The sequence below is a fragment of the Pelodiscus sinensis genome, chromosome 31, assembly GCF_052426305.1.
Source record: "Pelodiscus sinensis isolate ZL-2025 chromosome 31, ASM5242630v1, whole genome shotgun sequence".
In the NCBI taxonomy this organism is placed as follows: domain Eukaryota; kingdom Metazoa; phylum Chordata; order Testudines; family Trionychidae; genus Pelodiscus; species Pelodiscus sinensis.
Genome location: NC_143082.1, coordinates 12,046,661 through 12,181,047, shown reverse-complemented (window position 1 = coordinate 12,181,047; position 134,387 = coordinate 12,046,661). Strand labels below are relative to the sequence as shown.

Sequence of the window (134,387 nt, the reverse complement as noted above, 5' to 3'; positions counted from 1 at the left end):
GGGCTCAACGCCAGTGTCTGAAGAGGGCGAGTGGGTGTAGGTTGCCCAGTGCGGGAACTGGGGTCCTAGTGGCAACTGTGCCCCGAGACATGTGGGGCAGGTGACTTGATTCTCAGTTTACCCTGCTGTGAGGCCGAGCCAGCCTCCACCTTGCCCTGTCTCTTCGAGCAGAATCCTGCAAGTGTAGATGTGGGGTTATCTGCCCCTTTACTCTCTGCTCCGGTGGCTGGGAAAGGGTCGTGAGTTATGCAGACCATGTGGTCTCCTGTCAATACTGCCCATGGTGCCATCCTGCCCTGATGTGCCTGAGCATGGGGGGTGGGGGGGAGTTGCCAGAGCAGCAGCCCCCAATGTTTCATGGTAATACGTCATTGCCCTCCCACGCACCCCCCCGATGACTCTGTCATCCCTGCAGCTGTGGGTCATACCAGGCCCCCCGTGTGTGTCCCAGCCTGGCGGGTTAGTGGGTAGCAACGGCTTTCAGGGACCGGAATGGGTGACTAAAAGCTGCATCGAACACTGCTTGGCCTGTGTGTTGCCATAGCGACTGGAGCTTGACTAAGTGGGAGAGATGCCAGGCCCTGAGCAATGTCACTCTGTGGTGGGGCCATAAGGGGCCTGGACAGTGGGGGTGGGAGTAGAACCCAGGGGTCCTGGCTCCCCCTCTCCCTGGGGTGACCTCTAGGCAGGCCCCTGGGGCCACTGCCAGGGGGAAGCAGGGTCCTACCTTCCTTGCTGCTGGCAGCAATGATGTGTCCCTGCCATGGGACTGTGGCTGCGGACTTGGGCCTGCTGCTGTGTAAATACCGGCCCACGGGGCATAGACAGTCCTCAGCCTTTCCTCTGGCCCCGACACACACAGGGCCCGTGGCTCCATTCCTGAGCTGGGCCCTGCCCTTGGAGCTGTCGCTGTGTCTATTCACCCGGAGCTGCTGTCGCTGTGGGGGTTGTAAACCCCTGCCCAAGGGGAGCGCATGAGACCTGCGCACACCTTGCACCCCTGGTGCAGGCAGAGAATCCCCTGATCTTCCCGTCTCTCTCAGGGTGGAGGGGGGCAGGGCTTAACCTGTCTGCTTGCAGCCCCTTCAAACAGTGGGAAACTATTAGTATTAATTATTTGGAGAGTTGGGGGGGGGGGTGAAGGCCTTGGGCTGGGTGCTGGGCAAACATGATGCCGGTGCCAGAGCCCTGTCCTGCGGAGCGAAGGGCACAGACTCAGGTGGGGAAGTACCACGCCTGCTTTTGCAAGGGGAGAAACTGAGGCAAAGTGTTGAGACAGTGACTTAGTTAAGAGCACTAAGGGAACTGGACTTCTGCCCTGGCGCTCTTGAGCACTGGCCAGGGCTGCTGCAAGTGGATGGGAGCAGGGGCTTTGTGTGAGCTGAGAGCCTGCGCACTGCAGCAGGGCTACCACTGCTGTGTGGTCCCCCAGCCTGCTCCCTCTCTCAGCTTTGCTCTTCCACTTAGGGCGCCCCCCCCCCCCCGGCACTCTCCTGCCCAGACTGTCAGCTGTGCCAGGCCATTGCCCGCTTGGAGTTCCTGGCAGTGCTGGCTCACTCGCTGCGCAGTGCGGGGGCGAACCGCAGGGATCAGACCAGCCAGGAGTGGGGGTGGGGGGTCTTGTGCAGCTTTTGTACTTGAAGGTTAAATTGTTTCCAGGGGGCCAGGCCGGAACTGCCTCCCCTTGCTGGGCTGGGCAACTGCCCCAGGTGGGGTGGCGGGAGGGGGTACTGCCTGGGGTGGCTGGGGTTCAAGGGTTCCATCCCCTGCTCTGGGAAGGGGGGGTTTTGTGGGATTAGAGCAGAGTGGGGGAGCGGTCCTCAGGGCTCTTCAGTTCTGTTTCCAGGAGTAGGGGATGCCTACTGGTTAGAGTGGGCTGGGGCCAGGTTGGTTTTGGGGTTGTCTGTGTTTTGGGGGAGGGGTATGAGTGAGCTCTATCAGGGAGCTTATATAATGTTCTGGAGGCTCAGGGGTTCTTGGGGGCCCAAGCTTAGCTCCCATCACTGACTCTTACTGTGCCTCAGTTTCCTTGTGAACACAGCGTGGAAAGGTTGCACCTCGGCCAGGGCTCTGGGCTTATCACTAGGCAGCTAAGTGGCTCTACAGCTCAATTCTCCATCCCCTTCTCTGCCCCCTTGGTACATCCCTCTTCAGCCTGCAGTGCCCTGATCCCTGCCCCATCCCTCCTTCCCATTAGCCCTGCCTAGTTGGTATGGTGCCGGATGCTGATCCCCCTGGCCAGGCCTTGTCTCCCCCTCAGCCAGTGATGGCAAAAGCCCTGGAGCCGCACCCGGATGGTTTTCTAAGCTATGGGTGTTGGCCGGAGCCAGCAGCATGGAAAATACCCGTTGTGCAAAACAGAGCTGATGTGGGGCAGCAGGTGGGGCTGGGTGTGGAAGCCAGTCTCTTGGCCTTCCCATCTGTCTCCCTACATCTGTTTTTAGCTTCTCTTGGGGACGTGGGGGTCCGCTTCTCTCCCTGCTCTGGCTCATGCAGCGCTGCTGTGTAGTTATTAACAGCTCCCTCGTTCCACCCCAGAGGTGGCTGCATTTCAGTGATGGGGGAACTGATGGCTATGTGGAATCATTGGTGCTTGCAACTTTTATCCTAGCTAAGTCTTCCTTGGTCCTATAAGTATCTAACCCCTTTTAATTGTATGTCTCTGTGCTATCCTGTTGCAGTGAGTTACCCAGGTGAATTACCCATCATGCCCCAATTTCTCCCCCCCTCCACAGGTGAGCAGAGGGGGAGCTCCTGAACTGCCTGTGGCAGCAGCTGCCTTGACTCCCTCCCCCAACATGTCATGAAAGGGGGAGACCGCTGAGTCAGGCGGCGCCGGCCTGCGTGGGGTGCTCACATCACCATGGCTGTGGCTGATTCACTTTGGCCCAGTCCCTGGGGGGTCAGAGGGAAGTGGGGCCGGAGACAGAGAGAGACTGATGACGGCTTGTCCTGATGACGGCTTGTCCTAAGGGACAGAAACGGGCCCCTGCTGGCAGCCCTGGTCTTTTGCTGCCAGTCGCCAGGCAGCTGTTCTAAGGGGTGGGGTTTGCTGGGCGAGGATCAAGTCTCTGGGAAGAGTGGCCATGGGCACTAATGGGGTCAGAGCCCAACTGGCATGGCCTGGCCTGCATCCCATTGACTTCCCCAGTTTTGCACCCCTGGGGGTGGGTCCCAGCCAGTTCCTAGGGGGCCGTTGTGTCCCGCTGGGAGCAGTGGGGCTGGAAATATCCTGCCTGGAGCTGTGTCGTCTGTGGACTGTGGGTTAATTCCACAGGCTTGTCCCACAGCGCTAGGCAAGGAGGGGCTTGGGTAACCCTGGGCCGGTCTCCCAGGGACAGTGTATGAAGAGAAACTGAGGCCCCTGGGGTGGGGCCTGGTCACGCAGCAGAGCCAGGATTAGAACCCAGGCGTCCTTTGCATCCTACTCTGGCCCCCTAAACTGCGCGGGGCAGGGCAGTCCCACGCTCTTGTCTGTACAGGACCTGACACAACGGGTCCCGCACTGGGTTGGCCTGTCATGTAGACAACAAAAGCCAGCCCGCTGGACTGCAGGCCTGAAGCTGAACTTGGCCCACTTGTGGAAGGGGTTAACTGTCCCCCTCCCCTCGCCCCAGGGGCTCTGGCCTGCGGTTGCAACATGGTTTAGTTTGGAATGAGTCATCTGTGTTCAAGGTTTATAAACTTGGGAAAGAGGGAGGGAGGACTGGAGAGCAGGGCCGCCGGGAATCCGGACCGGTGGATAGGAGGGGACGAGGGGCCAGGCCCAGAAAGACGGTTTCCAGGGGCTCGGAGGAGCAGCTAGCGCCCCCCCTTAGAAACCACCACGGGCTGCTGCTGCTGGGGGCTCCAGTGAGGATGACAGGGCTGGAGCTGCTCTGCCAGGTCTGCACCCTTGCCTTCTTCGCCAGCGCCGCTGCCAGCCGCCCCTCGGAGGAACAGGAAGCTGTGGTGAGTCGGAGCTGGGTCCCAGGCCCCAAAGGAACGCCGGCTCCAGAGGCCCAACTGGGATGGGGCTATGGGGAGCCAGGGACAGGCGGGCTAGTTTGCTGATCAAAGTGAGGGGGAAGTGCTGAGAAACCAGCCAAAGGCAGCTCTGCCGGTGCCCCCCATGGTCCCCTGCTATCCCAGCCCAGGGCTGCTCCCCAGCTTTGCTGGTGCCCCTCGCTCCTGATCCCCTGGTATCCCAGAGCTGGAGATGGGGGCTGCTCACAGCGACCTGGTTCTGACCATCCGCTAGGGTTCCCCTTCCGCTGTTCCCCGTCCAGCCCCGAGACCCATTTCAGTCTGTGCTGGGGAGAGGGGTGATCTGCCAAAGCAGGTCCTTGCCCATGGGCAAGGGCCTGGGAGCACAGCTGGTCTGTGGCCATGGCAGTGAAACCCTGCTGGACACCGGTTTCTCCCCAGCCCGGGGTGTCCATCTGCCCCGTGCACCCACGTGGCAGAGGGAGGCTGGCAGCCCTGGGAAAGGGGCGCAGTGGCCAGGCCGCTGTGCCGAGCCGGCCGTGGGGATTTCCTGTCCGCTCATTCGCCCAGCTCTGTTGGCCACGCAGGGTGCCTGGGCTGTATCCCTGGGGGGAGGCAGGACTCCTGTGTTCTGGCAGGGAAGTGAGGTGTAGTGGCTAGAGCAGGAAGGCCTGGGAGCCAGGTTGGTGGGGTTCTGTCTTTGACTCAGTCTGCGAGCTTAGGTAAATCTCGTCCCCTCTGCCTCAGTGTCCCCACCTGTGTAATGGAGGCAATGATTGCCCCCCCCCCCAACCCTGGGTGGCGGGGAAGCTTAATTAAAGGGACAACATTTTGAGCGCCTCAAAGCTTTATGGGTAATGCCAGCCCCTACGTGCCCAGCGAGAGCTCCCGCAGCTCCTCTCGTGCCAGGCCCGCTGGCGGTGCCGTACCTGTCTGGGCAGGGCCCTGTTTCCCACCTGCATAGCGATGCCTGGTGTCCCTGGGCGACCAGCGTGGGGGGGGGGAGCTGGCCGTTTCCCGCTGACCCCCGTCCCTTCAACCCCAGCGTTACCTGCTGCAGTTCGGGTACTTGCAGAAACCGCTGGAGAGGCTGACAGATGATTTCACCGACGCCGAGGTAGCAGCGGCCATGAGGTAACACGGGCGCCAGGTGCCCTGTGAGGGGCGGAGGCCGGGCTGGGCACATGGGCACAGCTAGGGCGTGGCTGGTGGTCAGAGACCAGGGCAGGGCTGCCTGCTGTGTGCTGCATGTCGGCCAGGCGGTCGCACCGGGTGGACTTGGCTGCACCAGACCCAGACGTCCCCCGTGTCCCCAGCCTGCGCCATGGGGGATCCTCTCTCGTCAAGGCTGCATGTGGGAATCCCCCTGTGAACCCACCATCTGTGCCACCCCCTCGCCCCCCCCCGCCCAGGTCCTTCCAGCTGGCCTCCGAGCTGCCCCCCACCGGCCTCCTGGACGCCGCCACGCTGGAGAAGATGAGGCAGCCGCGCTGCGGAGTCGAGGACCCCTTCAACCAGAAAACCCTCAAGTACCTGCTCCTGGGTGAGTCGAGCGAGGGGCTCAGGGTCCGGAGCTGGGCAGGCGTTAGGGGGTCGCACTGGGGTCAAGGGTTATGGAACAGGCTCAGGTCAGGATTATGGGGCTAGGCCCCTAGCAGAGGTCAGTGACGGGAGCACGTCAGGGTGTCCCTTGCACACGCTCCTGCCGCTGGGGGGGCTGGGTCCTGGTGTTCCCTGTGGCCTCGGAAGGGGCTGGTGGCCCCTTCCCCCCTCCCCGAGTGGCACAGCCACTCTCCTCCCTCTGTCCCCCAGGCCACTGGCGCAGGAAGAACCTCACCTACCGGATCTACCGCTACGCGCCCGACATGGCGGCCAGCGCCGCCCGCAGGGCCATCCAGGCCGCCTTCAAGTACTGGAGCGACGTGGCCCCGCTGAGCTTCCGGGAGGTGCAGCACGGCCCAGCCGACATCCGCATCTCCTTCCACGGCGCCTACTCCTGGATCTGCTCCCGCCCCTTCGACGGGCCCGGTAGGTGCAGCTGCCCGGGTGCAGGAGATGGGGAAAGGCATCCCAGCCAAGCAAGGCCTCCAGCTCCCGGGCACCGTGTTGAGTGTCCAATGGGGAGCTCCCGCTGGCAGGCCGTGCTGCTGGGGCAGGGAACAGCGGGAGGGGGGGAGCTCAGTCAGGCTGGGGGGCGCCCCTCATTGTGTGCCCGCCCCGTCTCTGGGCGCAGGGAAGGTGCTGGCTCACGCCGACATCCCCAAGGAAGGCACGGTGCACTTCGACGAGGACGAGCTGTGGACGGAGGGAAGCTTCCGTGGCGTCAACCTGCGCATCGTCGCGGCCCACGAGATCGGCCACGCCCTGGGCCTGGGCCACTCCCGCCACCCTGCCGCCCTCATGGCCCCCGTCTACGGCGGCTACCGGCCCCACTTCCGCCTCCACTTCGACGACATCAACGGCATCCAGGCCCTGTATGGTGAGGGCTGTTGGGGCTGGTGTGACAGGGTCTCCCCCTCAGAGCCCTGGTGGGCTGGGCCCTCCTCTTCCCCCACCCCACATCCGCCCCACCCCCTCCTGTATTCCACAGGGGGACCCTACGCCACCCCTGCCATTTCCTGCCCCATATGTCTCCCTGGCTCTGGGTCCTCCTCCCCTTCCCCACCCCCGTGCCCTCCTCCATCCCTAGCCTGGTCTGTAGCAGGGCCAGAATAATCCCCATCTGGGGCTACTTTAGGCAAAAAGACTCTGCCAGCGACGCCGGCCGGGACCCTGCCAGGCCTGCAGCCCACCTCCCCCAGCCTTCCGCCGGCCAAGGTGCCTGACCCCTGCACCGACAGCTTGGACGCCCTGATGTTCGGTGAGCTGGCTCTGGCTTTCTGTGTGGCATTTCCCAGGGGCACTGAAAGAGAAGGAAATGAAGCCCCTTGAATTCTCTGGGGTTGATGTCTGGGGCGGGGGTGGATGCCGGGCGCTAGGAGAAGCCTGCGAACGGCCGGGGGTGGGAGAGAGCTAAGCAGCCAACGGGCATCGCGAATGGGCCACTCACTGTGCTGCTGCCCACAGCCCCAGTGGAGCTGAAGCCTTTGTGGGGAGGGGGGGTGTTGGGGTCACGTGGACGAGCGGTACCGTGATGGGAACGGGGCCGACCAAACCATCAGCCTCTCCCCCTCTTTGCTAATTACTCATCTTCCCCAGTGCCGCATCTCTGGTTCTGCGGCCAGCACCCAGCGTGGTCTTAGACCAGGTCTTGAGCCCTGTGCAAACACCCTGCAGCGTTCGCCAGCCCCGGCCCGGGAGAGAAACCCCAAGCACAAGCCAGCCTGGCCTAGGTCCCTTTTGCAGCAGGGCCTGGCCCGTGGCCCCGATTTCTCTGTGCGGGCCCGTGGGATGCTGGAATTGATTTTAGTCGTGCCCCACCTCTGCATAAACATGAGCACGCGGCCATCGCTCCAGCTGCCCCTCTTCCCCCAAGCTGAGCCCCCAGCTCCCCACATCCATCCCCCACCCCCATGAGGCGTTAACTCTTTGCTCCCCTCTGCCTCCCAGGCCCTTACGAGCAGACCTACGCCTTCAGCGGGGGCTATGTCTGGACCGTGACAGATTCTGGGCCCGGGCCCCTGAAGGAGATCTCATCCCTGTGGAAGGGGCTCCCAGCCCAGCTGGATGCGGCCGTGCACTCTCCCCGCACCAAGAGGAGCTACTTCTTCAAAGGTGGGGGGAGGCCAAAGGGGAAGGGCTGAGAGGGGAGTGGGGGATGTTAGAGCAAATGGAGGCTGGAGGGCTGCGTATGGGCGGGGGCTCCTGGCCACCACTTTGGGTGTTGCTGAGTCCCCGCCCTTCTTGCGCCTCAGGTGACAAGGTCTGGAGGTACCACGGCTTCCAGCTGGATGCTGGCTACCCCAAGCCTCTGACCCGCGTCTCTGCCAAGATCGACGCGGCCTTCTACTGGCCAGTGAACAAGAAGATCTTCCTCTTCAAGGTAGCCACCAGGGCTTGGGTCCTGCTGCTCTCACAAAAGGTCCCCGACCTGGGCACCCCCTACCTGCTCCCCCCAGTGCAGGTGGCCTTGGGGCACCCCCCCCTTGCCCAACTAGCCCCTAGGGGCAGGGAACTTTTGGGACCCGCCCCTCAGCTTGTCGTCATGGCACCCAGCAGCCTATCCTAAACTCTGGTTGGCTGGCAAAGATTCCAACAGGGAGGGTGTAAATACTCAGCCAATGACAACGCAGCCCTGCCTCACGGGCTATAGAAGTCAGCCCAGGCCAGAACATTCTGGGAAATGTAGTTTGCATCCTCCAGGGCCCTGGAACCATGTGACCATTTCAGGGCCTGGCCCCAAGACCTCCCCTCTCAGCATCCTGCTATGGGCCAGGTGCATTCTGGGAGAATCCTCCAGGTGCATTGATGGACCTTGTCTTACAGCCATCAGCCAGCACTGCCTGGCAGGACCAGGGCTGGTACCCAGCGTGAGGGAGGGGACTTGGCTCTGCAGAGCCAAGCCTCCGCTATGCTTTGCCTCCCCCCACAGGGCACCGGCTACTGGCAGTGGGACGAGCTGGGCTGGAACAACCTCAGCTCCTACCCCAAGAAGATTTCCATGCTGTTCTCCGGGGTGCCCTCCCACCTGGATGCTGCTGTGGCCTGGGAGAATGGCCGGGTCTATTTCTTCAAGGGGGGCCAGTACTGGCGAGTCAACGCGCAGCTGCGGGTGGAGAAGGGCTACCCACTGAGCACAACCGAGCGCTGGATGCACTGCGAGGCCTAGGTGCCCCCACGGGACAGGGCCGGCCTGGATGCACCTGCATTAGGGCCAGTGGCGATGGAGGGGGCAGCGGGGTTTAATTGGCCAGAGAAGCCACCTGCAGGCGGTTGGCATGAAGGGCACAGGGAGAGGACAGTGAGGGGTTGGGGAGGGGGAATGGGTGTTTGTACTCCTGGGAGGCCTGCTCCCTCCCCACACAATAAACCCCATCACCTGAACATGGGTGGGGCGCTGCACATCCAGCTCTGAGGAGCAGGGACCCGGCCACTGTCTACCCCCCCCCCTCGCCACACCAGACAGTCCCCGCCCTGCCACACTGGCTGTGGGCGGCAGAAATCCCACACCGCCAGCAGTTGGGAACCTCACTGCTCCACCGCGGCGCCCCTGCAGACAGACACACGGAGACCCCTGGCCAGAGCCGGTCGGTAACGCGGTTTAATGTGCATGCGCCCTTCCTGCCGTACAAAGCTGACCCCCCCCCCCCCCATACAGTACATAGAGTATAAATGGGGAATGGCTCCCTCACCCTCAGGAGCCAGGCTGAGATGTGGGGCCAGAGCCCCTGGGGCCAGCGGGGGGCTGCCGGAGCCCGCGGGTTAGAGAAGTACAAAAGCAAAGTGCTGCTAGAAGCGTTAGGCTGGTGGGGCTATGGCTGTTGTCCTTGCAGGCTGGGCAGGGGCTGGGGCTGTCGGGCTGGGCTCGTCTGGGCAGCTGGTAGCAGCAGGGGGGATGGGGCTCACCCTGGCAGAGCACCCCCCCCTCCTCCCCTGCATGTTCAGTGGCTGCACTCCTGTGCATACGGATCCAGCCCCGCTCACCCTAAGCTCCTCTTGTGCCCCCCGGGTTGGCTGCCAGACTCTGGGCTCAGGCAGGGTCGGCTGCTGGCTTCTGTCCTGCAGCCTGTTATGGCTGCTAATTTCCCATCATGCTCTGTGCTGCCCCACGGCCGGACCCCCAGCAAAGGGCTCCAGGCCAGCCCCTCCCTATGGCATCTGGGCCACGGTGCTGCTCCATCCCCAGCCCCACCTGGTCTTGGCAGAGCTTTAACTCAGGGCCCCAAGGCAGAACTCCCAGCCATGGGGCAGGAGTTTCTGCCCCCACCCCAGTGCCAGCGGGAAGTGCATGGGGGAGCCCATGGTGAGAGTCTCCCTGGGCAGGGTGGATGTTATGGGGGGAGCCCAGAGCGGGGCCCCAACCTGACCCTGCAGAGAGGGTCGAATGGCACCAGCTGGGTCCCCGGCTGCTCCGCCTCCTCTCTAGACTGGCCAATAGGGGCTGGAGAAGGCAGCTGTGTTGAATATTTAAAAGGCGGGCAGGCAGGCACCCAGCCCACCTCGGGCGAGGCTGCTGGGCTGGCAATGGGGGCAACCGGGGGGGATCAAGTGTCACCAGCGAAACCCCCCCACGTGCCCCCCAGCGCCACCACCTCCCCTTAAGGCACAAGTGGGATGAAGCGATGCCCCGTCCGTCAGAGGCGCCCGCCAGGCGTGGGGGCCGTCAGGGGCACGGTGGAGCCACAGTCGTAGTCCAGGTCGAGGACGGTGTGGGCGGCGGTGCCGGGGCCCTGCTGGCGATCCCGCAGGCTCTGGATGTAGCTCTGGGTGCACAGAGGGGACAGATCAGCACAGGGCAGGGGGAGGCTTCTGCTTCATCCCACGGTGCCAGGACCCCGAACCCTGGCTAGGCTGGGCGCCGCTTGCAGGAGAGCCCAGCATTCACCCCATCTGCTGGCTGCGGACGTCTCCCCACTCCTACCCCTCACCCGCTTACAGGGGGCGGGGCCTCTCTGCTGTCCAAACCCGGCTGGCTCTGGGGCAGAGCGTGGCAGCCGAGTGGAACGCGGATCCCAGCTCCGCTGCTCAGCCGCCACCCAAGGGAGCGGGGCTGCATGACGGCTTGGGGCGGGCGGCTCCCCACTCACCGGCGCCAGGACGTCGCCTGCGTAGCGCTTGACGGGGTTGGGCTTGCGCCGGTAGCTGCCCTCCTGCGGGGGGAGGCTCTGCCGCTTCTTGGCTTCCTTCTGCCGTATCCGGAGCAGCTGCAGCCGCTTCTGCCGCCGGCTGATGATCACTGAGAGGGTGAGCCAGGGTGAGCAACGCGCCAGGCCCCCTCCCGCTCCCTGCACCAGGCACTGCCCCTCCCCCAGGCCATAGACATGAGCAGCCTAGGATTAGCTCTTTCGGTGTGGCAGGGAAACTGAGGCACAGGCCAGGCAAGGGACTTGCCCAAAGGAGGGTCAGTGGCTGGGAAAAGAACTCAGGAATCCTGGTTCCCTCCCCGCCACTCTCCCAGGGCTGCAGCCCTCTCCCTGCGTGTGGGGAAGAACCCGGGAGTCCTGGTTCCTAGCCCCTTCCTGTTCTGACCCCCCCCCCAGGACCGAGACTGACCAGGTTTAACAGGCCGGGGCGGTGAATCTCCATGCAGATAGGGCCGGGGAGGGGGGGCAAGAGCCAGGGGTAAAGGAAGGTCAGGAACTCTATACCCCTCCCCCCCCGAAGCCTGACTCCCTGCTGCCCAGCCCCACTGCTCCCCCTCGGTTGTTCCACTGGCTGCTTTGCCCTGTAGCCCTGGATCCCCATTCGGGCTCTGTCCCTCTCCTCCCCCCCATGTCCCCAACTCACTGTCCAGCCCCCCCCCCTCATTGCCCTGCCCCTCCCCAGCCCTGCTCACCGTCCGTGTGCGAGTAGCCCTCGGCCGTGAGTTTCCACTGCAGCAGGAGGCCCAGGAGGCTGAGGGCCGGCCAGAGGGCCAGCACGGCCCAGCTGTGCCAGCAGAGAGGGGGCGTGGGCGCCAGGCGCAGCCGGTCGTACACATGGTGCAGCAGCGCCAGCAGCTCCACGAAATAGTCCACGCACAGCACGATGATGGCCGCCCCGAAGACGGCCGTGGACAGCACGGTGAGCGGCTTCTGCCAGCGCAGGGCCAGCAGGGCGCAGAGCAGCGCCAGCCCCAGCAGGCTGCCCGCGGGCACCCACAGGCTCTGCGGCTGGTAGATGGGCTCCGTGGCCAGCAGAGCGGCCGTGGCCAGCAGCAGCCCCAGCAGCAGGCCCGTCATGAAGAGCCCCACGCTGTGCACCAGCATGGTGACCAGCCCGCACAGCGCCCCGATGCCCAGCGCGATGCCCGCGCTCACCTCCAGGCTCAGCTGCGTCTCCAGGACCCGCTCCTTGTAGCACAGCAGGAAGATGACCAGGGAGCCGAAGAGGAGCCCCGAGAGGAACATGATGGCTTTGAAGCAGCGGTAACCTGGGAAGTGGAGGAGGGGAGAGACCTTAGCAGGACCCAGCATATGGGGGGGATGGTTCTGGGGGGGAGGACTGTAGGAGACAGGGGGGCTGCAGAGTGAGGGGCATGAGCAGCTCTGTGGAGGAAGCTGCTTTTCCACTTATGTGCAGAATAAGTTTTGTCATGTGCACCGAGGCATGTGCAAATGTGCACCATCAATAGAAAAAAAAAACTGGGGGCACTCTGCTACTCAGCTGGGTGGGGCTGGACTCTCCTCAGTGGCCGCATAAGCCCCCAGCTTACAGGGGTCACTGCAGAGCTGGGGGGAGCCCAGGGCTGGGCTAGCAGGGGCTGCATGTTGGGAGTGAGAAGCAGCAGAAGTTGGGGGGGGGGTTGTTTCTGAGCCCTCCCTGCCATGAGATCCAGCCCCCATGTTGCCCCGCCTGGCCCGCTCACCAAAGCAGCTGTAGACGACCCCAAAGAGAAGGCAGAGGGCGCAGATTGTGGCAGGCACGGCTTGGTAGTTACGCTCCGGCTCCCAGCTGCAGGGGTCCGGGCCAGGGGTACCTGGCCCCAGCTCCGAGGCTTGCTGGTTAAAGCCCCAGGGCTCAGCAGTCAGGACAAGGGGCAGGAGGTCGGGCTCCATCCTGGGTATGAGCCAGGGCCCTGCAGCTATCCACAGCCGGAACCTGCAGGAGGAACCAGGGGGCAGTGTTAAGGTGGGGAGAGGGGTGTCAGATCTCCAGGGCCGAGTAGCTGGCTTCCCCCCCATCCCAGGGCCACCAGAGAAAGTCACGTTCCACCCTGTGTCTCCGCCCACCCCAGCCCTTCCTCTAGCTCCCACCCCACAGCCCAAATCTGCCCCCAGCACCTCCTTCCTGGGGTCTGATCCACTCCTCCCCAGGAGAGGCTAATCTCTTCTCACGACCGACCGACCGGAGCATGGAAAAGATGACTAATTCTCCCCAACAGCTGGAATCGACACAGAAAGCCAGCCCTTCCCCCCCAACATCTGGTGGCTACTCCTGAGCCAGGACATACGGACACATCTGGCAGCATCTCCTAGCTCGGGGAGGGGCCAGCATGCGGAGACCAGAGGAGCATAAGGGGGATTTCCCCAGCTGCTCCCTGGGAGAGCCTGTACTATGCCCATCCCCATGGCTTCCCGCCTGCACCCTTATCTCCCCTACACCCCCCATTCCATAGTGAGACACTTCCCCATCCTTCTCCCCCCTGCCCTAAAGTCCCCCATCTTGCGGGCTGACCCCCCCAGCTAATGTCCATGAGTTGCACTAGCTCCCCAATGAGTTAAAACCCGTAAGCCTGAGTCGCTGCTCTCAGATCCTCTCCCCCCCAAAAAAACCAGGGGCCGGCAGCCTCCTCATCCCCCCAGGGCAGGGTCTCAGGCTGGCAGCCTCCCCTCCCCAAGGGCAGGGTTCCTGCAGAACACAATGGAGGAACTGGGTCAGCTCCTCCCAACTCCCCGACCCAGTGACCCCAGCCAGGGGAGACAGAGCCTGTGAGCAGCAGGGCGCGTTTCTCTGCTCTGTGTTACCTGCCTGCCCTGTTGGGGTGTCACGTGACTCCCTCACCCTTGACTCTGCTTGGTCTAGCCAGGCCCAGGCAAAGCCCCCCCCCCGTACCTCAGTTTCCCCATCTGTGGAATGGGGCTCCTCTTCCTGTGGGGGTTAATCCCTCCACGGAGTGTCCCCGATGGGCAGGGGCTTCAACCAGGCAGGGGTTGGAGAGGCAGGGACCCCACTATTCCTGGAGCAGGTCCATGGGGCAGGCTGCCCCCAGCTGGGAGGGGGGTGAGGGTGGCAGGCTCCTGCATACGCCAGGGCACAGGGAACCCGTGAAAAGAGGGGGGGGGGGGTTATTTGATCCCAACCCATAAGCCTGTCCTGGATCCTAAAGAAGCCTCTTCCCAGGGTACCAGGAGCAAACGGGGCCAGAGTGGGGGTGGGGATGGGCTGCTCTTCTCTCTGCTCTGGGTCCATTTGTCACCCCAGATGGGAAAGGATCAGGCAGCTGGGGGAGGGGCGGGGTGTCCTGCCCAGAGGAGGGACAGGAGGCCTGGAGCCCCAACATCCTAGTTTCCCTTGATGGGGATGTAGGGACCTTAGGACACCCCAGATCCCTGCTGTGCTGCAGCCTCGCCCGCCGGGGCCGAGCCCCTGCTGGCTGTCTCCACACAGCCCAGCCCAGCCAGGGGCCCAGCAAGGGATGGGTTAAACCACCCAGTGGGGACTGGACTTGCTGCTGTCTAACCCCTGCTAGCCCAGCCCTGCCAGTACCCCACGCTCCCAACCCATAGCCCCTGCTAGCCCAGCCCTGACCCCCCCCAGTTCTGCCCCCTCACTCCCAACCTGCAGACCCCTGCCAGCCCAGTCCTAGGCTCCCCCCAGCCCTGCTAATGCCCCTCACTCCTGACCCGCAGCCCCCAGTTACCCAAGCCCTGCCCCCCAACACTTCCAGCACCCCTCATTAGGCATAGCCCCCTGACAATCCTGCCATGGGCTCCCCCTAAGCTCTGCCAGACCCCCCTACTCCCGATCCTTACCCCCCCCCACTAGCCCAGCCTTGTCCCTCAGCGCTGCTGGCACCCTTCAGCCCCGGCCTACAGTCCCCAGATAACCTTGCCCTGTGCTCCCCTTCTCCAGCTCTGTTGCTGCCCCCATCTGCGACCTGCTAGCCCTGCGTTAACCCCCCTTCCAGCTCTGCCAAAGCTCCCACTCCCATCCCACAGCCAGCTCTGCTTGTAGAGGCAGCCAACAGAGAAGTTTAGGAAACAAATCAGTGCAGGCTCAGACTTAACTAAACTCATTTCAGGAGTGAGCGGGAGCTATGCCTGGGGGTGCAGGCCCAGGACTCAGGCTTTGTGCACTAGCCCTGGCCAGGTGGCGGGTACTTGTGGGGGTCGCTGCTCTGCAGGGAAAGGCTGCAGGATTGAAGGTCAGGGGGATTCAACCAAGAGGGAGAGGGAGACATTCCACAACAGAGCAACAGGGCCAGAGAACCGGACCAGTCCTAGGAACTCCCGGGACGGGTCTACAGTGAGGACAGCAGGAGCTGCGGGCATAGGGATGGGGGCTCGGTCTGGGAGCCGGGGGGGGGGGGGACCACACGGGTGGGGGGCTCGGTGAGGGAGCCGGGAGAGAGACACAGGGATGGCGGGGCTGGATCTGGGAGCCAGGTGAGGGGGACACACAGGGTGGGGAGGGCTCAGTGCGGGAGCGGGGGGGGGGGGGAGGATGATTCCCGATACTTCAGGGTTGTTTAGAAGTTTTAGGGGTCCCGAGTCCCCCACTCTCTTCGGGACTTTGTTTTGCTGTAACGCTTCCGCGGGGCCCCCCGAGCCTCCTTGTCCGAGCTGGGGGCGTCCCACGAATCCCCACCTCTTTCCTGCCCCCCGAGACCCGATCCCCCTCCAAACTTCTCCGAAGCGCAGGAAACTCCAGCTCCGAAGCGGGGGCAGTTTGCACCCCCACGATCACAGATACACACACCCCCACACACACACTGCCCCCCCACCCGATCACAGACACACACCGCCCCCCCACCCGATCACACACACACACACCGCCGCCCCCCGATCTCACACACACACACACACACACACACACCGCCACCCCCCGATCTCTCTCTCTCTCACACACACACACACACACACACACACACACCCACACACACACACACCCCCCCCCCCGATCACACACACACACACACACACCGCCCCCCCCCCACCCAAACACACACACACACACACACCGCCCCCCCACCCGATCACACACACACACACCGCCCCCCCCGCCCACACACACACACACACCGCCCCCCCACCCGATCACTCACACACACACACACACACCGCCCCCCCACCCGATCACACACACACACACACACACCCCCCCCCCCGATCTCTCACACACACACACACACACCACACCCCCCCCCCATCTCACACACACACACACACACCGCCGCCCCCCCACCCGATCACACACACACACACACACACACACACACACCCCGCCCCCCCCCGATCTCACACACACACACACCGCCCCCCCCGATCTCACACACACACACACACACCGCCCCCCCACCCGATCACACACACACACACACCGCCCCCCCCCCGATCTCACACACACACACACACACACCCTCCCCCCGCCCCCCCCCCGATCTCACACACACACACACACACACCCCGCCCCCCCCCCCCCCCGCACTCACCGCCGGCCGGGCTGCCGGGGGGGCTCCGGGGCTAGCGGCGCATCCCGGCCGGGCCCGGCGCGGCGGCTCTTTTGTTGCAGGGCGAGTCCGAGGCAGGGGCCTCAAGGCGCCGCCAGCGCAGCGCAGCGCAGCCCGCCCCCCGCCCGGGCCCCCCGCCCGGCCCGCTCCGGCTCCGCCAGCGGCTCGGTTCTGCGACAGCTGCGGGTGACATCAGCCGCCACCGCGTGGCCGGGGCAGGGGGCGGCCGGGGGCGGGGCAGGGGGACCCAGGGGTCCGACCCCCCCCGCACTCTGGGAGAACGACGGGGAGGGGCCGCTGCTGGCCGGGGCGGCTCCTGCGCTCCCCCCGCTGGCTGGATGCGGGGCTCCCAGCTCCGGAGACTGGCCGGGAATGGGGCGGGTGTGGGGCAGGGGGCTCCCCGCGCCTACAGCCCCTTCCACAGGCTGCAGGAGCCCGGGCCCCTCCGCCCTGCCTGGGGGCTCCCCCCGCGGGTCTGGGCCAGGCTGGTCTCGGTTCCCCTTGGGCAGGTCCAGCCGGACTGTGAGGCCCATGTTGCCTTAACACAGCAGCCCCCCCCCCCCCAAGAACTAAGCCTTTCTACTTCCCCTACCTGTGGGGGGGGGTGTCAGGACTCCTAGGGCCACTCTGTGCCTGCCCCCCATCTGTAACAGGGGGCTCTAGCCCTGGCCTGTGGAGGGGGGCAGGAGCTGGGTGACATCCAGCCAGCGTGCCGAGCACCCAGTGTGGCAGGGAGCTACTATGTGTCTATTCTGCAGAAGGGGAAACTGAGTCGCAGGGTGGGGCTGTGATTTGTTCAGGGCCAGACCAAGAGAGCAGTGGGAAGCCCTAGAGCTGGGCTGCAGGAGCTGTGGCTCAGGGGGCACAGGGCTGAGGGAGTGCCGCGGGCCAAGGCAGTACAGGGCTGTGGGTCAGGATTGAGGAGCATCAGTAGAGCTGGGGGAAGCCCAGGGTTAGGATAGCAGGAGAGGGGAGCAAAGTGGATCAGGCAGCATTGTCTAGTGGTTGGAGTGTGGCACCCCTGGCTGTAGTCCTGGGGTCTGGCTATTCTGGTCTAGTGGCCTGGCTGTGTCAACGCCTTGACTCTGGATTTGGGGTGTGATAGCGGATCCCCTGGGAAACATAGAGCCATGTAACTGCCCATCGCTTCCCCTGTGCCTTGCCTGCCCTGCTGCTCCCTGCACTCCTGGGGTCTAATCTGGCTACAGGGCAGTGGGGACTAGTGGCTAGTGCAGGGAACACGGAGCCTGCAGGTGTGGAGCTGGCTTGTCAGTGTCCCTCCCTGGAATGCTGAGCTGTCCTGGCCGGCCCTGCCTCTCCCTGGGGGGGCTCGGCTGGAAACTTGGTTGCTGGCCGCCTGCCCAAGCAGGTGCCTGAAGCCACGCCAGCGTCCCAGCAACCGGCCAGACGCCAGCTGGGCTGTAGGAGAGGGGCCCCTCTGTTCTGTGGGGAGGGGGAGGCCTCATTAGGTCAGGCAGCCCTGCTCCCTCCCCCCCTCCTTCCAAGGCCTGGCCATGGTGGAAACGAGCATTCTGTGAGAGAACCCAGGCGTCCTGCCCCGCCCCGCCCCCCCCCCCCCCCCCCCCGGGAGCTGGGGGTAGAACCCAGGCGTCCTGGCAGGCTCTCCTCCCCCACTGCAATCAGCTCTGACCCAGCTCCAGCTGTGGGGACAGATGGTGCCAGCAACAACCAACAGTCACTTGGAACCTACCCCCAGGCCCTGCTCTGCCCTAGGAACCACTGAGCCGTGAGGGGACCAGCTCTCCTCCCCAGCCTGGAGGGGCCTGAGCATCTCAGGCACTAGGTTCAGCCCTAGGGGCCACCCTGCCCCTGCACTGGCTTTTCTCCCACTGCCCCCGCACCTCTGGGTGCAGCCCATCCCCCAACACCCCTGGGTGCAGCCCATCCCCCTCCATACTTCCAACCTCCCTCCCCCCGGGTGCCGCCCATACCCCTGCTCCGCAGCTCATTTTCCCACAGGCAGGTTATTCTCCTGGGTGTCCCCAGCCCTTCCCCCTTAGTTCAGCCTGCCCTTCCCCCCCAGTGTTCCCCTGCCTGTTGGGGGGGGGGGTAGAGCTGCAGAGGAGCAGCGCTGCCTATTCACAGGAGGCTGTGGGAGCCTGAGCGGCAGCCAAAGCCTGGCTCTTGGCAGCCGGATTTTCTCACCCTCTCCCCAGCCACCTCCCCTCTGGCCAGCTGGGCTTGTCCAGTCCAGCCCCCTGCTTGTGTAGTGCCAGGTGCCTGCAGGGTCCACAGAGCACTGACTGGCCTTGGGGGAGATGCCGGGAGTCTCTTGGCCATGAAGGTCTGGGGGAGTGGCTGGATCTCATTGTCCTCCTTATGGGATCCCCGGACTCCAGGGTTCCCCTAAAACTGCTCCCCAGATCCCCCATGGGCCCTGACTCCTTTGGACTTTGCTTAGTGAGCTCCCCTTAAAGTGGGGAGGGACTAGGACTCACCTGGACCAGCTCTCCTGGGGCGAGCACAGGGGGAGCTAGGCCAGGACAGCTCCTTGCCCACTGGCGTAGTTTGGGGCTGGAACCGGTGCCCCTCCTCCCAGCATGAGAGGGACAGGCACATGAAGCACCAGCTGGCTGGACCATGTTATTTCTGTTAGCGATGCCAAAAGGATCAGGGTTGGAGCCTCGCCCCTCACATGGCACAACCACCTCTCCTTCCTGGTGGGGTCCCATAGCCCTGGACTTCCCCCTCGCAGTCTGCCCCCCACCTCATTGCCCCACTCCAGAGCTGACCCCTTGACCAGTGCACTCTGCTCTGGCCCCCTCCCTCCCATTAGCACCCTCCTAGGATTGAAGGGCTGGGAGAGCAGTGGGGCTGTGGGTCAGAGACCTATCAGTGTCATTGTTCCTGTTCCCTTGTGGGGAAACTGAGGCACAGAGCAGTTACGCTGGGACTAGAACCCACGAGTCTTGACTGCCAGACCCTTAGTCTAACACACTCCTAGGGCTTGCTGTCACTCACACCCCACCCCTTGGGGGAGCGGGAGGCCTCGTCTTGGAACAATACAGAACGGCACCCCTCCCCCACCCGCCCCCTCTTTCCTCTCCAGCACAGTGGAAGCTCTCAGGCCCTGAGACTGTAGACAGAGGGAGCTTTGTGTCTCCCCAGCGCTGAGGTCGAGGGCGTGCGGCACATGATCCGCCAGGCGAGCCCCGCAGAGGCTGCGTCAGCCAGAGCCAGGGAGCGGGCACCTCCTGGGAGAGGGGCTGGGGCAGCCAACGGGGCCTGCCCACCGCCTGCCCCGCCTTCACGGGCAGCCTCCTCCTGCTTTGCGCTGACAGGGCCTAGCAGCTCCAGGAGGGCGGCACATGCCAGCAACAGGGACAGCAATGTCCCCTGGCCACTGCAAGGAGGTCAGTGCAGCAGGGACTGGGGTCGAGTTCTGTCCCCAGCTCTGGGAGGAGTCAGAAGCCTGGGGGGCTGGAAGCCAGGGCTCCTGGATTCTCTGCCTGGTTCTGGGAGGGTTGTAGGGCTGACTGGTTAGAGCAGTGGAGGCTGGGAGCCAGGACTCATGGACTCTAGCCCCAGCTCTGGGAGGCCGGGGGAGTGGGGTTTAGCACTCCCAGCAGCCTATGCCCCATTCCAGAAGTCAGATTATTTCTCTGATGGTTCTGAGCTGCTGCCTCATTTATTTACAGCCCCAGGGCCCCACGCACCCTGGGATGGCAGCAGCCCCAGCTGGCGAAATGGGGCAGAGCAGGAGCTCAAACCAGTCGCTACCCTAGGCAAGAAGCTGCTAAGACCGGGGCTATGTAAATGAGGCTAAGCGCAGAATATCGCCGAGCCTCATTTGCATATCTAATGAGCCGCCATTTTTGCAGAAGAGGCTCTTGCGCAAGAAGGAGCTGTCTACACTACCCCTTCTTGCGCAGGAAAAGCCCTCTTGCACAATGCTGTTACGCTGATTATTTTCAGGAAGAACGGCATTGCACGAGAGGGTTTTTCTTGTGCAAGCCGGGGCAGTGTAGACAGCTCCTTCTTGCGCAAGAGCTCATTATATATGCAAATAAGGCTCGGCGATATTCCACGCGTAGCCTCATTTGCATAGCTCTGGCGCAAGATCGCGCCAGTGTAGACATAGCCCGGGGGAGTCAATTATAGCTTTTCAAGGTCCAGCTGCCAGAGAAAATAATACAAGATAACAGCAATGATGATAAGTAAATAAACAAGATTTTGCAGTTTGCTCAACAGAGTTGGGTGCTCTGTGTTTGGATCCTGGTCTACCTGTTGATTGCCTCTGTGCTAAGGAAACACAAAGAACCTCTGATATCATCTTCAGCTCCTTTCACGGAGGAGCCCATCATGTTTTACAAAATATCCATTGCAAGTGCGTCGCCCAAGAAAGTGCCACTTCACAAGGTTCAGCACTGCAATGCAGCTGTCTCTTGGGTGGAGCACTCTGGGCTGTTTAACATCAGGCAGCAATATGATGCACGTTGTAGTAGAAAGGAATCCTAGAATAAAAGAACTGGAAGGAACCTTGAGGGATCAATAAGTCCAGTTCCCTGCCCTCAGGGCAGGACCAAGCATCATCTTCTATCCCATCCTTGACAGGTGTGTGTCACCTGCTTAACCACCCTGACAATGAGGAAGGTTTTCCTAACGTCCAACCTAAACCTCCTTTGCTGCAATTTAAGCCCGTTGCTCTTTGTCCTATCATCAGAGGTTAAGGAGAACAATTGTTCTCCCTCCTTATAACACTGTTATAGGTACTTAAAACTGTTACTATGTCCCTTCTCAGTCTTCTCTTTTCCAAACTAAACAAGCCCAATTCTTTTAGTCTTCCCTCACAGGTCATATTTTCTTGACCTTTAATCATTTTTATTGCTCTTCTTTGGATCTTCTCCACTTTGTCCACCTCTTTCCCGAAACGTGGTGCCCAGATTTGGACACAGTACTCCAGTTGAGGCCTAATCAATGCTGAGTAGAGCGGAAGAATTATTTCTCACGTCTTGCTTAAAACACTCCTGTAAATGTATCCCAGAATGATGCGGGCTTTTTTCTTTTGCAAGATTATATCCAATGGAAACAATGGGAACCGAGGTTGGTTAAGTCAGGTTATACACGGTGGGAAAGGATGCATTGACTTTGGGGTTCCTTCTCTGGAAGGGGTTGATTCAAGGGGGTATGAGCCAGTCCAAGGCTTGGTCCCTCTCTCATTCAATTGTCAGGCTAGTTCCTGGACCAGTTAACATGGGTTTAAATCCACACTGGCTCCAATGGAGAGACCATGGATTTACAGAAGGACAACTGAGGTCAGGCAAGTCTAGTATTTATCTTTTTGGGGACTTGAAAGAAAAGTGCTGAAGTGGGGGAGGAAAGGGGAGGTTGGGAGATTAGAACGCCCTGGTTTGAGCCCATAAGGGACGCTGGGCCAAATTCATACTTGGCGGAACTCAGTTGGTCCCAGTGGAGTTATTCTAGGGAGAAGTTTGGCCCCATCAGCGGGGGGTAGACAGCTGCTCCTTTACGGGTTCCTTTGCCTGTGATCCAGCGGCAAAGGCTCTGAGACTCTCTCAAGTGCCTTCTCTGCCACCTTGAGTTAAGGGCTCTGCTTACAGTCACTCAGGAGTCGGGCTCGGAACCAATTTGTCAGCGGCATTGTACAGAGGCATTGAACCAAACTGTAATCCCTGAATGATGGAAACCACTTCAAGCCAAAGGGAGCGGCATACCCTCATCCACTCCTGGTTCCAGCACCTGTGCTCAGAACACCGCACCCCCCCCAACACAGATCTGCTTTGCATCTAAGTAGCTGGTCACCTCTTTCTTTCAGCCAGCAGATATCCCTATGCTGGCTGGTGCTGCATCCCTACTGGCAGGTTGGAGCGGGGTTTGAAAAAACACGTTGCTCTCTTCCTGGGGCCTTCCAAGCAGAGCCCACGACTGGTAGGGGAGAGCAGGGGAGAGCGGCCTTCTCAACCAGCTGTTATTGCCTGTCTGTGTCATGGGAATGTCGGTCAGGCACTGGTACCCCCCTTCTGCCAGGTGCTGCACAGACCCACAGAAAGAGCACCCCTGCCTCACAGAGTGGGGCTACGTCTAGACTGACATGATTTTCCAGAAATGCTTTTAACAGAAAAGTTTTCTGTTAAAAGTATTTTCGGAAAAGCGCGTCTAGATTGGCACAGATGCTTTTCCGCAAAAGCACTTTTTGCAGAAAAGCGTCCGTGGCCAATCTAGACGCGCTTTTGCGCAAAAAAGCCTCGATCGCCATTTTCGCAATCGGGGCTTTTTTGCGGAAAACAACTCTCTGCTGTCTACACTGGCCCTTTTGTGCAAAAGTTTTGCGCAAAAGGGACTTTTGCTGGAACGGGAACAGCATAGTATTTCCGCAAAAAGCACTGATTTCTTACAGTAGGAAGTCGGTGCTTTTGCGGAAATTCAAATGGCCAGTGTAGACAGCTGGCAAGTTTTTTCGGAAAAGCGGCTGATTTTCCAGAAAAACTAGCCAGTCTAGACACAGCCAAGGGATTGGTCCTGCCTTGGGCAGAGGGTTGGATTTGATGATCTCCCGAGGTCTCTTCCAGCCGTGGGATTCTAACACTAACAGCAGCACCAGCCCCACTGAGCTCTGTTCATCAGGTATCTTGCAGCATGTCACAAAGTCATTATCCCCATGTTACAAACAGGGAAACTGAGGCACGGAGAAGGGTCACGACCTGTCCAAGGTCACCCAGCAAACCGGGGGAGGGCAGGGAGCGCGGGAGGCAGAGCTGGGAATAGATCCCAGGAGTCCTGTCTGATTCTTTATACATGGGGGTAGCTGGCTCAGGCCGCAGGACGGGGAAAGAAACGGGGCTCGGGGCCGAGCTGGGGCCTGATTCAAAGCCGCTGCGCTGGGCCAGCCCCCAGCCGGGGCCTAACGCGCTCAACACGTGGCGCAACCTAGAGCGTGTCCGGGCGCTGGCCCTTTAAGGCGCGGGAAGGGCGGGACGCTCGTCAGCCCCGCCTTCTTCCCGGAAGCGGAAGCTGCCGCGCGGGCACAGGCGGGCGGAAGGCGGAAGTGGCGAGAGACGGGAACCCGGGGGGGCAAGAGGTGGAGGAGACACCCCCCCCGGGCACCGGGAGCAGGTGAGTTCCCCCCCCCGCACAGCCCTGGGGGGGAAGCCTGGGCCCGCCCCCCCCCGCACAGCCCTGGGGGGGGGGAGCCTGGGCCCGCCCCCCCCCCACAGCCCTGGGGGGGGGGGTGGGCCCGCCCCCCCCGCACAGCCCTGGGGTGGGGGAGCCTGGGCCCGCCCCCCCCGCACAGCCCTGGGGTGGGGGAGCCTGGGCCCGCCCCCCCGGCCCTGGGGGGGGCCTGGGCCCGCCCCCCCCGCACAGCCCTGGGGGGGAGCCTGGGCCCGCCCCCCCCGCACAGCCCTGGGGGCATCCCCCCCGCACAGCCCTGGGGGGGAGCCTGGGCCCGCCCCCCCCGGCCCGCCCCCCCCCCGCACAGCCCTGGGGGCAGCCCCCCCCCGCACAGCCCTGGGGGCAGCCCCCCCCCCCGCACAGCCCTGGGGGCAGCCCCCCCCCGCACAGCCCTGCCCCCCCCCGCACAGCCCCCGCCCCCCCCCCTGCACAGCCCCGGGGTAGCCCCCTGCCCCCGTGGAGTTGCCCGCCCCCGCGTGCGTCCCCTTTTTGTGGCGCTGTCCACGGAGCTGCCCCCCCGCGGGCGCCCGTTGGCGGTGGGGCCCGGTCGATGGGGTCTCTCTGTACCAAACCTGGGGCTGTGCAGGAGACGGGGGGGGAGCAGGGAGGGGTCCTGGAGGCCTTGTGCCGCGTCGGTCCCCATCTCCGCCCCGTCCCTGCAGGTTTTACAGCTTCTCCCCCCTCCCATCAGCAGCCCAAGGGGTGGGGGCTGGGCTTTCAGGTAGACGGAGGATTGCCCTCCCCCCCCCCGCACTGCCTGCCAACACTCGGCAGTCTGTGGCTTTTCTGCAGAAAGCGCCGAGGTCTTGTGGTGGAGAAGAACATGACCTGGCTGCCTCTGTCCAAGCCACCTGTCTGGCCCCATCCCTGTGGGAACTGATCTCTGTAGCCCAGTGAGGTGGGTAGTCCTGGGATCCCATTGTATGGGGTGGGCAGGGGACGTGCAGGGGTTGGAACTGAAGCCCTAGGCGAGTACTCTGACCTCCCTGCTATCATCTGTAAGCCAGCAGCAAGTAGAAAGGACACGGGTCTTTGATCTTAAAAACCTCATGATTTTTGAAGCCAGCCTCACAACTGGTTGGGGCCTGACTCGTGATTTTTGAATGCAAGCTTGGAAAAACGGGAAACAGGCTCTGTCTGGATGAGAGATAGCTAAGCTCAAGGAGAGCCCAGATGCTGTGGTAAGAGGCTCTCTAGAAATAGGAGGCTGGGACAAAGCTGCCACCACACGATTGGATTCAGGTTGTGGTTACGGAACACCAGACGTGAGAGGGACGTGATTCAATAGTCAAGACTTCGGTGAGGATTCCAGGGCCACTGAGCCAGAAAGCTAAAGCTTGTCATAAAAGCGCCTGAGGGTGGGGTGAGGAGAGCATGAGTTTAGTCTCCCATTTCATGTGGATTGTTTGTAATCTAGAGTCAAATGATTGCACTTTATTATCTGTTCTTCCTATAGGCACATGTACTGCTGTGCTTTTGTACTGACCCCTGCTGGCTCTAAGGAACAGCATCAGAGGGGCACTTCTGATTCTTGGGCCTGGGCAGAAAACCTGGTGATTTAAGTGGTGGATTTCTCTTCACGTGCTGATGAAAGCCATGGGAAGTGGCATACCCTCGAAAGGCAGAGGAAGTTCTGCATACCCATGGCTAGCACTAGAGTCAACGTCCCATGACCGCTGTGGGGTGAGAGAGGGGAATTCACTGGTAGTAAAACTTTGAGAGCTAAATATCTGGGATCCGGACTATGGCCATCGACCGATCTTAGGAGCTCCTCCACAAGCAGCTGTGAGGTGGTTGATTCTTTGGGCTCTGTCTCCCCTTGCAAGGGCTACCTGGCCATTCTGCTATCACTACAGCTAGGGTGTCAGAGAGGATAGGTACAGCCACGTGGACTGTGGATTTGAGAACAAGCCTTGGAGGCCACTTTCAGTTCACAGTCAGCAGCCTTTTGATCCCTCAAGCTATGAATTCTTGGCCTTGGGCCTGGTTCTGATGCCTCGGTGACTTTTTTTAATTTAATTTTATTTTAACTTCCAGGATAAAGGCTAAAAAAATGATGTCTGTAACTTAACTCTTGCTGGTCCAGTACGGCTTTGGGGGCAAGACAGCGGGAAAACAGATGTCAAGAGGAGGAGGAATGTGTGAACCCAAACTGGATGGTTCCTGTAGCTGGAGTGGTGAGATTTCTGAAGACAGGAGCATGCCAGGTGCCAGCCCTTGTGTGAATAACATACCTTGTTCTCAAGTTTTGGGGATCTGGGAAACACTGTGTCTAACAGCTACCAGTTCTTCCAAGAATGCTGTGGTTCTGAAGGCCCAGAGTGTATGTCTGCGAATCAGAGCTGGGCAAAACAACTCCCCAGAGCCTCCGAAGGCTTGCAACCGATGGAGGCTCATGGGGCAGCTTTTGCTGCTGGCGAGACTCCTTGTGCATGGGAGCGATTGCTAGCTGAACCATCAGACCAAAGGGTCAGGAAGGGGGAGGAGGCTGGTCGTTCACCTCAGGGCTGTCCAGAAGGCGATGGGCACCGGCCCACCTGCACTGCAGAGGAGGATGTTAGTTGGAATGGAAGCTGTGCCCAAGTTCCGACAGTACTGCCCGAAGAGGACAGCTTGCACTTTGCTGAGTTCAGTGCCCCCGACTACTGTCCTTCTAGTTATGAATGTTCCTGTAGCTGTCGCAGGGAGAGTTTGGATCTCTCCAGGACTTACTTGGAAAAGGGGAACAGCTCATGTAGTTTCACCTGCCAGCACTGGACTTCAGAGTCCCCTGGAGTGGAGGATGAAACCTTTAGTCCTGATTCAGCATCGCTGCATCAGGCCCAGGAGGAAGATGAGGAAGATTGCGAAGTGTCCAAGGCCAGTGACGATCCTTACGAGTCTGGCAGGGCACTTGGCGGCAGGAAGAATGGGAGACGCCAGAGGTACCGCTCTGGTACAAAGGACAAGGGGGAGGGGAAGGAGAACGCCAGGCGGGAGGGCAGATCTGTGCCAGCTGGCGGGAAGCATAAGCAGGCCAGGAAGAGGAGCCACATGGACAGGCGGCGCCACCTTAAGGCTGACGTGCCCAAGCAGCTGGAGGAGATGACTCGGGTCTGCATCTCCCGTTTCAAGAAGCTTCTCAAGCTGGTGCTGGTCGTCACCCATGAGTGCCGCGAGTACATGGAAGCTGGCGGGAGACTCCTCTACTCCTGCTGTCAGCTCAATGCTTGGGACCTGGGCTCAGCCCTTGGCAGCGTGAGGATGTGGTGCCAACGAGCCAAGAGTGACTCCAGGAAGGCAGCCCGGTGGCTGTATTCCTGGGGGAGTTGGTTGGGCCAGCTGCTCAGAATGCTGGGGGCCCAGCTCTTCTTGGTGTTCATGCTGCTCCTGGGTAGCCTCTGGCTGTGCTGCAAAGTCTCCAAGTCCCTGTTCTTTGCTGGGGCAGGAAAGCTGGGCAGAACCCGCTGCATGGCCTGGCTCCCCTTGCTCCTGGACTTGCCCTTCCCCCGCAGAGCATGGGCTGTCTTCAGAGAAACCAGGACTTTCAAGTACATGTCACGCTGGCTGCAGTGGTGGAGAGGGCTGCTTGGGGCACCCAAAGGGCTAAGGACCGATGGGCTGGGAGAGGCTGCTGCTGGCCCTGATCCTAGTGCAGGGAGGCGCTGCGAGCCCAGCCAGGAGGTGGCACGGCTGCTGGCCCTGGCCGATGTGCCCGAGGAGGAGCTGAACCCCTTTCAAGTACTGGGGCTGGAGGTGACTGCGTCGGACACAGAGCTGAAGAAGGCCTATCGTCAGCTGGCCGTGCTGGTGAGTGTGCCCTGATGTGGTGGGAGGTGGATGCCGCACCTGCCCCCATGACACCCAAGCACCTGGGGAGCATGAGGCAGAAACTGTGTTCAAGCTGCATTGCCCTTTAAGGGGCAGAGTGTGAGCCACTGTGCTCTAGCCACCTCCCACTGAGGCTCAATTTTCCCCCCCCCCCCCCCCCGCCCACCAGCTGCTGCTCCCATATCACAGAGGGGTAAACTGAGACAGGCGTAGGTGGGGTCACCTGTCCAAAGGTCACATAAGGTGTCTTTTTCAGAGCCTTCCCCGAGTTCCTTGCTTTGGCAGATTCACGGCAAGGCCTGTCTGGAGGCGTGGGAATTGTCTTTAATAGCTGGTGCCAAAGGCACTGGCAGTAGCTCCTGCGTTAAGCTTGTACTGAGCCTGGCCCAGGCTGCAGGACTAACCAGCTGGCTGATTCTAGTCCCTGGAGCTGCCTGGTGTCTGAATGGGATGTCCTGGGCCTTTGGCATCCTTTATAAGGTAAAAACTCTGCATGTTCTTCCTGTTTCCCTGGGCTCTTCGGAAGAGTCCCAGGCCAGCCCTCGCGAACCTTTCCAGCCTCTGGAGGCATCTGTCTCCTCCACTGGATCCTTTAAGAGGAACTGCTCAGAGCTCTTAGGCTTGTTAAAACGGTTAACTGATTAACGATAGTGCTTAACCAGGGAACCATTTTAATTTAGGTCCCATGGTGGCCATGGGGTCGGCTGCCCGGCCCTGCTGCTGCCGGGGCTGCCCGGGCCCGGTGCGGTTGGCCACTACTAGAGTTAACTGGAAAGGGCTGGTTAACCAGTAAACCTCATGCTTACCGGTTAACATCCCTGTCAGTTGTGCTGACTGTCCCAGCTTGGGCGAGGGGGGACACCACACCTGCTTTAGGGAGAGGTGGGGACCTGTTGGGGATGGATAGCGTGAGTGGGGTGGAGCCTGATGGTTGCACCCTGGCGCTGCTCTTTGGCAGGTTGGAGCAGCAAGCTGTGGAGCGCTCTCCCATCCGGGGCCATCCTTGGGGTAGCCCCAAACGTTAGTGGTACCCTATGCAGCTGCATATGTTGCGTATGCCTAGGGCCACTGCCAGGACCAGACATCAAGCAGGAAAGGTGGGCAGTGCCAGCTCTGGCAGCCCCCTACCCCAATACCCTGCATGCTGTGCCCAACTGCCACTCACCCATGTTTCCCCTTCTGCCAGTCTCCAGCCAGTTGCACAGCAGCCCCTGGCTCCACCTCCGGGCCCACAGCTCTGCCTGTGCCACTTCCTGCTTGGTGCCTCCCTGCCCTGCCCCCCTGCAGCCTGTGGAACAGCTGTGGGAGTTGTAGATGCTGGGGCTGCGTAGGACACTAAAATCATAAGGACAGCCCAGCCCTGGTGCTTTGGAGCAGCTTTGTGAGTCGCAGTCACTATATGAGCGCCATGGTGGGGGCCACACTGGAAGCACTCGATGTCTTTGAGGTTCCCCTTGGTGCTAGTTGTCCTTTCTGCCCCAGCTCCTTGGCTGGACACCCCCTTTTGTGTGCTGGACTCTATGGGGAGCCCTCTTGCCTTGGTCCGTCTGTGTGCTGGCTGAGAAGGAAGGCAAGGAACTGCCATCAGGTGTTGGGACTTCCAACGGGTGACACTGGCTAGTTCAGCAGCCTGACCCTAGCCAGACTAGCGTGGACCAATTGGCCTTGTCTGAGGACATATAGCCACACAGCCCTTCTCCCCCTGGGCCCATCTGACTCTGCTGTCCTGGACAGGAGCACCTTCCTGGCCAGACCCCAGCCCTAGATGCGGTCTGTGCTGAAGAGCCTCTTGTTCTCCGGTTCCTGTGTCTTCCTCTGCAGGTTCATCCTGACAAGAATGCTCATCCCCGGGCAGAGGAAGCCTTTAAGGTGCTGCGGGCTGCCTGGGACATTGTGAGCAACCCAGAGAAGAGGAAGGAGTATGAGATGTGAGTCGGGGGCCCCTTCCTGCCTCCTAAGGCAGGACTGTTCGGGGGGGGGAGCACCCGCCTTTGCTGGCGGCGGATTAGAGCATGTGGCCATCTCAACGTACTTGAGAGGCGGGCGATGGGGAGGGACGTGGGCTGGGCTCTTGGGCTGTGCTAGTCAGTCACCCTGTGACTCGCTGATCTGAGCGGCCCTGTGCACTGGTGTCAGGCCTGGCCTAGCACTGCTACTTCCTCTGCTGACTCAGGAAGGAAGGGTGGCATCTTTGGCTAGGTTCAGCAAGCGGGACTGATTCTTCCAGCACTTGCTGCTGCGAGACGTTGCTTCTGGGCCCGAGCGCGGGTGAGGATGCAGCCAGGCATTCCTGAGTGATGCACCGAGGGCTTCTGTGGGGCTGTAGGTCATTAGAGCAAAGGCAGAGCACAAGGGCTTTAACAGAACCATAAACGCCCATTAAAAGGCGCTTTTTAGGGGGTCGGAGGCTGTCCAAGAAGTGGCATTTAAAGTCACTTACGTCCCTCGTGGCACGTGGGAATTTCAGGTGTCCCAGTGAAATCCCTCAGGCTGCTGCCCTCTCACCTGTGATCGATGTTAGTCTGGCCCGGCTGCCCTGGTGGGTGCAGGTGCCGTTGTGCTAGAAGCTGCACAAATGCCTGAATTACTGAGGAGTTGCCAGAGGTGATGGGAGCCGTGGTGGTGGGGACCGTGCTGGAAGCACGTTGGCGAGTGGCACAGCATTGGAACTGGGCAGTAGGAGCCCAGCTGAGGCTCTTCAGGCCTGTCCACCCAGCGCAGTGGCCTCCCTCGTGCTGTGGTTCTGATCCCTGTCTCAGCCAGCGACGCCTGGGGAAGTTAGAACGGGCTGCAGCAGGACCCTCACGTGACGCCAGCCCAGCAGGGAAGGGTGTGGGCTGATGGCTGGGTGCAGCTGTCCTGTGCTGTGAGCCTCACCCCCGGGCCATTGTGATTGCAGCAAGCGGATGGCCGAGAGCGAGCTGACCAAATCCATGAACGAGCTCTTTGCCAAGCTGCGGGACGACCTGAAGGAGGCCATGAACACCATGATGTGCAACAAATGCCAGGGGAAGCACAAGTAGGTGCTGACGTGCAGCAGCCGCTTTAACCCCTTGCTTCTGGCTCTGGTGCCCTGCTCCTCTGGGACACTGAGCACTACCCCTCCACGGAGCCTGGAGCTCAGGCGCAGGCCTGGCCCTCTGTGAGTGCTGGAATGGACCAGGCAGCCCATCCTGCGGCGCCTGGGGTGGTGTCCCAAGAGCTGGGCCAGGACTACCTTAATACAAGTGTTCTCTGGCGCTGTGTCCCCCAGAGCGTCCTGGGAGCTCGGGGCACTGTAGGAGGGAGCATGCATCTCTCTGGGATGGGAGACGGCAAAGCACCCGCTCTGCCAGCATTTGAAAATCTCTCTGCCGCTCTAGGAGGTTTGAGATGGACCGAGAGCCCCTCAACGCTCGCTACTGCGGGGAGTGCGGCAAGCTGCACCCTGCCGAGGACGGGGACCTCTGGGCCGAGTCGAGCATGCTGGGGCTGAAAATCACCTACTTCGCCCTGATGGATGGGAAAGTTTATGACATCACAGGTAGGGGGTTCTCTGGGGCCAAGACCTGCTGGCTGACATAGTGCCCAGAGACCAGACAGTGACCCTGACCTGCTCCCAGTGGGTCAGGGGCCAGCACTCCTCCCTTTGGGATCCTGGCCCCACTGAAGAGGCACCAGCCTGTGGGTGCAATAGCCGCCTGGCATCGCTGCTCCTGCACGACTTGCGGCCGGGAGGCGTGATGGCTGGGGCTGCTTCCTGCGCTGGGCTAATGTGGCCTTGTTCCACCAGCTGACAGTGTTGTGTCCTGTCTGTCTCTGCAGAGTGGGCTGGCTGCCAGGGGGTTAGAATCCCTCCCGACACCCATCGCGTCCGGTGTCACATATCGTTTGGGTCAAGGAGCTCTGGCGCGGGCAGGCGACAGAGGTTGGTACTGGATGTCCTTCTGGTTCCTTTGTCCTTCAAAAAAAGAGCTAGAGAAGTTGCTGGCCCTACCCTCCAGGAATGGCCATCATCCAGGATGGACAGGGATGGTGTTCCTAGGCTCTGTGTGCCAGAAGCTGGGAATGGGCGACAGGGGAGGGATCACTTGGTGATTCCCTGTTCTGTTCATTCCCTCTGGAGCACCTGGCGTTGGCCGCTGCCTGAGGACAGGACACTGGGGTAGATGGACCTCTGGTCTGACCCAGTGTGGCTATTTTTATGCTCCTGCCTTGGTCTGAGCAGTTGGGGATGTGTCAAATATTAGATCTTGAGCACTTCATGGTTAGCCACAGCTCCCCTAGAGTTCCCTCTGGGATCCCCCTTCCCCTGCCCCCATCAGAGGGCTGCAGGAAGGGGCAATCAGTCAGCATGGGCTGGGAGTCTTTTTACTGACATGAGGTGACCCCATCTAAGCTCTCTCTTTTCTTACCTTGCTACTGCTGGGCCCTGAAGCAGTGCCCCTTGTGGCAGAGTACTGCACTGCTGTGGGAGTGCGTTAAGCTGCTTTAAACCATGTGGACCGAGGACGGGTTACTCTGTGCAAACACAAATCCCCCGTCCTGGGGCTGTTGGGGGAACATCCCTTCCCACCCCCACGTCCTTGCAGATGTGCTTTAAAATGTCGCTGGCCAGCGAGGCAGCTCATGCCCAGCACCTGGGACTGGCCGTTACCGGGCATTCTGTCAATTTGTCCCGTGTGTCCAGCTGCCTAGGATCACAGACGCCTACTGATCCCAGAGACCCATTGCTGAAGTCAGGTCTCTGTGCCCCGGGCAGGATCTGGCCCCTTAGCAAGCTTCGCAGTGTGAGGGTTTTCCTTGGTGAGGAAACCAGGACTCGAGTGACCCGAGAACCTGTAACACAGCTGAGAATAGAACCCTGCAAACCCACTTAATCCCCTACTGTCTCCCTGAGGTGGGGACAGGACCCAGGAGTTCTGACTGCCAGCCGTGTGCTCTAACCACTAGCTCATGCAACCCTCTCTCAGCTGGCTATCGAACCCAGTAGTCCTGACTGCCCGCTTTAACCACTAGACCCCATTATTCTGACTGACACCCACCAGTTACATGTGTACGTGCTGTGTCTATAAGCCCTTGTTCTCCCCCAGAACCACCTCTCAAGGCAGCCCTGCCTCAGCTGCAGACCTGCAGGACTTCTTCAACCGCATATTTCAGGGGACCCCAGGGCAGATGCCCAATGGGGGTTTCTTCAGCCCACCCTGCTCCCCGCAGTCAGCAGCTTCAGCCCCCAAGACAGAGAGTACAGCCTCAAAAGGGGACTCGAAGCCGAAACGGCGGAAGAAAGTGCGCCGCCCCTTCCAGCGCTGAGGATGGGCGTGTCCAGCGCGGGAGAGTCGCTTTGGGCTCGGCCTGGCAGGAGACCACAAGCGCTAACAGGGAATGAAGATCCATCCTGTGTATGTTTCAGCAGGCAGCTGGCGTGTCCCAGGCTCTAAGTCAGGCACTACAAGGGCTCTTTACAAGAAAAAGAATCTGTGTTTTTTCTTTAGCTGTTTAAAAGTCAACCAGGCATTTGGGGAGTTTCTGGTTGAAGCCGTTAACTTCTAGTGTGAAGACTCAGACCCAGTGATACCAAAGAACTCCAGCGGGGGTGCCCTGCAGGGATCCTGGAGACATCAGCCCTGTGTGGGTGGAAGGAGGGTCTCTGGTTGGGGGGGGCGGGCACACGCTGGACAGAGCCATGGAATCTCTTCAGGGTTACTTGAAAAATCAGGGGATGTTCTATTTCCAGCAAGGCCACAGTTGGGATCCATTGGGAGGCAGCCATGACCCTTCCATCCACCGGCTTCCCTTTCTCATTCACGGCTCCTTTTCATCCGCCCGCCCATTGAAGTCTGCGTCCGGCAGCCCGTAACTAGTCGAACACAGCAGCTGAGCAGGATCCCTTACAGCTGCGTCATGATTTGGCCTAAAGCTTCTGCACCAGATCGGATTGTTGATGCACCTTCTCCCTCCCCCTCCCCCCTTTCCCCGCAGATTGTCACCCTAGAAGACCCGAGCCAAGTGTTAAACCCTGGTGCTGAAGGGCAGCTTGTTCGCTTCACAGCTGACTGGAGAACTCTCCTGGGGAGCAGCCTGGCTTGGGCCAGGATGCTGGGTCCTTTGTCTAGCACTTGCAGGGTGTTCTCCATTCCACCTCCTGCTGGCTGTGCTCTCAGCAGAGCGAGAGGGGAAGCCTGTTGCATCACCGAGGAAAGGAGGCCTGGGCAGGTGCTGCTTGAGGTGTAACTGGTTCCCTTCCCTCTGGGCATGTAGCACATAATGCCCCCCAGTTTGATGCTTATTGCATCCCCCCCCCCCCCCTGGGACTCCTGACCCTGCTTTCCAGCCTGAGCTCAAGGGCACCATTTTGGGTGTGTGTGAGGAGGGGAGGGTGCAGCAGCCTCACATACTAGGCCAGGGCTTGCTTTTCTTCCTACTCCCCTGCCTGTCAGGGAGCGAAGGGAAAGTACTTGGATTGCACCTCGGCTCCCTCCCTGCACCAGCCAGGAATGAGAGGTCCGCACAGAATTTAAGCACTTTCTCCTTGCGCCCTGATGGGGGAACAGGGAGAAAAGCAAGCGCCGCTGTCCTGACATGGCCCCCTTGCCTGAGCTGTGAAATGCTTTCCTGGCAGAGGGGCCCCACCGTAGTCCTGAGAATAGGCAGAAGGGTTCCTCAGTGGGTTTTCTGGGAGAGCCGTTGTGAGGTGCTGCTATCGAGTCTCCTGAGCTGCGCCGCTCATTTACCGTTCCAGGGGCTGCTGGCCGGCACCAGCTGCTCACATACCTGGGATCAGACTTTCCAAAGAAGCAAGGCTGAGTCTGAACCTGGTCTGGTTCTGCTGGGCCATGCAAGCTCTTGTGCTCCCAGCAATTAATCAGATGGATCTGTAACCATCTAGCCTCTTCCTGAAGGAGACAAAAAGTCCTGGGGCACCTTATAGACTGACATGTACGGGAACATAGGCTTTCGTGGGCAAAGACCCACTTCGTCAGATGCATGTAGTGGAAATTCCAGAGGCAGGTATAAATATCCAGACATAAGAAAAGAGTACCAATCAAGAGTAAGGCTAGAGGTAACGAGGTGAATTCAGTCAGGGAGGATGAGGCCCACTTCTAGCAGCTGATGTGGTGGTGTGAACACCAAGAGAGGAGAAACTGCTTTGGTAGGTGGCTAGCCATTTACAGTCTTTCTTTAATCCTAAATTGATGGTGTCCAATTTGCAGATGAACTGTAGCTCAGCAGTTTCTCTTGGAAGTCTGTTCTTGAAGTTTTTTTTGTTGCAGGATGGCTGCCTTTAAATCTGCTACTGTGTGTCCAGGGAGATTGAAGTGTTCGACAGGATTTTGTATAACACTTCAATCTCCCTGGATTCACAGTAGCAGATTTAAAGGCAGCCATCCTGCAACAAAAAAACTTCAAGAACAGACGTCCAAGAGAAACTGCTGAGCTACAGTTCATCTGCAAATTGGACACCATCAATTTAGGATTCAAGAAAGACTGTAAATGGCTAGCCACCTACCAAAGCAGTTTCTCCTCTCTCGGTGTTCACACCACCACATCAGCTGCTAGAAGTGGGCCTCATCCTCCCTGACTGAATTGACCTCGTTAGCTCTAGCCTTACTCTTGATTGGTACTCTTTTCTTATGTCTGTATATTTATACCTGCCTCTGGAATTTCCACTACATGCATCTGACGAAGTGGGTCTTTGCCCACGAAAGCTTATGCTCCAATACATCTGTTAGTCTATAAGGTGCAACAAGACTTGTCATTTCTGTAGATTTAGACTAACATGACTACCCCTCTGATACTCTTCCTGAAGGATTATTCTTGGGGTTTTTTTTTTTACAGCAGGTTCCTCTTTGTACATAGCTCTGTTGACTCCCACGTGCGATAAATATACCTGAGCGTAGAGGGGGGAGTGTGCTCCTCTTCTCCCAGGGCCGTGTCAGTCATTTCCATGTATTAAGCCTAAGCTTTCCAGTAGGCACGTGCTGTAACCTCCTTAGTTTTGCTCTTCCAGTTGCGCTCACGCAGCCAGCTCAGAGCTGCTGAATTCCTTTGACCCCAGCTAGGGTAAAGCTGTGTTAAAGTTATTCCAGGAAATAAGACTTGTTTGTTTTGTGAGATGGTTTGTCATTCTGCAGCTGAATTTCCAAAACAAATTGGATTTAGGGTAGGGCCTACACAAACAATGGGGTGGGTGTGGGCAGAAAGTTCTGCTTTAGGATTAAACTGGTGAGTGTATATGGAAAATGTACCCATCCCCCTGCAAAATAAACCCCGGGAGGATGACACAAGTGTTCTCTTCACTCCCAGAATGTGTACAGACCCCTCCCTGGTGCAGGTGTGTATAAGAGGGACATAACAAACAGGAGGTGTGGCCCCTGCTAATGCTGGATTTCCGGCTAGGGGAAGAAAAGCAGGTAGTATGCGAGGGTTCATCCTCCTTGGTCAGAATTGGCTCAGGAATAGGGGACAGTGGGAGCTGAGCTGGGGCTGGACCAGTGCCTGTGAAGTGTTCTGTCCGCTTGGGCATAGTGCTGCTATGTGCTGCCTTTGTTAACTATCGCCTAGGCTGCCGTGCGGGGAGGTCAGCTATTTCTTCATCCCCCTCCTTTGGAGACTAATTGCTTTTTCAAAAAGCAAGGCCTCCCAGCTCAGCCTTCCTCTAGGGCTTGGGTGTTTGAGTCCCTTTCCCGCTGGGAGGGGTGTGATGGGGACTCCCTGGCTGGCACCTCCCCTCCCCCCCCATGTCCTCTTCCCAGAGCTGAGCAGGGAGTGAATCGCAGCATTACATGGCTGTGGGGGGCCTTTTGTGACACGCATCGAGGGACTTAAGTGGGTTCCTTGCAGATGGGTGTCCATGTCCTAGCTTGGAGTCTCTCTGCCAGGGCTTGTCCGGGGCTGCAGGCTCACCTGTCCCCTCTTACCTGAGTTCAGTTCCCTTGAGTGAAGCTGGTGGGAGGAGGAAGCAGTATTTTAACTTGTGGCCACTCAGTCACTGAGGCCCAATGGATGATGTAAAGCTGTGTAATCCTGCGGTGCACCCAACTGATCAGTTAGCAGGCAGGGAGCTAATCCTAAGAATGGCCCTAGTGGGTCAGACCAATGGCTCTTCCTTTGGATGGGGGCTGGTGCTAGATGCTTCAGAGGGAGTGAACAAACAGCAGGGCAATCACTGAGAGATCCAGCCTCTGGCCTAGTTCCAGCTTCTTGCAGTCAGAGGTTTAAGGATACCCAGAGCAGGGGGTTGTGTCCCCAACCATCTTGGCTAATAGCCATTGATGGTCCTGTCCTCCCTGAAATTATCTAGGGTTTTTTTTAATCCAGTTATACTTTTTGGCCTTCACATACTCCCCAGCAATGAGTTCCACAGGTTAACTGTGATCCATTAAGATCCAGTTTGTTTTAAACAGGCTGCCTCTTAATTGCATCGGGTGAGGCCTGAGTGGGTTATGTGAGGGAGTAAGTGTCACTTTCTTCATGACTTTATAGACCTCTGTCATACCCCTTCCTCCACCCTCCAGCCATCTCTTTTCCATGCTGAGCCATCTCAGTCTCTGTAATCTCTGCTCAGCTGGATGCTCTTCCCAATGGATATCCACCTTGAGCTCTCGCCCAAGGAGTCCCAGGGCTGCTGGGATCTGCACTGTAGTTCTCCGCTACAAGGGACACTTTGGCTGATCCCAATATGTGTAGTAAGGGACCTTGGAAAGATTCCAGCAGGGAATCCCTTCACCCAGTAATGTGCTAGCTGAAATTGTATGGGGCACAAAATGAGGCAACTGCAGCATTGCACTGTCCCAGCCTAGATGCTCAGGGCTGCTAGGGCAGCAGCCACCTTGCTGCTTATGGCTGAATATTTGAGCTGGTCCATGCTGACTCTTCACATTTAAGGGGGAGTTTGTCTACTGCTGGGCTGCCAGTCTCCTGAGCTTGCTCCTCATCCACTGGCAACTCCTTCCCCTTACAAGCTGTACCCCCCTAAACTGGGACTCTGTGCTGGCAGGACCACAGATGTTCTTGAACCAGAGAGCCCAGGAGCAGGGAAGCCAGAGGTGGGCCGGAAGCCCTGCAGCAGGGGGGCTCTGGTGGCATGGAGTGTCCCAGAGCAGAGGGGTCCAGCCAGGGGCAACAGCACAGTTAGCTGAAGGCAGAGGGGGGCTTGTTGGGGTGGAAGCAGAGTTGGTAGGGGCCCTCCCCTAGTGTGGCAAATTCCCTTGTTCGGGACCAGTCAGATCTCGAGGGTGCTGGACCACAGAGATCCAACCTGTACCTTGAAAGCCTAGGTTCCCTGCTGCAGCTGCTGCTTTGAGCTCAGCATACACAGGACGCAGCAGAGCAGCTATGCACAAGGAGACCTGCCTGTAGGTCCATGAGCCACGGCCTCACCTTGCTCTGTTCTTTGCTCCCCTGAGTTTGTGTGGCTACTGCTGCTCTGCCATCAGGGCTGCCTAACTCCCTTCAGGACTGAGGAGCCAGAAATCAAGGTGTAGGCATGTTCCCTCCCTGCCCTGAGCTCCCTTCGATATGCATCTGCAGCCTCTCTGGGCTAGGGGAGGTTTGGGAAGCAGCCTGGCTGGAAGCACATAGGCTGTGGGAAAGACCTGCCTTACAGTGCTTAAATGTTTTGCAAGGGAAAAAAGGACAATCAATCATTCTTCCTGACCTGTATTGTCATGCGAGTGTTTGATGGTGGGTGTCTTCACCATTCATCTCCTTTATCCTCAGAGCACGGAGGTTTTTAAGATGATTGTGTATCTCTTTCTTAACACTTTTGTTAAATTAAAATATGATTTGGAGAAGTTTGTCTCTTCCGCAATGGGGGGAGAGGCACAAGCAGCAGAGTGGGATCCACTTCATATCCTTTCCCACCAGTGCCTATCTTCTGTTCTTTACCAGCACCCTCGTGGATTCCTTTAAGCCTAGGGCTCCATTGCAAAGCCACCACTAGTGTCTCCAAACCATCTTTATTATGTAGACATACATAAAATACAAGGATGGGGAGGATGCAGAGACTGGCTGTTTCCCCACAGCTGAGCACATTGTAGTTAGGAGCATTAAGACAGCTGACAAGTTAACTCACATGACGTTTAGACCTGCTCCCTCCTCACAGTTCAGTTGCCTCTCCCCACCCCAACAAAAGATAAAGCCCAAGTACCGATGATTATTAGGGAGAGTAACTTTAACCCCCTTGCAAAATAATCCCCACAAGTGGCTCAAACAGCACCTGGTCCCTCGGTTGGATCCCCTGCTCTAGTTCACGCTCAGGACAGCACCTTCATGCTGGGCTCGATAATCCTTTGCCCTCAGACATTGGTAGCCAGAGCAGACGGCTATTGGAACAGGCCCGCTCTTCCCTTGCAGCTGGCTGGGCAGTGCTGGCTCGCTGAGCCTTAGTATTTGTTGATGCCAAAGACACGCACGCCGTGGAACTGGGGCAGCTTGGGGAGGAGGACGCTGAGGAGGGAGGTCGTGTTGATTAGAAAATGTGCAGGGTCGTATTTGGTATAAAAGCTGGTGAGGAGGTAACTGGAAGAGAGACGGAGGCAGGGTTAGTTCTGCAGCCATCCAGTCCTGCCTGGGGTGACAGCACACAAAAGCAATTTCTGAGGCTGGATTGGCAGCTGAAGACTGAAACCCTCCCTATAGTGGTGGGGGGGAGGGGTGTGATGTAAGATTCCCCAGCCAAAGCACCTTACCCATGCCACAGAACCATTTCCCCTGCATGGCCAGAGTCCAGTCACTAGAGCCCATGCTGCCCTGGGTGCTTCAGTGGTGCCAGCCAAGGGGCCAGCTGCTAGCAGCCAGGGTGCTCTGTGCACAAACTAGCCAAGGACTGTTATGATACCCACTGGTTTGTTTCAGGCCAGAGAGCTTGTACCCTCTAGATGCAATAGTCAGAGGGCAGCCACGGGGCTCTGGCCAGTTCCACCAACAACCAACGTACTCTATAGCCGAGGTGGCTTTCCCTGTATAGGAGAGAGCCCAGCATAGGCTAGTGATTCAGTTTGGCTTCATGCAGACTACAGTGGTTCCATCCTCTCCTCTGGGCCAGTCATACCTGCTCAGCTAAAGCTGGGGCCCTGCCTCGTGAGGTAGAGTCTTCTTGGCCTACACAGGGATACTGGAGAGGAGGGGAAATATAGGTAACCCCACTGAATGCCCAGGTGCTGTCACTCTGGTTTGGAGCACTCCTACCATAGGCAGGTCCCAAAAATGAAATGCCACCCGGAGCTTTACAGATGATCTGCCACAGCAGGAACAAACACTTACAGGACTACCGGCGAGATGCTGAGGAATTTGCGGGAGGAGGTGCACTGCGTCCCATAGTCTATCTGTTCCCAGTGTGTGAGGAGGCGATCCTTGCCCTGGTCCGGTGTCTCAAATGGGGTTCCTTTCACAGTGTGAAGAAACCAGTACATAACCTGCAATTTCCACAGGAAGGGAAGGTGTAAGGAGAGTGGCAGTCCTTCTGCTGTTGTACCATTAGCACACAAGTGGGGCAAGAGCGGACAGGACCCAAAGCTAGAGGGCAGCAGATCTATGGAACTCATTGTTACAGAAGACTAGAGTCAAACAGCATGTTCAGTTTTAGAAAAGGTCTGGCTGGGGAGACAAGTTCTCCTTTTGTAGAGGCAGCAGTGGGGGCAAAGAGGGGCAGGGGGCCTGTGGAGCCAGTGCTTGGGGGAGCCAGCTTTTAAGTGGGTTCCCCATAGCACTGGCTCCTGCCTGTCCTGTCCCCCCCATTGCCTCTGAAGGAATCAGCAAGGTGCAGAGGCAGATGGATTCGCAAAGCTGGCACACACACAAAGCCAACTTAAAAGCTGGCTCCTGCCTGCTTCCCCTCCACGCTATCAGAGGCAGAAGTGTGGGGGTGGTGGAGCAGGTGGATCCGGTGCTTGTGGGGAGATGGTTTAAAAACCAGCTTCCCATGGAGACCGGCTCTCACCTCCCCCCACTTGCTGCCTCTGATACAGAGGTAGCAAGGGGGTGGAGGGCAATGCACGTAGTCAACAGGATTAACCAATAAGCCCAAGCTTGTCGGTTCATCTTGTAGTCATCTACATGTTAACATCCCTACTTTCTAGCAGTGCAGGAAGACACGCTGGGAAGCTGAGCTTTCACTAACCAGGTTGTGTATAACATTAGTAAGGGTCCAGACCACTGGAATGCTGAAGAATGGGATGCTGAGGAGAATCACATGGAGAACTCCCACCGAGATCATGTAGGCCAGCCAGATGCCACGGCTGTTCATCACCCGGGTGTTGGGATTCACCTCACTGTGGGCCACCCCAACATTCATTCTGGAAGAAAGAGAGACAGTGGTGGGGAAGTGCAGTCAACATTACTCAAAGACTATGATGTTTTCTGATTCCAAGACGTGCCTGATGTTGTCCTTCCTTAGGATCCTGACTTTTTGCATATGCGCATTCCAGGTTCCTAATACTTATCTTTCTGTAACATCTTCCAGGCCAGTGCCCCCAAATTCTTTATAAATATTAATGCATGAATCATCACAGCCCTCAGGTGGCCACAAACTGAGGCAGCAACAGTTAGAAGTGGGGCCCAGGTGTAGCCTCCTCATATAGCCCCTACTTCCTGCCTAAAGCTGGGGAACAGAACCCTGGCATCCTGACTCCCAGCTTCCTCCTTTCCCTTTACCCCTCACTCTAATCCATTAAACAGCTCATTAGTGACTTTGTAAGTCTCTTAAGCAAAGCTGAAATTGCAAGACCCTAAGAGCTGCTTTACTCTGTAATTCAGGTCTTCATTTCTCCCCCTTGTTATGGCTGTGCAGCCTCCCCATACCCACTGCCCCTTCTCTTCCTCCACGGCTCCTCTTCCCAGCCCTTGTAACTGTGGTATCCAACTAGTTCTATAGCCAACTAGCCACACACAACCAGCCAAATAGCCACACGTGGATAGTGGCTAGCATGTTGGACACCACGGCCAGGCTTATCCCACCTCATCACTCCTCCTAGGAGAGCAGTACCACCTAGCTCTCTCAAGAGTACGTCTCATCAGTGGCTCCGGAAGCTCTTCACAAAGGAGGGCACTATCAGGCCTTCCATTCTACCAAAGGGGAAACTGAGGCACTGAGCGGGGAAATGACTTGCTCAAGGATGCCAAGCAGGCCAATGGCAAGGCTGGGAACAGTCCCTCCTTCTTCTCCTCCCCATCCCCCATCCCCCACAGGCTGCCCCCTTTCCTCCTCCCCATCCCCCATCCCCCACAGGCTGCCCCCTTTCCTCCTCCCCATCCCCCATCCCCCACAGGCTGCCCCCTTTCCTCCTCCCCATCCCCCACAGGCTGCCCCCTTTCCTCCTCCCCATCCCCCACAGGCTGCCCCCTTTCCTCCTCCCCATCCCCCACAGGCTGCCCCCTTTCCTCCTCCCCATCCCCCACAGGCTGCCCCCTTTCCTCCTCCCCATCCCCCACCCCCCACAGGCTGCCCCCTTTCCTCCTCCCCATCCCCCACAGGCTGCCCCCTTTCCTCCTCCCCATCCCCCACAGGCTGCCCCAGCCTACACGTGCCCCTCCTCCTCACCCCACAGATTATTTGTCCCCCTACACGTGCCCCTGATTTCCCACCCAGGCCGCCCCGCCCCCCACATGCTGTCCCCCTCCCCCACATAGGTGCCCCCCCATCCGTTCCCCCGCCCTTAGGGGGCTCCCATCCCTCACTCACCTGTCGGCAGTGGCTGAACCTTCCCTAGCTCGTCTCCAGGAAGTGCCAGTGCCCACCCCCACAGCCGCCCTCTATTGGCTGCCCACCTTTCCCTTCTACGCGCTCATTGGCCTGCGTGGTTGTCGCTCCTCTCTGCCCCGCCCTTCCTTCCAAGGCAACCAATAGGAAGCCACCGGGCTGGGGAGGGGGGGGTGGCTGGGCTAGTGGCAAGGCGCGCTCTTGAGCGGGTCGCGCTTGGGGCGCCTGGTCAAGAAGAGCGGCTGCCATTGGGCGGCGGCCCGTCCGGGGTGGGCGGGGCCAGGTCGCCGCGAGCTGAGGGGAGGCGGCAAGATGGCGGCGGAGACCGTGGAGCTGCACAAGCTGAAGGTAGCGGAGGGAGGCGCGCGGGCTCCCCGTCCCCATGGCGGGTGGGGCCTGGCCCCGGGGCTCCCCCCGCCTCTGGGCGCCTGCGGGGCCGGGCGGCTCCCCCCTCCCTCGGGGTGGGCCGAGGCCTGAGGCCCGCTACGGGCTCGTCCGGCCCCGAGCGCTGCGAGCCCCTGCGGGCGGGCGCGTGTCCCGGGGGGGGGGGGCGGGGGGGGGGGGTCACGAGACGCTCGCACCCTGCTGGGCCTGGCACCCGCTTCCAATGCGGCTTCCTCCAAGGACACCCCCCCCCCCGGGGAACTGCGGCCCCCCCCGGGGAACTGCGCCCCCCCCCCGGCGCATGGGATTTCCACTCTGCGCGCGTGTCGTGGTGAGCCCCCCCCCCCCCACGAGGGGGTGCTGGCTGTTGCACGCTCGCCTGGCAGCGCCACTGCTCCACGACCCTTCACTTACGCCTCCTTGCACGCCAGGTCTGTGTCTATCCACCTCTGGGTTTTCTCCGCATCCTTCCCAATCTCTACCTCAGGAAGAAGCATCGCCACGCCTGTGTGGTGCACGGAATAGGCCTGTCAAAGCTTCAGGGGAAGAAACTTGCAGAGCAAGGTTGTGGCGTGTAAAATAGTCTGGCAAGGATTGCAGTGGCAGCCAGTATTTAGTTTTTAAATGAGCCTCGGGACAATACTGAAAAGAGTTCACTAGGGCCCAGGCAGATGGACTGGATAGTCTGTCTCTTTTGTCTCTAACATCTAAGGTTTCAGTAACATGACTGCTGTGTCAGACAGAGGGACCTTTATCTTAATTTCTGGCAAACAGTCGGACAGGGACGCAGGTATTTTTATTTCTTCCTTTTTTTTTGGGCGGGGGAGGGGAACAGATCATAAACAGAGGAACTGACTTGTCCAAAATACAGGACTGTGTAGCACTTTAAAGACTAACAAGATGGTTTATTAGATGATGAGCTTTCGTGGGCCAGACCCACTTCCTCAGATCAAATAGTGGAAGTAGGTCTGGCCCACGAAAGCTCATCATCTAATAAACCATCTTGTTAGTCTTTAAAGTGCTACATAGTCCTGTATTTTGTTTCAGCTACAACAGACTAACACGGCTACACTTCTATCACTATTCTACATCCTGACTTGTCCAAGGCATCAGTAAATCATTGGCACAGATTAATCTATCTTCATCTGAATCTATCTTCAAGAAGTCTTGGCTCCTAGTTTCCTGCGCTAACAACTGGAACCCATTCCTTCCAAAACCCAGCAGTCATTACTCCCAGATTCTTGGCACTAGGCATTATCTCCTCTATGCTCCTTCAGAGTTTTCAGTTGACTGTTACCATAACGCTAATGGTAGCAAGTAGCAATTGGAAGTTCTTCATAACTTGGGTATTTTGGGGTGAGTAAGGAGGTGTAATTATACTTAAGAAGTGTGATTTAGTGAGGTTGTTCTGTAGCCATGGTGTCCAACCAGTTCTGAAGCAGTAGCTCCTATACTGGCTAATGCTATAGAGCAGTGTTTCCCAATTTGATTTGGCCATGGAACCCTTATAAACTCGAAATAATTTTGCAGAATCCCAATAATAGTCTTATATGTGGAGCTGAAAAAGTAGGCCTCAAATAAGTAAGGGTAATAATAAACAAATGCTAAACAAGGTCATGAGATCAACATTTTGTTTAATTGCACATATTTAAAAACAAAAATCACATTTAATGTGTACAAAAAATAAAGCTAAAAAACGAATCTGAATTATATTTACAGTGGTTTACAGTGGTATTTAATAGGCGATTGTAGTACTGACTGTGTGCGCAGCGCTGAGTAGTGATATTGTCGTCTCCACTCTCTGGCTACGCTGGCATTACACAGGGACACTTACCTTGGCAAACACAAATGAAAATTGTTTTCAATAAAATTCATAAATGCTTAAATATTTTTTTAAAATCACAAAATGTTATTGTAATGGAATTTTCTCGCGGAACCCTTATTTTCACTTCGTGGAACACCATTTGGGAAACACTGCTATAGTAAACTAGCCACACTCAAGTGGCCAAATAGTCACTAGCTTTTTGGACATCACAGTTCTATAGTAACAACTAGGGGTGTTAAATTGCAGTTAGTAAGCTTATCAAGTAGCTGATGGAATTTCCATCGACTACTCAATTACTTGATAAGGGGGTTAGCTCCAGGGGCAGCGCAAGTTGGGACTGAGCGAGGGACTGCCAGGCTCTTACTGCATTTAAAAAGCAGAGCCACAGTGGTCTGGGACTGGGTGCAAGCTGGGATTCATCTGTCCCTGCTCATGCCAGGTCCCCCGCTGTGCCTCTGCCTCACGTGGAGATGGTCCTGGGGAGAACTGGCTCCTGCTCCCCATCCCCCTTGCTGCCACCTCTGATACAGAGGCAGCAAAGGTTGGGGGAGAAACTAGTTGAGTAGTTTGTCTCCCCACCCTTGCTGCCTCTGTATCAGAGGTGGCAGCAAGGGGGAGGGAGAGTAGGAGCTGGTGCTAGGGAGAGCTGTAACAATCCCTAGTAACAATTTACATTTTTCTGCTACTTTTGCTTAACATGTCTGCAGTTTAATTTTTGTTCCAGTCCCCAGAGCAGCTCAGAATCTGCAGGATGTAAATCGCTTTTCAAGGGGAGCACAGACTAGATTCAGACCCTCTATTAATATATCTTTTGTTCTTCTCAAGCTCTGTATGTTCAAGACAGGTGCTTTGCAATCCTATCTCAGAGGGATTAAGGCAATTTACAAATGGGAGAAATGGAGGCACAGAGAGAATTACAGAAATTGTAATGGAGAAATTCTAGTAGATTATCTGACTCCCTTCTACTGTAGCACTGTTCCCTTCTACAGGTTGAACCCTTGGGACCTGACTGGTTCCAAACAAGAGAATTTTCTGTACCGTGGGAACTTTGGGCAGGGGGTTGGACTCGATGACCTCCTGAGGTCTCTTCCAGCCCTAGGTTTCTATGATGCTAGGTCAGTATTGTCTAGCAACATTGCCAATGCATCCACTGCTTACGGGACTGTTAGAGCACATTTAGAGGTAAATCAGAGCTAAAAAACAGCACAGGACATGGAGCACTAGGACTGGTGGCTGTAAACCAACTTTATGGGACCATGGGAAACTTGACCGCACCCATGAAAAGTGAACATCTGTTTAACTAAAATCATTCCAGATGATAGATGTTTCTGGATGAGGGAGTTCTGGATTAGAGAGGTTCAACCTGTGGTACATTTTCTGTGGAATCCCAGATGTCCGGGGTAAAATAAATATTAAGGCTAAACAAAGGGAGCCAATGGAGAGGCTGGAAAGAACCCAGTCCTTTACTCCTGGTCCCTCCAGCTCTAACCATTAGACTTACTGTCTTTTCTTTTGTCAGTGCCAACCCCCATGGTTTATCTTATCTGATCAGTGTTCACTTCTTTTTATCCTTTTGCTTTGGTGGTATTCCTCCTGTTCTTTGAATTAAGTATGCTAATGGGAAGTCTCTTTTGGTATGCAGCTTGCTGAACTGAAACAAGAGTGTCTTGCCCGTGGCCTAGAGGTGAAAGGAAACAAACAGGATCTCATAAACAGACTCCAGGCCTACCTTGATGAACACGGTGGGTAATCTATTACTCTGGAACAAGCTTTTTAGTTTGAAGGTCCCACTAGCAAGGTTGATTCAGGGTCCAACTTTGTTTTTTGGCCTCTTTCTTTTTTACAGGAATTTTGAACTCTCCCTATCTGGCTCCTTTTTATAGGATCCTAGCTGTTGTGAACTTGGGCTTGCATTAAGAGCAGTCCTGTGACTGCAGCCCCTGACAGTCTCCCTGATAAGACAGTCCTTAGAATTTTCTTGGTGATAGGCCCAAGTCAGCAGTTGTTCCTTATCTGGAGCTCCAATCCTACTCCAAGAGTGTATCAAGAGTGATTGTAATATTGAGTAATTCAAGCTGTGGGCCTGCTGTAAGAGCCTGATTAGAATCATTACAACATGAACTTTCTTACTAGTGTGAAGAACATGAGCTTTTTAGGAGTTAATATCTCAGGCTGGACAGGTGATTTGCAGTAGCAATTGATCTGTGTGGATTTTTTTAAACATTCTTTTAGCTGAAGAAGAAGCAAATGAAGAAGATGTTTTGGGAGAAGAAACAGAGGTAAGTGCTATTTCTGTTACCAGATTATCATATTGTGAGTCTATGTAAGATGTTGCTGTGTACCAGTTTGCCTGATGTAGTTTCCAGCCTGCTGGCAATGAACAGATTAGTGCCTTTATAGCCACAAGCATGGCTAAGCTGTGGCACATGAGCTGCATGTGGCTCTCTTAAAATTAAAGTGTACCTTCTGGGGAGGGGGGGTTCCACATACCCTTTCTTCCATTCTCTACCTTTAAGACCGAGCAGGGGGAGATAGGGGCCTGCTCAGTTTTGCCCTGTGGTGGGGCTAGGGGGCTTCTGTCCTGCAGTGAGGGGGTCTAGAACAGTGTTCCCTCTATTTTTTTCATCCATGTGTGGATTTTTTTCCATCCATATACAGAATAAAATTTATGTGCACTGAGGTATGTGGGGCTCTGCACCACCAGTAGAAACAAAAAAAAATGTAGCCACGGACACTCTGCTAATCAGCTGGGTGGTATTTGAATCTCTCCTTGAGTGACTGCACAAGTGCACAGCTTATAAGAAACACTGAGGGCTTTAGCCCGGGGTAGGGGGAGGCGTCAGGGAAGAAGCCCCTTGCCCCAGTAGATGCTGCCTCCCAGGGTAGGTTGTGTACATCTTATGTCCTTCAGGCATCTAAAGATTATTGTATGCTCCTTTGGGAGGGGAGAAGGTTTGGGTATTCCTGCTATATCCTGTCAGTCACTGTCACAGTTGTGGGGAGCTACACAGTGCATGAACGGTAGTGTATTTGACATTGTTACTGATGGGTTTCTTGGGGATTACATAACCTTGGTGTGTGGTGGACATTACATTCTTTTAATGCAAGCCCTAAGTGTGTTGTAAATTGAGTTTGCTTTAAGCCCGTGTCAGTCACTGAAGAACAGATCTTACCACTTGGAAAATATTGTGCTTAAGAAAAAGCGGAAAAGCCCAGGTGCTTCACATAGTGTTGTGAAAGTGAGTGGGCACAGGCATTCATAGCCAGGTTGCCTTACAAAATAAGATTCAGAACTAAGAACTTGCACTCCAAGGTAAAGTAAAGAGCTCAACCCCAGAAATACTAGTTAATGTTAGGAAAACTAGTCTCTGGTATTTCTATCTGTTCCCAAAAATCATGTTCCTTACTACAGGCAGTCCCCGAGTTACGCGGATCCTACTTATGTCGGATCCGCAGTTACGAACAGGGATTTTCTCACCCCGGAGGACTGGAGCGGTGGGACGCCTGGTCCCGCCGCCTGCCTCCTCCGGGGCGAGAAAAGCTGCTCCCCATCTCCCTGGTCTGCTGGGGGAGCCAGCAGACCAGGGAGACGGGGAGAAAAGTGGCAGAGGACCCGGTCCGGACCCACAGCGCTTCCAGCTGGATCAGCTGAGCTGGATCAGCTGGAAGCGCCGCGGTCTGGCCCGGGTCCTCCGCCGCTTTGCTCCGCGTCTCCCTGGTCTGCTGGGGGGGGACGCAGCTAGTGCCCCCCCCCGCAGCAGACCAGGGAGACGTGGAGCAAAGCCCGGGGCCTGTGGTAGAGCAGGTGGGGCGCTGCCGGTTGGTCCCGCAGCACTGCTGCTTGGCGCTACTGGACCAACCCGGCAGCACCCCAGCTGCTCTGCCCCAGGCTTCCTGATTCAGCTGCTGCTGATCAGTTTCAGCAGCGGCTGAATCAGGACGCCTGGGGCAGAGCAGCTGGGGTGCTGCTGGGTTGGTCCAGTAGCGCCGAGGAGCGGCCACGCTACTGGACCAACCCAGCAGCACCCGAGCTGCTCTGCCCCAGGCATCCCCAAGTCAGCCGCTGCTGAAACTGACCAGCGGCTGACTACAGGAAGCCCGAGGCAGAGTTGCTCTGCCCCGGGCTTCCTGGAATCAGCTGCTGATCAGTTTCAGCAGCAGCTGACTTGGGGACGCCTGGGGTTCTTAAGTTGAATCTGTATGTAAGTCGGAACTGGTGTCCAGATTCAGCCGCTGTTGAAACTGATCAGATTCAGCAGCGGCTGAATCTGGATGCCAGTTCCGACTTACATACAGATTCAACTTAAGAACAAACCTACAGTCCCTATCTTGTACGTAACCCGGGGACTGCCTGTACTAAGTAAATAGATCCTTGTGTGTGAATGTGGATCTTTGTGGGTTTATTTAAGTAAATTATAAAACTATTTAGGTGAAGAAGCATAGTGCTGGGTTTGGATTGTGCATATTGTGTAGTTCTTGTGTTCTTTGCCAGCTACCTCGGTGAGAGAGGGTAGGCTATAGTACCCTGGAGAATGTTCTCATCCCAAGCATGTTTCCTGTATCCTCAGAAAAAAGTATTAGCTTTGTCAAAACAAATATAAACTGTAAATCGCTATCTCTAAAATAGACTATTTATCCTGGCACTTACAAAACCTAAGAGTTCTTAACAAGACTCAGCATTAATAATATCCTTGAGCTTGCCCACAAACCCAGAGGAAAAGTAGAGCCAAAAAAATCTGTTGGCAATGTTGTTAAATTCGGACCTGACATGTGCAGGCACATCTTTGCTGGAGTCAAATCTGCATGCATCATCTCTCGATTTGACCCCATGTCTGTATTTTTAAATACATTGTGATTTAGTTGTTAGGCACTTTAAAATACAAAGTTCAGTAAAGAATTTTTTTATATTAATACTATGAGTTCAGGTGTGTGTGGGGGGGGAAGCCCACTTAATCCTGCAAGCACGTATGGAACTTTATTCATGTGAACGGTCTCCAGGGTTGCAGAATCATGCCCCAGAATATTACTGTATGCAGAATCCAGGGTATATCTTATCCCCTTATATCATTCATTGTTAGGCTAAGTATTTCACAACTGCCTTACTAATTTGCAAAATAAATACCCAGAGTAGAATCATAGAACCATAGAGCTGGAAGAGTCCTCAGAAGGTCATCAAGTCCAGCCACCTGCCCTAGGCAGGACCAATCCCAACTAGGCATTTAAATAAATCTAGGCATTTAAATAACACCGTATGGTAACTCCAGATCGCTATAGTGATTACAGGAAGAGCTAAGTATTGTCTTTATATAGAAGCTTTCAGCTGTTTCACTGTATCTGTTTTCACAGCACCCTTCATGCAATAGTGTTGTCTGTAGTATTATCTCTGTTTTTACACATGGGGAAAGGTTAGAGGTAAAGCGATTTGTCTCGAGAATCAAGGAAGGCTGTTCCAAAGTCAGAGATGCAGGCTTTGCACTGCCTGTTAAATGTCAGTGGTCTGGTCCTAGAGCAGTGGTCCCCAACCTTTAGAGGCTCCCAGGCGCCTGGGAGGTGGAGCTGCGCGTCCGGGAGCACACCAGAGGACTGGGATGCCCTTGCACCCGGCGCCGGCATGTGCCATAGGGCCGGGGCTGGGGCCGCCTGAGCGCCTTGTGCTGTGGGCCCGGGGCCTGCGCTGCCGCCCGAGCCGCGCGTCTGGGGCCGGCACTCGGGTGCCGTGGGCGGGGCCGGCCCAGGTTGTTGGCGGGTGCACACACATGCCCCGGTGGGTGCCATGGCGCCCGCGGGCACCGCATTGGGGACCACTGTCCTAGAGTCTAATGTCTAGGCTACAGTCCCTTCTAATAAATACTAACAAAGCTCTTGCAGTAGACAGCAGTGATCCCCCAGTGAGGTGCTCTTTGGCCAGGCTCCCCGGATTTCTGTGCTGCCTTCTGAGGAGAATGTCCATGTGGGATGGCAGCCCAGAAATTTTAGCTTCTGGTTTAAGGCTGAGGGTTTGTTAAATGATCAGGAAGAAAGTGCATTTAGAATGAGTAGATAGGGTCTCTCTTGGGCCTCTTAACCTTCAGAGACTTTCCTCAAGTGTTGCCAGGGCAGCTGATGAGATGTTGCAGTTGACAGCCCTGTGGTGTAAAAGAGAGAGCTCTGGAGACACGGGGCTCTCAGTTGGGTTCATTTTCTACTTGGTTTGCCAGAGCCTGAGAAAGTTGACCTTCAGAAGACATTGCAAAGCCTGTCTCTTTCCCAGGGGCTGGGTGTGGGGGAAAAGGTCAGATCTGATGTGCAGAGATTTAGGGGGAGAAGAGCACGCTGCCTAGGGCACTGTCTCCATTTTAATTCTGTATATAACATGGAAAAGCTGTTTCCAAGCACTTAATGCCCTGGGTAGATGTTTGTAAGTAATCAAAATCTAGAAATGTTGGTTGTGCCGCCTCCTATTCAGATGGCTGGTGTATTAACCTGACCCACTTTATCAACTGATTGAATTGCAGGAAGAAGAACAGAAGCCGATAGAGCCTCCCCCTAAAGAAGAAGAGCCACCTGAAAAATCAGCTGATGTGTAACTATCAATTCCTATTTAGGTCAAAGCTTGTTTCTGGGGCTGTAACTGAGGGGCATATGTCTGGGTATGGAGACGGTAGCACTGTATGAACATTCACTAGTTCCATAGTACCTACTTCAAAGGAGCTGAAATCTACAAAGATATGTATCAGAGATGTGTGTGTTCAGGTGACCTGGTAGAATGAACATCAGGTGTGCAATGCCCTGGAATCCAGGAATCACAGGTTCACATCCCAGAAGGTTAGGCTCTGCCCTTCATTCTTCCCTAACAGTTTAGTCAGTGTGGATCTTCTGGAGGAGATTTTGAAAACCAGGGCCCCCCTCTGCCCTGTGTGAGCACCTAACATACCTGACACCTTCTGTGAGAGCAGAATTCTGGCCTGGTGTCCTTTCCTCACCTTGCTGTTGAACTGGCTGCTGCTGTCCACCTCTGAGGTGGCTGCATTTCAGGAAAGCTGTATATAGTGTGTGAAGGATTTAGGGATGAAAGATGCTATAGAAATGTAAAATATTCATCTGACTTGCAGTCACTTGGCCTAGTTGTCCTCTTCCTTCTCTTGTGAGGATATCTATGTTGTATCTTTCCTGGCTTGTTCCAGTGATCCAGTGTTGGATGGAAGGGAATCGGTAAACTAGTAAATTAGTTTCCTTGCATTTGCATCTTGTCAACAGGTCACAGCGCAGAAGGTCTCTTTCCAGGTTTTTTCCTTTCATGGTGGTTCCTAAGCATTTGCTTAATGGCACTGAGTTGAGTTTCCTTAGTAATCTATGGACAGGTGTTTGCAGGGGGAGGGAGGAAGGGCGCTTATCAGAGCGTTTTTTGGCAAAATGGAAATATGAAACAAATGTCCAATTTTTGTTCTTGTTTGGATCCGAGAGGATGCATCATGTCTGTGTGAAGAGACCTTCTTTCAGAGAAACTGAATGCTGGAGGTTAAACCCCGGTGCGTTCCTGCTAGTAAATCCCTGCAACACTGATCTTTTATGTGGTGCTCCTTGTCAGGCAGGGAAGTATTTCTCCTTATTTTTGTTGGATGGTAAAACCAGGGTGTAGAGAGGTAAAGTGACTTTTCCAAGGCCACAAAGGGAGTTATTGTCTCTGCTGCAATTGGAAATCAGGAGTTCTTTCCTCCCAGTCCTCTCCCTAACTCTCACCCCTCACTACAGGAGGGTGTCCCCAGCATGTGTTTTGTTACCCTGTGCAAATAGTTAACAAGAGCTTGTTAATATTGCCTTCTTGACATTCACTCCTGTGCTGTGTGTCAGAACAAAGCCTCACGTAAGCTGTTGGGATAGCACACAAGTGGTGCAGAGGCCTGGTCTTTGAGTATTTGCTTGCATTATTGCTGTCTTACTGGTGGTTAAATTGTTACTGTGAAAGACATGAGAGAATCTGATAGTGGCTGCTAACGTGGTAGAACAGATTCAAGCTAATTTGAGTTTAGTATTTAATTTTGAACAGCAGGGGGCGTCCTTTATCTGCATCCCAAACAAGTAGGCCAGGAGGTGGCTGGAGAGTAACAAGTCCTGGTTCCTGTTCTGAATTGCTTCCTGTGAAAGTGTAATTAAACCATTACTACCTTTCAGAGCATAAAATGGGAAAACTGTCCAGGGATCTGGAACAAAGGCAGCACATTTCTCTAAATGGGAGACCTTAATGAGGCTGGTTATGATCCACTGGTTTATGGGAGTTATTTGAGGGAGGAGGAACCTGGGAACTTCCGAACTTTGTCTTTTCCTCCTTTGTTTTCTCCCTCAAACCTCACCCCTATTTTTAGAGCATAAACTTGGGAGTACGCCCACTCCATTATATTTGTGTTTAGTCTCTGTGCCGATCTTCACTGTAGCCAACTGTGCATTGTTAAAGAAGCGTGCATCTGAATTATCCCCTGAGCTGAAGAAGCTGGCGCTGATCTGGGGGAAGTAACCTGTGGCTGTGCTGTGAACTGGAACAGAGCAATCCTTTGTAAACAAATCGCTGTAAAGGGGCACGTGGTCCAGGATTTGGGCTTCTGATGGGAGCTGAACATTACAGTTGAGAGCCTCTGGGAGATAGGTTTTCTTGGGTGTGTGCAGGAGGTTATTCTTGGGTGTGTGCAAGAATGGTTATACTTCACATTTCTGTATCCCCTCTCAAGCAAGTTTCTCAGAGTGCTCAGAGTTTCCCCTTCCTGCTGTGACTTGGGGAGCATCAACAGTTTGCTCCAAGGCAAAGAGCCTTCCACCCTTTTGAGGTTGCATCGGTGACAGAACTGGAGTAGAATTCAAGAGTGCTTGAACCCCTGGATCTTCTCTGGCTACTAGGCCATGCTCCTTGGCAGAACCCCGAATGGGATATAGGAATTCTGGCTGCCAGGTCCAAGCCTACCCCACTAGTCACACTATAGGTAGGACCCATGTGGCTTCACGAGGAAAGTCCTTCCCTCTCTGTCTTGCCCCTAACCTTGGGTAAGGATTGTATTTCCATCCCTCACGTTCTCTTTGGTGCCTAGGTGCCACATTACAAAGGTTTGCCTGGCAAAGGGCTGGAGGAGTGTTTGTGTCTTGGGGGTGATGGCTGAGGGTCCTTTCATTCTGTAGATCATGAATCCAGTGATGCTTGGGGTGTGTTGCTAATAGCAGAGGTGGAGGGAGGTAACCCGGTATCTTTGCTACTGGGACATGTTATCTTAAACTAATGGGAATTCTTTGTTTGGAAATTAGAATGGTAAGTATAGGTTCCTGGCTCTGATCCATCTCTCCCTTTCCCCCCATCTTCTAGGAGTGCGGAAAAGAAAGTGGTGAAAATAACATCAGAAATACCACAGATGGAGGTACGGTTCCTGTCTTATTCCCTATCCCTTCCCTCCTTTCAGGAGTACCTGTTTTAACCTGTGTATATGTTTTCACATTTGGGGAACCTTCCCTTAACTTCCCTATCAGAACTTCCTTTGTAAACTCCCTGTTCAGCTTTTCAAGATTTTATACTGTGATTCTATGTTGCTTTAGGCTGCAGATTGTTTTAAAGAGATGTTTGAACTCTTGGTGCATTTTATTTTGACACCAGATTATTAAGACCTGTTTTTGTCAGTTGTCTGTTTGCATCCATTTCCCTCCTTTCTCATGTCTGCCATTATATTCCATGCACCTAAATTCATCCCTAGGTTGTGATTGTATTGCAGTCAGTGGAAGAATTCCATCCATAGTGTCCTCTAACGTGAGTTGGCTGAGGAGGTTGCTAGAGAAGGACCCAAAGACCAACCTCCCTTCGTTACCACAAGGGTGTATAAGCTGCATTTCTGTTCCTGATGTCTCTAGGATTCAGAGCCTTATCGCTGGACGGCTGTTGCCAGCTCTGTTAGGCTGTGGAATATCTTGGATTCCTTGAGACATGTCCAGCTGGAGAGGATAGAGAATATGCTGTCGGGAACTTTGCTGTCTTGTTTCTTTTCCCTTCTTATTCTCCATAACCAGGTCTGAAAACTCAATTTGTGTCTCCCTGCTGTTCAGCCATCACCTTGAAGTTCTAATCTTCTGTTTGTGACACAAACAGCTCCACAGCAACCAGGGGGTGATGTCGCAAATGGAGGATTATGATTTCAACTTGGGGAATAATGAGGGAAAATACGAAGAAACTGATCTGAGGTGGAACTGGAACAAATCAGAAAGGAGGGCTGTCTTGCTTGCTTTGTGCGATGCCTTTGGCATTAGCTGCTTAAACAGCTCATTAAATGCATTTGCTGACAGCATACCTACATCCTTGTTTTCCGTTCCAAACTCTGCCAAGACCAGTTCACAAAGAAAACCTGTATTTATCATGTAAACTTGTTTCATGTAACTTTTTAATCAAGGTACCATCTGGAGCAGATCTATGTAGAGTGGCATCCCTCTGAAGTTTCCAGGACTCCTGGGTTCTAATCCCAATTCGGCCACTGGCTTGATAGGTGATCCAGTGCAATTCATTTCAGCTTCCTGGGCCTCATTGGTCCAAACAAATGAAATGCAAAGAAATGTAAAGTACGAGCCTAAGTAAATCACGTTTTCTAAAATTCTGTTTTAATACCATAAGGAGCTTAGTGTAACAAAGATTTAGTAAGTAGTTAAGAACACAAGCATTGCCTGGATCAAACCAGTGTTTCGTCTACTCCAATATTCTACCCCCAACAGTTTCCAATACTAGCTGTTTCAGTGGTAGATGCAAAAATATGCAGATAAATTCCCCCTCTCCTAGCCCATAATACCCAGGCTGGCATGTGCCCAAAAGCAGGAGGGTGTATAGCCCTTCCAAAGCTCTTGTCTGTAGTTTCATTGTTTGCTGTAACAACTCTGGATACTCTTATTGTTTGTATAAATGGCTAGTCCTTTTCTGAACCTTGCTAAGTTTTGGCAATGAGTTTATCAGGCTAATGCATGAACAAATATTTCCTGTTACCAGCTTTAAACATGCTCCCTTTGTTTCACTAAACATATTCTTCTTCTTGTGCTGTGGGAGGTGAGTTGCAGAGCTTGGTCTGGCTTTGCTAGACCATGATTTTGTATACCTCTTATCACATCCCTTCTCATGGGTATACAGTCACATAAGTTTTTCCATGCTCAATGCTAGTTACTTCAGCTACTTTTTAGTCCTTGGCACTAAAATTCCCAGTTCTTCTTAACTGTAAAGCACCAAATTAACTTCATGGTCTTGTACGAGTAATAATAAGGCACTGATTGGCTGATCAAATTTATCTTTGTTTAATTGTTTAAAAATACTTAAACGTTATAAGTGTTTGTGAGTGTATATAAACATACAAGCACCCTGTGCTTTCAACACTTTCATCTTTCGCTACTTTCCGAGGGAGAATGTGCATCTAGGTCCAGGAGAGCTTTGTCTGTGGGGGCGGGATGTCAGGCTGGAGAATTTCAGCATGTATCGTACTTTCACTGAGTGGTAAACTCCACTTGAAAGGCTGAGCCAGGCTGTGTGAATTGTGCCAGTCACCCTCCCAGACTTGTTCTAAGATTCAAGAAACAATGAATAGCCCTTCTTTTCCTGCGTCTTTCTCCTTCGTTTCACTTCTTTAAAAACAATGTTTTTGTTTGCCTTTTTTGCAAATCAACTGAGGCCTGTTGAACCTGCTGCCGCCTTTGTAGTCAGTGCCGGGGCTGCTGCTTATTTGCTTTTTTGCAAGAGGTTCTCCCCGGATGAGATGTGCAAGGTTCTGTCTCGCTGGCTTGGCATTTCGGTCTTCTGCCCAAGCAGCAGATTTGTATGGTATAATAATAGGCAATCTCCATTATTATTATCTCGTAGAACTGGAAGGGACCTTGAAAGGTCATCAGGTCCAGTACCCTGCCTTCACAGCAGGACCAAGTACCATCCCAGATCCCTAAATGGCTTCCACAAGGATCGAACTCACAACCCTGGGTTTAGCAGGCCAATGCTCAAACCACTGAGCTATCCCTCCCCCTAAGTTTAAAAAAGAAACAAGCCCATCCTTTTGCCTCTGGGTCAGCATGCTAATCTCTCACCTTTGGCAAGTCCCTTTCCATACAGATGTGACCTGCTCTGGCCAAGTGAGGTGCCCAATGCCCTCGGCTCACATTTGAAGTTGGGGAGCTGCAGGTGCCCAGGACTTCACCAGAGAAAAATGTTCTTTGGGATCAGATAAATGATGATTATGTTGTTCAAGGCCATAACAATGTATCTCCTTTATTTCTGGGCCTGTATCTCAAAAGTTTAAGGAATTGCCATGATCCAGATCATGCAGTAGCTTCTCTCTCCCTCTGGGCTGAGGGCAAAGCCGGTCAGATGCAGGTCTCTCCTCTATCACTCTATTAAGGCAGATCTGAGATGATTTTACACACCTTTAGTATGGTTTTCCTCCTGTAATGCCTTCTCCAGGATCCTTCAGTCCTCACAATCCACCTTTGAGGATGGGAAATCACTCTGCTTTAAGCAGGGAGGAGGAGCTGAGGCACAAAGAGGTGAAGAAACTTGCTTGTCATAGTGAGTTTCTGGCAAACCTGGGAATGGAGTGCAGGAATCCTGACCCCTTTCATTAAATTCTAGGCCACAGATTGAGTGGCCTCTTGGCCCTCTTGCTTGTTTGGTAATGCTTTTTTGGAAACCAAATGCAGGTGCCCCTGCTTTGAGAGGCATCTCTGAACTGGCTATCCATGTCATTGGATTAAGCCTTGCCCTGTTTCTTCACCCTGTTTCAGAGAATGCAGAAACGAGCTGAGAGATTCAATGTCCCCGTGAGCTTGGAGAGTAAGAAGGCGGCGCGAGCGGCTCGGTAAGTCTCTGGGTGGAGCGTTGTCACCTTTCCTGATTTAGTGTGAGGCTGCTGGTCTCAGTGATAGGTCTTAGTGATAATTTAATATGGATTCTTGGCACCACAATGTGGGGCCTAGGACAGTTTTGGGGGTTGAAAGTCTCTGGATTTTTGATGTGCATGGAAGGAGAAAACTGCTGCTTAATTGGAATGCCTTTTGGAAAGCTGCTGACCTGCATTTCTGAAAGACTTTGCCCACTTTATAGTCCTTGATGCTTGTCCTAGTATGCTGCACTTGTCAAGTATCAACGACTGATGCCTCACAGCCCCTGCATTGGTGCCTTCCCCCTGGGACAGGGAAGTCGTTTATCACCACTTACAGATGGGGGAAATTGACCCATGGTGTGCAGAAGGGACTTGATCAAGATCATTATTGGCAGAGCACAGAATACAGACTGGGAGTCCTAGAGCAGAAGCCTGAGTTGTAACTGCTAGGTGACATTGCCTGCCTGCCCTCCTGAGTTTCCCAGGTGGCTAAGGCAGGGGAAGATGCTGCTCAAAATATGAGGCAAGTGTTTGGTATTCGGCACCTGGACTGTACCTTTAAACCTGATTTGCTACCGCTAGCATAGCACACTTTATCTGTGCCACTGGCCCTGATCCTAAACCACCAGGAATGTTGCGTTCTCCCTGTGATATGGAGTAGCAACGGAAATGTGCAGTGTGAGGGGTTTTGAGGCTGCTTTATGGAACAATGGCGATGATGCCATCCCTGCAGGTATTTTCATTTTGCCCAGAAAAGACAGCAGCAATCACAACAGCTGTAGGATTCGCTGGAGTGTCGCCAGCTAACCCCACCCAAAGGCCAATTTGTCTCAAGTGCTCTCATGAAGAATTTTTGATGGGAAAGCTCATGCTACATCTTATGCTTGGCGAGTCTGATGCTTTCATACCCTATCTTGTAGCTCTGAGTCTGACGAAAATCTATTTACTTTCAACAGCTTTGGTATGTCCACAGCTTCGACTAAAGGTAAGCAAGTCAAGTGCTAGCCTGTGGAATTGCCCTTCAGCAACTATTTAACACTTCCTATCCAAAGTGAGTCAAATGGGCTCTCGTGTTCTTCCTACTGCTTTTAAGTTCCTTTCCCTAGTGATCACCAGAATTAGTGGGCTGGATGAACACAAGATAGAAAAATGGAAGCACACCATTGATGGTTCTTTTTCAGAGTGGCTCCGAGCTGCCCTATTCCAGTGTGCCTCTTACTTGGGCCTAAAATTGGCTGGACACTAATAGCTAGATCCTTGCTTAGTGCCCAGCTGCCATGTGCAATCAGCAGGAGCTGGTCGTCTTGGAAAAATATAACTCAGAATTGTCAAACTCCTCTTGTGAGGTGGCGGAGGGCTATATGTATTTGTACAGATGGGAAAATTGAGTCTGGGATGAAGTGACTTTGCGCCAGGGTCACGCAGTGAGATCGTGTCAGAGCCAGGATTAAAATGGACTTCAATTCTTGGCTCTCTGACTTGTGTTTCTCCCTCACGTTCTAGTGAGCTACCTAGCTAGTTCTGTTCAGTCATGATTCAGTGGCGATTGTTTAAACTACACCGTTGTCAAGGAGGTCAGAGAACTCTGTGTAAAACTGTTCTTGTCATTTCTGGTCACTAACTGTTTCCTCCCCTTTCCTAATCTCAGGTCTGTCTGCAGACGGCAAGCCTACGGTAAGGAATGCATGTTGCTTATAATTATAGCTGTTCATGTCCCCTAAACACAATGCCAAAGTGTTTAGCTTGTTCAGACAAGTCTCCATCCCCAGGAGTAAATAGTACACCCCCAAAATAAACCAGGTAGGATATGCATGGGGTTGCTTAAGGTTATATGAGCATTAAGCTTGCTAGGATCCCTCCTTTGCAATATTTGGCTGCCTCTCTCAGCTGACCGCACTCATGGATAAGCTGGCTTTAGAACTAAATGCCTGAAGGAATAAAGGCAGATATTTTATTAATATTGCATGCGAGCTTCTCGCTTGTGTGCCTTGTGTTCTGTGTTTGTCCTTTTTGCTTGAATTGATTGTGTGCATTGCTAGATTTTGTACAGCCTGCTATTTTCCTACAGTAAATGATCCTTCTTTTCTAAGGTCCAAATGGTGCACTGTTCTACCTCCAGATATTGACTGTAATGTAAGGTATTAAAGTACAGGGAGGGCTGAAAGTTATGTGCAGCCTGTACTACCACATAGTACCTTTGTGTTTGATCATGATGAATTGTTGCAGGATGCAACAGAAAGCTCATTTAAGCAAGATTTTTGTCTAGACCAGGTTTCTCTTGTGCTGAGTGTTTTTGGAAGATGTTTTGCAAATTCTGCTCATAAGAAAGTTGGTATCAGGCACTTCCGTTTCCTCCATGGTGCTACATACTGTAGAGTGAAAGCCAAAACTGGGCTTCATTGGACTGTGTGATACTTCCCCCAAGGGAAACCCCATTGCTTGTGACCTGGACAAAGTGAGGGGCTTGACTAGCTGTGTCCTAGTAGTTCCTGAAGAGTAAGAATGAAGTGTAGAGGTTACTGCAAATGGCCGGAGCTGGAGAGAGATGGCTGGTGTGTTTGTCCGAGAGGCAGTGTTTCATTCCGCTGAGTTAATTGTATCTGGCTGCTGAAAGAAGAGAATGAAGTGCATTCGGTTTACTGTGTAAAGATGAGGAATCTGTTAAAGTTGCTGAATTCACCCTCTGTAGCATTATCCTTTGGGCCAAGTCTGAAGCTTTAAGACATGCCTGTTAATGAAGCATGGGAGCAGAATACAGCTCTCTGGAAGTTTGCGGCCGCTTTATTTGGGCCACTGTTTCCTGCCTTGTGGATCCTTTCCCCTCTTCAGCTGACAGGTGTCGCTGCTGAGTCTGCGGACCTAACACAAAGAGGGAGTGCTAACAGGAGTGTTGCTCCACCAGGTTTTCCACACACCCAGCAGAATGGGCTGCTGTCTGCCCTGAGACCCGTCTGCCACGAGCTGCCCTCTCCCAAGCACAGTTTTTCAGCTTCCCTAATCTTACAGTTGAAGTGACAATGACTTAAACGTTAAACTCTTTCCTGTGTCTTTGTAGGTAAACATGGATAAATTAAAGGAAAGGGCTCAAAGATTTGGTTTGAATGTCTCTTCAGTCTCCAAGAAGGTAAGGTGCATTGGCCTCTAGGACACTGTCTGCACCTAAAGATTAGCATAGTGCACAGAATAGAGACAATTCTAAGTCGTCTTGCCTCCTGAGACTTTGCCTCCCGTCACTGATACCGTGCTCCATGTACCACACCCCCAGGGGATTCTTGTCAGTATCATTTTCCTTACACCAAGACCTTTCTTCTATTTGCTTGGGTTTAATTTTGTTGGGTTTGAGGAAGCCTGACTGCCCAGGTTGATAGAGGGCTCTGTTCCGGGGCTGTCCAGATGAGCTCCTCATACAATGTGGGAAGCAGGAGACGGTGGAGGAGGCTTATAACAGGATTGTTCTCAGACATTTGATTTGTGTTGTATAGGTGGATAGACCTGATTCAGTCTTCACAGCTGAACTTTTTCCCCACAGTAATGTCTTCTCCTGGGATGAGAGGATAAAGCTCAGTTTGAAAAGTGACTCAAAACTGTAATGCATCAAATGATTGAAAGTGCTAGACAGAGTTGTAGGTCCCCTGCACCTTCAGGCTCAAACGTGTGTGCGTGCGTGCACTCTGATTGGAAATACAGCAAAGGATGCACAATTCTACTTTGCCTGGAGTGCCCAGAGCTCTTTGGAGACAGGATGGCATGTGAGCTGTCACCCTATAAATGTAAAGAGGGAAAAGAAGACTATGGGAGCACAGGCATCCTCATCAGTACGACAGTCCCCAGGACAGAAATGCTCTTCAGGAGGAGAGAGTAAAATGGATGGGTGAAAAGAGTTGTATCTGGTCCTGTTTGGGGGAGGCAGAGAGTAAAGGGGGATCAAGAATACCCTCTTACATTGACATAGCAGCTCAGGAATAACCACCTCCTCTGGGCTGAAGGGCAGCTGTGATTTAACGGTGCACGACGACACCGCACAACACATTAGGGCAGTGAAGAAAAATCCTGCCTAGTTGCAACGGCTGTGCTAGTAGGATTTGGAAACCCTCTTTGAGAGGGAGTGTAAGGGAATAGGTTTGTCATCTTCCCTCCGCCATTGAAATAAAACCCCTCTGCTCCCACAGGGTTTGTCCCGTGGACATTTTAATGCGTCTGTTTCTTCATCAAGTCTGAGTGAATTGCCAGGCTCGGCAAATGTGGAGCCAGGAAGTTCAGTGATGTAGAAAATAACTGGTGTTGGAGGCCACTGTTCCTCCCCCTCCCCCATCCCTTTAGGGATGGGAGAATCAGGCAAGTGCATTAAAGCTGGAATATGTGGAAGGGCAGGTCAGGGTGAGAGGCTGCTCAAACATCATTAACCCTGTCACTAGGAGCTGTCGTTTCTCAGGAAGGATATATGCCTTGTCAGCATTCATGGCTGCAGCTTGCTTTGGGTGGAGTAACAGCACTCTGCATTTCTTAGAGGGCCTTCAGTGACTACTCTTTGCTCCAGGGTCTTGAAGAAATCCAGAGCAGCCAAGTGCTGAGTTGGATCTGAATGAGTGCTTTACAAATTGAAATGTCAGGCTAAGTTCATTTACAAACTGATTCCCTTCTACAGATGGTGGCTTACCAGGAGGGGCAACAGCTCGCCTAAGGTCACAAATCCATGGCAGAGCTGGGTCTAGCAGCCAGTTTGCCTGACTTCCAGGCTTGTGGTTTAACTCCAAATGTTGTTGTTGTGCCAAAGTGAGGTGTCCAGCGGTAATGGCAGCCTTTGCAGCAATGAGTCTCTTTTTGTTTGTTTGTTTCTGTTCCATCAGGAGGCTGAGTTCATAGGCCTAGCAGTGACTTCTCCCACTGAGCGGAACACTCTTGCATTCCTGTGAGGAATATTATTGGTTACTTTAATTAGCCTGTAGTATTGTGCTTCCCACCTGGGTGTTCTTTATAGCTTTTCATTACAGAGGATCCTGGCAGTTGCTAATGTTTACATGCATCTTGGCAGGTTCTTATACCCTGTGTCACAGCAAAAACTTTACAATAAACCATTGTCTCCATAAAGCCACACTTCATTTCCTATTCAAATTTGTTTGGGAGAAGGGGGGTTGGGGTGAGAGAATCATAACTTAAGGCGGGGGGGTTGGCTCAGACCTGCTGAGAGCAGGGAGCAAATGCAGAGCTGCATTAGTAGCTGAGAACTCCTCTGTAGCTTTGAACCCCCTGACTAGCCCTCTGGGGTGAAATCTTTGAAGTTTAAAATCCTTTCTCTCCACCTAAAAGGGAGGAAGGGCCCCCGTTGTTCAGAAGGGACTTAGCAGAAAAAGGTTGGTTTTGTCAGAAGAGGTAGGTGCTTGTATGTGTCTTAGTGATTCATGCCCCATCACATACATTTTTAAAATAAAACCAAGCAAATGTTCGTCTCCCCCTAGTATTAACTCGCCGTCCCCATAATCTCTTTTGAGGCCTCATGTTAACGCACATTCTGTGACCTGAAGCCCTCCCTTGACACCTGCTTCCCCCATACACATATTTGTAAATTTCCTTCTCCCTATAATGCTGAGAGGTCTTGGCTCCCGGGGGCAGGAGTGCAGCTGCATGTTTTATAGGTAGGCTTTGTGGTAGTTTGTGATGCAGAAGCATTTCTCCAAGGGCTTGATAAAATAGCCTTGTAAGTCTCCTGCTGGGGGGGTGTCCACCAAATGGAAAGCCAAAGCTCTTGGGATAACATAAAAGCCCGAAGGCCCCCTCCCATCCTGCACTGCATTATCAAATACCTTTCCCTATCTGAAGCAGATGACCAAAATAATTGGCTTTTATGTCTCCTCTTTAATGTGGCGTCTCAAACTGCCTTACTGACAGTTGGCTGATTAACCCTCAGCACCATAGATGTTGAGATCAGAGAGATGAAACAACTGTGCTTCGAGATCAAGCATTGATTTGAGGCAGGATTGCAAATAGAATCCAGGAGTCTTGGATCCCAGTTCCTACCCACTGGAAACACTCCCAGAGCTGTGAATGGAAAAAAGAAGTCTATTGAAGTGTGCATGTACGTGCATACACGTTGGTTTCTATCCCATTACCTCAGTGATACCTCATGTGGGAGTGGCGGTCTGTAGTACAAAGAGTACTGATATATTATGTCAAACCAATCCGATAGCTTTCTTTGATAATCAACCCTGTGGATAAGAGAAAAGTGGAGGACGTGATATACTTAGACATTAGTGAGGTATTTGACATAGTCTTGCATGACATTCTTATCAATAAACTAGGGAAATACAACCTAGATGGGGCTACTATAAGGTGGGAGCATAACTGGCTGGGTAACTGTCCTCAGAGGGTAGTTAACGGTTCACAATCCTGCTGGAAGAGCATAACAATTGGAGTTCCGCAGGGGTCTATTTTGGGGCTGGTTCTGTACTGTATCTTCATCAGTGATTTGGATGATGGCATAGAGAGTAAGATTATTAAGTTTGAAGATGATACCAAGCTGGGAGGGGCTTCATGTGCGTTGGAGGATAGGGTCAAAATTATCTGGACAAACTAGAGAAATGGTCTGAGGTAAATAGAATGAAGTTTAATAAGGACAAACACCACTTAGGAAAGAACAATCAGTTTCACACATACAGAATGGGAAGTGATTGTCTAGGAAAGCATACTGCTGAAAGTGATTTAGGGGTCATAGTGGATGACAAGTTAAACATGAGTCAACAGTGTGACACTTACAAAAAAGGCAAACCTCATTCTGGGCTGCATTAACAGGAGTGTTGTGAGCAAGACATGAAAAGTCATTCTTCTGCTCTACTCTGTGCTGATTAGGTTTCAATTGGAGTATTGTGTCCAATTCTGGGCACCACATTTCAAGAAGGATTTGGAGAAATTGGAGAAGGTCCAGAGCAAAGCAACAAAAATGATTAAAGGTCTAGAAAACATAACCTATGAGGGAAGACTGAAAGAACTGGGCTTGTTTAGTTTAGAAAAGAGAAGACTAAGAGGGGACATGATAGCAGTTTTCAAGTATCTAAAAGGGTCTTATAAGGAGGAGGGAGAAAAATTGTTCTCCTTGGCCTCTGAGGATAGGACAAGAAGCAATGAGCTTAAATTTCAGCAAGGGAGGTTTAGGTCAGACATCAGGAAAAACTTCCTGCCTGTCACGGTGATAAAACACTGCAATAAATTGCCTAGGGGAGTTGTGGAATCTCCATTGCTGGAGATATTTAAGAGTGGGTTAGACAGACACCTGTCAAACCATCTAGATGGTGCTAGAGACTGAACTCGATGACCTCTCGAAGTCCCTTCCAGTTCTAGTGTTCTATGATTTTGTCCAAAACACCAGGTTGCGAGACCATCAAGTGAGTTAGGCAGGAAGAAGCCAATTGCAAAGAAGAGTGATTTTTTTTTTTGTATTATACATGTCTTAAGAGATGATCTCATCAGCTAGTTAGATTGTGGAGAACTAGGAGGCAGGACTTCTAGGGCCCGTTCTCTGCACTCACATGGACTCAGGTGATTTTCTCCACCTTTGTGTCCGTTTCCCCATCTGTAAAATGGAGTGCAAACTTGGCCACCTCTCATGGCTGTTGTGATGTTTTGGTAATGCCTGTGCATTGCTTTAAGAACTCCATAGACGTGCCTATATGGTTACTAATCTGCAGTGATGGTAGGTAACATGTTTTGGTGGAACAAGCCATCTTTGTGGTGAGGAAGAAAAAGCAATGTGGTCGCTGCTCCAAACGAATGCTGGTTTAATTATCTTTAATGAGGGTTTGTTTTACAAGTGGCAGATGAGAACCATTGCACTTATCATTTGAGATTAGGTGGACAGAGCTGGCAGGCTGATTATTTCATGACGTTTGTGTGGTATTGAGGGAGAGCAGGGGTCAGGAGCCCAGCAGAAATGTTGTGTGTGCAAAATATCTAAATGAGAGAGAGAAAACAATTGGTTTAATTGTTTGGCTTCCAACAAGCTTATAATAATGTACCGAGGAGGAATCCTTTTCCTGGATAATTCTTCTGCCTGCAGTCTTTTCAAGCACCCCCCGCCAATGCCGGATGTGAAAATATTAACCACCAAAGCAGCAAAGTGCTGATGTTGGCAAGTCAGGAAGGAGAAAACTCCCTGAAAAAGAAGTCCTTTTCAGCAGCCAACGAGGGATTTACATTTAATTTATTATAATAACCAATGTGTGCTCTGTGATATTGCTGGTAACTGCAAATGGCTTATACTGAGCTAGAATGGTGTCAGGACAAGAGCTTCGTGTTGGTATTCCTGTCTGAGACTTCCTAAGCCTTCCATAAATTTAGGTGTCATGTGGAAAGTGAAGCTTCCTCCCTGCCTCTCATATGGAAACAGCTATAAATCCACGAAGCATGGTCTTCGGGTGCTCTTTAGTTGGTTCAGGAGATATTAGGACTGGTTCCCGGCTCACTGTAGCAGCAAGTACCATTCCCCGTTACGTCTTATTTTTAAAACTTTCTGTGGACTTTCTAGCTGCTTCCTAGACCTTGTTTCCCTCTGCTTATGTTGTAGATCTGTCTTACCATCCCTTCGCAGAATTGCAGCTCTCTTGGTACAGCAGCCTTTTTTGCTACAGCAGCTGGAGAAGTTTTAAAGGGCTCTCTCCAGTTATACCTTCTATCTTTTTCATGCTTAATTTCTGTCCCTTTGCTATTGTTTTTGCCCTCCATAGTGCCCTGTTGTACAGTCTGTATAAAAGGTGCTGCTGGGGATTATCTTCACTCTGTGTGCACACGTATGTATGTACGTACATAAATACATCCCTTCACCATTGTGGTGTTTGGATCCATATAATTTGTGTATATCCTGCATCTTTGAGCAACTCCTTCATGTTCTGCCTGCTATCTCTTCCCCACCAAGACTGCTTTGAATGTGCCAAATAGCTGAATAGCTTCTTACAACTGGGAATTCTTAAAAATCAGTCTGCTGCAGCAAGGCTTTTTCTCCTCAGAGTAATGCTGAATTGAGGTTCAGCATGGTCGTTACTGTTCGGTCATAGACCACTACAAGATATCTTGTACTTTGTGACGGGGTGGGCTACAAACTGGAGCTCTACATTTGGAAAGGAAAGCTTTCTAGGGGCAAGTGTACAGACTTTTTTTTTTTCTCAAAACTCCCGTGATACTGGCTGGTTTCAGTCTTAGTGTTTTTAGGTATTTTTAAAACGTTGCTCTAGATACTTTGTAGAGGATTTTATGTCTCCCTCTGAGTTATGTGCAGTTGGACTAACAGTAACTAGAGCATTCAGCGGTTTCCAACCTTTTCCAGATGGGGACCATTCTGACAATTCAGGAAGACTTCGTAACCCAAGGTAATTCAAAAACGGGGAGAGAAGGGGGGGGCAATGCCACCTGGGGAGACACTTGGCGACCCTTTTGAAATGTAATGGGGACCCAGATTTGGGTCCCTGACCCATAGGTTGGGAAACTCTGATCGATCAAGGGTTGGCAATGTATGGCACATGAGCCAATTTTGAGTGGCACATGGCCTGGTTGGCGGGGCTGTGTGGCAGGTACTGCCCCATGTACTGTGACTTGAGCTGGGTCATGGTGAGGCTGTCCCTGCTTGGGCAGCCTCACCACGGCCCCAGTTCCTGCTCTGCGGCAGCCACTCAGGCTGGGCTGTGTGGCCAGTGGCTGCTTCGGGGCAGCTGGCCACATGGCAGAGTGGGGCTGCTCGGAGCGTGACTGGACCATGTGGCAGAATGGAGCTGCTCCGGATGCCTGGGCTGCTCCAGGGTGGCTGGGCCATGTGGGGGAGCAGGGCTGCTCCGGGGGTGCCTGAGCTGCATGGGGGAGTGAGGCACCCCTGAGCCAGCTGCCAGGGGCAGGCTGGAGTCAGGCTGGGGAGTGGCAGCCCTGGGAGGAGGGGAGCTTGCTCTGGGGCACAAGTGAAAGTGAGTGCTACCTGGGCTGCGGTTCCAGGGATGGGCAACAGTAGAGGTGGCTGAGGCGAGAGGAAACCGCTTGAGGGATCCCCCTGCCTCAAAGCCACTTTGGCCCCTGGATGCCTGGGTTCCTGGCAGGAAGGTGAGGATGCTATGGATCCCACCCCCATCAGGGTTGGACACCCCGGGGTCAGCCGCCCACCCTTGCCTTGCCCATTTCCCTGAACCTCCCCCCCCTCAGTCAACCTGATCCCAGCCTGTGCTGGCGATCCAGCATCCTGCCCCCCACAAGATTGGAGCCAGCGCTAGCTTCCTGCAGGGGTGGGAAGCCCTGAAGCTCCACACCGCATCTGGCTTCTGGGGAAGTGCGCAATCTGCTTCTCTCACCCTTCCCCTCCCCCAGGGAAAGCTGGAGTGGAGCCTCCCAGGAAAGCGACGCAGCCCAGGGCAGGAGGGTTAAATCTTGGCGTGCCAGTTCAGAAAGGTTGCCGATCCCTGATCTAGATTTACAGGTGGAAGGATTAAAAAAGCCCCATTTTTAAAAACAGTTGAAAAATATTTTGCTGTAACACCCATCATGTAAGGACAGTGTGTTGGTGTGGCATAGAATGTTGAGTCCTCACTTGGGTTGACCAGTACAACTTATTTTTGTGAATGATACAGAAGAGTCCCAAATCCATGCTGCTAAAATTCTTTATTACATCATGTGTATTAAAAAGGAACCTCTGGCATCACAGTGTATAGACCTTAGGGGGTATCTCTCTAAATAGCCTGAGAACCCAGTACTGGCCCTCAACGTCTTTAGAAGCCATTAGAGCCCTGCCAGAGCGGCAGCCTGTACCTCATTAGTGCTTGCATGTCATTTAAAATAAACGTTGTAATATCTGTCCAGTGGTGCCCCTGTGATCCCTTTGACTTGGGGTGTGTCACTCTGACAGGCAAAGATGAATGTGGACACACCTTTTGCTAAGGCAGGGGTTGTGGCTACTCCTAATTTAATAGTAGCAGATTGTCTTAAGTTTTTTGAGCATATGTATGCCAAGCACTAATATTTGGAAGCCTTAACTCCCATGTTTGTTTCAGAAAGCTGGAGTAGAATACCTGCATGACTCAGTATTCAACTGTGTGTGTGTCCCAGAGAGAGAGATGCATTTGCATCTAGCAGCCTGGTATGTTTGCTCCCCTTGCGGCTGCTGCTCCTTCCCCCATCCCCTTAAAAACCTACCTCCCCTCTTCTAACTTGAGTAGCTGTGAATACAGGCCTGTTGGCTTAGGATAATGGGAAGTGACAAGGTGAAGAATAGTGCTGGCAGTCATGGCGATTTTAACCCAAGGGTGCTGCCTCCTCCCCCTCCCACTGGGTTGCTGGGAACAGGAGTTTCTCTACCTAATGGCCTGTGCGTGTCTGTGTTGATGGCACAGGCTACTGGAAAGGAGGGCTGGGAGTGGGAAACATGGATTTGTTTTCCCTTCTGTAATAAGAGTGCTCAAGGCTTATGTCTCCTCACTTGCATGCCCACTCGCCTTTCAGTTCCTTGGTCTCAATACATATGAGGATTGTCTTTCCTAATTACAGCCCCCTCGGTGTGATTATTAGTGTGTGGTTTTTTTTGTTTTTGTTTTTTTGTAACACAGACCTGATTTGAAACTGGATTCAGAAATGGGGGGAGGGGTATATTTTCACTTATTGGTTTGCTGCTCAGTTTGGCACTGGACCCCCTCTTGCTAGAGGCTAGTAAGAAAGCTGTTAAATGCAGGCTAATGCACTGTGCTTACAAAGAAATGCACGCTCTGATTTAGGCTGCTTAAGAATAGGGAGGGACTGCTCCTGATGTGGGCATGAGAGAAAACTCAGTAGAGCTAGCGTATGTGTGACTAATGCACTGTTTTGCCTGAGAAAGAAGCCCAATATTAGTGGAGCTATACTCTTCGGGAAACCAGTAAGTGCCTACATGTAAGGTGTGAAGACTGAAAAGATATTTATAGCTGATTTTCCCCATAAAAATAGCAGTCTCACAAAAGGGGGTATGTGATGAGGATTTGGGGAGGGAGCAGGATATGAAACTGGCATTGAACATTGTCCACAGGGGGAAACTATAACTTCCGGAGGTAAATAGAATACATCAGAGGTACTCTGGTAAATGTCACACCAGTCCTCAGCCCCTGACTGGCGCTTAGAACTATGGAGGAGATCTGGGTAAATGAGCGTTCTCACGTGTCTCCCATTTGAAAGCTCCAGCTAGGAGAAAAGGGTGTCTGCGCTCCATTGAGCTACTGGCCAATTAATGCAGGAAGCAAAAGTGAGAAAAGGCAAAATGTCTTTGAATGGAATAAACTACCAGATGCTCCCACTGCAGACCTTAAAAGCTACATTAGTAGGTGTTTGGAAGAGATGTGCTTTGGGTCACAGCTGCTTTACCAAGAAGGCTCAGGCTGACTTCCTGGTTCATTCACCCTGAGATGCTGTTGTACTCAATGGATGTCGAAGGCATTCAGCCAAGGCTGACCTTAGGGAGGCATGGAGCCCAAGGCAACTCTCCACCCCCACCCTAATGCAGGCCCCACTCATGCCCTGCCTCTGTTCCACCCCTTCCTGCCACTGCTCCTCCAAGCAGTGCAAGTTGGGGTATTACTGGGGGGCATGATCAGGGCAATAGCAGGGCTCCCCCCCCCCCCCCCGCACTCATTGGCGGTGGCAGTCGGAGTGACCCAGCAGCCTGCTCTGCTCTTTCTCCCACTGCCCTCTCCCAGCCCGCTGCCCTTGACTGTCTGGGGGTGGGCAGGTCTGTGTATCGGGCAGAATTTCTTTAGTGGATCGTAAACTTGTGACAGACCGCCCTGACATGCAGTTGCTCTGAAATGCACCCAGCAGGCTTTTTGGGTTTCACAAATTCTTGAGTAGGAGTGGTTGGTTGTGACTAAATTATCCCCTCCCTAGCTCTCACTGTGCTGACTTAAGGTAACAGTATGGTTTACCTAGGCAAAGCTGCGTAGAGCTGTCTACATCTGAACTTGAGGTGTAGGAACTGTGGATAGAGCCATTACTAGCTCTGATTTGTGAGAACAGAGTTCTTCCACAGAAGGAAAAATAATCCTTTCCCTCCTGCCTGTAGCATTCTTGTTGCAGAGTTTTTAAAAGGACACCAAATCCTATGCACAATTGCTGCTTGAGGTGTGAATGAAAATCTGTTGTAATTCAGATAGCACTATTCTTTTAAGGTGTTGTAGGTAGGTTTGAACGTTGCTGATTCTTCACCCTTGCCTCGTTTTTATCTAAAACCAGATTTTAAAACATGCCCAAGGTTAATCAAAATGTAATGGGAGATGTTTGACACAGGACTGACTATCCCCTGAAGAATACTTATGTGTATGAGCTCCAGCATGGAATTCATTATTTCCTCATGGCTAAAAGCGAGAGACTAATATAAAATGTTAGGATGAAGTTACTTTTCTGTCATTTTGGACTTCTATAATCCATTTACATTTTGAACAAATAATAATTTTATTCTAAGATGTGTTTCTATTTTTAATTTCCTTTGCGTGCAGAAATGTAACTTTTTTAAAAAATTGGAAATCTCTGTATTTGAAACTGTTTGTAAACCTTTTTTGAAAAGTAGTGTTTCTTTGAGGGATGCTGAGTGTTTTGTAATGACACCGACCTGCCTCTGTCTCTGGGTGTGAAAATTAGTTGAATAGTTTTCATCTCCTTTGAAGAGGCCATTCTATTGTCAGGGCATTTTAAAGAGGTAGGAACCAGTAAAAAGTTGCTCTAATCAATTTGAAATCTAATAAATGTAAACAGTTTAAAGCAGCTCCAGGTACAACACCTTTCCCCATGTCCCTCTAGATTTTTTAGTTTAACAATCACATTTTCTTGTTCTTTTAAATGTTTTTCCTCACCTCCTTTGCTTTATTGAATGAACCGCTCAAATGGGAACCAGTGAAGCTGATGACGCGAGTGCAGTTAAATGCACAATGTGTTAGGGCACTTAGGTGTTACTTGTAACAAATTGTTCAGAGTGGTGTGATATTTGGACTCTGCTCCTTCAAGCACAGAATCACAAACTCATCCCATTGTGGCTATAACTGCTCTGGGAATGCTGTCTCCTGCTGTCTTTAGTACAGATGAAGGTGCTTCCTAGGTACACTCCTACAAATGTATCGCCCTAATGGGGGCTAGAACTCAGCCTGCTGTTCTGTAAGCCTGTTTATTATGGGTTTTGTCCAGTTCGCTCTTCTCTTGTAACAAGATTACCAGAGGAGGTGGCAGCCATTATTCAGACACTCAACAGATCTACATTAGAAGAGTGGCTGAAAGCGCTCTTTGAACATAAGAACGGCCTTACAGTGTCAGACTAAAGGTCCAACTAGCCCAGTATCCTGTCTTCCGACAGTGACCAATACTAGATGCCTCAGAGGGAATGAAAAGAACTGGGAATCAAGTGATCGCAACTGTTGCCCATTCCCAGCTTCTGACAAACAGAGGCTAGGGACACCATCCCTACCCATCCTGGCTAATAGCCATTGAGGGACCTAACTTTTATGAATGTATCTAGTTCTTTTCTGAACCCTGTTAAAATCATAGTCTTCTCAACATTCTCTGGCAAGGAGTTCCACAGGTTGACTGTCCATTGCGTGAAGAAATGCTACTTTTTGTTCGTTTTAAACCTGCTCCCTATTAATTTCATTTGCTGACCCCTAGTTCCTATGGGAACAAGTAAATTTTCCTTATTTACTTTCTCCACACCAGTCATGATTATATAGACTTGTATCATATCCTCCCTTAGTTTCCTCTTTTCTAAGATGAAAAGTCAGGTTTTTTTATTCTCTTTCTATATGGCAGTCATTCTAAACCTCTAATCATTTTTGTTACCCTTTTCTGAGCTTTTTCCAGTGCTCAGGGTGGTGGGTGGTTGGTTGGTTTGTTTTTGAGAGGAAGTGACCACATCTGCACACAGTATTCAAGGTGTGGGTGCACCATGGATTTACACAGAGGCAATAAGATATTCTCTGTCTTATTCGCGATCCCTTTTTCAATGATTCCACACATTCTGTTTGGTGGTGGGTTTTTTTTTTGTTGTTTTTGTTTTTTTTACTGCTGCTGCACATTGAGTTGGTTGCTTTCAGAAGACTATCCACAATGACTCCAAGATCTCTCTCTTGGTCGTAATAGCTAACTTAGTCCCCATCATTTTGTATGTATTATGTTTTCCAATGTACATTACTTTGCATTTATCAGTATTAAAATTCATTTGCCATTTTGTTGCCCAGTCACCTAGTTTTGTGAGATCCTTTAGAACAGTGGTCCCCAACCTTTTGGGGCTGCTGGGCGAGGGCGGGGCCATGCATGCGCCATGCGCCTGGGGGAGGCACTACGCATGCACCAGGCACCCATTGCACAAGAATGGCTCAGACCAGCCCTGGTTACTAGGTGGATGCACATAAATGCCCCGGCGGGTGCCATGGCGCCCACGGGCACTGCGTTGGGGACCACGGCTTTAGAAGCTCTTCAGTCTGCTTGGGTCTTAACTATCTTGAGCAGGTTTGTAACTGCAAATTTTGCCACCTCGCTATTTACCCCTTTCTAGATCATTTATGAATACGTTGAATAGGCTTGTTCCCAGTACAAACCCCTGTGGGGTACCACTAGTTATCTCTCTCCATTCTGAAAACTGATAATTTATTCCCACCCTTTGTTTCCTATGTTTTAACCAATTATCAGTCCATAAGAGGAACTTCCCTCTTATCCCATGACAACTTCCTTTAGATGACCGGGGCAAAGGTCCCCAGATTCTCAGTCAAGCCCTTCCCTTGCAACCGTGGTGTTGTCTTTTTGGCTGGCTCCTTCACATTCCTTCTGCAGTAAATCTTGTTCCTCTGTTGTGAGCTGCTACCAGCTCTTCCTCCAGCGTCCCCTCTCCATGATGTCCAAATTCTGCCGTGATCACTAACACTTCTCTCAAACCCTGTTGCTGGCTTCCTTGCCTTCTACATCCATTTCATGCTCTCATTCCTTCACTCTGATTTTAAACTGTTTCTTTCATATGTCCAATGCTGATTTAACCATGGCACTGCCACTGAATAGTGCATCAAAGGCTTTAGTTAAATGCAACTAAATGATTAAGGGTTTGGAACAGGTGCCATATGCGGAGAGATTAAAGAGACTAGGACTTTTCAGCCTGGAAAAGAGGAGAGTAAGGAGGGATATGATAGAGATCTGTAAAATCATGAGTGGTGTGGAAAAAGTGAATGAGGAAAAGTTATTTACTTGTTCCCACAATATAAGAACTAGGGGCCACTAAATGAAACTAATGGACAGCAGGTTTAAAACAAATAAAAGGAAGTTCTTCTTCACACAACGCATAGTCAATCTGTGGAACTCCTTGCCTGAGGAGGTTGTGAAGGCCAGGACTATAACAGGGTTTAAAAGAGAACTAGATAAATTCATGGAGGTTAAGTCCATTAATGGCTATTAGCCAGGATGGGTAAGGAACGGTGTCCCTAGCCTCTGTTTGTCAGAGGGTAGAGACGGATGACAGGAGAGAGATCGCTTGATCTCGCTTGAACCTGTTTGGTTCCCTCCCTCTGGGGCACCTGGCATTGGCCACTGTTGGCAGACAGGATACTGGCTTGGATGGGCCTTTGGTCTGACCCAGTATGGCTGTTCTTATGTACCAGTCTCTAGTTTTATCTCTTCCGAGAGCTCATTCCACCCTTGTGTGTTCAGTTAGGCCACTTCACATTGTGACCTTTCAAGGCAGGGAGGGTGTCCAATTCAACCCATACCCAAGTGTGTTATTTAAATCTAGTTCTGAGAACTAAGGGACCAGAGCTCCACAGGGGGCTTGCTTTCCTAAAGTTTTAGGTGCTACTGCCTGGAAATCAAGTGTCTAGGCTAAGACTTTCCAGCTGTATTAGTATTTTTACTCTTTGTCTGTTTAGTATGTTAGTCTTTTTCTGAGTTGCTGGCATACAACTTGCCAGCAACTCAGAAAAAGACTAACATACTTGTTGTTTTTTCCTTCTCTCTTGGTTCTCTAACTCTTTCGTAGGGTAGACATTTGAGAGAGTGGGTCTCATGAACTTCTCTTGTTCTGTTTATTTTGCATCCCTTTGGCAACTCCAGCACTGGGCAATTTACATGGAACAATAACAATAGGAAAGGCCTGATGGCATTTGTGGCTTTGGAAACAATTTAGAAGCTGGAAACCAGGGGGCAGAGCCAAGACTATGTGACCAGCGAGTGCTCCAGGATGGGATGGGAGGATGGAGAACCACTGTCCTATTTGAATTTGTGAGCATTTTTCTTCCTCCCGCTTCAATGGAAAGTCTTTTAGTCCCTTGTGATAACTTTAGTTTCTTTTTCACTGTTCCTCAAATTTTAGACATTGGACAGTAAAATCCGCCTGCCTTGGGTCATCAGGTTGACAAGAGAAACAATCTGTTTTTTGTCTTATGTTTTGATTACCGGCTCGTGAGTGGTTCTCATGGAGGGTTGCATTTCTTCTCCCATCCCCCAAACAGTGCACTCTAAATAATTTCACATGTTGTTTTTTTGCTAGACATGGGCCAAACCAAAACCCTGCATGGAAACAATCCATCACCTTTGCTGTGTTCTCAGTCCAAATCTGAACTATGCAAATGCCCTTTCTCTAATGGACTGGACCTACTCCTCTTTTCCAGACTTCTGTGTGTTTTGCATGTTTCAGTTTGGAACACAATTTCCAAAGTATGCTTTGATTACTGATTCATGACAGGCTGTTTCCCCAAACAGTTGCCAATCTAGGAGAGGGGAAGAAAGGCACGAGGCTTTGGTGAAATCTACAAATACAGTAATAGAGTGATTCTGATGGGGATATTCCATTTTTTTTGGTCCTTTTGCTATACCTCTCCCCTTTGTAACGGTGTTAATGTTCATTGCATTGTCGTGTTTACAGTTATTCCTTTCTTCGTGTTTATATCTTCCCCCTCCCGTTACCTCTTTGCACACGCTGGCACACACACACGATGTCGTTTTAAAAATAAATGACGAGGAGCTGAGAGGGGTCAGCAGGACTCCTGATCTTTTATTTATCCATGGTGCCATTTGAAAAGGATTTGCGTCCCTAACAAACCTTTAGGGAGTGGGGATGGGGCTGCTTAAAGGGAAGACAATGCTGGGGGGGACTCTGTGACCTCACTCTGTCCAGTCATCTGGTTCTTCATTTGTCCCTGCTGTGAAACAGAACTTATCTTTTGTCTGTAACACAAATACATCTTTTCCCCACTCCCCCTTTCCCTTCTATTATGGTTCAATCAATGATGTCATTATGCGTGCCATTCAGGGGCTGTTGAACCACTTGGCTGCAGGAATTTGGAGGAGCGACTGGGGAAGAATAGCAAACTGTGCTCTTGCTCTTAGCCTTCAAGAGTCTATTCTAATTTGAAGGAGAGAAACGAAGTCAGGTTTCTCTTTAACCCCTGTGCACCAGGAAAGACCAAAGTTGTATGGTTGGTTTGTTTGTTTGTTTGTTTGTTTTTTAAACCCACCCATATTAAATGAGAGAAAGAGGTGGCAGTATGAACTGCTAGGACTTTCTTAAATGAAGGCCTTAAGCCTATACAAGTTCTGTTGATGGTATCACCCTCTGAATTTTTTAATAAAGATATTTAAGAAGTTTTCTCCGTTGCTCTTAACCAAACCGTCAGACATCTCTGCTAGTGCTAGTTGGTGTTACTCCATTCCCTCATTAGTTAAATTACTTTTTTCCCTCAACATTTTTCTGAGTACTCATTACGGGGGGAATGCTGTGTGCTTGGAAACCTACGATGCAGTCAAATTAATACAGTTTCAGTGAGTTGCTGTGACATTCGATTTGGAGTTGGAATATCCTTTTTGCTGCAATGGATTTACTTTTTTAGCAGTGTCTTGCAGAACATTGTGTCACTAATTTGACTTACTCAAAATGCATTAAATCAATGGAAGACTCCATTGGGGCTTTTGATCAGCCCCATGTTGTCATACAAACTAATTCAGTTTATAGAAAATGTTTAGTCTGACTTCACTGGAAACCTGCTTTGATTTAGTTATTTAATAAAGGAAAAAGGCTTTCCTAACTTTCATCCCAATTCAAGGCAATCTCGTATTTAAATAATGTTCTGTGCTTCCCGGAGCTGGGTCAGAGCTGCAAAATTGTGTCAGCTTTCTTACCAAGGAGTCCCACAGTAAATGGCTGTGTAAACCCCTACTACTCTAGACTTAAAATGGTTTTAAATGTAATACTAGTTTAGCTTTAAGGGATTCTGATTGACCTGTCTTTTGACTAAACATATTGGGGTGTTATAATTCTATATTTAAAACAAAAAGCAGCAAGTCTTTTGGACTGAATATGAGAGCGAGCTCAGACTCCTAAGCTTGAGCGTATTATTGGAAAAGTGATTTGCATTAAGATCTGGGATTTAACCTCACTTCTGTCACTAATAATTTGGAAATTCTTAACACATCTGTTCCTTGCTCTGGCCATGCCCACTGGTGAAAAGGTATGCCTTCTGACAGAAGGAACACTGAGGATCCAAATACTAATGGAGGAGAAGTTTTTAGAGGTTGAACTGTCTTTAGTGTGTGGCCAGTATTTTTTTTTTTTTGCTCTGCATGTGATCTAAAGTCCCTGAGAATGTATGTGCATATATTAAATTAGCCAAATTTTTAATCTTGACAAAATATTTGCAAAAAAACTGTTCCATCGTTGACCTGGCCATCTTCCTGGCTTTGGGGGCTGCTTCTGTTGGCATCACAGAAACGTTAAGACAAAGAGTGAATTGAAAAGGACAAATACTAATTTTTTCAGGGTTTACTTCTACCGCCTTATTCCAAACCAGAGACACACTCCTGCATGCTTGTAAGGCAGGGGTGGGCAATAATTTTAGAAGGGGTACACTTCAAAATTTTTTAAAGTGGCCCTGGGCTGCCCTGGAAGGGGTGGGTTCAGGGTACTTCCGTGTCTTCTCTCCTCTTACCCCTCCTCCCCCCGCCCACAGACCCTGATTGGCCTGGGGGAGCAAGTGAAGTCTTTGCCCCTACCCCCCTCTAGAGAACACCAGTTGTTTTTTTTTTTAAAACCACAGGTACAATTAAAGAACGATATAAAAATGGCCCCCAATTACTCCCAATCTGTGCCCCCATGTACGGAGTCGGATGGATCCAGTCACTTCATTGATATTGACAAATTTTCATTTATTGTTTATTCTGTGGAATGAATGTACTAAGTCTCTGTGATACCTAGGACCGCGAAGCCCTGTGGGGGCGCACAGTATCACTACAGAAGAGCAAAGGAGATTCTCTTTGGTCTCTGTCTAAATCTGTAGCTCAGTCCTGATTGAAGAATCACTTACTGTTGAGGGTCACAGTTGGAGAGAGCCCAGCTGTGTTTCCAGCTCCCAGGGGAAGCCTGTGAGGCCTGCAGATAGATAGAACCTTCATTTGACTTGTAAACTGAGCCAGTTTGATCTGAAATCCTGGAGGGGGAATAAATCTAGGAGCCCCGCATGGCCCCTTTTACACATTTTCAGCACACTAAGATTGTGATGTCAATTTCAATGAGCAAAGATGCATCCTGATGCTTTCCCCTGTACTTCAAATTCACTAGCGTTCCAGTGCCTTGTAATCTGGCTTGATTCCCAGTTTATCACCACTTTAAGTAGCATGCATTAAAATGTAGTTGGGAGAATGGCTAGTCATATTGGCCTAAGCTGATAAAATACAGCTGAAATATGATCCACTTTCCCGAATAAAAAAGTTCCCCTGCTTGCAAATAGAGTTGTGAGTGGATGTAAACTGTTTCCATGCATAGGAAGGGTTAAAGTTGCTGTGATGTGTTGCTGTTTTTGTGCTTGTTGGCTTTGAATAGGGTGGATTAAAAAAAATCTGGGTGTAGTGTGCAATTCAAATAGTGTTTAATGATCGCCCAATTACTCCTTTTTAATAACAGCTGGACTCTTCAAGAAAATCTTTCTCTGAGCCAAGTAGCTTTAACTTGAGATGGTCTCTTGTTCACCATAAATTCCGTAATGCCTAAATATAATTTTGTTAAGCAAAGATCAGATCAGTGGAGATTCTGTACATTGTGGGCTTGTTAAAAAATTTTGTGTGGTAACTTAAGAAACAACCTCTGCTAAAATACGTTTATGATGCTTAAGATGCCATTCTTAAGGGATTGTGAAGATGCTTCTTAACCCGTTTGCCTTGCCATGCACCTGAGATGTCTCTTTCACTCTGCCATGTGGCATTTCTTACGTGTTTCTTTCTTCCTCTGACGTTTAGGTCAAAGAATGCTTTTCAACTTCAGTATTCCAGCTCCGGGAGAGCTGCAGGTGTACTCTTAACACATGGCTGTGACTTTTGTCTTCCTCCCCTGCTGATTCCATTTGGAGAGAGCATAAACTTTTACTGTTAAGGCCTCAGTATCTTGACGCAGGAAAAACCTCAGAACTGCCAGCTGTTGTAACTTTTGCCCTCTACCAAAGCAAACATCCAAAAAATATGCTAGCAAGATTGCTCTATCCTTCCCTTGTCTGTTCTGTCTCCTGGATATACGCTGGTAAGAAGATTTGGGGATAGGGAGAGGACCTCGAGAGAATACTGCAGTCACTTTTTTATAACTAATGTATCATAGCAGGAATTTGCTTACTGTGAACCACGAAGTTGCTGTCTTGACATCCAGGCCTGCAATGATCTTGCCTGTACTACATTTACATTTCACTAAGTTGAAGGAAGGTGCGCTTGGTTCACACCACTGTCCGGTCCGAATCAGGCCCCTGCCCACAGACCTTGATTGGCTTGGGGGTGATGGGACTGTGTGAAGTCTTTGCCCCTGCCTCCCAGTGCCTAAAGAGGAAGAGCAAGGCAGGGGAAAGAAGAGGGGGTGCTTCAAAGTGACAGCACCGCATGGAGCCCGGGATCAGTGGGGCGTCCCCAGCTGACTCCAGGCTCCACGTGGCACTGCTGCTTTGAAACACCATGTGCAGCCTGACACCAGGCTCCCTGCAGCATTTCAAAGCAGCAGCATCACTTGGAGCCCGGGGTTAGTGAGTCCCAAGTTGACCACAGGCTCTGTGCGGTGCCGCCGCTTTGCTCCCCACAGCATTTCATTGGGCCAGCAGGGGAGTGCCCTGCTGGCCCCATGATCCCCGCAGCGCTTTCGCCTTTGAAGTGTAGCAACAGCCTTAGGGCTGTTGCTACACTTCAAAGGCGGAGGTGCCCTATTGACTAATCGAATAGTCAATGCAAATTGCATCAATTATTCAATTACTCAATCAAAATTTAACGTCCTTAGTTGTGACCTAGAGCAAGGGACTGTGGTGCAGGAAGTGGTGCAGGGGATTGTGTTGTGACCTGGGGCAGGGGTTTGGGGAGTAGGTTCTGGGAGGGGGTATGGGTGCTGGGGGAATCTGGAGTGAGCCATTGGAAAAATTAAGATGATGCCCACTTCCCTTGGGGATGCACATGAATAATGCTGGCAGAGTGCTGGGAGACCTTCTGTGTGCATCTCTTAGGTCACTGTATATAAATCAGACATAATCTCTCCCTCCAGTCTGAGAGGAAAGGTGATACAAAAGAGCAGAGTCTTTCTCAGTGAGCCATGAAACAAGTCTGTCATGAATAGCCCTTAGGTAGGTATCTCATGAATGCAGGTGAAAAGGTGAACATTAGTCAACATTTGAAGCTAGTTACAGGGAGACTTAAGACACAAAGCGAGGTGAACCTTACAGTGTTTTATGTACCTTGATTTCACGAGGTTGGAGGTAAGAGCCATATTGACTTGGGTTGAAAAGGACAGCTTGAAAACAGCCAAGTGTTTGTAGCTCTTGTGGGGAACGGAATGGGGTTTGGAGTCTAGAAAGCCTGGGTTATTCCTGTAGGAGTTCAGTGTGAAATGGGTTTTGCATGGTGATAGCTATGTGGAAAGGCAATCTGGGGATGCTAATTGAAAGGTAAGCCATATGAGGCATGCTTATATAAAACCTGTGGGACTTCCAGTTGTTTCACAGCCCCTGCTAAAAATGTGCTGATGTACATTAGTTTATGAACTCCAAATGGACTCGGAAGCTCTTGAATGGAGTCTGCAAGGTGAAAGAGCCAAGAGGGATAAATACGTTGAGATGCATTTCAGAAGGGTGGTGGGTGACAGCTGTGCATCCCAGCATTGGAGTGTTTCTGAGAATAAAACCATCAGTTGCTGTCATTCACGCTCTGGATATGAAATTGGAAGCCCAGTTACCCTTCAGTGTTTCATAACCTTTACCTTTTTGAGGTCAAGGCCATGTCATCATTAATCTACCATCGCCTGAAAGCCTCGGGGCTCTGCTTTTCATCCTGCCATCCGTCATGTTGCAGCAAGATACAGGAGAGGAGATGACCAGAAGGGTCCATTTTTATACATACATGCATGTGCACACCCGTTCATTCTCTCAGAATGAAAGCTCCAAGGATGAGATTACGGAGGGTTGGGTCTGTGTGTGTCTACATTTGTGATTAGAATTCCTCACCAGTGCTCCAGAAATTCAGACTCCTTTTCTCCAGGGGACTCTTAATCTATAGACCAGGCATCTTTGCCCTATAATACTATGAGGCTTGGCTTTCAGCAGTGTGATATATTGTATCATGGCTTGTCTGTAAAGTCTAGGATTAGTGGAGAATCTAGCATGCCCTCGAGATTACTTACCACATTGACCATTTGTGGTCATAGGCAAGATGAAAATATCAGCAGGTTCATCAGAGTATAGCCCCTTCTCTCATCACTTTTGTATCCTTTACTGAGCCCATCACCCGTCTGCTGCTCCTAAGGAGAGATGTGTGGTACATTCATTTCCATCAATCTGACTTATTTGCAATGAGCTCTGTGTTGTAACCTGTAGGTGTCATTCCACAGCACCTACACCAGGGTCACTGGCATGAAATCTAAACAGATGAGGTCTAGGATCGGCTGCTGCATCACTTGCTTGTGCTTCCTGGGTATGCAGGGCCAAAGATAGGGAGAAATGGGTGCTAATACATGTTCCCATCTCTTACTGTCCCTTCAGAGGCATCCCTTTGTTTGCAGAGTCCTCTCATCGGTCGAGATTGTTCGTTAGACCAGTGTTTCTCAATCTTTTCGATACCAGGGACTAGTGTGCTGCCTTCCTGAATTGGGTCGGGGAGATCTCTGGGACAGGCGCTGGTCCTGTATCAGCACACGGAAGCTTGAACCTGGTCTATGCCTTAAACTAAAGTCAGCCCCTAGCTTCATTGTTCAGGGGTTTGAAAAGTTCCACCCGGTTCTTCTATAGACAAAACTTGTTTAATGGAAGAATTCTTCTGCTGAACTAGATACCACAGTGATAAGAAACCCCCCCACAGGACAGTTGCTGAGGCAAGTGTCTCTACTAGAGAACTACAGTGGGGTAGTTGTGTAGCCATAGCCATAGCAACTGGTAGGGACATTGCAGCTGATGTGCTCCCTCACTCCCAACATAGAAGACACCAAGGGGTTTCACTTGTACTGGGATCAGCTGCGGGAGCTGCCGCACTTCACGATTCTCCCTCACTGGGGGAGAGAACAGGGCTTCTGTTGGAGTAGAGCTGACACATGCCATTGTTGCAGGGAGCTCTTGCGTGTCGTTTAAAAAGGTAACCAGCTGCGCCCTCCCCTCCCAAGCTAAAATCCAGTTCTGCTTGCAGGGATGAGGTTAGTACCAGAGCGGCTCCATGCACCATGGAAACCAAGACTTAATGGCATTTTGGCATTCACCCTTCCAGCACTGAAACTGGCAACTTGCCCACTCTGTGGGGTGAGGGGAATGAGCTGATTTTTAAAAGGGTCTTTTTCTCTTTTGAGCATAAACGAGATACGGAATGAAGGCCAGCTGCATTTGGGACTGATGAATTTTCACCGGCATTTTTAAAATCTAGAACTTTGCTGTCCACGCCTCCTCTGTGGGCCGCTGCAGTGGCCGTACGTGTTGGGTTTGCCCACTGTCTCCACTGTGTGTCAGTGTTGCTTCACGAAAAGATTGCTGCTGGCCTATTTGTCTGGCTGCAGTAAACCAGGTCTTTTAAAGCTGCTTTGGGGATGTGGCCACTCTAGATGGTCTTGTTCAACTGTGGAGCACCACTTTCTGGGGCTTTCCAGAGAGACTGAAGAGCTCACTCCAGTTAATGTCCTCGTCCTCCTTTCAGTCCCTGTCCCAAGATGCTTACAGTCTCCAGATGTAATCACCCCTTCTGCCTGGCGCTGTGCCGAGCTCCAGCCCTTCCCACCGAAGTAATTTGGCATAGAGGGTGCTCAGCGTTATGCAGGCCTTAGGGCTTATTTGAAGGTTCACTGACAGTTCAGTTGCTGGCTATAGGAAACTGGCACTTAATAAAGAAAGAGCCAAAATCTTGAAGTGGTTAGAAAAGAGCCTGAGGAAGATCCATGCGGCGAGCTGACGTTCTTATTGGAGCTGTGAGATGGCAGCCCTGTGGGTGTCCAGACTAGCCTCTTATTTCATTCAAAGGGACAGGGCAGGGCTAGACTGAAAGCAAAGTGCTGCAGCTAGTTGTAGCGCAGTAGAAATGTGTAAGTTGCGCATAAAACCCTGCACACTTCCCCACTCCCATTGCACCGCAAACGGTTTTAAATCTGAGGCTCTGGTCCTTCATGGAAAGCCCCTTTTCTTAATACAACACCCCCCCCCCCCTCTCTCCTAGAGTGAGTGCAAAGGGAGAAACCCTAGTAACAGTCAGGTTAGAAAATTCGTCCAGTGCTGTTGGAAAGGTCAGCTTTCCCTGCTGATGCACATGCGCCCACTTCTATACTCCAGCATGGCCCCGGGGCTTGATAAATGCAGAGTGCGCAGTGTTTTGATAGAGGTAATTTTCCTCAGATGGGTTTCAGCACCCCATGAATCAAAACCTGTCAGCGAGGAGCCAAAGATGGAGTGAAGTTTATTGTAAGCGTGTTTGCATCTGACACTGTTGTGCTAGGGGGTCAAGTGAGCAAGATCATTAGAACAGTGTTGATTTAGTGGGACTGTTCTACTCTTTCCCTGCAGGGCCACAATTGGGGGGGGAGGGGTTACCGAAAAAATAAATAACCCACAGCTCTGTGCAGTTTCCCAAGAGACACTCCCTTGCTTCCTTTTAAAGACACAGTGCTGCTCTTTCTTCTGAGGTTGTATGTGGGCCATTCCCTAGCTGGTCAACCATAGCAATCTAAGAGCGTGTTGTAAATAGTTAAATGAGCCGATTTGAATTGGATTTTTTCCTACCAGCATCAGTGCATGCATACAGATTATACATCTCCAAATGGGGTGTTTTTGCAGGCCTCATGATCCCCAAATAAGCATAATTCTGCCCCACCGCTGGTGGCTCCATGGATGCTACGCTTCACAACTGTCTTTCTAGGGATGTAGGAGGTGAGGTGCCTACATTTAACTTCCTGGATTGAGACACAGGAAAACTGGGTTCCGTTCCCTGCTCTACCACAGACTTCTTGTGTGTCTTGAAAAGGTCACTTAATCGGTCTACTTCTCTCTTCCCCAGCTGTAACGTTTCTTTTCTCCAACTCTTTATGTGCCTTGTCTAAAGTTCTTTGAGGGCGGGGAGGGAATGTGGGTTTGATCTCAGCTAGGGATGTGAAGGACTAGTCGACTATCTGATAAGCAAATGCTTGTTGGCTAGTCGACAAGATAGTCAAATAGATGCTCCCCCCCCCCCTTGCTGCCTCTGTCAGAGGCAGCAAGCGGGGGAGAAGAAGGGATACCTCAAAGCGGCAGCATCCCTTGAAGCTTGGGTTCAAACCCCAGGCTCCAAGCAGCACTGCAGCTTTGAAATGCCGCGGCGCTGTGTGGAGCCCGGGATCAGCTGGAGATTCCTCAAGCTCCACTTGGTGCTTTTGCCTTTGAAGTGTAGCAAGAGCCGTAGGGCTGTTACTACACTTCAAAGGCGGAGGCACCCTATCGACTAATTGACTTAACATCCTTAATCTCAGCATCTCTCTAGATGCAATGGTAATATGCAAATGGGCCCCAAATCCCAGAGTGCTAAAAAGTTGTGCCTGGCAAGGCATTGTGCTGGGGCTCAGGCAAGAAACTAATAAGTAATCGTGTCAGGAATAGAGCCCAGCCCCTGCTACTCTGCTCCCTTTAAGTGGCTGTTTATCTGGGGCTCAGGAGGCTTTCTGGAAGGCACGTTAGAGACTAAATCATGGCGCATCTGTGGGTGCTCAAGAGCTAAATTGGATCCTGGAACAAAAGAGAAAAGTAGCCGTTGTATTTAGCAGCAATCTCTAGAGATGTTAAAAGTCGGTTAAATAGGTAACTGTGTAATCGCTGAAAACGTCATTGGTTACATGCTGCAGGCTCGGCAGGATGAAGCTTAAATAAGCAGAACTTGCAGCAAAGCCTCCCTGAGAGCAGGGCAGCCAGCCCCCACCAGCCCCGTTCCTGGGGAGCAGGCTTCCCTGCCGCAAAGAAGCCTCCATACTGGGAGCTAGGTCAGCAGGGGCTTCAGGCTCCGCTTCTGGGTAGGAGGCTTTCCTGCCTGCCTGCCTGCCTGGTTCCCAGGGAGGATGTGCTGAGTGTAACAAAAGCTTCAGAGAGGTAGCTGAGTTAGTCTGTAACTGGAAAACCAACAGTCTAGCAGTATGTTAAAGACTAACCAAACATGTACCCGGTCTCATGCTCTTTCGTAGGCACAACCTATTTCTTCAGATGAAGTGTAACAGACACTATTGACTGATAAGCATCTGCTTATCTAATCATTTACACTCAGTCATCCCTAGTAATTACTCCGGTGAAGAGTCCTAAGAGCACAGGAAGAAATGAATGGGCCACTTGGGCCAGGACTGCGATGGAGTCAAAACTCACAAGAAATCGCTGAGTTTTCAATTAACACTTTTCTGTCATCTCTGTTGCCACAGCACATGGCGATACCATAATTAATAATGCTGAGCTGGTTGCTATAGTGTCACTTATGTACGGTATTGATATATTGAAGTTTGTCCAGCTGCTTGCTAATGGTGTGTCAAGTGTCACTTTTGTCATGAAAATTGGCCACAGCACTGGTGCTGTCAGTGGATCTGTTTTGCAAGCTTGCATTTAAATGGATCTTTTTCTGACTGTCCATTGGTTTCTTCTGCGTGGCTGGCTACAGTCAGTTTGTCAAAATGGAGCAGTAGGGATGCAAAGGTATTTTATTACTAATATATTATTTCTGCTATCTGTAGGCAGTGGGCCCTCCTGGGATCTTGTTCTTAGGTTTTGCCTTTTTAGTAAGAATGATCTATCCCATTCATACCCATTTCCCTGGGATACTTGATGGATGTGGGAAGTTGTGTGTCCAGTGAGGAGTTCCAGGCACCCACTATGTTGGTGATGGTTTCAATTGGTTTCATCTCTTACTTGAGCCATCCCAAGGATGGCTCTGCATGCTGCAAATGAATGCCTTTTAGTGCCTCTATCAGACCACACTCTCCCAAATCATGAAATGTAACAAATGGTATGGGGGGAGGAAGAGGCGAGGACATGAAATATATTTCGTGACCAGGGACAGAGGAGAAATTATGGGAGTGTAGCAAGGTAATTGGACAGCCTTGGTTGACGAAACTGGCTAAATGAGGACTGAAATAGCCAAAGCTAGAAATAAACCCATTGAAAATGGATGCATTGAGGCTTTTAAAGGGTAATGATGGCCTTGGTTATTACTGGCAGTCAAGATAGCCGTGTAGGTAATGGCAGTGGAGATAAAAGCCATCTCTCAAAATGTAGGGACGTGGCGATTTTGAGAAATGTCAGTAAAATTGTGTCCATTCAGACCGCAAATAGCTGAAATGGACTTTGTGATGGTAGCTGGAATGCTAAGGTGGTCATATCAAAATGGAAATGCTTTTGAGAGCAGTGGTGGCTAGTGCACTGAATAGAAAAGGACGAGAGGAGCTGGGGAGAAAGAGACCTATGGCTAGTAGTGAAATAGTTGTGTGGCCTATCAGATTGTCTCCACTGCCACTTGACAGCCATTCGTTGATCGGCTCTCGTATCCTGCCAGTGATAGCTAAATGTATCATGTCTATAGCAAGAGATGCCACTGGGTGTGCCTGCTTGACCCTCTGCTCTCACTGAAGGAGCAGGGGAGTGAAGAGGGAAAATAACCTAATCAGAAGCATTCTCCCCCTCCCCCCCCCCCCATGGAAACAGTTGGGAGCACAAAATGAATGTCAGCAAACGAATGGGACCTCCTTTCTGATGCATAGTCCAGAGCATTAGATAGCAAGCTAGATTTTACCTGTGTGGTTTATTGAACCATTGCTAACAAATCCAAGGGCACCACAGCAAAAAATTCAAAGGAAAGCTGCCTTCATATTTAATGGTGTAGAAAAATACCACTTGACAGGTTTGTGAGACCTGCCTCATGTGATCCTGGAGGAGTAGCAGCTGTCGAATTTTACAGTGAATTATAGGCCTGGTCTTTTTCATCTGAGGCTGCCATTGACTTATGGGGAGATCTTACTAACGATCTGCAGGAAAGAGCACTAAGCTTGTAAGTAAGTGGTGAGGGTGTAGAAACCCTTAACAGAAACAATCATGATCGAGTTAAAATATTCCCAGTTTTAAGAGGTGTATATTTTTTGTGAAGGCTTCAAACATTAGGCACCTTTCACAAAACCCCCAGTGACCCCATGTACATAGTTTACTTAATATAATTAACACAATAGGACCACAGAGCCTCCTCGTCTGTTGTCAGTGTGAAAGGTTAGGGTGCTTGGTGGAATGGATTATTTATCACATCAGTTTGTAGGCATTGAAATGTGCAAAACCAACATCTATGCTGTCTCTCTTGCCTGCTCTCCTGTGCAGATGTACACAGGATCGATACTGAAATGTCCTCTTGAGGCTGAACCAAAGGTCTTTGGTGCCTGTGCTAACACTTTGTGTCTAGATTGAGCCTTGGAGGGATTTTTAGGATTGTTTTATTGCACTGAAATGCTGCCTTGCAAAAAAAAAATCTCTGCCTTGACTTATAAAGGACACGCTGACAGATAGCAGCATCCTTGGTGTCAGTGGGCACTGCTCTGAATAGGGGATTAGAAAAGGCAAGAAATTGAGTGTTGGAAAGAATCTACTATATATTGTAGAGAGTTTCTCTCTGTTCATCTGTCTGAATCTGTTTGTTCAAGAATTCTTCCTAAACAATAAGAACTAAGACCCCCCCCCAAATTTGGTAGGCAGCTTCCTCCTATCATAACGTAAAGCAAATTCAGGATTTGGTTGTGCCAGGACAATGGGATGTGCCTGGAATGGGACTGTTTCTCTTCAAATGGAAAGGGAGGGCTGTGAAAGCAGGGACAGTTGTACTCCAGGATGACTACAAGGGGGCAGCAAGCAAGAGCCCCACTGGCTGGGCAGCATAGTGTCCACTGCCCCGGACCACCCCTGGGGAACAACACTGCTAGCTGCCTTCACTCCCTGCCCTGACCCCTGTGTCCCCCAGCCTTGAAGGACCCAAACAATGCTGGGTAAATTTTCTAGTAATAAAATAAATCCACATGGCCATAAAAATCGTCCGTGGAAGCAACATTAGTCCATTAGGTAATTTCCTGGTGTTACTGAAAAGTCTCTCCTAATTCCCTTCTGAAGTTACCAGTTCTTTTGGTAAAAGTTTGGAGACCATCATTATGTTCTAGGAAATCTTCAACGGCAAATGGGGAACTTTGTACAGCTAATCTCTAAAGCTCGGGGTCTGTCACTTGGGCAGGCATGAGAAACTATTTATACAACATAAGCACCTGGGGAGTACAATGGCCTCTTGGTTTATAATGAATGTTTCACATAGTCCTGTAGCTGTTGTTCATCTGCTCCTATAGAGAGAGCTGTCATGTTGCAAACGTGATGCTATGGTTTCACCACAGGATCAAGTATAAGATTAAAAAGACGGCCTTTGTTCATTTGGAAAAGAGATGATTGGAGGGGAGGGGGGAGATAGGATGGTCTATAAAATCATGAATCATATGGAAAAAGGGAATAAGGAAGTGTTACTTATCCCTTCACATAACACATGAACTACTGCTTCACACTGTGCATGGTCAGCCTGTGGAACTTGTTGCTAGGGGATGTTGTGAACACCAAAAGTATACTTAGGTTTAAAAACAACAGGAGAAGATCAAGGAGGCTGGGTTCATCAATGGCTGTTGGCCAAGGCATAATCAAGGAATAATTTAGGAACCCCCTGGCATGAGGTTGCATCAAGGTGCTGGGGGATGCAACCCCATGCCAGGGGTTCCTAAATCTCCAACTGCTGGGAGCTAGATGGGATGACAGGATAGATGAGTGGATTCCCTTTGTAGCCTCTGGCACGGGCTGCTGTCAGAAGACAGGGTACAGATGGCTGGATGGACCACTGGTCTGACCCTGTCTGCATTGTTCTGAGAGTACATCCTCTGTATCATTAATTTCTAAACGAGGAAAACCATGCAGCAGTCAGGTGGGTGTTTATAGTGATGCTCCTGACCGTCCCCCGTCAAAGGCAATTGGGTTCTTCCCTTTTGCTCCTAGTTTCACCTGAGCTGTTGGAAAGTGTTTATGTCGTTCGGTGTTTTTGCAGTCATTGTGCAGAAGTCACTAGCTGCGCTTTCTGCTTCTAGTGCAGCTTCTCTTCATGTTGCAAACTCTGTGGGGCAGCTTTTAAAACCATTTCCATTGGAGCACTTCGTCATGGAAACGTTTTGATTTTAATGTTAGCTGTTTTAAATCCTCAACGTTGAGCCTCCACTTGGGTTGGTAATAGGGATCCAGAGACTTTCATTGCTAGATTCCTAACTAAAATCCAGCCCCGGCCTGCTGTTCAGTGCAAGCTCATAGGTTAGTTAGCCATTTAGCCATTATTCCCACAAACTCCATGAACTTCACCACTGTACTCCAGAAAAATTGGTTTCACTTCTCCATGGAGGGAGAGCAGGTTTTGCTTGGAGACCTATTTATCATCATAATTGCTCCTCAGGAGATTCTTTTGTAGCATCTGTTCAGTAAATCCCTGTGGACAGTGCGCCTAACTTTGCTAGCATGATGCCTGCTCACGTGTATGTTCAGCTCTGCACTAATTCACAAGGACCCCCAAATCATCTTGCAACTAACTCTCTTTTCCAGCAGCTGGACTTTAGCTAAAAGCAGGAAGATTTGGGTGCAAGGCAGGGACCCGTATCAGCTGTTAAAATGAATCTTCTGGGCCTGTCTCACAAACTAACTCGTCTCTCCCTTCTTTCCGCACAGAGCGAGGATGATGAGAAGCTGAAGAAGAGGAAGGAACGGTTTGGCATTGTCACTAGCTCAGCTGGGGCTGCAGCCACAGAGGACACAGAGGTAAAATGCCAGCCCTGCAAGCAGAGGGATATGTGATGGGAAGTTTGGGAGCGGGAGGGCAGCCGAGAGCACTTTCCATGCTGAATTGTTTGGGGGGTTGGCAATCCCAGAAGATGGCACTGTAACTCTTTGAGCATGTGAGATCTTGCTACTCAAGTGGATCTCACTACTGGTCCATATGGTTCAGTCCCTTCAGATATACCCCAGGGATGGCAATGAACAGATACAATCTCCTCTTTACATGACTGATCACCTATCTCTGGACACATATCCCACCTGGGGAGCTTGCCAGACTGGGTTGGATTGGCTACAAGATCTGGCCAGCTCAGCCTGATGTGGCTGAGCTTTTAGTCTTGCAAACTAAACTGCAGAAAATTAGGAACAATAGTTCTCCTCCAGTTTCCTCCACGCTGCTCCCTTCATGCCTTGAGTGACCTAGAATACCACCTCCCCTTCACACCTTTCCTTTCCACTGCCTTTATCCAGGAAGCCCTTGGATTTTAAACTTGCCTCATGCCTTTCTTCATAAAATCCGTGTAATTTCACAACATTAAAAAGAAAGGAATCCGTAAAGATTGAAAAATTGACCACATTCCTCACTTTTCTCTCCATCTTTTATTTTAACACTTCTGTCCTGCTGTTAATGCCTTTGGTCTGATTTTTTTTAATTTGCAAACTCTGCAAGGCAGTGACTTGCCATTTTACTTCTGGGGACTAGGCCTTGCTGTGTGGTACCTGGTACCAGAGATGGTCCCTTGATCTGATGTGTTGTGGCAGTTCCTGTGATGAGTACCGTGCACACCTGTGGTGCTGCGTAAATAATACTCTGGCGCATAAATCAGTGAGAGCTGAGGCCCCATCACTAGCCACAGAGGGCTGCGGAGATGTGGATTTTAATTTTAACAATCAAATGGCAAAGGTTGCGGGAGGGTGAGCTGTGGAGGTCTCAGAAGCTACTTAACCAGATGGCTTCTGGATTCAACGCACAAGAAGTGGTGTTTTGTTTGGCTCTGAAGAGTGAGCTCAGCAATTCAGGTGGGGTTTGGGGGCTTTTTTGTTTTGTTCTGTTTTTAGCTTTTTGATAAACGCTCCCCTCGAATGAAATGGTGCATGGCATTCCCAGCCTCCGGCAAGCGGCACTGGAGAAGGAGCCCCTGTTCAGTTCAGCAGAGGGGGTGGCTGGGGTTGAGGGATTCCATGTTTTTCCGTTAGGTCACTTATAGATTCTGCTTGGAACAAAAAGGTCTTTTTACTAGTATTGTGTGCACTCAAATGCACCTTTCCCCTGGAGATTCTTGGTTCGGGCTTCTGTTGCCCCCGGCTATTTATCCTGCTAAAAATTAAGATTTATACGCCCCTCGTGTCTCAAGTTAAAGGCATATCTGAGACGCGCAATAGAATATTTAATGCAGTTTAGTGTGTCCCTCTCACCTTTTCCATGAATAGAAGAGTGTTAACCCTTTGCCCTTTTAATTTTCCCACCTCCCCATTGCCTGGAAGGCTTTCCAGGCCTCTCAAGTAGGCATTGTTCCCTTTTGTAGCACGTTGCCAGCGAGATGAAGTGACTTTAGCAGCACTGTATCTTGGGCACTGTATGCTTTGCAACTTGCTCTCAGACTCCGTTTGTTCAAATGCTGGACAAAAATCTTGTAGCTCCTTGCCAAACATCAATACCGAATAACCTCCTGAACTAACCTTGTGCTCCCATGTTCAGAGCGGGGCCGGGTCAGCCATGCACTAGTGCCACTAGCTACCATCGTGTGGTGTTTTTAAGTCTTCCTCCAAATGGATGTGGCGGGGAGGGGAGGGGAGGGCTAATTGTGACTGTTTGTTTCTTTTTGGTTTTGATTTTTCTTTCAATCCCTTTTGCAGGCAAAGAAGAGGAAAAGAGCAGAGCGCTTTGGGATTGTCTGATGTCTGTTCATTTTAGGATTTTCCTGTTGGGGGGAGGAGCATGCTCATGTGTGCGCTCTCTCGCTGTCTCCCTCTCACCCACACACACAGTAGCACTAGTAAGGAGTGTAGACTCTCTTCCCCACACAGGACTCAATAGAGAATCCCTGACAGCTGTACTTTTGTGCTGCTTATTTTTTCAGTTGTTACGTTAAAAAATACACAGCGCAAAGAGCAAAAATGTTCTTAGTGTAACTGCCGTGATTAGGAACCCCAGTTCCCGGTTCTCCATTCCCCTCCCACTTGTATAGGTATTTACAGCAGTGCAGAGTAGGTGGGTAATCTCACCACATCAAAATTGGGTGTTACACCCTCTGTGCACTGGCATAAATGCCCACACAAGGGCATGAGTTGGGCCCTCGGTCTATAACCCAGCTAGTGGGAAGGAGGACTGGAGTGGCCAAGCATCTACCAGATGTAGGATGAGGAAGGGGAGATGCCATTGAGGGGTAAAGATGGAGAAGGGTTTGCTTCCCTTGCTGTGCCCTGGGGAGTTTCACTCTTGGGTTGAGGGGAAGGTTATGCCACTTAAAACAGGAACTACCTGGAGCCTCCCTTCTATTTAAACCTTGCTGTCTTGTTATAGTCTCCTATTCATTGGGCAAAGGAATCACCCTCTCCCTTCTTCGCCCTGAGGAAATTACTCTTAAAGTTTGGCTGTATCAGGGTATATGCACTAACAGCCTAACTAACACATGCTTCAGCTCGAGCGCACCATGCAGCTCTACTTAGGTTGTGCTGTGGATCCTTGGCTTACACTCGGGTTTCCCCTCCCAACCTGCAATATCAGGTTTGCTCCCTAGCTGGCCAGACAAGGGTCTCTAGCATATTAACTGACCCTGCCAAAAACCATAGTAAGTCTTGTCTCAGATGGGCTTTAAACGTCACTAACCACCCCATAAGGGTCTTCCTCTGCTCCATGAGGTGATCTAGTGGAGACTGGGGTGGAGCAGGAGCTGGTGTTTGATAGTAGATCAAAGCCAAAGCCCCAGAATAAAGAGGGAAATACCAGAATATTTACAAATTAAACCCACTCAGATGGCTCCACTTCACCTGCCTCTAGGGGCTGTTCTGGAGCTTGTGGCATTTCGTATCAATGTTCGTGAGATTTCTCCTGCCTTTTAGAAAGAGTCCTTTGCTCGGTTTTTATTCTCAGGTTGGATTTTGTGTTGTCCTCATCTAACAAGCAGAGTAGCTCAGTCAGATTTAACTCCTTTCATGCACCCTCAAACCAGCCTTCCTTCCTCACCTCTCGCCCCCTCGTCCCGGGAATGCTTGGCTTGAAAAGACGTTGCAGTGAATTGACTCTGCATCTGAGCTGCAAGGGATTTCCCCCATTTCCACATTAACTCCTCCGTCTTCCCTGCGATGTTGCTTTCTCAGGCTTAATGTGATGCTTGACACAGGAGTGAAACATGGTGTGGCTGCACCTTTTGACTGGTTAGCCTATCGGATGGCCCTGTCTGTTCTAAGGGATCTGTAGGAATCAGTTCTCCATGTTAACTTGTGTAGATGGAGCAAGAGTGTTCGCTAATACCGAGAGCTCTGGTCCTATGCTTTGCTCTAGGGCTCTGAGGCAAGTCGGTACATAGCTAGCAGCGATTCAGTAGAAAGGGAAATATGTATGGGCCTTTCCTCATCACTCAATAGGTTGTTTTACACACACATTCTTTGTGTGTCTAACATCTTATGAATCTTCACCCTTAAATTTATATCAGGGTCCCCAGAAAAATAACACCTGGACAGATTGCCCGGTATATTGATCTTTGCTTTTAAATGTCCTTTTTGGTTGGTATGCCCCAATGCTTCAGAGATTTGCATCCAGGGATTGTTGCTTCTACCATATCCTCTATTGGAGAGATGCCTGCACTGGTCACACTCGGGTCCTTCAGATACCAAGAACAACAGCTGCATGTGTACAGTAGGCTGAGCAAAGGCGTCATCCTGACTCTTGGAAAGCAATATGTTTTTCGAAATGCAGAGGTCTTGAAATTGCTTGTGCTCTGCACCACTGATGCACGCAGGCTGTATGCCCCCAGTGAGCGTAAGCAATATCTGAGATGGATTTGCTTGCCCAGCAGGTGTAGGATCCAAGCTGCATTGTGTGTGTCTTGGGGTGTCAGTGATAGAATGAGCTGAAGCCCCCCCAAATCTCCTTCCAGATTTAATAATAAAATCTTATTCTAATTTTTTTATGTCGGATTTTGTAATATGTATTTTCTATTCTGCTCATGACTTTTCGCTGGTTATTTGCTTGAAATGTTTAAGTGTGCCAGGACAAACACTGCATTTCACTCTTGGTTTCATAATAAAACTGCTTCTTCAAGGCAATTCCTGTAGCCGCCGAGTTGGTGTGTGGTGTGACAGTGCTTTTCCTGTGGCATGAGGGTTGGGCAGTGCTAGTGTGGGGCCAGAATCTCTCTGGCTCTGCATTTACACACAGGCACATCAATCCCGTGGCCAAACCAAAATGCTATTTACATCCATTCCGCCCTGCTTGACTGTATCCGCGCCTTCGACTGAACACGGAGGTCCTGAGTGCTTGTAGTTATGGAAGATCACATGATGCTTTCTCCAAGATTTAGAGCTGCTAAGCCCTGGCACCCTGGACAAACCCAACTCTTAGCCCCATCTGCCTCCCTAAATCTTCCTTAGAGTTCCACTCAGATATGGAATTCCTCGTCACTGCCCGTTGTCCCCATTCAGCTTTGCAAGCTCTCCGGAGTAGGGACTCTGCTTTTAATTGTCCTGTAAAGCATCCTGTGCATGCAGGGTACTGTGTGTAAAGTGCCCAGATCACCTTTGTTGTTTGGTGCTGAGAAGTCTGATGCTCTCAGTTCTAGCGATTTGCTTGCAAAGTGCAAATGTCCTTGCTGTCCTTGGCTGCTTTATTTTTGGTCACTTTTTCTGTTTTTCCATATACTACCCGGGTAGCATAAATGATCAGCTGTTTGACTGTCGGGCAGGTGCAGGGAGTTTGAGTACTGCCAGTTTCCTCCCCCGCTTGTTAGCCTGGAGCAAAAATACGGTAAAAGGACGCAGTCCACTTCAGGTTTTACAGCAGAGTTGGATGTAGAACCCAGGAGTACCAATTTATGCGCTTCTGATTATGCTTCCCTTCCTGAGGCAGGAACAGAGCCCAGGAGTCCTGACTTCAGTCTCTTCTAACTAGTCAATGGTTTCTCTTCCCTGGGCTGGGAACAGAAACCAGATAGCCTGTCTTGGTGTCCTATTTGACTCCTAGAATCTATTGCTTCTAGGAACCGCACAGCCAGCTTGTTCAGTCTCCCGTGCGCGTACGTTCTCATTGGGACAGTGCCGCTCTGCTGTTCTAAATCTCTCCCCATACTTTAGAGGCATCCTCTGCCCCTTCCTCTCCCCAAGCATCCTCAGCCTGATGGTTACCCTGCGCTCGAATAAAGCTGGGGTGTCTCTTGCTTCTTCGTTTCACCTCCCGCCCCTTGTGCAGGATGCATTTCCTTTGGCCCATGGTAGCACTGGGTCTGCTCCCTCTCTTCCTCTTTATTCGTCACTCTCTCCCTTTGCCTGCATATAGGCACTTTCTGTATTCCCTGCCTTGGTCCAGCAGCTGCCTCCAGCAGCCGCTTCCACCAGTGCTATAGGGTACGTCGCTGCCTGTAGAAATCTCCCCTCCCCTTTCTCCCCCCTGCTTTGCTTTTTTCCGCTTGGTGGGAGTTTATGTTATAGAGGACACTGCATCTTTTAAACGCTGGGCTTTCCCCTCTGTGGTGTGGAAGGGGGGGGGGAATCATTCTAATCACACTGTGTTTAAAACACCACCTAATTTATTTTTCCTCTCCAAGCTGGGAGCTGCTCGTGACTAATTTGGGCTGAATAGGTGGAGAAAAAAAGCAGCAGGCACACAATGAGCGGGGGAAAGTGTGGGAAAGCGAGCGAAAGAAAAGGAGGGCCAGGGCTTGCAGCGTGAGAGCCGGTAACGCTGCGCAGCCCCCAAATTCAGCATGAAGTCACTTTTCACAGCCGACGCTTGGGCTGAAAATGCAAGCGGGACTATAGGTCAACCTGGCAGGAGGAGCGGGGGGGGGGATTGGAGCTTGTGCAATGTAAGGGAAAGAGGGTGAGGGAAGAGATAGGCATTGCGTGTGTGCGCACGCGTGCGTGCCTGCCCCTTCACAAAGAAACACAAACACACGTTCTTCCCGCTTGCGCTGTCCCCTTCACCCCAGTGGCCTCCTGCCCCGGCCTCGTCTGTGGCTGGCTTGGAAACTTTTCTGGATTTCACCACAAATCAGGAGACGAGCAGGGCAAGGGGCTCCTACAGCAATACACTTTTAGATTTCTTCTCCCCGTCCTCTCTCCCCCCCCCCCTCCCAATTCTAAATGGCTTCTAGCCCCACACTGCCAGGAGCCACCTTGAAACAGATGGCAGTTAAAACCCCTTGCATGAAGTTCTACCATGTTGAAATTGACTTGGTTACAGGTCATTCTTCACCCCCTCCGCCCAACCTCTCAGTTTTTACAAGAGCTGGTTTAACAGCCCCTTTAAATCCCCAGCTACGGGGCAGAGTCCCGCCTTCAGCCAAACCCACGGGATGACGCCCCCTCCCGCGGCGCACAGAGGCTGCTGCGCTCCTCCTCCAGGGCCGACACCAGCACACTGCCGGGTTTAGGGCGCGGGGCCCGATTCGGGGGAATCGGGTGAATTGGCCTAAAGCCGGCCCTGCCTGTTGCTTCTCTTCTGCTGAGACAGGAGCGCCCAGAGGGGAGGGTCAGATGTCACATGTTCCCCAGTGACTTGCTGGGGTCTCAGAAGGAGAGACCTAGTCAACTGGAGATTCCTCCCAGGTTGTCTCGGGTGCCTTGGGAGCTAACAGTGAGATTTATCGGCAGAAGAGCAGCTGGGGAGGCAGGGGGCGGAGCGGGGACCTTTATTCTCGGCACAGCCGTGTGCCTACTGTTCTGCCTCTGCCACGGCCACAGCAGCCTCAGGCCGGGCTGCCTGTCTCCTGTGCTCCCCGCCCCGCCTGGCCTGCCAGCAAGGCCTGCTTATCCCAGGTGTGAAGCCAGTGGCAGACGCGCTTGTATGTGGATCCTTCGCTGGGCTCCAGAGCTAGTACCACGTCCATCGCTGCATCAGCCATGCAGAATGGGAGGCGGAGGCCGTATAACGCGCTGGCTGGTAGGGGAGAAGCAGTCAGGACTGTTGGCTTCTGTTGAAGCCTTGAGACAGTCCAGCTGTCCCGGAGGAGCAGGTGGTGTAGGGCTCGACCATCAGCTTGGAACTGCTCTGGAGTCTCCGGTCTGAGTCCTAGCAGGTTTGGCTCAGCCCTTCCTTCCACCACTGGTCGTGTGGCCCACTGGCTGTGGGCTGTGCCCATGAGCCCTGGGGCAAACCAGGGCCATCCCACAACTGCGTGGAGGCTGGGCCCATTGCATGAAAACTGCCCCAACCGCCCTGTGCTGCCTTAGGTGGCTGTTTCGTCCTCGCTTCACACGTAGCGTTGGTCTCTCCTGCTGTGGCATCAGCAGGCTCAGTGGATCCCAGCCAAGCTCCTGGCCTGCACCTAACATACGGTCTTGTTAGGCAGCAGCAGGGGAAGGTTAGGAGAGCCAGATTAGGGCATAGCTGGCATGGGACTGTCCCCCGCTCCTGCAACACGACTGTGGGTGGTCGCCAGCGTGGAGGTAACTAGCTCATCCCCATCCTCATTTGTCCACCCCTGGGCCTGGAGCCCCACCTCTGCGTGGCTGCACCCTCAGTCTCTGAATTAGGCCAGGGAAAGCAGGTGCTGCAGCCTCAGGGGAGACGTGACTAGAGCAAAGGCGAGTGCTGGGTTAATCTGACATTGTCCTGCAGTTCAAACAAGCCTGGCCTGGCCCCACGTGCCCATTGCTGCTCTGGAACCAAGAGGTCCAGGTTCCAGCAGTAACTCCAGATGCTCTGCCAGCTGCCACCAGCTGCCTTTGCCTCCAGCTGCGTGGTAGGGGGCAGCTTGGAGACAGGTTTGATAACGTTAGAGACCCTTTAATAACAACAGGGGGGAGTTACATCCAGTATATCCTGGGGAGGGCGGGGTGGTGGGTTCAAGTTGTGCTCACCCAGGGAGAGGCAGGATAAGGGATGCCCTGAAGGTGACATGGTGGGATGGTTTCTGCCATAGCCTAGGTGGGTATAGGGCGTTCCTCAGCTGGGAGCCTCGGCTCTGAGCAGTTCAGGCTTCTCTGGCTCAGGTACTGGGGGGACAGGACCAGGTCCGTCCAGGCCTACCTGTTTTTGCAGGTGTCTACAGCACCTGGCGCTAGGGTCATGGTCCATCACGGGGGCTCTAGGTGCTGCTCTGCACAGCTAACCAATATCTCAGAGATTCTGCGCCTGTCATGGTGTTGTCATGCAACCTCACAACTTGTAATGCATTGACCCTCCATGCCTTTGTGAGGCCAGACCGGGCTGTTATCCCCATGGTACAAGTGGGGAGAGGGAGGCACAGAAACTAGGTGATTTGTCCGTCATCCAAGAAGTCTATGGCAGAGCTAGGAACTTGAACCTAAGGTTCTCAGCATCTTGTACCCTCCCAAAGTTGGGCCAGCTCTGGGCCGCAGGAGAGAGGAGCTGGCGGGGGGAGGTCACTTTCCTGGCTCCATGCTCCAAGTACAACCCGGTTTCCTTTTCGCTTCCCCTTCTGCCGTCCCCAGAAGCTGGCTGGGCTCAGCCTCTTTGAAAAGCATCTGCACACACCTTTCAAACACACAACCCCAGCAGTGCCTTTGCTGGGCATGCTGAAGCGACAGCCACAGGGGGTGGCTGCCAGACTGGCTTCCCTGTAGCATTAGTCCTGGAGAATTCAGTGTCTGCTTCCCGTTCAGCTTTCGCTTTCCCTTCAGAGGGTTGACAGGAAAGGTAGCTAACAGCGTGCTGTGAGCTAGGGGAAGGTGTGGAACGTACCTGTCCAGAAAGAGCTAACCTGAGCCCATCCCCTCTTATCACACTAGGCAGCTGAAGGCTTTCGCATGGTCACAGCTCAAAGACAGACCCTAGGGAGAGGATCGAATCCTATCCAGGCAGGTTCTGCAGAGGCGGAGAACAGCAGCCAGGACAGATCCAGTGAGAGCCAGAGCAAGGTACCCTGCACAGCAGGGCTGGCAGAGACACGGGTACATTCCCTTCAGAGACAGCTGAGCCCTTGGCCTTGCCTGGGAGAAGTGGCTGGTCACAGCAAGGTCACTCCACAGGGGAGGTTTTGGATGAAATGGACCCAGAATTGGCCCAGTGGGAGAATGGGCCAGAAAAGCAGAAACGGGGGCAAGGGAGAGCAGAGCTGGAGAAGGGACGAAGCAACTTCATGGCCGAGGGAAAGAGCAGAGGAAAAGATGGTGCAGATGCCACTTAGGGCAAAGGTTCCAAGTGGATCCCAGGGCCGGATGGGAGAGAGCTGGGGAGACCCCCAAATAGGAGCCAGCTGATCACGAAGGGGGCTGGTACCCACGCTGGACCCTGGAAGGAGCTCAGGGGTTGGCATCGGGAAGTCCATGTGTTGTTTGCACTGAGATCTCTAGGGGCTGGTCCATGCTTGAGCCAAGCTGCTTACAGCCCCACAACACTTCCCTTTCCCTTGTCCCACGGGCTACGCTAGCAAATGCCTCCTTCCCTCCATAAGCCTTGGGTCCCCCAGCCTGCTGGGGCATGCACACTTTCTGGCTTATGGGCCAGCAACCCAGCCAGCCTCGGGTTGGTTTCATGCCCATGTGTGCACCCCCTTTGTCCCCCACCGCCTCTGATCACAGATGTAATTAGCTGCGACATTCTCGGCATACCTGCCAGCTCCTAATGAGGGCTCCATAAAAGCTGCCGTGATCTGGTTTCCTCTGGCACTTCAGGCCAGTTGTAAATCTCAACTTTACAATTTTGAGCTGCGCTTGGAGGAAGCAGCCGTCCGTGTGAAGCCAGGGGGTGGGGACTGGAGTATCCCAGTGCATATGAGGGAGCATGTCTCTGTCATCCGCCAGGTTTGGAGTCCGAGCAGACGGATCAAACCGTGCTGCTCTGTGTACCGCACGTTACACTGTGGATCCTTCCCACGCCTGCCTAGGCGGGCTCCACGGTCTGCTTGGCTTGGAGCGTTACTGTGACGGCAGCCCACCAACATCACGTGGCTGTGGCAGCGGGCACCCGCCTTGGCCACGCCAGCTGCCGCGGCCAGCCCTCTTGTTGGCAGCTGGGGTTCGGCCCTGTGCTAGTAGCCCACTGACCCATGCTGCCTCCTGCTACGCAACTGGGATTGGCCAGAATGGAGACAGACAGGCTGCTCTCCCTCCTAGCCCCACAGGGGAGGCTGGAGTCCTGCCCCCTAATTAGCATAGCCCTGCCTGAATTAGCATAACCGGACCCAGTGGGGAGGGTTTTTCTCTGTGTGGACTGTCTTCCCTTTTGTTTTTCCTTCCGGCCCCAGAAGCGGGGGCGAGCAGCTGGCAGCCAGTGGTTTGGAGCCAAAAGGCCAGGTACGGGGGATGGCTGTGGTCAAGGCAAGGTGCTTGTCGGCCTGGATGCCCGTTGATTGCCATAACCTGGGGCCAAGGTGAGCATCTCGCACACTCGCCTGCCCGTCTGCTTCCTTCCATGCAGTGAGGCTGCATGACCTGTCCAGCCCTTGGCCCATCCCACCAAGCAGGGAATGGTGGTTTTCAGGAGGAGGAGCTGGGCTGAGACCCGCCAAACTCACTTCAGCCAGAGGGGAGCCACTTGCCACCCTGTGGCAGGGGGCAGCAGACAGTCCCCGGTGAGCCTGCTGGCCAGGGCTCTACGTTGCAGATTTGGGGTGCTGTTTGTGCCCTGGCATTTGTAGCCAGCAGGTGCCTGCAAAACCTCCCAGGCCTGTTCAGAGTATGGGGGATTCTTTAACGTCCCCCGGGGGCGGTCAGATAATTTAACACCTGCCCTGCTTGAGTGCTGCCTCCTGGTGGGACCAAGCCATGTGGGGTACCACCCCTCGCACAGGGTTCCCCATAGTGCGGGATGTGCCAGCCAGGACTTGCTGGAAGGGGACAGGCAGGCATCCAAGGGGAAGACCCTTAACCCGCAGTGTGTGCGGGAGGCATCGTTGGCTTCATGCCGCGTTCTGCCCATCGGTATGCATCGCCCTGGCTTGGGGGGGAGTCTCTCTGCTCGGGGTGCAGTTGGAGCTGCAGCGCTCCTTCCTTCCCTGAGCTCACAATGTGCTCAGGGCCACTCCTAGCCCCATTTACCCCCTGCAGGACCCTGCTGGCCCACGCTAGCCTGGAGTCCATCTCCTGGCCTCGCTGTGCTCTGCAGGCTTGGTGGCGTCTGGGCCAGGCGAGAGAGCTGCCTGACGGCCCTGAGGGTAGTCCCGGGCCAAGCTGACTCAGTTCAGTATAACTGATGCCATCTGCTGGGGCACTCCTCTGCCCCCCATTGCCTGGTGAGGCAGTTTGCTGGGCAGATGGGAAACTGAGGCCCAGCGACTAAGGGCTTGTCCGCCTGAGAAAGTCGCGCTGGGTTAACTCCTGCCTCTCCGAGCAGAGCTGTCGGGGGAGGGCTGTTTGTTGCCACCGCAATCCCAGTACAGCCCTTGGTGTGCATGCTGCGAGGGAGGGTTCTTCTGTGGGGGTCGCTAGCAGCTCTCCCTTTAGACCTGCGTCCGCACTAGGTTCATTGTCCCGTTAACAAGAGCAGCCGAGTCACAGCTGTACAATTGGGCATGTCCAGAAATGGCCTTAAACTGGTGCAGAGCCCTGCAAGGTCAGTCGTATCACCGGGGGAGCTTCTGGTTTGGGGCTCACCCCCAAACTGCTCACCCCCACTTCTGGGGCCTAGTCGAACCCTGCTCCCAATGAATTTAAGCTCAAGAGAAACCAGCAAGTCCATCTAGGGGTTGCTGCTGTTTACATTCACACCTGTGACGTAAATTGGAACCACTTGCTCCTCTCGGCTGCCCAGGGTCACACAGGCAGACTGTGGAGGAGTAAGAACCGCAGCCCGTCTCTTGAGTGCCGGGTGAGCTCTCTGAACATCTGCTGAGACGGAGGCACCTTCCTTCTGCCGCTGCAGGAGCGGCTTTGCTGGCAGGGCTGCTTTTTTGTAGAGCTGGGTGCATTTCTGCCTTTGCATTGTTCAAATTACAAAGAGCAACAGCTACAGACAGAGGCTGCGTCTAGACTGGCAAGTTTTTCCGCAAAAGCAGCTGCTTTTGCAGAAAAACTTGCCAGCTGTCTACACTGGCCCCTTGAATTTCCACAAGAACACTGACTTCCTGCTATCTGAAATCAGTGCTTCTTGCGGAAATGCTGTGCTGCTCCCATTCGGGCAAATGCTTTTGCACAAGAGGGCCAGTGTAGACAACGCGGTATTGTTTTACACAAAAAAGCCCTGATCGCGAAAATGGCAATCGGGGCTTTCTTGTGCAAAACTACATCTAGACGCTCTTTTCCGCAAATGCTTTTAATGGAAAAACTTTTCCGTTAAAAGCATGTGCGGGAAATCATGCCAGTCTAGACGTAGCCAGAAGGTTTATGAACGGAAGGAGAGAGAGACGGTTTGGTTTGACTGGCATATAAAGCAAGAATGCCAAGCAGCTAGAAAATCATTCTGGGCAGGGGGTTAAGGCTGGATTCCCTTCCCCCAATGCTCGTGGTGGACTGGTTTTATGGTTTGCATCAGCGAGTGTGCGGGGAAAAAGGAACCGTAGGAAATATATTTTTGGAGTTGGTCAAAACTGGGGTCATTGAATCCAGCCAAAGTCTCTTGAGGGAGGAGCTGTCCAGGGGTGGGCAGAAGGGACTGGACGTGCCAGCACATGTGGGTTTGGAAGACTCGGAGGGTGTGTAGACTCAGCTGCAGTGCTCAGACGCTTTCCAGGGCCCATCCCAGTGGGAAGTGCAGGCCAAGGGTCCGATCCTGCAGCCTGCTCCCCACAGAGCCCTGGGGATCAGGTCACACAGACCAAGACACTGGACTGTGGCTGAAGTTGCCAGGCTGTTGTTGGATGGCCTTGCCTTGCCCCCCAGGATATTTGTGAGCCTGGAGTGATTTATGATGTGCTTGCCCATATAGTCTACAATACGTCTCCTTCCAAAGAATCCCACAGGCCTTCGCCAGCCAGGAATAACTTCCCCTCCCAAGCCAAGATCCCAAAGCCTGTTGCAAACAGGAATTCAACTCCCCAATGTCCCTGGAGAATAACTCCAGAGAGAGCAATGGAGACTCACGGTGACTGACCCAAGATCATACAAGGAACACAGAATCCAGGAGTACTGATTCCTAACCCCTACCCCGCTCCAGTGGACCTCACTTGTCTCCCAGAGCTAGCACTAGAACCCGGGAGTTTATGGATGGGTCAAGCAAGAGATACCACGAAGCAAAGAGAAAGTAAATCTAGCTCTACTATCAGAGTTTCTAAAGCCAACCAGCTGCAATTTGGAGACTAGAACTCCTGAGTTCTGTGTTTTGCCTTATGCGCTGAGTGGTTGTTGTAATAAAGACAATGGAAGAAAAGAGTCACCAAAGAATAAGGCAACAATGCACATCCCAAGAGACTCTTTCCTTTTTCCTTTTTTGTTTTGTTTTTTGTTTCGCTATATAATTTTTATTGTACAAAAAAAGTCTAGAAAGAAGGAAATTGGGACAGAAGCAACGGTTATAATATATACACATGACTAAAGCTTAGTTTATACAACATGGAAGAGAAATAACAGGCAATCACTGATTTCTTTTTTCCTTTTCTGTAGCTTTTTCTACAACGGTTTCTGAGAGAGAAGCTTTAAATCCCTCTTGTTCTGCCCTGTCTCGTCATACATGTGAGCTTCCTCTGAATTTTTATTTCTTACATTTGTATGCACCAGAGTTCTCTGTCGTTATTCTTTTGTTGATTGCATCCGTGTGAAATATGCCCCCCGAGTGAGAATTTTAAACAGGAATATTTACTAAGAACTTTTGTGAGCTGGAGGGAGATGATAATTTGTTTCTTAGAGGGACATTTTATATAAATCATATATAAGAACCCATCTTGGTTTTTCCCAGAGCCTGTTAAATGGGATGTGGCCACCTCCCGCAGCGGGTTCAGCTCGGAGAGTAGTTTCAGTGTTGCTGTCAGCTCAGCAGGGGTTGTGTGGTAGACGAGTGAAGCCCACTCATGTTTTTTAAATGGCAAAGCCAACTGACCCACAGCTAAAGAAGTGGCTGCCAGGAGCAGTTGGAATCTCTGGTTTAAGACTCATTTCTGTGGGGCATGTGGGAGGCGAGGGAGAGGATGTGATGGACTTTCATTTTCCAAGATGTTCTATGAAAAACCCCATCACCCCATCAGCATGTTCTCATGGCTTTGCCTCACACGCTGATGGCGCCTCACACCACCCTGGTGAGGTAGGTATTGTCTTTGTTCTACTGAGGAGGAACAAAAACGTTTGCTCAAGGTCAGGAATTCCGATTCCCAGATCTAACCACTATAGCCCACTCCCTTCCCACGCTGGCGTTGTGAAAGAATTTAAAAAAATCATGGTTGCTCCTTAACACATGGCCACCACTTCCCTGCCCTTTCCAGAAGGGCTCTGGAGTTTTTCATGAGCAGTGGGCAGGTGGGTCTCTCTTGTGGGCTGGAACACAGGGTATTCTCCAGCAAGACACCAACACGGAGCCCAGTTTCTTCCCCTGCTCCTGAGCCACTTATCATCTGGGCAGAGTCCTCTACCTGGTCCCAAGTGGGATCAGGGGACTTTTGGGCTGTGTGCCGGGGAACCAGAATTGTCCCAGATGCGCCGAGAAGATCGGTGGAAGATCCAAGAGCCAGGGCAATTTCACACGTTGCAAGCTGAGCTCAGCGATGCTAGCCATTACAAGCTGCCATCTGGAGTCAGTCGAGTATCCTGTGCCCAGCCTCTGGCCACTCGGATTGCACAGACAGAGCAAGGCAGAGGGAACCATCTCCTCCGGCAGCAAGGAAAAAAACATCAAGACGCATACGCACAAATCCTCACGCACAGCAACTACAAGAAGAGAAAGCACAGACATAACAGCATCTCCTGTTGAGCCCTTGGTGTGTCACAAAGGGAAACCCCATACTAGTCTCTTACATTTTCTTTAAACTTCCATAGTGCAAATGGTATCTTAGCCCAAGTCTCTCAGTACAGAATTTTTTTACAGTGAACATTCGGCGTTCACGAGTCAGACGCTTTGCCTCACTCCTGCAGTTTGGGAAGAATCCAGTCTCCCGTTGCCACCCTCTCTGGGCTTCCAGAGCATCCCCAGAGCTCACGCAGCCTGTCGCCACCTGCGTGGCTTGAGGGTTGCCCAGCGAGCGGGAGCAGGGTGGCGGCACGACGCTGTCCAGCGGGGGTGGATGGGTACATCAATAAACGTCCCGTGGATTCTTGCAGGAAGCCTGGTGATGGGGACCTGGAAATCAGCGGATGGAACAAAGTTACTGTAGGGTGCAGCTGCGGCTCCCCTGGCCAGTGCCTGAAAACCCAGGGCCGGGCCCTGCTGGAAAAATCCATCTTGCTAGGAGTACTTGGGCCTCTCATTGACCTGCCGGCTCGGGCTCAGAGCGAGTGTGAGTCACAGTGCAGGGCTGGAGCGGAAAGCTCTGAACTCTTTGATTTTTTTATTATTATTATTTATTTTTAAAATATTTTTATTTATTTATTTCTTTTTGATGTTCAAGTGCTGTGTTTGGTCATGTGATTAAAACAACAACAACAACAACAACAGTGAAAAAAACAACCCAACCAATAAATGGCCTTTTGGTCATGTGATTAAAGTAAAAAAAACAAAAACCTCCCCACCCCAACCAATGGCTTCTTTCCTGAGCCGCCATCCTCGTAAACTCTTCATCGTCAGATGCCCAATGAAAAAACAGACACGAGCTAAGACATTACGCACAGTAACATACACAAGTAAATCATAAAATCCTCGTCGGCTGATCTGTACACACACATGTGAAATGGCATCTGCCTGCCCTCGGCCTGCCAGATTCCCCTGGACAACGCACAGAACCGCCATGAACTGAGTCGTTCCCCGTTGCTACCAGGAGGTCTGTTCATCTCCAGTGTCACCTGGCTGTAGACATTTCCCCAAATTTCTCCATGCCCCAACCAATGGCAGGTGAGAGCTTCCGTGTTTGAGAGGGAGAGAAGGGGCCGGTCTGCCAGATGTGTGTATCGAGGAAGGGTTGTGTATTTGCAGGGAGGTGGACTGCAGGATTGTGTATCGAGGAAGGGTTGTGTATTTGCAGGGAGGTGGGCTGCAGGATTGTGTATCGAGGAAGGGTTGTGTATTTGCAGGGAGATGGACTGCAGGATTGTGTATCGAGGAAGGGTTGTGTATTTGCAGGGAGGTGGGCTGCAGGATTGTGTATCGAGGAAGGGTTGTGTATTTGCAGGGAGGTGGGCTGCAGGATTGTGTATCGAGGAAGGGTTGTGTATTTGCAGGGAGGTGGGCTGCAGGATTGTGTATCGAGGAAGGGTTGTGTATTTGCAGGGAGGTGGGCTGCAGGATTGTGTATCGAGGAAGGGTTGTGTATTTGCAGGGAGATGGACTGTTTGCATTTTTAACTTCCCTGATTTAAACACCACCAGCTGGGGGGAGGGGAGTGTCTCCCATTGACCAGGAGAACTTCAACCCGCCTGGTGAAAGCACTAGGATATTCTCTGTAAGGAATGAAGGCATTAGAATAGATGAGACCTAAGGGCTGTTTTTCAGAGCTCAGTCTCTCCTGGGACAATCTAGGCAGCTTGTCAGTTACTGTTGCCACTAATAAGTTCCTGGTAATATTCTCTCTCCTGGCCCACCTCCTGAGCCAGTAGCTACCATAAAGGACTGATCACAGCCGTAGTTAGAAGCTCGCTCAAAGGACTGATCACAGCCGTAGTTAGAAGCTCGCTCAAAGGACTGATCACAGCCGTAGTTAGAAGCTCGCTCAAAGGACTGATCACAGCCGTAGTTAGAAGCTCGCTCGAGAGCTCCCTTCACTGCTGTGAGCAAGACAGAACTGAGCTATTTCTGGGAAGGCCCTTTGCTCAAAGCCTTTCAAAACAGCCTGGGTGACGCATTAAAAATGCCCTGTGGGGACCAGTCCTGTCCCCAGGGAGCTAACTGGTCTTTTCCATCTCTGAGCTCTGGGATGACGTTTTCTTCCTCCGAGTCTGAATGAGGCCAGCAACAGGAAACTGTACTTAGAAACAGCCTCCTCGTTCCCGCCACCTCCCTTCGGCTCCCCCGTGGGGAAGGGCCACACGTTGGCAAGTCGGTGGCTGGGCTCCATTGCTCAGGTCACTTAAGAATGTCTCCATTTCAAACTGGAGGGGGTTCAAGTACGCAGTGATCATCCAATCCCAGGCTGACCTGCCAGGGTTCTGGGCAGAGGTGCTGAGCAGATCAGCTGAGCTGGCTTGGGAAGGCGTGTTCCCCAGGCACGCTGCCAGGACTGTGGTGAGAAGCATTTTGCTGTCCCAGGGAGGGCCAGCCAAGCTCCAGGAGAGCGAGGGGCTTCTCATGCCGTGGCAGCGTGGTCACCCTGTGTCCAGCGCTGATTTGCTGTGCCCAGTGACAGTGCGGGGAGCCCCGAGGCGCTGCTGTGTTCAGAGCCCGGGGGAAGCGAGGGGGATGGCAACTAGAAAAGGAACCGTCTCCGCATGAGGCGAGCAAGCAGGAGCTGGGATCGCTGCGAAGGAATAAAACCAGGGACCTGCCAGGTTAGGGTGAGCGCCTAGGGTAGGGCCTTGTAGGGACAGCACAAAACCAGCAATTCCTGGCTCGGTCACTGACTCCCTGTGCGACCTTCCCTATCGCTGCTGCCTTTTCCCCACAGGCTGCGAGGCAGGGGTGAGCACCCTTTGGTACAGGGGAGACTGGCTGCAAATGGGGAAGCAGCTCCCCTAAAAGACAGCAGCAGAGAGGGAATCGGATGCTGACTCCCAGTCACCCGAGACTGACCGCTAGACCCATGTAGTCTAGGCCTTTCTATTCTGAACGTACCTCTCCCCCGGGCTGTAATATCTCGTGGGTCCTTCAAGTTGGGCACCCGTGTCAGGGGACGGGTACAAAGCTGCTCCGGTCCCTTTGTGCTCAAGCCATGCGGTTCTGGAGCAGCACAGTGTAGCTCTGTGCTGGTAAGAGGAAGCGGCGCGTTCTTCGACCCCAAACTGGGGCTGCCTTCCTTGCCCGGGCCCGGAAGGAGGGTCCCCAGCAGGGGATTGGACAGAGGACCAGGGGCTACGTCCTTGTCACTGCTTTGGCTGCCAGGCGGGGGGAAGCAGCAGGGAGCATGAGAACAGGCCTGTCAGATCCTGGTTTCAGTCGGCTGCTGCCACGGGGGCTCAGAAGGCTCCTGGCAGGTGTCAGTCCCTGCGCTGCCACTGTGAGAACCCATGCCGCACCCTGGGGCTCCCTGACTGCTCGCCGGCCCAGGGTCCGCCTTGTCGCCTGTCGCCCCCCTGGACCCCTCCTGTCTCTTTGCCCCGGGGTCGGACGGGGGTGGGGGTGGCTGCAGCGACACACGAGACAGGCTGTGAATCCTCCTCACTCCTCCCCAGCCGGGCTGTGTGGTCGTCCCAGTAGAGAAGGGGGGCAGGGATGCCAAGGCAGATGGTGCCACTTCAGCTCACAGCCACGTCGGAGGGACAAGTTCTAACAAGCTTCCGATCCAGGGCTCTCTGCCACTCAGGACTTCAGCATGAAAAGAGGATCTCTGGGTTCCTGGCGTCCTATTGCTTGAGGGACCCCTCCTCAAAACCAGGCCATAGTCTGACCCTGCCAGGCCTCCCTGGGCAGGGGATGGAAGAAGCGTGTTCCACCGAGAGCGCAAACTGCAGCCCCGAGCTGGCTGGTGCACTCCAGGAAAATGCCACCTGTTCCAGCAGCGGGGGGGGGCCCATGGGCAGGGAGGATGGAATACAGTGGGTGCATCAACATGGCAAAGGCTTGGGGTTTCCTTCCCTTCTCAAGGAGCAGCTCAGCCTGACCCCTTGAGCTGCCCGTCATTGGCCTCGGCTGGCAGCCTGCCTAGGGTCCAGGAGTAAGTGAATCCATGAACAGTGCTTTGAACATGTAAAGCGCTACAGTCTATAAGTGCTAAGGAGCAAGGCGGCAGGCCAGGGCCAAGGCCCCCCACCGGGAAGCCCTGAGATCTGTGCCTGGCTCTGCCATTGGCTCTTGACAGTGGCGTCCTCTCTCTCCGCCTCAGTTTCCCCTCTGTCGGGCGGGGGCGGGGCCCTCCCCTGGCTAAAGCGCTTTGAGATCCATGAGACAAGTGCTAAGTCCTGCGGGGCCGCCTGCTCCCTGGGCCAGTCGCTCCGACGGAGCAGAACTGATCTCTCCAGCAGTGGCAGAAAGCAGGACCACAGGGAGCTATGCCCAGAGCCTCTTTCAGCCTGGCCCACCCCTAAGTGCTTTGTAGGGTGTATGCCTAGAAGCAGGCAGGCCCCAGCCAAGGGGGAAAGGCGGAGCCACCTTTGCGCTAGGAGCTGCACACAGTGTCTTGGTAGAAGTGGCTCCAGCCAGCACAGAGAGGCCCCTGTTGGAACTCGGCTAGGACACTGGGTTCAGCAGCCCCAACTCTTGAGATAAGTGCTAAGGGCAGGGACTCTGGCCCTTCCCTACAAGTGGGCCCCACTCACACAGACAGCGTCTCTTCCCCAGCCTCACCCTGCCCACTACAGCTGATGCTTCCCTGGCAGAGGGACGGGACGGTGTGCAGGGACTTTGAGCTTAACCCGGTGCCGGAGCGAGCAGCAGGCTGAGAAGCAGGTCTCTGCAGCCCCAGCGTGGGAAGCCTGGCACTACAGGGTTTTAATGACCACGAGGCATCAGGGACTTGGTTTGACGTCTGCAGCGGAACATCCTCCAACTCCCCCGCGGGCCATCCGCCCGGCGCCGGGGACGTCGCCCCACAACAGCTTGGAGAAGGCAACCCACGGAGCTGTTTGCAGCCTCCCGCTGGCGCAGGCGGGGGGCGGCCCCCGACAGCAGGAGCCAGTGAACTCTTGAGACATGAGGATCCTGTTTTTGTACAAACGTTCTTCGTAATAATCCAAACATCCAGGGCAGAGTGGGGAGCAAACGTGCTGTGTCAGCGGAGTTCTCCGTAGCCAGGGGTTCTGGCCAAGTCTGCTTTATAGACAAGCCCGAACCTTGCATCCGTCCTGCCTCCCGCCCACAGCAAACCCCAGGCCTCCGCTGGGGGCAGTGGGATGTGGCTTCCTGCTTTCCTTCTCGAGCCCGTGGAAGCCCCAGACTGGCTGAGCTTAGAGGAGCTCTCCCTCCATGACCTCTCTGCAACAAAGAAGCTGGTGAATCCCGACTGTAAGGCTGGTTTTCCCACTAGGGCTCCCTGACTCACGTCACGTCGCGGTGGCGGCCGTTCGGGGGGACCAGGTCTGCTCCTTGGGCTGGATACAAAGCAGCGAGCAAGAAGCCAGGTGTGGGCAGCCTGATGTCCTGAGCCAGCCAGCACAGAGACTCGCTCCATAACCGCCCCTCTGCTAGGAGCCAGGTCGAGATCCACAACAGGGCTCGTTTCTTCCTAGTACACAAGCCACTGAGCCGCCTGCGCTCAGCTCTGCTGCTGGCCCGGCTCCCTTGGCTTTTGAGACCAAGATCACCAGAAAGATGGGGGCCGGGCCCGCCCCTGGCGAGCAGCAGGAGCAGCCGGCCGATGGACGTGCCTTTGCTCCACGGCCCATTGCAAAGCACCTTGAGCCTTGCTCATCCCTGTGACTCTTCCCAGAGCTCAGTGACGGAAAGGCCCCCCGAGATCCTGCTTAGTGCATCCAAACGGCTCAGTCAGATCCCACCGGCTCCTCCGGCCCTACGGCCACGGCCGGATTGTTCCCTCCAGGCTGTTCCTACACAGCCTAGGGGACAGCACTTCTACAACTTCCCTTGGAGAGACACTCCGCAGCCAGACAGCCTGCTGCTGGCCTCCCGCTGGCTGGGAAGCCAGTGGAGTCCCTGGGAGCCAGGGTTCCCCATCCCTCCCATGCCTGCTTGGGGCTAATCACCTCAGTCTGTTGCTAAGCCAGGCAGGCTGGACAGCCCGGTCCCCGGTGGGCTGTGGGGTGTGGCGCAGGCTCGGCAGGGGCGGGGCGCTACTTAGTGATTCCGAAGCCAGAGCAAGATAAGGATTTATGTAAGTGCATTAAAAACCACAGCCATTCGCTGTCTGGCAGGGGGCCCCGGGGCCCATCCGGGGACCCGGCTCCCGGTCAGCAGCTGTGGCGGGTTCGTGTGAGTGCTGCCCTTTGGCTGGCTGCCTGTCCGGGTGAGGGGGGAGGCCACACGCGTTTCCAGTGCAGTAGCCCGGCCAACTGGGAGCTCTCGTGAGGAGCGTAATTAATAAATAAATAAGTTATTACAGGAAGCTGGCTCCTCCCGGGCCAGGCCCCCCGGCGGCCAGCATTCTAGCAGGACCGAACTCTGTGGGAGCGGGGCCCCGGGGGACTGGCTGGACGCCTTGCACCTGCTCCTGCAGTCCTCTCACAGGCAAAACCTCCCGGGGCTTTCCTCACGCGTTGGGAGCTAGAACCTGTTGTTCCTCCCAGCTCATCGCTAGCAGTGCCATGGGACCTGGGAGGCTGGGGCATGGGGGATGGGGTACCAGGTTGGAAGGATTTGGGGTGAAGTGGGACAGTAGGGAGTTCAGGGTGCACAAGGGTTAGCAGGGTGGGGGTGCGCAGCAGTGGTGGAAAGGGAGATTGGGGTGCGCTGTGGATGATGGGATGGGGGTTCAGGCTGCACAAGGGGTGCCAGGGTTGGGGGGTGCAGCGGTGGTGGAAGGGGAGATTGGGGTGCGCTGTGGATGATGGGATGGGGGTTCAGGCTGCACAAGGGGTGCCAGGGTTGGGGGGTGCAGCGGTGGTGGAAAGGGGGATTGGGGTGCACTATGGATGATGAGATGGGGGTTCAGGCTGCACAAGGGGTGCCAGGGTTGGGGGGTGCAGCGGTGGTGGAAGGGGAGATTGGGGTGCGCTGTGGATGATGGGATGGGGGTTCAGGCTGCCTGTGGAGTGCCGGGGTTGGGGGGTGCAGGGGTGGTGGAAAGGGGGATTGGAGTGCAGTATGGATGATGGGATAGGGGTTCAGGCTGCACAAGGGGTGCTGGGGTTGGGGAGTGCAGCGGTGGTGGAAAGGGGGATTGGGGTGCACTATGGATGATGAGATGGGGGTTCAGGCTGCACAAGGGGTCCCGGAGTTGGGGGGGTGCAGAGGTGCCAACATCAGAGAGCCTGACCATTATGTGGGCTCATGGCACCTACCCTGGCCCAGGGCACAAGGTCAGATCAGGGTGTTTCAGCCCATGTTGGACCCACAGGGGTCAGACTTTCTCCCAGCCCTCCGAGTGCCCCACCTGCCACCAGCTCCATCCCCTCCTGGCTTTCCGCAGCACATGCTGGCTCCGGATTGCCAAGCGAGCCTTTCTTTGGAGTCCTGCCAGGGGAATTCTCTCTCTCAAAGAGCAGGCAGCTGAATTCCCCCACCCCCCATCCCCCGTCCAGAAACAAAACCGCTGGGAAGAAAAGGCCAGTGATCCAGGGTGTCTTTCCTTTGCACCAGGCCGCTCTGTTCTTCGGGTCTTCTCTCCCTCGGTGCAAACATTCGGTGTGTTTCCATGAACGTGCCAGCTCCATACAATGGTTTGGTTTTTTTGTCTTTTTTTGTGTTTTTTTTTTTTTTAACTTAAACCCATAGAAAGCTTCCACTCCTTGTAAACGGTTGAAGAGTCACTGTCCTGCTGTCTCGGCGTTAACCATTTCACTCCCAGGCCGCCCAGGGACTGGCTAGCCCCCCAAGAACCAAACTCCGGGAAGAGACGCCTCTCTGACTGAGATGCAGCTGGCTCATGATGCCGATGACCGGGCGGGGTTGGGGGGAGGGGAGGAAAGTGGTACCCCAGCTGGGCCTCCCCATGTGGGGACGTTAGCTTATTGCACAGTGCATGGCGAAGCGCAGGAGAGTTTGGGTTCTGTTCGTTTTTCTGGAGGGGGGGGATTCTTTCTCTCTCCCCTCCCCCGACATTCAAAAAAGCATTTTCATGTTCGTTCTTTTTATACCTATAAAAAAAGGGGAAGCGAAGATGAGGCTTGGCGACTGGCCGGGAGCGGGGCTGGGGCAGCACCCGCTGGGCTCTAAGAGCAGCCACATCTGTCGACCACCATGCCTGGGATCTTGCCATAGATGATCTGCTGTTTGTCATTGAAGTAAAGCATGTTGATGGGGGACATCTTGGTGGGGGTGCAGCAGGGTCCGGCCGAGCCCCGGGGGTTGGCCTGTTGCACCAGGTGGGTGTGCGGGTACTTCTGCATGAACATGTACTCGCACTGCCCCGAGCAGTAGTTGGCTTTGTACCGCTTGGGGGCGATAATCCAGTCCCAGCCGAAGGCCTCAAAGTCAACAGTCAGCGGGTAGCGGCAGCAGCGGGACTCGGTGGAGTGCTCGTCACAATCCAGCCCCAGGTTCCGCCGCGAGCGCTTGTTGTTCTCCAGCACGCGGAGCTCCATGAAAGGATGCTGGGGGGAGAGAGCAGGCAGCTGAGCGATGGCCCTTCCCTGGCTGCCCCGGAGCAGCTAGGGCCAGCCTTCGGGGGATGGGCAGATGCGTCAAGGAGCCATCCCATCATTTCCCCTAACCAGCCATGCATGTCCGCCATCCCCGCTCCCTCCCATCCTTGCACAGCTGTCTGTTCCCCCAGACGTCCCTTTCTACCCCAGCCCTAGCCCCCATCCGCCAGCCCACGCTGCTGTAGGGAACAACCTCTGTATCGATCTGTGCACCCAGCCACCCCATCCATTTCATCTCCTCCTGCAGCCCCATCTGCCCTCAGCTACTGATCTGTGCACCCAGCCACCCGTCTCTGGCCACCCCATCCATTTCATCTCCTGCAGCCCCGTCTGCCCTGTGCTGGCCTCAGCTGAAATATGGGGAGAGTGTTACCCTAGAGGTGGGGGCCAGGCAATGCAGGCCATGGTCTGCTGCACTGAGTTCTGTGTCACTAGGCTGAGAGTGTCCCTCCCTCTTCCCAAGTGTTCAGCCAGGCCCTGCATCAGGCTCCAGCATTTGAACCTGGGGAGCCATATATCCTGCCAGCAGGAGCGCTAGAAGGCTATGAAAGGGTGCTCACTCATTGGCTCCCCCCAGCTTAGTTGGTGCCCCTCAATCCCAACCTGCAGCCCCTCTTGTCCCAGCCCTGGGCTCTCCTCTGCTCCTCCTAAGCAGAGTTCACCCAGTACATCAAAATGGGCATAATTGTGTAGTGTGTTGAGGAGAGCCCAGTGGCTTGCTGTACTGTGGTCAGCACTGACTGCCAGGGCATAGCGCCCCCTGCTGAGCCCCCCTTTCAGCACAGCGCCCCCTAGTGCCACCCTGGGACATACTGGGGTCAGCACTGACTGCCAGAGCACAGCGCCCCCTGCTGAGCTTCCCCCCTGCAGCACAGCGCCCCCTAGTGCCGCCCTGGGACATGCTGGGGTCAGCACTGACTGCCAGAGCACAGCGCCCCCTGCTGAGCTTCCCCCCTGCAGCACAGCGCCCCCTAGTGCTGCCCTGGGACATGCTGGGGTCAGCACTGACTGCCAGAGCACAGCGCCCCCTGCAGCACAGCGCCCCCTAGTGCCGCCCTGGAACGTACTGGGGTCAGCACTGACTGCCAGGGCACAGCGCCCCCTGCAGCACAGCGCCCCCTAGTGCTGCCCTGGGACATGCTGGGGTCAGCACTGACTGCCAGGGCACAGCGCCCCCTGCAGCACAGCGCCCCCTAGTGCCACCCTGGAACGTACTGGGGTCAGCACTGACTGCCAGAGCACAGCGCCCCCTGCAGCATAGCGCCCCCTAGTGCCGCCCTGGAACGTACTGGGGTCAGCACTGACTGCCAGGGCACAGCGCCCCCTGCTGAGCTTCCCCCCTGCAGCACAGCGCCCCCTAGTGCTGCCCTGGGACATGCTGGGGTCAGCACTGACTGCCAGGGCACAGCGCCTCCTGCTGAGCTTCCCCCCTACAGCACAGCGCCCCCTAGTGCTGCTCTGGGACATACTGGGCTCAGCACTGACTGCCAGGGCACAGCGCCCCCTGCTGAGCTTCCCCCCTACAGCACAGCGCCCCCTAGTGCTGCTCTGGGACATACTGGGCTCAGCACTGACTGTGAGGGGAGAGCTCCCCTGCTGAGCCTCCCCACCCCGCTCCCTGTAGCACAGCGCCCCCTACCTTTGCGCTGGGGTATTGGGCTCAGCACTGACCCAGGGGAGAGCTCCCCAGTGACCCTTACCAAGTCAGGCAGAGCCCTGTAAGTGGCCAGGGAGGGGGTGGGGGCCCCGTTCCCACCCTGAATGTTTACCTACCAGTCCTTCTGCTCCGGGGCCAAGGGAGGTGACTGCCAGGTCGTTGCCATTCGGGTCAAAGGCGTTGATCTCGATGCCCCAGTTGTTCTGCGGCTGCTTGAACCAGTTCTGCAGCACGTGCTTGAAGTCAATGCTCTGCCAGTGGCCGATGCGGGAGTTGAGGTCGATCTTGAGGGAGCGGATGCGGATGTGGCGGCTGCCCTCCTCGGTGACGGGCTTGAGGCGCAGGATCTGCAAGTAGACGGTGGAGGTGTGCTGCACGGGCCGCAGGTACACCCACAGCTGGGCCTTCACCACCTTGGTGAACATGATCTTGGGGCTGAAGTTGAAGTAGCAGCAATGGGGGCTCCCCTCTATCTGCACCACTGGGTCCGCTGCGGTGGGGGGGGAAAGCACAAGTGAGCAGAGCTGCCTCCTGGCTCTGGACACCCCGCTGCCCAGCCCCCAGGAGTCAGGCCTTCCCAGAGCTGCGGCCGGGGCCTGGTGAACCCCTCCGGGGTCGTTAGGAGGTGAAGGTCGGGTCATAGGTCATTAGAAAGGTCGTTTTCCCTATATCTGCAGTAGGGCTTTGCATCTGGCCTCTGACCCCAATGCCATGAGGTATTAATGATCCCCCTGCAGATATTACACAGCCCAGGATCGAGATGGAGCTGCAGGGTGGGATTGAGGGTCGGCGACCGAGCTGGGGGGATCCAGCATTGGAGTAGTGGTGGGGCACTGAAAGAGCCGTGGGTAGCAGGGGATGGATCCGAGCGGCAGGGCTATAGGTCAGGGAGGGCAGAACCTTGCAGGACCAGCCAGTGGCCCATGTCTTCCAAGCTGCCTGTCACTGATCCCCATATGTTGGAAAAGCTGCCCCTGAGCAACCCTGTACAAGGGGGTGCAGGAACCCTGAGTCCCCCACACTCCACAGCAAGGGAACTGGCGCCAGCCCACGGCCCGGCCAGCCTTTCCTCCTGGGCTGATCATGGGGCCTCTCAGGTGCACCCCCAACAGGAGCCATTCCCCTGCAGAGCTGGACGGACCCCAGACTGGCTGACTCACTGGGTCGTCCCTGGATTCCAGTCTCCTTCCAACACTCAGCCCCGAGTCGCTGGGGCCTGGAACCCAGGAGCGCTGAACTTCGGGGCTGAGCCCTCAAACGTGGGCAGAGTTTAGGGTGAATCCAGGTGGAGGTGTTTGGGGGATTCCAGGATGCTGTTTCTGCCCCCACACTCATATTTTGCAGTCCCTCTCTTTTGTTACCAAAACACTTCTGCCAAACACAAATAACCCCTGCCTGCCCTCGCTTCCTCCACCCGAGTCACACCTGGATCATCCCACCTGGCCCTGAAATGCAGCCACCTCTGGGGTGGCACATGCCAGCTGTGGAACAGCTCCAGCAAAGCTACACGTGCGTGTAGATGATGAGGGGAGAGGAATGGAGAGCGGCAGCGGAATAAAAGTGCCACAGCCGGGATTTGGCCAGGATTAACACCCGGAGCCCTTTGAAAATCGCTAGGGACTCTAGAAACCACGGCCACCTCTGGAGCATCACTTGCCAGCTGTAGCATAGTGCCGTGCCGAGCTCCCCTCCCCCTCCGCAGGAAAGGCGTGGTTCAACTCTGCATTGATTTGTGGGTCTCTGTCGTCAGGGTGCCCCAGGAAGGGGCAGGGTGCCGGTCACGGGAGGGTCCAGTCAAGTGGAAAAGGACAGTAGGGCGGCCAGCGGGGAGCTGCCACCTTTCCCAGGTGCTGTCTGAGCGCTGGCAATGGAATGAGCAGGGGTGCTGAGTCCTAAGAAACTCATGCCACTGGTAGTGTGAAGCAGCAAGGCCCCTGGCAGGGAGGTCTAGCTCTTGGAGGAACTCCCTAAACTTAGCCCAGCCCCAAAGCTGGGAGCCAGGGCAGCTGCGCTCACCACGTCTCCCATAACTTGTTTGTGTCTGAGGGCAAGTGTGCACCTTCCCTGGAGATTGGCGGGGAAGAGGGGATGGGGAATGCAGCCAGGAACATGCTGGCACCTGCCAAGGGAAACATTTATCCAAGCCGAACCAGCACAGCAGACGGGGGGTGGCAAGCACATGTCTGGGCCTTGGAATCCCAGGAACTCGGCAATTCTGCAGCACTTAGCTGCAAACAGAGCAAAACAATGGGCCCAGAGAGAAAGGCAGCCCCCCCCCATGCCACGGGCCCATGGCAAGAGCCCCCAGGGCTGTGCTGAAGAGGGTTGGGCAAGAGCTTTTGCCCCTGCCAGCAGGAGCAGTGTCAAGGCTGGGGCTGCGTTGGGATGGGAACCCCTTAGAGCTAGGGACGTGCTGCCCTCTGTGCCAGCAGGAATTGAGGGCTGGGGGCAGGGAGGCTGCGCAGCTCTTTGCCGGGGCAGTCAGCACATTCTCTGGGGTTGCAGCGGCACCAAAACCTCCCAGGCCTAGCCCTGGCTCTGGTCCATGGTCACAAGCAGGACCAGGCCTGTTGAGCCATTTGGAACAAAGCCTCCGATTTCCCCTCGGAGCGGGGGAGTAGCATTACGACAGTGCTTGTCCAGAGCTCAGAGAACCTGAGGTGGAGGAAATGGGGAACCCGGATTCCTGGGTTCTCTGCCCGCTCCTGATACTGACTGGTCATGTGGCCTTAGGGTGAGACCTGGCTCGTCTCTGCCCTTCCTGTGAACTGAGTGTCGGAGCAGGGGGTCAGGCACTGCGGGTACTGTCGGAGCAGGACTGGGTGCTGTGGGCACCATCGGAGTGGGCCAGGGTGCCACGGGGCCGGGTGCCACAGGTACTGTCAGAGCAGGGGCCAGGTGCCGCAGGTATCGTCAGAACAGGGCCGGGTGCCGCAGGTAGCGTTGGAGCAGGGGCTGGGTGCCGCGGGTGCTGTCGGAACGGGGGCCAGGGGCCGTCGGAGCAGGGCCAGTTATGGGCGTCTCAGAGACAGTTGCGAAGTCGTTGGAGGAAAGAATGGGGTGCCAGGACTCATGGGTTCTCTCCCTGGCCTTGAGAGGGGAGTGGATTCTAGTTCGGGGGCACTAGGATCCAGGCCTACAGGCTCTGTGCCCAGAGCTGGTCGCAGATTGAGGCCTAGTGCTTAGAGCAAAAGGGACCTGCCTTGGGGCCAGGACTGCTGGGTTCTACTCCTGGCTCTGGGAGGATCTGCTGCCCCTGCGTCCCCATCCCCCTCCTTAGCATGAGTGGTGCTGGGGGAATTCTGCATTCATTGCTTTGGAGCCACAGCAACATTGCAGAACTCCCCCTGGACGGGTACCGGGAGCGGGCATGTTCGTTCCCTGCTGCCGTTCATTTCCTGCTGGCAGGTTGGGGCTGAGGGGACCCTTGTCTGCAGCTAGTGAGCAGCAGCTGCGGGAGCCGGGAAGCTGGGGCCCAGCGGCAGGACAGGGGCTTTGATGGGGACGTGGTTATTTTATACCCCACTGTACAGCCCTGGGGATGTCCTGGTGGCCGCATGGCAAGGGGGACTCTGGTACCCTGCCCCACCCCCGACAGTAAGACAGCTGGGGCCAAAAAGTGCGTCTGAGCCGCTGGTTAGAAACAGCCTCCGGGGACCATCCGCTTCCAGTGCCCTCTCCCTCAGCCCTGCCCCAAACTCATCCTGCTGGTGGGTCCCGGGGGCCGTGGCCCCAGCTCACACCGAGCTTTCTGGTTTAAAGTCCCTGCCCATCCACAGCCCTCTAGCCTCATCCATGGCCATGTGTCTGGCCGTCCAGCCCTCCTTCCCCAGCACGTACCCATCCATCCGCATCCTTGACCCCCTGCGTGTCTATCCTCCCGCTCCCCCACCCTTCCCTGCCCATGTGCACAGCCCCAGCTGAACAGTCCTCTCACCAGCGAGCCCCATGCCCCTTTCTCCCTCCATGCAGCTCGCAAGCAACAAGCAGCTGTCTGTGTTTGCAGGGGCGGGTCAGGGGCTGAGAGCTGGAGGAGAAAGAAGGATGGGGGGGGGCAAAGAAGGACCCAGATGGAGCCTGGTTCCCAGAAGGAGGGAGCCTGGACCTGTCGGGGGGGGGGGTGTCAGGTGGAACCTCCAAAATTACTTCTCACCTTTGACAAGGAGCTGGTGTGGTAGAGTGGGGGGGAGGCGCTGGGAGAACAGGAATTGGGGGAGCTGCCTGGGGGGCTGGGAAAGGGGGGAACTGGCCGGGGGTGATGAGGGGCTGCGAAGGGGGGGCAGAAATTGGGGTGGGTTGCAAGGAGGGGATGATGCCCTCTGACCTCTTCCTTGCCATACACATAACACCCTGTGCACACCCATCCCCCAAAAGTGCCGCTGGCTCTGACCCTCCCTTTTGGGGAAACATCTGGGTTGAATTGAGCAGGGAATTTCTCCCCCGTCCTCGCCCAGTGGCCCCCCCCATGCACCGGTCAGGTTTAATAGCACCCAGCTGCAGCGTGGGGCCATTTGCTGTGAACCGAGGCCTCCACTAACAGATCGGGGTCATGACACCAACCGGGGGCCAGGAATGTCACCGCACGGCCCCCCGCGCCCACAAGGGGCTCCCATAAACCAAAGTGACAGGGGCCGGGGGGCCGAGGTGCTTTGCTAACAAACCCCTCCCAGCAATTTGCTGAGCACAAGCCCCCTATTAAACCCACTCTCCTGGGAGCAGCCCATAAAAGTACTTTCCTCTCTCTGCCCCTTCCTCTTCCCCTCCCAGGCAGCTCTTAAAGCCACAGCTCGGCTCTCTGTCTCCTGGCCCTCCCTTCCCCCCCACAGATCCCAGGGGGGACTCAGCAGCTGGGACAACCTTGAAAGGCTCTTGGCTGGGGTCTCCCTCAGTCCAGCTCTGGTTTTTAGGGGGGCTCTCTACTGTCTTGCGGGCTAACCAGCCCCTCTGGTGGGAGACTGTAACACCAGCTTGCTCCCTGAGTGGAACAGGTTGGGTCGCTATCACAGGTAGATCCCAGAGCTTCGTGCGCCGGTTGTTGTGGCAGGGTCTCTTGGCAGCCCTGGGCTGTGCGCTCCGGTTGTTGTGGCAGGGTCTCTTGGCAGCCCGGGGTTGTGCGTGCCGGTTGTGGTGGCAGGGTCTCTTGGCAGCCCGGGGCTGTGCGCTCCGGTTGTTGTGGCAGGGTCTCTTGGCAGCCCTGGGCTGTGCGCTCTGGTTGTTATGGCAGGGTCTCTTGGCAGCCCGGGGCTGTGCGCGCCGGTTGTTGTGGCAGGGTCTCTTGGCAGCCCTGGGCTGTGCGCGCCGGTTGTTGTGGCAGGGTCTCTTGGCAGCCCTGGGCTGTGCGCGCCGGTTGTTATGGCAGGGTCTCTTGGCAGCCCTGGGCTCTGCGCGCCGGTTGTTGTGGCAGGGTTTCTTGGCAGCCCTGGGCTGTGCGCGCCGGTTGTTATGGCAGGGTCTCTTGGCAGCACTGGGCTGTGCGCGCCGGTTGTTATGGCAGGGTCTCTTGGCAGCCCTGGGCTCTGCGCGCCGGTTGTTGTGGCAGGGTCTCTTGGCAGCCCTGGGCTGTGCGCGCCGGTTGTTATGGCAGGGTCTCTTGGCAGCCCTGGGCTGTGCGCGCCGGTTGTTATGGCAGGGTCTCTTGGCAGCCCGGGGCTGTGCGCACCGGTTGTTATGGCAGGGTCTCTTGGCAGCCCGGGGCTGTGCGCGCCGGTTGTTATGGCAGGGTCTCTTGGCAGCCCGGGGCTGTGCGCACCGGTTGTTATGGCAGGGTCTCTTGGCAGCACTGGGCTGTGCGCGCCGGTTGTTATGGCAGGGTCTCTTGGCAGCCCTGGGCTGTGCGCGCCGGTTGTTATGGCAGGGTCTCTTGGCAGCCCTGGGCTGTGCGCGCCGGTTGTTATGGCAGGATCTCTTGGCAGCCCTGGGCTGTACGCGCCGGTTGTTGTGGCAGGGTCTCTTGGCAGCCCTGGGCTGTGCGCTCCGGTTGTTGTGGCAGGGTCTCTTGGCAGCCCTGGGCTCTGCGCACCGGTTGTTGTGGCAGGGTCTCTTGGCAGCCCGGGGCTGTGCACTCCGGTTGTTGTGGCAGGGTCTCTTGGCAGCCCGGGGCTGTGCGCTCCGGTTGTTATGGCAGGGTCTCTTGGCAGCCCTGGGCTGTGCGCTCCGGTTGTTATGGCAGGGTCTCTTGGCAGCCCGGGGCTGTGCGCACCGGTTGTTATGGCAGGGTCTCTTGGCAGCCCGGGGCTGTGCGCTCCGGTTGTTATGGCAGGGTCGTGTGGCAGCCCGGGGCTGTGCGCTCCAGTTGTTATGGCAGGGTCGCGTGGCAGCCCTGGGTTGTGCGCTCCGGTTGTTATGGCAGGGTCGTGTGGCAGCCCGGGGCTGTGCGCTCCAGTTGTTATGGCAGGGTCGCGTGGCAGCCCTGGGTTGTGCGCTCCGGTTGTTATGGCAGGGTCGGGTGGCAGCCCTGGGTTGTGCGCACCGGTTGTTATGGCAGGGTCTCTTGGCAGCCCGGGGCTGTGCGCACCGGTTGTTATGGCAGGGTCGTGTGGCAGCCCGGGGCTTTGCTCACTGGTATTCCCTACTTCTTCCTTCTCACTCTGCAGTGACAAACCGCTGCCCCCTTGGTGGTGCAGAACGGCAGCCTGAGGCGTCTTGGCCTGCAGCTCAGTGCTAGGCAGGGTCCTCATGGAGTTACTTCCTGTCTGCCCTTGGGGGAGTCGCAAGGCCAGGCTGGGGGCTGAGCCATGGCCAGTTGCAGCCACAGCACCTCTCTGCGGCTAATCTGAGGAAGGGTATGAAGTGGCCCCAATAGGGCAGGAGGGTGGGAGTGAGAGAATGGAGCTCCCTCGGGCTCTGGGGCACATGGGACATAGGGGAACCCCACTTGCTGCCGACCCCAGATAGGAAGAGGGGACCTGGGGAGCCCAAGAGAGGCCCTTGTCAGTGCTGGGCTCAGGCAGGCATGTCAGCCACTGCCCCACGCCAGGCGCAGGCCTCTGAGCCCCATGAGCAGCAGGCAGTGGCTCAGCACAGTGCGGGGGAGGCCGGGCAGACGGGCACCTGCACCCATTCCTGGCCTGGGCAAGGGCCGAGCAAGCACGGCCTGGCCTCTGCAGCCCACTGAGCTCTGAGGCACCCCAGGGCCTGGCGTGTGATGGCTGCACTGGGACTCAGAGCTGGGCCCTCGTCCTGCACTCAGCCAGCACCACGGACCGTGGCAGAGCCAAGATAGGGTGGCGTGTGTGGGGGGACAATCTGGGAGAGAAGGGAGCCAGGCCAAGCATGGCAGATACAGGCAAGTTTACCTCTGCTGCCGGTGCCCCTCGCTCCCGACCCGCAGCCCCTGCCAGCCCAGCCCTGGGCTCCCCCAGCCCTGCCGGTGCCCCTCACTCTCCACCCGCAGCCCCTGCCAGCCCAGCCCTGGGCTCCCCCAGCCCTGCCGGTGCCCCTCGCTCCCGACCCGCAGCCCCTGCCAGCCCAGCCCCGGGCTCCCCCAGCCCTGCCGGTGCCCCTCGCTCCCGACCCGCAGCCCCTGCCAGCCCAGCCCTGGGCTCCCCCAGCCCTGCCGGTGCCCCTCGCTCCCGACCCGCAGCCCCTGCCAGCCCAGCCCTGGGCTCCCCCAGCCCTGCCGGTGCCCCTCGCTCCCGACCCGCAGCCCCTGCCAGCCCAGCCCTGGGCTCCCCCAGCCCTGCCGGTGCCCCTCGCTCCCGACCCGCAGCCCCTGCCAGCCCAGCCCTGCCGGTGCCCCTCGCTCCCGACCCGCAGCCCCTGCCAGCCCAGCCCTGGGCTCCCCTCACTCCCGAACTGCAGCCCTGGGTGAAACCATGAAGCTTGTGTCACTTGTGGCCTGAGGTAGATGTGAGTCCCGTCCTCTGGAGGCCGATGGTTTGTGCCCGAGCTCCCTTCGTAAGAACAGAACATGAGATCGGCTGGACTGGCTCAGGCCTAAGGTCCATCTGCCGGCAGTAGCCAGGGAACCATCACGTGATCCCTCCCATCACCCAGCCCGCCACCATCCCTGCCCATCCTGGCTAACAAGTCTCGTTGGACCCAGCCTGCATGGACTTATCTAGCCCCTTTCTTAATCTTCCCACTCACTCTTTTCAGGACTCCTGCATCCTCAGCCTCTGGGATGTGGGGCAGAAATCTCCCTCCCCACCCCCTGCTGGGCTGCCCCCCCCCCCCGCATGCAGCTGGCTGCCACTGCTCTTGGCAAGTTGGCCACGCTTGGTGCCAAAATGCTATTCCTGTCTCCCTGGCAACCAGGGGTAGAAAGGTTCCCGGGACACTGGCTGCAGCTGAAGATCTGTGTGGTGCGGGGTGGGGGGCAGAGGGATCTGTTCCCAGCTCCTCCAGGGACAGGGCTAGCACAGGGCAGTGGCAATCGATGCTCTCCTAGAGTCAGAGAGCTGGAAAGAACCTTGACTCCCCTGTACCTATAGCAGGACCAAGCACCATCTTGCCGCTTCCTGACAGGTGTCTGGCTCACCTGCTCTTGAGTGATGGAGATCCCAAAACCTCCCCAGGCAATTTATTCCAGTGCTTAACCCCCCTGACAGGCAGGGAGTTTTCCTAATGTCCGACCTAAACCTCCCCTGCTGCAATTTAAACCCATTGCTTCTTGTTCTGCCATCAGAGATTAAGGAGAATAATTTTCTCCCTCTTCCTTGTAATAACCTTTTAAATACTTGAAAGCTGCTCTCATGTCCCCTCTTGGGCTTCTCTTTTCCAGACTAAACAATCCTAATTCTTTCAGTCTTCCTTCATACGGTCGTGTTTTCTAGACATTTGATCCTTTTTAAGGCTCTTCTCTGGACCATCTCCAGTTTGTCTACATCTTTCCTGCACTGTGGCACCCAGAACTGGACACACTCCTCCAGTCAAGGCCTAATCAGGGCAGAGTAGAGCGGAAGAATGACGTCTCGTGTCTTCTTAAAACACTCCTGTTCATGCCCCCCAGAATCACGTTGGCTTTTTTTGCAACCGTGTCCCACTGTTGACTCATATTTAGCTTATGGTCCACTGTGACCCTAGATCCCTTTCCACAGGACTCCTGCCTAGACAGTCGCTTCCCGTTCTGTATGGGTGCAACGGATTGTTCCTCCCTAAGTGGAGCCCTTTGCATTTGCCCTTGTTGAATTTCATCCTGTTTACTTCAGACCATTTGTCCAGTGTGTCCAGATCATTTTAAATTCTAACCTTGTCCTCCAAAGCCCGTGCAACCCCTCCCAGCTTGGGATTAGCCACAAACTTTAGGGCTACGTCTACACTGGCCCCTTTTCCGTAAGGGGCATGTAAATTTCACCTATCGTCGTAGGGAAATCCGCGGGGGATTTAAATATCCCCCGCGGCATTTAAATAAAAATGGCCGCCGCTTTTTTCCGGCTTTTAAAAAAGCCGGAAAAGAGCGTCTAGACTGGCCCCGATCCTCCGGAAAAAGCGCCCTTTTCCGGAGGGTCTTATTCTTACTTCAAAGTAAGAATAAGACCCTCCGGAAAAGGGCGCTTTTTCCGGAGGATCGGGGCCAGTCTAGACGCTCTTTTCCGGCTTTTTTAAAAGCCGGAAAAAAGCGGCGGCCATTTTTATTTAAATGCCGCGGGGGATATTTAAATCCCCCGCGGATTTCCCTACGACGATAGGTGAAATTTACATGCCCCTTACGGAAAAGGGGCCAGTGTAGACGTAGCCTAGAAGCGTACTCTCTAAATCATTGATGAAGATATTGAACGGGACCGGGTCCAGAACTGACCCTGTGGGACCCCACTTGTTATGCCCTTCCAGCATGACTCCCTACTCTCTGAGAACAGTTATCCAACCTACCTTACAGCAGCCCCATCTAGGTTGTATTTCCTTAGTTTGTTAATTTGACAGTCATTCAGCACTATCCAATGCTTTACTAGTCTCGATATACCGCGTCTACTGCTTGCCCCTTCTCCACAAGGCGTGGTACCCGGCCAGAGGGCTCTCAGGAACCTGGGCTGACACTGCCTTCCTTCCAGCCTGCCTGTTTGGGGGTTCCCCACCCGAGAAGTTGTCACCCTTGGGGCTGATTGTCCTCAAGCCTGCTAGCGCTGGCTCCCAGACCGGCAGCCAAGGCTGCTGCGGGGAGGTGGGACACTGTGAGCTTGGCTTCAGCCCAGCAGCAGGTGAGGATGAGCCCTCGGGTGCCAGCACCCACAGCAGAGGGATCGCGTGGGCCTGCTCTCAGGGGCTGAGTCCTTGGCAGCTGGGCTGAGTCACAAGGGCCAGCAGCTGGGGCCGCAGCTTCGGGCGGCCTGCAGGACCTGGAGTGGGGGGACCCAGTTCTGGCCTGGAGATGCCAGCCCCCAGCAGGCCAGAGCTCCCCTCCCCCAACAGGGGGGTCCAGGGAGGAGCAGGGCTGGGGCGCTGCTGATCCAATTGCTGCTAACACCCAGCCCTGAGATGCACACCAGCCAGCCAGCCTGTGCTTCTCCTGCTTGGGTCCCCCAGCCCTGCCGGTGCCCCCCACTCCCAACCCGTAGCCCCTTCTAGCGCAGCCCTGCCCCCCCCAGCCCTGCCGGTGCCCCCCACTCCCAACCCGTAGCCCCTTCTAGCGCAGCCCTGCCCCCCCCAGCCCTGCCGGTGCCCCCCACTCCCAACCCGTAGCCCCTTCTAGCACAGCCCTGCCCCCCCCAGCCCTGCCGGTGCCCCCCACTCCCAACCTGTAGCCCCTTCTAGCGCAGCCCTGCCCCCCCAGCCCTGCCGGTGCCCCCCACTCCCAACCCGTAGCCCCTTCTAGCGCAGCCCTGCCCCCCCCAGTCCTGCCGGTGCCCCCCACTCCCAACCCGTAGCCCCTTCTAGCGCAGCCCTGCCCCCCAGCCCTGCCCCCCCCAGCCTTGCCAGTGCCCCCCACTCCCAACCCGTAGCCCCTTCTAGCACAGCCCTGCCCCCCCCAGTCCTGCCGGTGCCCCCCACTCCCAACCCGTAGCCCCTTCTAGCACAGCCCTGCCCCCCCAGTCCTGCCGGTGCCCCCCACTCCCAACCCGTAGCCCCTTCTAGCCCAGCCCTGCCCCCCCAGCCCTGCCAGTGCCCCCCACTCCCAACCCGTAGCCCCTTCTAGCGCAGCCCTGCCCCCCAGCCCTGCCAGTGCCCCCCACTCCCAACCCGTAGCCCCTTCTAGCGCAGACCTGCCCCCCCAGCCCTGCCAGTGCCCCCCACTCCCAACCCGTAGCCCCTTCTAGCACAGCCCTGCCCCCCAGCCCTGCCAGTGCCCCCCACTCCCAACCCGTAGCCCCTTCTAGCACAGCCCTGCCCCCCAGCCCTGCCGGTGCCCCCCACTCCCAACCCGTAGCCCCTTCTAGCGCAGCCCTGCCCCCCAGTCCTGCCGGTGCCCCTCACTCCCAACCCGTAGCCCCTTCTAGCACAGCCCTGCCCCCCCAGTCCTGCCGGTGCCCCCCACTCCCAACCCGTAGCCCCTTCTAGCACAGCCCTGCCCCCCCAGTCCTGCCGGTGCCCCCCACTCCCAACCCGCAGTCCCTGCCAGTCCAGCCCTGCCCCCCCAGCCCTGCCAGTGCCCCTCTTTTGTAATTTGCTCTGGCCTCCGTGGCACCCCAATGGTGGGATGTCAGAGTGAGGTGTGCTGGGTTTCACACTGTGCCCCCCCTTAAACTCCCTTCATTAACTTCCCCTCCCCCCACCCAAAGGTCAGCAGGGTCATGGGTAGCCAATAAATGGTTTTAGGACCCAATTAACCTTCCCTAGTTTCTTGTGCAGTTAAAAAAAGGGGGGTGGTGCTGAGGGGCGGGGTGGGGAGGTGAGGAGAACCCGAGGTTTATGGGCCTTGCAGCCTATAAAACCTTCTCTTCCTTGTGTTCAGGAACCATAAAAACCCACCCGCGATTGCCAAGCCAACCAGAGGAGGACATGGGGGGTTGGTGCTGGAATTGGGGGGTTACCTGTCCTAGGGGCCCACAAGCCTGCCCTTCTCCTCCCCTGAGAGCCCCTAGCAGGGCTTCCTGCCCCACTGAACCGGGCGTGGGTTTGGGGCTAGACAGTGGCTACGCCCCCTCCCCCCTCAGCAGGTAGGTGGGGTGGGACGTGGGCTCTGGTATTCAAGGGGTGGGCAGGCAAAGGGAATGGGGGGACTGGTGGGGAGCAGCAAATGTTAACACGGGTGAGGAGCAAAGCCCCCAGCATGTTGTCAATTTTATGGGTAATAAAATTTCAAAGCCGCCCAAGTCTATTAATGCTCCAGAAGGAAATTTGTCAATGAGCTGCTGGAGGGAAGTGCCTGGCCCTGCCATTCCTCACCCCCCCCCTTCCGCTCAGCCTTTGCACCCCCCTCCACCCTGGCCAAATGCCCCAGCCCACCCTCCCTCCCAGCGACACTCCGGCACCAGAGCCGGCCCCGAGGCTCTTCGCCATGGCCACGGCCTCCTCCCAGCACCAGGGTGTGCTGAGCCCAGGGCTGGGGCTAGGGCGGAACAAGCCAAGCCCCTGACTCCGGACCAGCCCCGGAGAAGGGCCCAGGAGCGGCCCCGCAGGAGAGGGGAAGGCAGGCAGTGTTTCCCAGTGAGGCAGAGCCCGCAGTCCAGGGAGCACCGGGAATAGGAGACTGGCTAGGAGTTCATTACCCCAACCAGAGCAAGGTTGTGTCAGACCTTGCTTGTCAGCTGCCCAGTGCAGTGGAACCTGGGCCTCCAATGGGGGAGGGTCCGCAGGGACATGAATAATGACAAGCACTGTCCCCGTTTCCATTGCTGGGGAAACTGAGGCACCGATTGGGCTATGACTCGCCCAGGTTCACACAGAAGGTCAGTGGCAACACAGGCAGCAGACCCTGGGCCCCTGGCTGCCACCTCCACCTCTCCGTAACCTAGGGAGTGAGTGGTGAGCAGCCACGTGAGGGCCCGGAGCCATGGCTGCAAAATCCCTGCAGCGGCATCTGCTCTTGCTGCCCCCAGGCGGTGCCGATCTGGCCCCATCCAAGCAGAAAGGCCGCACGTTTCCAGGCACAGCTGCCACCCCCCTGCACACGTCCTGCTGGAGAGGTGGGAGACTCGGCACCACCCGCCCCCCGGTGCCTGGCTACTTTGCTTCTGGTTCTTCTGGGTTTGCCTCACCCCCAAGCCAGGAGCGATCCAGAGCCCACGGTTCTCTACAATGTGGCCAGGGTCGTCGGGGCTTGGCCAGCGATGGGACAGGACTGATTGTCTCTGCCCTATGGCACCCGTTCCCTCAGCTGACCCCGAGTACCTCCACAAGTCGCCCCCTTGGACCCGGACTCCTTCCCAGCCCAGCAGAATGGGGACCCCCAACCCCTCCGGAAAGGACGGGCCCAGAGGCCAAGAGATCCAGGACACTGAGTCCCAGAGTGGACGGTGCCTGTTCCTAGGACTGCTGGCTCAGCGTCCCACCTGATCACATCCAGCGAGGTACAAGAGGCCTCTCGGGGAATGAAGCCATGGAGGGCATCCCCACATGTTGCCTGGGGCACTGGGGCTGGCTGCCTTCTGCCTGGCCCCTCAGGCCAAGAGCAAAAAAAGATGCTGCATCTAGCAGCGATGCGGTTGCTGGGTGTCCTCCACGGGTCGAAGGCCGGATTGGATGGGACAAGGGCCAGTGGCGCAGGCAGGAGGGAAGGAACGAAGGGGGTTAGATAGGGGTGGAGGGAGAGAGGAAGCTGTGGTAGGTAGATGGGTAGACAGATGGGGGGTCTGTGAGGCACTAGGTAGCTAGAATAATTAGACAGTCCGTGGAGTGAGGTCCCTAAGCCCAGACACAGCAGTGAGTCGGAGAGGCCCCGCGGTAGCATCTGTTCAGCGTGGTGGCTTGGCCTCCCAATGAGCTGGTGTTGGCGACATCTGCTGTCCTGTAGGGCATGGGATAAAGCCACATGTGTTTGCTGTTCCTGACTGCAGGGCGCAAGCCCCAATGGCGGGGAATTCTGGCCCGTTCTGCGGGAGCTTCCCCTCTTTGCTGTGACAACACACACTGCAGAGACGGTTCCAGGCGGGACAGTCACTGGCCTGTCTGCAGTGGGCTTGGACTCGCAGCTTAACAGTCCAGTGCTGGGGGGCAGGGTAGGTTTGCAGGGGGCAGACAAGAGCTGATGTTGGATGTATCCAGCATCTTGTGGTTGGGATAATTGACCTAGAAGGTGACAGCTCCAGACAGGGCCTCTCTGACACTAGGAAGTTAGCTCTAACAGTGTTGGCGTGTTTCCATCTGCCACTCAGAACTCGCTCTGAAGGGTTTGAGGTGCTGCTGGGGGAAGAACACAGGCCGTTAAGCAGCCAGGATGACAGTGGAGGGGAGACCATCTCAGAAAAAAGGCTCCATCCAGGCAGGTTTGCCGGAGAGGAAGGAATGAAAGGAGCGAATTCAACAAGAGCACGACAGCCGTAAAAGCTGTCCCTGCAATGACATGCAGACAGGGAGAAGGAAGGTAAAAGATCAGCCAGAAAAGATATGAAAACAGCGAGAGAAGCTGGGAGTGGGGGTGCACAAGAGAGGGGATTCTCAACCCCTTTCCCTGGTACCTCACAAGTCTGGAACCTTCCGGGCATTGGGAAGACCTAAGATGGCAGGATCTTCCCCAGAGGAAGAGGAGAGAGTCCATTGGATGGAGCCTTTTCCAAGCTGTGCTCAGCCAGCCAGAACCACTCAGGCACGCCGAGAGATGTGAAGAACTAGCAGGCTTACCTATGTCACTAGAAGCAATCACCTTTGAGGAAGTAACTAAGGCCATAAACCAATTGAAGAGTGTGAAAGCACCAGGCTGTGTTGAGACAGATGCTGACATGTGGAGGGCTGCAGAGGAAGCATGCAGGTAGGGCAGAAGTGTTTGGGGTAAGGAAATAATAATACCTGAAGATATACCTATCTCAGAGAGCTAGAGGGGACCTTGAGAGGTCATTGAGTCCAGTCCCCTGCCTTCATGGCAGGATCATCCCTGACAGGTTTGCCCCAGATCCCTGCATGGTCCCCTCAAGGATTGAGCTCACAACCCTAGATGTAGCAGGCCAATGCTCAAACCACAGAGCTATCCCTCCTTCCTAGCCTCTATGCTGGAGAAGACGTGTCATTGGGGGACCAGCTTACTCGTGCCCGTGAGAGAGGGATGAGCCTCCTGTCGGTACCTGGAAAAGGGAGGAAAATAGCTGCCGGTGGAGAACAAGCTGGATTTTGACCTGGTAGGTTGTACTGTATTCGAAGCAGATTATTGCTTTGAGGAGACAGAGAGGCTCAGCATTTCAGCAGAAGATGGTTTTTAACTTCCTGGGTAAACTCTGGAAGATCCCGGGGGCTTGTCTACACATTCAGGACCGTGGCAGTGCAGCAGCAGCACTTGGTGAAGATGCCACCTGCACGGAAGAGAACTCCCATCAGCACAGGTACTTCATCTCTCCGAGAGACAGAGGCTGTGCCGACCGGAGACGTCTGCCCCAGGAGTTCAGCTGCTGACTGCATCGCTCCGAGGGGTGGACTCTCAGGGGTGAAGGGTGCACTTAATGCGGACATCAAGCTGCAGCGTAGACCAAGCGGGAAACACGGAAAGCCCAGCTGAGATGGCTCCTTTGAGAAAAGCTTTGTCAACAGAGCCTGCATCAGGACAGAGCGGGGACCCAGAATGGTTTCATATTGTTACTGCTGTGAGGCAAGGCAGCTCCCCTTCTGCACTGCCACAGACTGCTCAGATCCTGTGGGCCAGGGATGAGCTATTGGACTCTGCTTTTCCTGATGACACAGTCCAGGGTCATACCAACTCGGACAGAACGGAAACGCATTGAGCAGTCCCACCAGTGGGACTTGGTGTCAGTACGTGAAAGCCCACGAGGGCGGAGACAGAGAACGCGGCCAGCGCAGGCGGGGGTGTGGTGGCTGGAGCAGCGTACAGAAGAGTCGATTACTTTGCCTTGGAAGCACAGTATCTGCTAACAGCAGCTCACCACAGGGAAGACAAGAACTGGCAAAGCCTGCGGCTCATTCTCCCCTTTGTCGAACATCTGGAAGAGTAAGAAGATCCATCTACACGCTACGGCAAGATCACGCCTGCGGCACTGTACACCTCGGAAAGGCGGCCGGGGGTCCAGTTACCAACAGGATGCTGCATGCACCCCACCAGCTGTGTTTAAGGAGAATCTTGGGGATGACCTGGGGAGAGTGCATCCGGCCTAGCAGAGCTGCATCTGGTCTCAGTAGCTAGAGAGGGGGACAGTGGCTTGGCCATGTCATCTGGCTACCCTGCAGCACAATCCCAAGGACTAGCTTAGATTGGATTCCTCCCAGAGGGAAGACACGGTGCGGAGGACACGGAATGGCCTATCCCAGTCGGGTCGGAGAGAGGCGCCCCACACTCCAGCCTACGTTCAGCTGGAGGGAGAGTGATTTCCTGAGTTGGTATTTCGCCTTGGCACCCTGAATCCCAGAGGCCGCCTCCCAGGGGAAGACTGGAGACCATGGGTGGCCGGGAGCTTGGTGGTGAGTCTCAATCAGAAGAGATGCTTCCTCCCTGCACCCACCTGCCTGCCATGCTGTTATCCAGACACCCCACCCCCCGCCCGCAGACTGCACTGTGGGTGACTCCCACCCCTGTACTCACTGGGCTCAGGAGCAGTCCCAGCATGGAGAAGAGGGGTCGTGGCCAACTGAGGGATGAGCAGCCACTGTGTACCAAGCTAGCAAGTTGGATCGCTGTGGGCAAAGCCACGGGGGCGGGCACTTGGTGCTCTGTGAAATTCCCTGGAGAGCCGAGACCTGGAGACCAGCGACGCATTGGCCACTCGGGCCTTTGGACAAGGAGGGGACAGAGACGCGGACGTTTTGAGGGCTGAAATCCCACAGTCACTAACCCTGCAGCCCACAGAGCCTGCCTCCCTGCACTCCCACCCCTCAGGGCACCTTAACCCTCCAGCCCCCTTGGTCCCCCAAGACAGTCTGTTTTCTGAGAGTCATGGCCAGGCATCTGTGTCACTACAGTGCAACCCCTCGCACCCGTGCTGTGTCTGAGAGCTCCCTGCACCCACCTGCCCCCCGACCCCCTCCCTGCACCTCCCTGCCTACCATCTTGCCCACCTCTGTTCTCTCTCCTCTGCTTGCTGCCCTGTCCCAGGCTGGCCGGGGGGTCGGTGTTTGGCCGCAGCTTGGTGGTGGCAGCGCTGTCAGGGAAGGAGGTTGCATTGACTGCCTTGCCTTGGAGACAGGCCCGCCCCCGAGTTCAGGCTGTGGGTCTCTGTTACTGGGTGACAATGACAGGCTGGGACCCCTGGGCATCCCTAGGATGAGTCCAGCCCAGCCAGCAGCAGCCTCTCCCCTGCCTCTAGGGCAGCTGCAGGCCAGGGGAGCTCAAGCCTGTGGGTTGTTTGCTGCCTGGCTCTGGCCGGGGGCAGCAAAGGGCCCAGCTGGTGCCAGGAGCAGAGAGATCTCACAGTGGCTGCTCTCCAGTGACCTCCAGGCACCTCGCCTTTGCTAGGCCCCAGCCAGCTCTGCACAGTGCACCAGCCTGGCTGAGGGGGGAGGCCAAGGAGCCGAGCCCCAGGACTCGGGCATCACCCAGCTGCTGTCCAACCTCCCGCTGCTCCCACGGCAGAGGCCTTCAGGCTCCAGCGCTCGGGCGGGCTCCTTTCACCCCAGCTGCGCTTGCTGTTCCACAGCGGATAGACTCCCCAGTCACCCCGCTTGGCTCCCCCAGGCCAGCTCTGCTGGGGCCCCTCACTCCTGACCCACAGCAACCCCCTCCTGGCCCAGCTTTACCGGTGCCCTACCCTCCTGACCTGCATCCCGCTCCTCACCCAGCCCTGGGCTCCCCAGCTCTGCTGAGGCCCCTTGCTCCCGCCTCACAGATGGGGAAACTGAGGCACAGGGCGGTGACATAACTTACACAAGCTCACACTACAAGGATTGCTTCCTACACGTCCTGGCTTGCAGCCCCTCCCGAACTAGGACTGGCACCTGGCTGCGTGTCCTGCCAGCCGCCAGGCCCTCATTGCTACAGCGCAGCCTTGCTCCTGCATGGGCAGCACCTTGTGAGCCCAGGGCCCGCCAGCCCGGACCGAGGCGAGGCTGTAGGCTGGGCATAGCACCTCTCAAGTGTGGTTCAGGGTCTGTTCAGGTTACTCGCTGTGGGGCAGCTCCCTCCGCCAGGCACCCCATCCAATCAGCCACACAGCCACCTGCCCCATCTCCCCACATGCACGCCACATACCCTCAGTGCCACCTGTCCTATCTCCCCACATACCCCCACCTGTGCATCTCCCTGCCCCACCCGCATGGACCAGCCAGCACAGGGCTGGGATACCCAGAACGGCCTTGTTCGGGGTCTGAGGGTCTCCCCTGTGCAGCCAGAGCGGCGAGACCCAAGGTGCCACCTTCAGAGCCTGGCTGCAGCTGCCCCCAGCCACCCAGGAGGGAGAGCGGGTGCCTGGGATCCGGAGGAGCCGAGACCCCAGCCCCTGCCAGGCACCAGCTCTCGCTGGGCGATGCTTTCAAACAAACTTTCTCCCTCGGCCAACTGGAGCACCCCCCCCCCCCATCTACTTCCCAGGAGCCAAGCGGGGCTGTGCCCGGAGCCCCCAGCCAAGCTGCCAGCCCCCCCCCCCCCGCAGGCTCAACGCCCCCCAGGCTGGGCAGAGCGAGTCCCTGGCGAATAGCGGGGGGGGGGGGGCGCAGCGCTCCCGGGGCCTGGGCCGCTGGCGGAACCGGATCAAACTTTCGCAGCTCGCCCCGGCGGCAGCCGCTTTGCCGGGCACAAAGCGAGCCCGGCCGCAGACAATGCCGGGCGGCCCGCAGCCCCGCGGGGCGCCCGGAGCGGCCTTGGGTCCCTGCCCGCGGGGGCGGGACCCTCGGCTTTGCAGGCGCCAGGTTCCTCCGGCCTGGGGGGGGGGGGCTGCAGCCAAGAGCCCCCCCCCCGGGAGCTGCACCCCCAGCCCCACCCCCGATCCGCACCGCGCGTCCAGGGGCGCAGGCAGGAGCCCGCAGCTCCCCCCGCTCGCGGCGCGCAGCCGGCTCGGGGGGCCCCCGAAGTTCGCCTCGGCCCCCCGGCGCTAACAAAGGAGCCACCTACTCTGCTGGGCCATGCTGATGACAGTCTCGGTGGTGGCGTGGTACTCGTCCTCCTCCAGGTACTCGTCCTGCGGGAAGGCGTCCCCCTGGAAGTCGTGCAGGTCCAGCAGCTGCTGCAGCGGCGGCGCCTTGGGCAGCAGCTGGTTCACCACCTCGCGGGTGATGTTGGGCGCCTCCTTGAGCCGCAGCTTGCTCAGGATCTGCGACTTGATGCTCTCCAGCCGCATCTCCTTGCTGTGCCGCCGCCACAGGCACACCGGGCAGCCCGGCTCCTCCGCCTCGGGCCCCGGGGGGGGCTGCCCGCCGCCGGCCCCTTTCTCCACCACCTCCCCCGGGGCCAGTGCCACGGCCAGCGCCAGGGCCCAGAGGAAGAGCGAGGACCTGCGCCCCGGCATGGCTGGGCGGCCGGCTCCCCTCCTGCCTCCCCCCGCCTCGGGACTCGGAGTCGGGCCGCGGCTGGCTGCGAGGCGGGGGGGCCGGGGCAGAAGTTGGCGGCCGGTGCGCGGAGCCGGCGGGTGGCGAAACTAGTGGTGCTGGCCGGGGGGGGGAGGCTCGGAGGACTCGGGGTTTTATATCCCAACTCCACTGTGTCGTAAAAAGCCTTGATTGGCTGCGGGCGCAACAAAAGAGCCTCTGGCGAAAGGGCTGTCACCGGAGGAGAACCAGGAGCGAGCCGAGCCGAGACGGCCCGAGCTCGCCAGGCAGCGGCTCGCCAGGGGAGGGGGCGGCCGGGCAGCCCCTTAAAGAAACAGGCGCCCCCGCCCCCACTGGGCTGCCGGGCCGGCCCGCCGCACCCGGCAACTTCGGCCGCCCGCGGGGGGGTGGGGGCGGGGGGGCGGGTTGCGCTCCGGGTTTCACAGCGCCCGGCGCGGCCGCCGAGCCCCCTTCTCCCCGGCCGGCTTCAGCCTCCCCCCGAGGGCTGCTGCGGCGCCCCCCGCTGCGCTCGGCATGTGGGAGCTGCCGCCCGGCCCGGGCACGGGCATTCCCTGCCTTAGCCCCGGGGCCCGGAGCACGAGCGGCCAGCGCGCG

General features: G+C 54.4%; 6 protein-coding genes across 11 annotated transcripts; 3 read left to right on the top strand and 3 right to left on the bottom strand.

Moving 5' to 3' along the window:
* The first annotated feature begins 3,680 nt into the window (after positions 1-3,680).
* Positions 3,681-8,997, top strand: MMP19 (matrix metallopeptidase 19). The gene is made up of 9 exons (XM_006131182.5): positions 3,681-3,951; positions 5,012-5,100; positions 5,379-5,509; positions 5,779-5,994; positions 6,200-6,445; positions 6,704-6,826; positions 7,516-7,680; positions 7,821-7,948; positions 8,498-8,997. The coding sequence occupies exons 1-9, from the start codon at positions 3,859-3,861 to the stop codon at positions 8,732-8,734; spliced, it is 1,428 nt and encodes a 475-aa protein (XP_006131244.3). The 5' UTR covers positions 3,681-3,858; the 3' UTR covers positions 8,735-8,997.
* Positions 8,998-9,144: 147 nt separating this feature from the next.
* LOC102453688 (transmembrane protein 198) lies at positions 9,145-16,481 on the bottom strand. Of its 2 annotated transcripts, none has more exons than XM_075901940.2 (5): positions 16,199-16,481; positions 12,413-12,645; positions 11,402-11,977; positions 10,653-10,791; positions 9,145-10,328 (listed from the first exon to the last, which is right to left on the bottom strand). In XM_075901940.2, exons 2-5 carry the CDS (start codon positions 12,600-12,602, stop codon positions 10,229-10,231), a joined length of 1,005 nt encoding a protein of 334 aa, XP_075758055.1. In that variant the 5' UTR covers positions 12,603-12,645; positions 16,199-16,481; the 3' UTR covers positions 9,145-10,228. The 2 variants fall into 2 exon arrangements, with proteins under 2 accessions (XP_075758055.1, XP_075758054.1); XM_075901939.2 differs by having other exon boundaries at positions 10,653-10,801; positions 16,199-16,475.
* Positions 16,482-23,160: 6,679 nt separating this feature from the next.
* Positions 23,161-34,408, top strand: DNAJC14 (DnaJ heat shock protein family (Hsp40) member C14). Of its 2 annotated transcripts, XM_089774671.1 has the most exons (8): positions 23,161-23,311; positions 24,161-24,266; positions 25,406-27,157; positions 29,000-29,106; positions 30,078-30,197; positions 30,541-30,701; positions 30,983-31,085; positions 32,251-34,408. In XM_089774671.1, the coding sequence occupies exons 3-8, from the start codon at positions 25,694-25,696 to the stop codon at positions 32,468-32,470; spliced, it is 2,175 nt and encodes a 724-aa protein (XP_089630797.1). In that variant the 5' UTR covers positions 23,161-23,311; positions 24,161-24,266; positions 25,406-25,693; the 3' UTR covers positions 32,471-34,408. The 2 variants fall into 2 exon arrangements, with proteins under 2 accessions (XP_089630797.1, XP_075758056.2); XM_075901941.2 differs by lacking the exon at positions 24,161-24,266 and having other exon boundaries at positions 23,168-23,311.
* A 3,691-nt stretch (positions 34,409-38,099) lies between these two features.
* Positions 38,100-41,938, bottom strand: ORMDL2 (ORMDL sphingolipid biosynthesis regulator 2). The gene is made up of 4 exons (XM_075901948.2): positions 41,841-41,938; positions 40,281-40,455; positions 39,425-39,576; positions 38,100-38,680 (listed from the first exon to the last, which is right to left on the bottom strand). Exons 2-4 carry the CDS (start codon positions 40,452-40,454, stop codon positions 38,545-38,547), a joined length of 462 nt encoding a protein of 153 aa, XP_075758063.1. The 5' UTR covers position 40,455; positions 41,841-41,938; the 3' UTR covers positions 38,100-38,544.
* Positions 41,939-42,047: 109 nt separating this feature from the next.
* Positions 42,048-93,491, top strand: SARNP (SAP domain containing ribonucleoprotein). Of its 4 annotated transcripts, none has more exons than XM_075901945.2 (11): positions 42,048-42,206; positions 45,710-45,809; positions 46,300-46,346; positions 50,562-50,629; positions 53,393-53,444; positions 56,815-56,888; positions 57,869-57,897; positions 58,561-58,586; positions 59,968-60,036; positions 89,102-89,191; positions 91,064-93,491. In XM_075901945.2, exons 1-11 carry the CDS (start codon positions 42,171-42,173, stop codon positions 91,103-91,105), a joined length of 633 nt encoding a protein of 210 aa, XP_075758060.1. In that variant the 5' UTR covers positions 42,048-42,170; the 3' UTR covers positions 91,106-93,491. The 4 variants fall into 4 exon arrangements, with proteins under 4 accessions (XP_075758060.1, XP_075758061.2, XP_075758062.1 ...); XM_075901946.2 differs by lacking the exons at positions 89,102-89,191; positions 91,064-93,491 and adding exons at positions 66,223-66,265; positions 67,925-67,965; XM_075901947.2 differs by lacking the exon at positions 59,968-60,036.
* Positions 93,492-102,712: 9,221 nt separating this feature from the next.
* GDF11 (growth differentiation factor 11) lies at positions 102,713-134,168 on the bottom strand. Its single transcript, XM_075901942.2, has 3 exons — positions 133,360-134,168; positions 114,461-114,834; positions 102,713-112,636 (listed from the first exon to the last, which is right to left on the bottom strand). Exons 1-3 carry the CDS (start codon positions 133,751-133,753, stop codon positions 112,256-112,258), a joined length of 1,149 nt encoding a protein of 382 aa, XP_075758057.1. The 5' UTR covers positions 133,754-134,168; the 3' UTR covers positions 102,713-112,255.
* Positions 134,169-134,387: the final 219 nt, after the last annotated feature.

Coding starts and splice junctions, on each gene's coding strand:
- MMP19 (XM_006131182.5), top strand. CDS start 3,859: ATGACAGGGCTGGAGCTGCTCTGCCAGGTCTGCACCCTTGCCTTCTTC. Junction 5,510..5,778: donor CCTCAAGTACCTGCTCCTGG/GTGAGTCGAGCG, acceptor TCTGTCCCCCAG/GCCACTGGCGCAGGAAGAAC. Junction 6,446..6,703: donor CGGCATCCAGGCCCTGTATG/GTGAGGGCTGTT, acceptor GGGCTACTTTAG/GCAAAAAGACTCTGCCAGCG.
- LOC102453688 (XM_075901939.2), bottom strand. CDS start 12,602: ATGGAGCCCGACCTCCTGCCCCTTGTCCTGACTGCTGAGCCCTGGGGC. Junction 11,978..12,412: donor GGTCGTCTACAGCTGCTTTG/GTGAGCGGGCCA, acceptor TCCACTTCCCAG/GTTACCGCTGCTTCAAAGCC. Junction 10,802..11,401: donor GGGCTACTCGCACACGGACG/GTGAGCAGGGCT, acceptor TCACCCTCTCAG/TGATCATCAGCCGGCGGCAG.
- DNAJC14 (XM_089774671.1), top strand. CDS start 25,694: ATGTCTGCGAATCAGAGCTGGGCAAAACAACTCCCCAGAGCCTCCGAA. Junction 29,107..30,077: donor AAGAGGAAGGAGTATGAGAT/GTGAGTCGGGGG, acceptor TTGTGATTGCAG/CAAGCGGATGGCCGAGAGCG. Junction 31,086..32,250: donor GGCGCGGGCAGGCGACAGAG/GTTGGTACTGGA, acceptor GTTCTCCCCCAG/AACCACCTCTCAAGGCAGCC.
- ORMDL2 (XM_075901948.2), bottom strand. CDS start 40,454: ATGAATGTTGGGGTGGCCCACAGTGAGGTGAATCCCAACACCCGGGTG. Junction 39,577..40,280: donor CTAATGTTATACACAACCTG/GTTAGTGAAAGC, acceptor TGGAAATTGCAG/GTTATGTACTGGTTTCTTCA. Junction 38,681..39,424: donor AGCATCTCGCCGGTAGTCCT/GTAAGTGTTTGT, acceptor TCTCTCTTCCAG/TTACCTCCTCACCAGCTTTT.
- SARNP (XM_075901945.2), top strand. CDS start 42,171: ATGGCGGCGGAGACCGTGGAGCTGCACAAGCTGAAG. Junction 45,810..46,299: donor GGCCTACCTTGATGAACACG/GTGGGTAATCTA, acceptor ACATTCTTTTAG/CTGAAGAAGAAGCAAATGAA. Junction 46,347..50,561: donor TTTTGGGAGAAGAAACAGAG/GTAAGTGCTATT, acceptor ATTGAATTGCAG/GAAGAAGAACAGAAGCCGAT.
- GDF11 (XM_075901942.2), bottom strand. CDS start 133,753: ATGCCGGGGCGCAGGTCCTCGCTCTTCCTCTGGGCCCTGGCGCTGGCC. Junction 114,835..133,359: donor CATCAGCATGGCCCAGCAGA/GTAGGTGGCTCC, acceptor CCCCCACCGCAG/CGGACCCAGTGGTGCAGATA. Junction 112,637..114,460: donor GCCCCGGAGCAGAAGGACTG/GTAGGTAAACAT, acceptor CTCTCCCCCCAG/CATCCTTTCATGGAGCTCCG.